At 39.9% G+C, this 144,179-nt stretch overlaps 3 protein-coding genes and 1 long non-coding RNA gene across 4 annotated transcripts; all 4 read left to right on the plus strand.

The window, feature by feature from the left end:
• The first annotated feature begins 30,302 nt into the window (after positions 1 to 30,302).
• LOC146556443 (CD209 antigen-like protein A) lies at positions 30,303 to 32,112 on the plus strand. Its single transcript, XM_085250523.1, has 4 exons — positions 30,303 to 30,468; positions 30,801 to 30,943; positions 31,392 to 31,495; positions 31,980 to 32,112. The coding sequence occupies exons 1-4, from the start codon at positions 30,384 to 30,386 to the stop codon at positions 32,110 to 32,112; spliced, it is 465 nt and encodes a 154-aa protein (XP_085106649.1). The 5' UTR covers positions 30,303 to 30,383.
• Positions 32,113 to 48,864: 16,752 nt separating this feature from the next.
• On the plus strand, positions 48,865 to 81,567 carry LOC146556444 (C-type mannose receptor 2-like). Its single transcript, XM_085250524.1, has 9 exons — positions 48,865 to 48,934; positions 49,011 to 49,112; positions 49,289 to 49,438; positions 52,885 to 53,027; positions 66,841 to 66,941; positions 67,406 to 67,539; positions 67,945 to 68,084; positions 72,089 to 72,192; positions 81,405 to 81,567. The coding sequence occupies exons 1-9, from the start codon at positions 48,865 to 48,867 to the stop codon at positions 81,565 to 81,567; spliced, it is 1,107 nt and encodes a 368-aa protein (XP_085106650.1).
• Positions 55,829 to 59,801, plus strand: LOC146556445 (uncharacterized). The gene is made up of 3 exons (XR_014889067.1): positions 55,829 to 56,065; positions 57,191 to 57,325; positions 58,609 to 59,801. It is a non-coding gene; the product is annotated as an uncharacterized LOC146556445 (long non-coding RNA).
• A 1,024-nt stretch (positions 81,568 to 82,591) lies between the features above and the next one.
• LOC146556446 (C-type mannose receptor 2-like) lies at positions 82,592 to 95,615 on the plus strand. Its single transcript, XM_085250414.1, has 10 exons — positions 82,592 to 82,795; positions 85,317 to 85,402; positions 85,516 to 85,617; positions 85,949 to 86,083; positions 87,883 to 88,025; positions 89,192 to 89,295; positions 89,427 to 89,563; positions 89,971 to 90,113; positions 90,776 to 90,879; positions 92,710 to 95,615. The coding sequence occupies exons 2-10, from the start codon at positions 85,348 to 85,350 to the stop codon at positions 92,858 to 92,860; spliced, it is 1,074 nt and encodes a 357-aa protein (XP_085106540.1). The 5' UTR covers positions 82,592 to 82,795; positions 85,317 to 85,347; the 3' UTR covers positions 92,861 to 95,615.
• The last annotated feature ends 48,564 nt before the right edge of the window (positions 95,616 to 144,179 follow it).

Genomic DNA, 144,179 nt, shown 5'->3' on the forward strand with positions numbered 1-144,179 from the left:
CTGGGTCGGCCCCCTGAGGGTTTATGAACTGTTCCCTGCGCAGGGGTTAGAAGTTGGTAGGTCACGATGCAGGGTCTCACACTATACCGTCCGATGCTCTGATGCGACCTGAGTGCTCATACTGTGCGTCCATAAAATGAAGGTTATAACAGAAAATCTGTCACTCCCTCTCTGTCTTTCACTCACACAGACACACCACCACCATCAACTTTGCTAAATTGCTAATGAAAAACATGATCAGGCAGCTGTGAATGAGCAGCAGTGTAAATCCAACTATGTTCACGGTTGTTGTGGTCGTGATAATTTTGTGAGGCCACATCGAAAAGGCTCGGATGAGCTTTCCAAAGTTCTACAAGTTGTGCCTCCATCGCTTGTGTCCAGATCACACGCTGCACAGCCGTGCTGCTCCGTCTTTTTCACCGACGTTTACGTGTTTGCGCGTGAGCAGTGTGAGCGGCTGTGTTGACACCCTCACGAGTGATTGATGATCGGGAGCTGGTCATGAGATGTTAATCGCTTCTCGTTACCCCACGTATACTACACGATTCACGATGAAGGCCAAAATTGGGCCGATCACCAAATCGGTCGCACGACTCAAAAATCGTCTCAAAATGGGCCAAAAATCGCACAGTGTAAGCCCAGCATTAGAGCAGCAATGTTTGTTCCCCTCAGAGAAAGAAAAAAAAAGGCTGCAAAAGTACAGGGAGGAATGGGAAAAGGGAAACACCTGGCTGGGAAAATGCACGATAACACCTTTAAAGCGCACTGCACTGTGTGCCGGAGCACTTTTTCCATAGGCATGCTTCTAGTGGTGGGCACATGAAGAACAAGAGGGGAGTGAAAGCTCGGGGAACCCTTAACCAATTTCTTGTCCACCAGGCCACGGCAGAAGCAGATATGGTATGTAAACACTGGTTTGTTTTTTTTAAACCCTCTGGTTAAGGTTAATATGGGCATGTGCAGTGAATATCAGCGCTATGTGGCCAGAAGTGTGATAATATAACTTATTTTGTGTAATAAACAACTGCGAGGATAGATGATTACAACAAATAGATCACTAATAGATAAAAGTAATACATAGATGAATAATGATGATGAGTTATGATGCGTAATCATGGGAACAAGCGGGTTTACAAACAGGAGCAGCTGATTAGCATTAGAAAAGCTGAAATAATACCTCAACTGAAGCCAATTGTACTAAATGCACTATATGTGCACTGTTACAAGAATATTTTTGTTCTATTGCTTTCTATTAATTTATATAATTTTAAGTTAAGCAGGACAGAGTTCTTTTAAAGAAAGATTTACTTATATTCTCAAAAGTTAAGCATGACAGGCTTCTGTTTAAGAAAGAGACCTGTTTTACTGTGTTAATGTTGTCATTTTGAGCTAGAAATAAATGGCTAAATGATCATTTGTTTCCCATATGGTCATATCACAAAGAATATGCATCTGCTTAAATCAAATTCAAGTCAAATGGTTAAAAAATAATTTCACACACAAAAAAAGAGCTACAAAATTCACCACACTGGGAAGGGTGAACTGGGTTGCCCGGCCCTGGCCACGAGGTGTCCCTTATTTATTTTTCAGGGAGTTGGCAACCCTACTTGGACCAGACACTCACACAGCTACAGGTTCACCCAAGAGAATGACCCGTGCTTATAAAAGGGAAAAACCCAGCCATGCCTTACCAGGGACAGGTCCCAGTCTCAGGTCTCTCCTGTCACAAAAAAAAATACAATAAAACAAAGTTCAAATTTTTTGGTCAATGTGGAAAAGAGCATGTTTCATAAGGCAGTAAAGGTACTGGTGACCCTTTTTACATATTGATTAGAAATTCTCATCAAAGTTCAGTTTTTCATTGATTATGGTCCCAAGAAATTTATGATTGCACTTGCTCTATTTTCTGACCTTTAATTAAAGTGACTCCATGCCCATTTTGTTGTTTCCTAAAATCAATAACCATATTACACTGGGTGAATGTACTACTGCACATTCACCCCCCCCCCCCCCCCCAATTTTTGCACATGTCGAGGAGCGTGTCAGGCTACATTTCACTGTGTGTTATACTTGTATAACTATGCATGTGACAAACAATAAAGAACCTTGAACCTTGAATATCTTTTGTTTTAGATATGTTCAATTGCAGACTCCTCCCACCACTGAACAAAGTCATCAGTGACTGGACCATGGCTCATTTCACCCTCTTTCAGTAAGATGACAGTAACAGAGTCATCTGCATATTTAATATATGCTTATATTTATGTTTAACCCTTATGTCTTCCTTAAAAAAAAACTTACACTCGTGACCCTAGGGACCCAAAACGGACCTGCTACAAAAAGTGCAATAAAAATGTTATATATTAATTTTTTTTTCCACTTTAAATGAGTCAGTCTTTTAAAACTACTTCTGCCTGAAATATTCATATAAAGTTTTAATTATATTTCGGGGGTTTTAACCCTTTAAATCCCAGTTTCTTTACATGAGTGCACCATTTTTTTTTAGCCGAAAAAATATTTTCCATAAAATACATTTGAAGTAATATTTGATTGTTATTATAATTAGGCCTTTAGGTGGGTCAAAGATTGGCACCAACATTCGTTTTGATCTATCATTATTTTTTTTGCAGGAGCTAGTGATGTGCGGATCGATCCTGAAATATCGATTCCTCCGATACCAATTATTTATGTTCTAGAATCGATTCTCACATTAAAATATCGATATTTTAGTAATTTAGGGTAAATTTGTAGTTTATCATTAACAGGAACACAGTGGAAAGAAACTATATCATTCTGATTGTCTACATTCATAGGAACTATTTCCTCTTCTGCCTTTCATAGTCATGTGCGAAATACGGCTGTATAAATGTCTCGCAGCCCCTTGGCGTGCGCGCTCACAACAATGGCTGAGCGTAATTGTGCGGACGTATTTTACCTCCACAAACAGCTGAGACGTGGTTTGCGATACATGTGGCAAAAAAGTGAGGTGTTGTGGCCATACTTGCCAACCTTGAGACCTCAGAATTAGGGAGACGCTCAAAAGGGCTGTTTTGGGGTGATAAATACATTTTACAGGGTTTATTTATCGGATAAAATACGTTAAATGTCACCGTTATTATTGGCCGGCCCGGAAACAGCGGTGGTGTCCAAATTCAGAGGCTGCTTCCACCTGAGGACCTGGCCTTCATGGTCTAAAGAAAGCCGGGTAGTACATGACGAGCTCCCTCGGTGGAGTGAAACTCTGCCGTCTGCTCCTTGCTATCTAAAATATAACCGGGCGCTGACTTAAACTCTCGACCGTCTCACACTTTGTTTAATTAGTTTTCTGTTTAACGTTTATTCAGCTGTGTGAAAACCCCGGAGGAACCCTCCCGAGGGATTAATAAAGTTAAATTTAATTTAATCTAATCTAATAACTTTAATCTCAGCCAAACCGATTTACTCACGAACAAATAAAACACTGAAAGAGCCAAACAATAACATTTTTAAGTTATCAAAGTGACTTGTATATCATGTTTAACCCGAGTAGTGAAAGACCGCGGGGGTTTGAAGACGATGTGTTGGTCGGCTCAGATATTTGAAGTTTACACAGCTACATTCTCACCTGAAAATATGTTAAAAGTTTTTTTGCGACCCAGAAAGAGAAATAAGAGTAATATTAAAACTAAGTAGCTGCCATCATTGTTGGAAACTGGAATTGGCTGGGCCGCGCTATGAATTCTGCAATATGGTTTTTCAAATCTGTTGTCTGGGTGGAAAATCAGGAGAAATTCGGGAGAATGGTGGCTCCGGGAGATTTTCGGGAGGGGGACTGAAATTCGGGAGGGTTGGCATGTATGGTTGTGGCAACATCACTAACCGTGTCAAACACCTCAGAGTAAATCATATCACAGAACACGACGAGCGTATTTTGAAGCGAACTGAAGAGGAGGAGAGGGACAGGTGCTGCTAGGGTGAGACAGATGTCTCTCACGGAGTCCTTTAGTGCTGCAGGCAGGCGAGGTGTTCAAATAGCACAACTTCATTTTTTTATTTCTATATGATGACCTCTGCATTATTAAGTGATAAGAACAAGTAATCTGATGTCCTGTAATCATTATGATGCTATAATTTGAGATACAATAAATAAAACAAGCTTTTGTACAAAGTATCGGTATCGGATCAGTATCATCGATATCAAGCCTGAATATTACTTGGTATCGGATCGGAATGGAAATCAGTGGTATCGCACATCACTAGCAGGAGCAAATTAAAAAAAAAAAACCTACACTCGTGACCCTAGGGACCCAAAACGGACCCGCTACAAAAAGTGCTATATAAATGTTATATATTAATTTTTTTTCCACTTTAAATGAGTCAGTCTTTTAAATCTACTTCTGCCTGAAATATTCATATAAAGTTTTAATTATATTTCGGGGGTTTTAACCCTTTAAATCCCAGTTTCTTTACATGAGTGCACCGGGGGTTTTTTTGAGCTGAAAAAAAACAAAAAACTTAAACATTTTCCATAAAATACATTTGAAATAATATTTGATTGTTATTATAATTAGTCCTTTAGATGGGTCAAAGATTGGCACCAACATTCGTTTTGATCCATCATTATTTTTTTTACAGGGGCACAGTAATTCAATATAATGGTACATTATGTGATTCACTTTTACCCCACTTTTACCTTGTTGTGTTCCTAAATAAAATGAAATTTTTTTGTAAATGCCTGCAGCAGCAACCTGCGCACTCATCACAAAGTCTGAAGTAGTGATGGGATTTCCGGCTCTTTTTAGAGAACCCGCTCTTTCAGCTCGGCTCACTAAAAAAGAAAAAAGGCTCTGCTCACTAAAAAGAGCCGGCTCTTTCGGCTCTGAACCGGCTCTTCAGGTTGTTTTGTTGCTTTAATTAATTTATTATTAACAATAATGAATAATTTTGCAGAAAAGGAATTACTAATGTAAAAAAAGTGGTTTTATTTATATATGTTTATATATAAATATATGTGGTGGCCCCTAGAGACAAAACACGTACAAACTCCAAAACACATTTTTAGCATTAACTGAACTTCCAAAACAGAGCTACTAGATCACTTAAATAACACAATTGAAAGCATATGTGTATTATTTGTGTATTTACACACAAGCACTCATATATATTCAAATAATTTAAAAAAAATGTTCATTTACCTGTTACTACCACACACCAAATCCGGTCGTTGGTAGTAGGTATTATAGTAGGTAACAAAAGCTCAGTGTTTCGAGTTTTTATGTGCTTCGGAGTTTGTATGTGCTATGGAATTTTTACGTGTTTTGGAGTTTTTACGTGTTTTGTCTCTATGGGCCACCGTAAATATATTTTTATTTTTTCACTCCACAAAATGTAATAAATAAATCATATAATATAAAAACCAACTATTCATATTTCAACCTTTAACTATTAAAATTTTCAGCTTTTTCCTTTTATAAATTTAAAGTGAAACAACACAAAACACTGCAAACCACAACACAATTAAATATAAATTATAATATGAAAACAAACAGAAGATGCATATTCTCTGTCATATGGACCTGCATGAATAAACTTTCTGAATCCTTTATCATCCGCAACTGAAAATAGTTGTGGATGATTACTAGTGGTGTGCGGATCGATTCTTCTGATCCCAGTAATTTATGTTCTAGAATCGATTCTCATATTAAAATATCGATATTTTAGTACTTTGGGGTAAATTTGTAGTTTTTCATTAACAGGAACACAGTGGAAAGAAACTATATCATTTGGATCGTCTAAATTGGAAGAAACTACTTCTTCTTACGCCTTTCATAGTCATATGCGAAATACGGCTGTATAAATGTGTCGCAGCCCCTGGCCAGTGTTGCCAACTCCTCAGTAAGGAAAATCGCTATTGGCTATGCTAAAAGTCTCTAGAAGTCGCTAAACGACGTCATCGCCTAATTTGCGTAATTGGTCATGCTAATATCATTGTAACCCACGTTGTAGGCGAGAAAAAAAGAAGAGACATAAAGTGAGTAAAAAAAGTCCTAAATGCATTTAGAATTTATTTAGAATTACAAATTACATTTTTTTTAGCGATTATTGTTTTGTTTTTTTGTCACAATTCCAACCTTATTCCTTTACCTGCGCTTGGACTGGCAAAAGTGACCCGAAATAGGCACTCTGGTGGAGTTACTTTGTGTGTGTGTGTGTTTAAGTAGTTTTAAACCTTGTGATCCACAAAACAACATAACAGTAAAAGAAGAACTGACTGTGTTACAGTCAGTGCGGGAGCAGAGGCTTCACTCATACGCGATTCATTTGCAGTTTGGACGCGTAAGTGGGAACATCTCCTGCCCTGATAGCAGCTGGGGGAGGACTATCCTCTGCCCGTGAGCGCTTTGGTACAGGCGAGGTGCCCACAGCAGCACCTGCTGCTTGTTGAGAAGAGCGATATGCGCTTTCACGTCAAAAAGTTGTCATAAATAAGTCTCCAATAACACTAGAAAAGTCACCAGATTTGTCACTAGTTGTTTTTTAGAATAAAAGTTGCTAAGGGGTCTGAAAACTCGCTAAATATAGCGACAAAGTCACTAAGTTGGCAACACTGCACCTGTCGTGCGCACTCACAACAATGGCTGAGCGTAAACGAAGTCATGTGTGGACATATTTTACCTCCACAAACAGCCAAGATGCGGTTTGCGATACATGTGGCAAGACAGTGAGGTGTTGTGGCAACACCACTAACCTCGTCAAACACCTCAGAGTAAATCATATCACAGAATATGATGAGCTTATGTTGAGGCGAACTGAAGAGGAGGAGAGAGACAGGTGCTGTTAGGGCAAGACAGACGTCTCTCAGGGAGTCCTTTAGTGCTGCAGGCAGGCAACATGCTCAAATAACTTCAGGTTTTTTATTTCTATATGATTATTCTGCATCATTAAGCAATAAGAACAAGTAGTCTGATGTCCTGTAATCATTGTGAAGCTATATTATTATATTATTATTACAATTACATGAAATACAATGAAACATTAAGTTTTTGAACAGAGTATCGGTATCGGATCAGTATCGTTGATACCACCCTGGATTTTACTTGGTATCGGATCGGAAGGGAAATCAGCACATCACTAATGATTACTATACCTATACCTTTCTAATTTGATGTTGTCCCTGGCTTTCTTTCTCTGTCTTTCCCTCCCGCTCTGTTCCTGTGCTACTGCGAGTGTAACTACCGCCCCTCCCCCCATTTGCAGCGCAAAGCACAAGGCTCACGTGCGGAATGAAGCGGAAAAAAAGTGCGAGAGAGAGAGGGTGAGAGAAAGAAAAAAAAACAAAACACGGTTTGCGATAAGGAGTCGGCTCTAAGAGCCATTTCGTTTGCAACCGACACATCACTAGTCTGAAGCACCTGATGAGTGGGGAAGGCACCGTCGCTTCAATATGTGTGGGTTTACCAAAGCTTCACCCACCTCTTCAACATACAGCCTCCTCCTGTATGCTTTCTGTTGTTTCCAGGATGGGTCAATTGCTGTCCACAGCACGTAGGAATTGTACAGTGAGACGTCCAGCAGGTTGTGAAAGAGGGCCACTGGCCAGCGGTTTGCTTTCCTCCTGCAGGAATAGGTGCCAACAACCTAACGAAAAAACACAAAAAACCCGAAATCATAAAACCTATATATATATTACACAAGAATATATGAGCAAGAATTAATAAATCTGTGCGTAACTGATGCGTAATGACACCTACCTTGTCAAGGTTGTCGACACCTCCTTTGCACCTATTGTAATCCTGTATTATCACGGGCTTTCGTTTCTCTTCCTCGCTTACATCAGGAGTGCGGTGTTTTGTGCTAAGTAATAGCACATTCTTGCCGCGTCGGGGACGTAAGAGACGACAGTGTGGGTGAGAGTGAAGGTGAAGGCGGAGGAGAAAACCTCTCTTGTCTGGAGCAACTGAGGCGGAAGCTTGGGCTTGTTTTTTCGGATTGTGCCAACCAGGGCCAGTTTCCTCCTGAGTAGCTCTTCTGCCAGGGCAAATGAAGTAAAAAAAATTGTCACACGTGATAACGTTTCCCTGGAGCCCCTCAGTTAGTTCCAGTACCACCCTCATCCCCTGGTTAACCTCTGCACGATCGCCAGCTTTGCCGGTGTAAACCTGCAGTCTCCAGGCATAGGAAGTTTTCACATCACACACAGTCCATATTTTTAGACCATACTTTGCAGGCTTTGTTGGTATGTACTGTTTGAAGTTGCACCTTCCTCGGAATAGGACCAGCTGTTCATCGACACAAATGTCCCTGTCTGGGCTGAACAGCAGCTCCAGACGATGCGTCCACAAATCCCACACCTTGCGGATGGCAGACAGCTTGTCACGACGGCGTCGTGGTCGGGAAAGCTTGTCGTCGAAACGCAGCGCCCTGCTGATTTGTTGGAATCGCTTGTGGGACATGGTGGCTCGGAAAATGTCCCGTCCGGATTTTTCAGCCCAGAGGCTGCGAGTGGATTCGTTTCTTGACCGGTAAACGCCGGCCAAAATGAGCAGCCCCACATAAGTGCGAAATTCATCAGAATCCATTTCTCGCCAGGTGGCAATTGTGCGTCTCCCGTGCAGATTTGTTATTGGCACGGTGTGCTGCACAATTTCATCAGTGAGGAAGAGCGCAAAACTATCTATATCAGGTCCCTGATCCGTGCGGCGGCATAGTGTGTCGGTCCTGGGGTGACACCTGTGGCTGCTGGAACATACCGGAGCGTCTCCGTATTTGTGGGCGACCAAACGATTTTCCCATTTTTTAAAGTCCACCCCAATGCTGCTTCCTCCATCTCCATCTCCTCTTCGCTCTCATTTTCAGAGGTTTCTTCAGAGGAACTGGACTCCGGCTGCTCTGTTTCCACAGAATAATCCGTGTCATCTCCAGAATCTTCGGAGGAGGATGACGAGGAGCTATCCTGGCACTCAGAGTCCAGGACCATTTCCAATACTTGCTCGGTGCGATAGTATCTTGCCATCCTGAAAATGACTACTCCCGCGCTACTGCTCATTCTTATAACCTCTGCTGCAGTGCACCTGCATAAACAACCTGAGCTTGCAGACAAAATAAAGTCTAATTTGGTTTTGGCCCCTGCTTTTATATTTATTTTGTTTCTATTGCAGTGTGCGCTTCTAAGAGAAAATACTTTTTAAGTGAGACATAGACACACTTTTGTTTTCTTTCTTTTTTGGGGGGACATAAAGAACTTTTTTATTTTATTTTTTTTAAACCACACACATGATCCAACATTGATAGTGACACAGAATTATCATTTATTTGAACAAAAAGTCTACGGAATAAATATGGAATTTTTCTCCATTTCATTCTATGCTCCAAAATTGGAAAAAACTGCACCACCTCGTGGACAAATAAAAAAAGGATGCAATTTTAAGGCCATGAGTCCACATTGAAATGTAGAGCAATGCAGTAATTTATGGTATAATGAATGTGGAATGAAAAATAGCGTTTAACCCTTTAAGACCTACCATAGAACCAAGTCTGCCAGAGCTTATATTATATTTTTACATGTTGTAGTGCCATTTTTGGGAGCATTTCAAGTTGATATACATCAATACAACCATTATAGCCCAAATTTTAATAATATGTCTGCATTAAGTGCATAGTAATTACATAAATTGCAAAAAAGTGCAATAAACTACAAAAAAATTGAAAATCGTTTTTGTTTTTTTAACATATATTTCTAGTTTTTTAATTTAAGAGGCTTATCCCTCAGAACTGTAAATACAAAAAAGTTGCACAAAATAGTTTCCCACCACAGGAAATTTATTTTGGGTGTCTTCATAGTTTTATTTTTGAAATACACCAATTTTTATATACTGCAGGAAAAACGAAAATAAACATTATAATGCAAATTTGGGAAAAAACAGCATATGCATCAAAATAAACTATTTCCAGCAGTGCAATATGAGTCCTCAGCATCCCAGAAACGACACAGAAAGTCATAAAGTCAAACATAACTTTTAAAAACACCAGTATGGGCTCATGAGGCCCTGATGGTAGAAAACTACATTTCCGCAAAATGACGTCACTTCCGGTTTCGGGCAGGTAATGGCGGACATGCGATCGTTCTCGCTGAAGTCTATTTCAATGTAGGAAGTGTTACGAACAGCTGATCGGATCGGCAAAGTGTGTTTCTGGAATATTACGTTTTTGTTCCTGCAAGCGCTTTTTATGCAATTTTTGCAAAGCTATATGTGGAAGGAAACCGTGACAAGCTGATGGCATAAGATGTAAGTACAACTCATCCTGTTTCATATGCAAAACAAATTATTGCGCTAGCTTACACGGTTCAGGTTCTACAGGGATTTCAAATGTTATATTTCTCAGCTGTCCCTCGTTTATCGTGGGTGTTATGTTCTAAAAATAACCAGCGATAGGTGAAATCAAGTAGCCAATTTTATTTTTTGACGGTGCAAAATGTTTCGTGGACATCGTGGACATACAGTACTGCACTTCAGAGTCACACTGCTAGCGATCGATGCTGCAATTCTGTACTGTACAGGAGAGACGTCACGGAGGAGATCGTCTGCAGCGATTAGGACGCAGGACACAATGGGATGTAAAAAAAAGCATGCAAACTTGCACTAAAAAATCTGCGAAACAACGAGGTGAAAGGTGAACCGCGTTATTAGTGAGGGACCACTGTAATTTTGAAGGTAAGTCACAACATACCCTTCGTAAATACTAATGTATAGAAACCGTTACCAGCAATCATTCATTTTTTGTGTGGCTTTTTTCACGGTTTGTTAACATGCTGTGTAGGTGTGTACTTGACTAGCTGATATCGATATAACGGGAAACATCTGGTTTGACTATTCTTCACCTGTAGTTTGAATGCTGAACATTTGCCTGTTTAAATCATAAGACCAGTCACTATACAGAGATGTGCTTCTAAATGTGGACGATGTGTCTTCTGCATGCAGTGATGCAGTTCTGCTTGTGTTGAGTGATGTAAACAAGTGATCGATCTAAACTCTTTAAACGTCAAAATTGATCATTAGATTTTTTGTGACACAACAGTTGTGAGTGTTCCCACCTTCTGCTCTTTGTAACTTAACGCGATCTTTCCGTTTTCGAGTTTTGGACATGATTTTGGAGTATATCTTCGCAGTAGCAATTGACCGCAAAGTAAAGCTACCGGAAATGTACAACCCCACATCCGGTCTCAAACCAGGAAGTTAGCATTTTCTCGTGCACAGGGTCAATACACCGCTGCTTTTTCAAATGTATATTGAATTATTTTATTCTGCTGTTAGACCTGGAATCAAAAATGGAGACTACAACGTCAGCGTCTTCTGCCCAAGCAAAGAGTAAGTGCAATATTATGGGTTGTTATTTCAACTTCTTAAAGATCTAAGTGTGTTTAAATTTAAAAAAAAATCTATAATAAAGTGACACTACAGCTTTGTTAATTCAAAAACAGTGAATATTACTTTTACCAAAAAGAAATGTAAAAAAAATCAGCAACTCATTTTATACAAAATTGTTTATTAATTTCACAATCAACAGAAACTATGATCTTCATCATTGGGGACAGCTACATCCGCCGAGGGGAAGCACGAGCGAGGGAGACCATCGGGACCAACCTAGGTCTGGATGCGCAGGTCCAGTGGTTTGGCAGGGGTGTGATGGTTTGGCAAAACCTGATCCCTTTTCTCTTCCAATGTCTTCGAGGAAGAGTGATACCTGATGTCCTGTTGATCCACTGTGGTGGAAATGACCTTGGCAATGTCAAAAGCGTCAGGCTTGTGGCAGCAATCAAGCAGGACTTGCATGATCTCCACCAGCAGTTCCCGCAGATGAAAATCATTTTCTCTGCCATCACCCAGCGATGCCAGTGGAGGCGTGTTAATCCAAAGAAGGTGGACAAGGCTCGACGCTTTGTAAACAGTGTGATGACTACTTTATTCTGTCGGTTTGTGGTTGTATTGTACATCATCCACAGATAAAGCATAGAAATCCTGACCAGTTTTTGCATGATGGAGTTCATTTCACCCCTTTGGGAAATGATGTATTTTTAAATAATATTGCCTTGTGTCTGAAAGACCAAATCCAGTAGGGTGATGCTGGCTTTGGACTTTCCACTAACATTTTGGCAGCAAAATCTGAATCAGGAATTTTATTCTTTATGCTGTTTTTTTTTTTCTGCTTTAAACTCATTTGATAATTTTTCTTTAAATGCCAGAGGAGCCATCACACTTTTCAGTGATTTCACAATTATTCCCCCTGTTCTTTCTTTTGCTGTCATTCCCTTCTAAATTTGTTACTGCTGAATGTTCTTGTAATAAATATTTTTTAAATCATCTCTGACATGCATGATTTCGATTTAATATTGCATTTTACATTCAGCAAATTTTCAGACTGCTTAGAAACACCATTGCTTTTCATGACACTGTTTTATTGAATCCTGTTAAAGACAACATGCAAGAAAATTCCATCTAAACCTTTCATAAAATAAAAGAGAAGCTGCAGTCTACGATTAACAACTTTAGAACTTAAATACATAGCACTTATGCTAGGACAGTGAAATAACAGTAAAAGCTGCATGTAAGTTCTATCACTAGCAGGATAACAATTTTAAGAGAAGCCAATTAAATGTATATTAAGACAGTGACTGTTGTCCTCAACATATTATTGTTCCATGAGGTTGCATGTTTCTCTTAAGAAACATAATGTGGTGTATTAGCCTTTGTATTTTTCAAATTCATTGTTATTCTATTAATTACTAAAGAAAGACTTATATTGTTAGTTTGGGGTGGCTGTAGTTTAGGAAGTACAGCTGGTCATCTTCTGATTGGAAGGTTGGTGGTTTGATCCTGGCTCCCCCCAGTCTGCATGACAAATATAATAAAAAAACATGTTTTAAAAGTCAGTATTTCAAATAGATGGCATGTCCATCATCATTAACTGCCACTGAGGTCTCAATCTGAAGACGGCTCCTAAAGAAAATGAAAAAAAAAAAAACACAGACAGAGGAGAGAATAATTAAATTGTATGTATGACGTTTAGCATATTTTGTTATACAATTCTACTAAGCTGATATTTGGCAAGGATTAATTAGTGTGTCTGTGAAGTTTCTCAGTCCACCAGGTCATTGTAGTCTAAGGAACTTGGAAAGAAAAGCATCTGGACTTCTTTAAGTGTCTTGAAGATAGAGCTGGGCGATATGAGATTTATTCATATAACGATTTTTTTTTTTTCATTTCAGGCGATAACGATATCTATCACGATATAAGCCAAATAACTATATTTGTAAGATTTAAATGTGCCGTTGCTCACAAGTAAAATGTGAAATAATCAGCAGCTTGTTTTTATTTAAATATTTATTTCCCATAATAAGTTCAACAGGGTAGATGTACTTAAGGAACATGAGACTTTTTCAGATAAATAAAGACAAATATTGCAAACTACACAAAAGGCAGCCGCTAAAGCGTTTAAGTTTCAAAATAGAACAAACGAAACAGACTAAATTGTCAATTCCACTTAGAAACAAAATATTAATTCTAAAAATAAATCTTAGTTTGTTTTACAGAAGAACAGACAAAACTGACTAACTTTTGTCAATATCAAATAAACTGAGAGCTAAAAGGAAATTCTCAATCTCTCCTTGTTGTATAGCTGAGCTTTTCAAACAGTTTTAACAGTTACTTTAGTCTGACAAAAGCCGAATGACGAATTAGCGCTTCCAGTCAGAGACTGAGGCTACGTCCACACGTACACGGGTATTTTTGAAAACGGAGATTTTCCGTTTTCGTTTTAAAAAATAATCCCGTCCACACATAAAGGCAGAAATGAAGGAAAACGCTGCTATGAACATGCCAAAGCAGCAGGTGGCGCTAGATTCCTAACCGTGCAGAAATGTTGGCCAATCAGAAGTCTAGAAGCCTCGGTGGGAAAAAGTAAACAAAGCTGGGGCATAGAAGCAGAACCGAGTCGTATGTGTGGACGGACAGTAACTGTGTGTATATGTAAGCATTTAAACACTGCAGAGTAGAATTAACAGTAACAGTATTGTAGAAATTCATTTCACCGAAACAATAACGTGGCGCACAGTGTGACGCATGCACCAGTTTATTGTATTTCCAGACTTGCTTTCGGCACAATTTACAGTGCACGCTACTCTGTTTTTTGTCAGACTTGAAATAGTCGAAATACCTTCACACTACGGAACTTCTATGGCTCTTCCGTTTGACAATCTCTCCGGCATTGGAACCATCATCTGTTTTCTCTTCGGTCACGCTCGGTTGATTTTTCTAGTCGGCACGCTCATTTCCTCCATTACCCGCTGGCTGCTTCCCAAACAAACACACGTGCGGCTTGGCACTTGTGCTGTACGTAACAAGTCACGCGACGTGACGCTGCGGCTGTGATTGGTTCGGCTCTGCGCTACTTAATTTGGATTGGCTGACCTTTTTTTTTTTTTCTTTGAGGACAAGAGCGGCGAGGTCTATCGCGATAGCTTAATTTCTCTATCGAGTAAAAGTTATATCGCGATACATATCGTTATCGTTCTATCGCCCAGCTCTACTTGAAGATGTTTCACATCTCGTCCCAGAAGCATCTCATCTGCATGTCCACTGAACCTAGAACAGAGGCAGACAGACAAGCGCAAAAACTTGGATGAAGGAAATGTGAGAAGGACCACTCCCTGACTACTTCTTTAGATTACATTATCCACAGTATTTAAACATGAATACATTTAATCTCAGTAGTAAAAAGTAGCATTTTGCTTTCTTTTCAACATATGACAACAGAATGACAGCCCATCTTAGTTGAAAGCCCACTCACCACAACAAGGTGCGGGCCATGAGTGGGAACACGGGACAAGACATACTTGGCAAACAAGACAAACTAAGACAGGACAAGGTACAGATATACATATACTTCATACACATCAGCAATACAATAAAAAAATTTAAACAATAACAATTTATTAACAATATCATTAAATGTAACTTTTTGAATTTTAAATACTGAATGCAAAATCATTAGAGCAAAACGTACTCTCAGTTTTAATTCCGACAAGGAAATAAACAATAACACTTCTAAGGAACTATGTGAAATCTCAAATTGAAAAAGCAGTGCTGTTATTTATAGAAAAGTGCAATAAAACTATCCTGTTGTGGGGCGTAATCCGTGCCGTGGCTGTGGGGGAGGCTGGCGCACCTGAGGTCAATCAGTGCATCACTCCTCCACTCCATATAAATGAACTAGGGCGTGTTGTGTGTTTGTTGTTGGTGGTGGTATGTGTTTGGCTGGAAAGCTGTGCTGTGAGTGTGTGTACAGCAAATGCGAATAAAAGGGATATGCCACTGAATGGCTTAGCCCTGGTTTATCAGAGAAATAAGAGAGCGGAACCGGCTGTTCAAACCCCCCCAAGGCTGCCCGCTGGAATCGAAATGGAACGAGGCGCAACCTCTCACAATGAACGTAATATGGTCAACACCTTGGAGACGCTTGCAGCTGCTGTGAAGGCTCAAAACAACACCATTGAGCGTATGAGGGGAAACATCAGAGAGAGGCCTGCCGCGACAGTTGGAAAACATCGCGGAACGGATCACTGCAGTTGTGAGGTCTCAGAATCAAAAGAACGATAACACCATGGAACAGAAGTTTGATACCATCATGGGGAGGCTCGCGACTCTCCAACGGGAGATCGAGAGGCCAGTGTCGGAGTGTTAAAGAGCAGCCTGAAAAATTCTCCTGGGCTGCTCGCATGGAAATTAACAAAACCAACATAAACATTGCGGATCCCCATCACGGCGCCAGCTGCAGGCCCAAGGCTGGAGCCGAACAATCACTCCCTGATAATGACTGTGTTACGGCTATTCTTCCCATCCCATGCAAGGACACCTGGATTGGCTGGAGGACACTGTCTCAGCTAAACTATGGACATGCACACACACACACTTACACTGATAAGCACTCACTCATCCCCCCTCCCTTTCCAACGCCTTCGATGCTTGTGCCCTACCAGGAAAGATAGCAGTCAACTGGACCAGCACAGATGCTGCAGGACCGGATGCGCTGTCTACACCGGCTCTCTCTTACCCTTTACCCGCCCCTGTTGCTTGTCTTGTGTTTCTATGGTGTAATGATAGTCATGTGCTTTTGTGCTGAGGTGTTTTTTCTGTTATCAAACTGTTCTCCCACTAGGAGCTCAGTCTGAGTGGAGTTTTTTTTCTCCTCCTCTTACCTCATGTAGTGTATTTTCGTTGTTTTTTCCTATCAGCCTACCTTTCTGACATGTCTGCCCAATGTGATGTTTGTGTAAAGTTGGTCAGAAGGTTCCTTTGTAAGTGCGCATGCGTCATTAGCGTGCTGCCTGCTGTAACCCTAATTTCCCTCGGGATGAATAAAGTATTCTGATTCTGAATGGTGAGTCGTGATCATGTTGTGCCTCCAACCTGTCACAAATTCACATCAGCAACTAGAAAGTGCATTTTCTGAAGAAACTGCAGTGTGAATGCTTGAATCTGAATGTATGGACTGAAATGAATTAATTGCTGAATTTTGAGTTAAAAATATTGAATGAGATAAAAAAAAAAACCCGAATTTAACCTGAAAACAAAGGTGCTGAACTGCTAAAAGCTGAAGGTTACACAGAAGAAGAAGTTGGAAAAAAGCTGAAAATGTTTTAATTGTAAATTAGAAAAACCTAAGAAATGAGAAAAGAACATTTAGAGTCAGAAAACATCTGAAAGAATATTAAAAGGTCATATTCTTTGAATCACTGAATGACTAAAATGTGATCCCTCCACTTGGATCCACACAGTTTAAAAAGTTTACATCTCTGAGCTTTGAAAGACAAGATGTTGGAAAGAGAACAACGATGGCGACGTTTTGAGGGTAAAATGATGGCTGTGACACTGTGGACACAGCAGCAGTTGAAAGAGAAGTGTTTCAGATGAATCTTGGTACAGTGGCAGGCAGAGCTCGTTAAGCAGGCAGGTGTGAGCCTGGTTGCTATAGTGACCGCACCCAATGGCTCCATACACACGCACACAGACATGCGCCTCACTTTTGCTGCTTAAAATGAACAGAAAAGTCAGGCCGAAACAAATCGTTCCCAAATGAAAAGTAAAAGTCGTATTGACAAAATTCTTTCACCGTGAGCGACAGCAATGTCTAGTCTACCAAATTCTCAGTTTTCATGTCTGTGGAGTTTATTATATGGACGTGGTGACAGTGGAAAGACACCATGCTCTTCTGATTTTCAAACGAACCTTCTGAGCCATTTTAACATTAGAGTCTATGGAAGAGTTGGAGGGAGGAGGCTGTGCATTGGTGACATTTACGAAAGAACCATAACACCTAGGACAATAGTAAACACATTGGATGAAAGAGGACAGCCATGGCTACGTTTTGAGGGTAAAATCATACCTGTAGAGCAAACGCTGCGGACACAGCAGCAGTTTTAAAAAAGATTTTAAGATTAATTTTTTTGCTCCTCTCACTCTAGCAGTTGAGCTGCCTCACTCTAGCCCCAACATTCCGTCCCATACACACCCATTATAAACTCTGAAACGGGTGAAAAAACATCATGAAACTTAAACTGGAACTGAAGAAAAAGTATAATAGATATTGAAAAGATAAATACAAGTTGAATAGTTGAATGTCTTGTCTTCGTTTTAAAGTTTGAATGGTGGCTCTATGTGAACGTATGTTGAAGTAGTAAGAGTTTAAAAATGAGTAAGTTGAATGAGAATTTGAAGGGTCTCCCCATTGAAATACATGGGAAATTTTTGTTGAATAAAGTTGAATAAAATTAAAAATATAAATGTTAAAAATGAGAAAAGTAGAAGCACACCATTCCAAAAGAAGAGGAATCTAATGGTGTTTGAATGGTTTTTCTAAGTTGAACGGTTTTGAAGGAGATAGTCGGCGAAAAACGTACGGAATAGGAAAAAATAATAATAAAGATTAGAAGAACAATACTGTGAATGCTTTTCAAGCATTCACACTAATTACAAAAGTAGCAAACAGTGGCAAGAGAAATTTTTTCTGTTTCTTCTGCTGATGCTTCAGTCCTGTTTATGCGGACTGTAAACCATGGGCAGCAGCAACAGAACATAATGGAGACCAGTGGAGTCCATGTTTCTCCTGCTGATGATGATTCAGTCCTGTTTATGCGGACTGTAAACCATGGGCAGCAGAGGAATAACTGGCAGTAACTGATTATGACAGCAAATCAAAATTTGTTATATTCTTTGACCATATGTTTAGTTAGTAAGTATATATTATATGTATTTCAATTCTAATCTAAAATACAATATATGTTCGAACAATCTGAAATAATGTCAATAAATCATTCAGCCCTAAAAGGCATCAGGTATCGCACATTACTCTCCATAAAAATGGATCAGTTTGGTCATCTGTCTGCGAACCAACTTGCCCGTTTTTGCTATTTAATTTTTTCTTCTTGCTAAGTGACTAAATCTGACTTTGCAGTACCATGTGTACTACAGTACCCATACTGTACAGTAATGCCACTGTTTTGCACATGTCTCACTCTGTATATTTTATTTATTTTATATATTTTATTTATTGTTTACTCTATTTAATTTGTAAAATATGTGTACACACACACACACACACGTAGAAAAATATTTAGTATACACATCCAGAAATGCATATACTATTATATATTGTACATATATTTATTAGTTTCAGATTGAGCCATTCTTGTATTTTGCTTGTTTACATGATTGTATTTTGCACAACTCTGTTGCTTGTGAAGCTCGCACACAAGAATTTCACTAACATGTGCTGTACCAATGTACCTGCACATGTGATGTGACAATAAAAGTGATTTGATTTGATTTGATTTGATGTGGAGGCCATTTTCACAAGTACATGAATGTGGTTTACTTCAACACATGTGTCAAGCATATGGCTTTCAAGATGAGGGAAAAGGTTTTTTTCACCACATTCTTCCAGGACCTGGGTGACAATGGTTGCTGTGACTCCACGTCCACTGGGTAGCTGACCTCCATTGGTTTTGATTTTCCTCTGAATGCATTTTTCTGTTGTGATACACACAGTAACCATGTCTGGTGAAGGTTTTTGGAGACCACCTCTGTCTTTCTGCTTAATAAAAGTATGCACAGCACCTTCAGTTGTCAAGGCCTGTGAACAAGGCAAGCAGGTGATTTTCTCTTTGATCTTCTTTACTACAAAACCTGCGATGTAGCTGATCACCGCCTCCTTGTATTCAGACAGGTTGCATACATCTGGGAGGTCAGGAATCGAGTGATCATCAGGGTCATTTACTTGCACAAGGTGCACTTCCATTCTGCGAGCAACATTTACAGCTGCAGATGTTGAATCAAGAATGTATGTGTTGTCTCGAAGTAAACAATTGCCTGTACCCGTTTTAACTTGGTGTCTAACAAGTAAACGTTTGTAGGCTCCCCTGAACTGTCTGGCATTAGGATTGTCATTGTGCCCACCTCTTGCTCTTATGGTAGAGAAGAAGAGCTTTAAGTGGTTCTGACTAGGGGTGGGTTTTTATAATCGATTCATCGATTAAAATCGATTCTGGCTTGGATAACGTAAAATCGATTCATTAAAATCCTGAATCGATTTTTTTTATATAAATTTATTTTGCCCGAAATGCCAGAATCTCTGGTGACATCTCACAAAATTTCAACAACCACCAAACAGTTAAGACAGTAAATGAGAGCAGGTACACGGATTCTGCACATAGACTTAAACACACAGCGCGACCCACGGATCAGAATCAGTTAGATGTTGCCTTTCTCACAGTCGGGGCTGAAAGCCGACAGCTCGCTGATTCTGATCTGTCGGCGGGTCCGCGCTTTGTGTTCACGCCCTTTATGAGCCGATTCTAAAGCTGTTAGTTTGATCTCTCTCCAAACAATATTGACCGAACCAGCAGCAAAAGAAGATCCAAACGCTTCACATAAACATCGTCATGAATTCACTCTGACTTTTACTGTTTTGCTTCCACCGCGACGCACAGCTCTCTCTCTCCCTCTCTGTACTTCAAGAACAGTTTCCCTTTCTTCATTATTCGCTTGCTTGTTACGCACAAGTCTACCATTGTTTACAGCGCTGTCAGCCGCTGTTTTTTTCCCTTTTACATTCTTCCGAAAAGAAAACCTAATTTCTGCTGTTCAATGCTGAACAAATTTAAACTTTTTAGAATTATTCAAAATGCAAAACGCTTAACCGTGTCTCTAATAAAACCGCTGTAACTTCAGAGGTAATGTTCATATGTTGATTAATGGTTTTCTTTCGTTTTTGATGTACTGCAGAATATTTTTATAAAATCCCAGGCCAGGACAATCACCTTCATGTTTTTCTGTGTTTTATCTTCAGCTACTTTGACACAAAGACATCTGCTGTGACGCTCACACCTGTGATAAAGTCTTGCGTGTGTCAGCTTCCTTTTTATTGATACAAAAATATGTAAATGTACTGATCTGAATTATAATATTTCTGAATGTCAAAATTTCCCAGATTTAAATCGAATTAAATTGAATTAAATCGAATTAAATCAAATCGTGGATCGAATCGATTCGGGACCTTGTGAATCGGAATTGAATCGATTCTAGAAATCAGTGATGATACCCAGCCCTAGTCCTGACTCAGTTTGTAGGTCAGAAGATACCTGCATGGGGCATCGGTCTTCTCAACAAGTTCATTATAAATGTTAAGTGCACTTATGCCATTAGCAATGAAGCCATATATGGCAGTCTTCTTTTTTGTGGTGTGAAGTGGCACCATCTTGTCATACTGCTGGACCTTCAACCCACGAAGCAAGGTTTCCGCATCCTTCAAGATTGTCTCAGCCCTGTGTTTAGTTGATGGCTTAATTGGAGCTTTGTAACCTTTTCCAAGATGATTACGGCTGTTGAGCACATCAAAGGCTGCATCTACAGTGCGCACAAACTCCACAGTTGCAGAAGTAGGGCTTCATGTTGTCGATATTTACCTCTGCGCCAAGTTCCCTTATCATGGCAAAGTTACTCGTAGGGGCATCACACGTAAGGGAGACAACTTTAACACCAACTTCATGAAGCCTGCTAAGGCTTTCCCGAATGACATTGGCTCTTCTCTGATCCATCCATACCATCGATGAGGAAGTACGCAATGGGAATTTTCCATGACTCATTGACAGCCATAACCATGAGGACAAAGGCCTGGGTGGCAAGTGTGTTGTCAATTTCACCAGTGCCTATAGCTACATAGCCATGGAACCGGTCACCTGCAAACTCAGTCATTTTGTGGATGTACATTTCATCCATCATTAGTGCACACACCGTCTCCTTTCCCTGTTCTCTGTTTGCCTCCACGTGACTTGTTAGTGCTCTGAAAGATGCTACGGTAAATCCAGAATCAGCTGAGACACTACTGTACCAAGTGCGAATGGTGTGACTGTGTGGCAACGCTTTATTAAAATTCTCACGCACATACTCATGTGCTTTTGGGGAGTAAAAATGAAGTGTGGTGACAAACTGTTTCAGTTCCTCAGAATATTTAGCTGACTTTTTCCCATCAAGGATTTTACGCAAGATGTGTTTTGGAACTTCATTGATTGACTCAAGCAAAGATGCACACTGATTTGAGATCAAGAGCTTGTTCTTGAGTACTTTGGTGACATCCTTTAAGATACAAACTTTTGTCTTTAAACGCCTAGACTTTTGGCATTGCAATCTCAGCTTTTTCCTGTATTTTGTTAGCATCTCTTCTGAAGCCGGATTTTTACGCTTTAACGACTTTGGAGACTCAAGGTTGTAGCAGTGATCCTCTTGAATACAGCCTGGTTCTGTTAATGTGGTTGGTAATAACGCGTAACTATGGTCTCCTGGTGTCATGTTGTGGTCGAATTTTGTATGTGTTTGACCAACATTACTGTTCCCTGACACATCGCTTGATAAACCTGGAGAGCCACTTACCTCTGTGCCAGTACCTATCAAAATGTTACGTCTTGCTCCTCTCCCAGTTGACCTCACCTGAATACATGGAAAACTGAAAATTGTTGGAACTGCTGTGCTGCTGAGGCAACAGATTCCCTAAAGCAGCACAAAAAAAAGAATGAGAAACTTTATATTTAATGTTTTTTTCTTATAATATTACATAGGAATAGTTATAGATTTTATTAACCTTTGAGTCTGTGATGATGTCATTTTCTTCAAAATGAGCACCGCAAAGACGAGATGATGGCCCAGGTGTCCAGTCCTTCCTTCTCATGTTAGCCAGCCACTGGTTTAGTCTTGCTGCATCACCTAAAGGAAAACTGACCACCCCCACCACCAAAAAAAGACATGCACCTAAGATGACTGTTTAGCAGACTGAATCCAGGTGCAGCTGTGTCAGGTTAATCTGATTAGATGGTCATAATGACAGTGTAGCAAAATCAGACTAAAAAGCCTCTGTGAACTACAGTAAATACTGTCGTGGCAAGGCCGACCAAATCATATCAAACTACTGGTAGAATAGCTATAGAACAGTTTAATGTTAGTGACATCATATTAATTACCACTTTAACTCACATGCTCTTTTTTTCTCAAAAACGTAGCGGTGCAGCAGACTTTGTTTTTAGTTATGCAAACAAACGAGCCCAAATAGTAATTTTTAAAGACGAATTATTCACCACGCTTATTTCACTTTTGTTGGCAGTGTCTCCTGAAACGAAGTCTATCCATGTATTCACAATCACCAGTTAATCTGAGACACTGGTTCGCACAGCCAATTAACAACAGAGAGAACGGGCCTGCAGCCCCAGGTAGTAGCCAGTGGTGTCATAACAACCGCTAACTCCCACTGTACATTAATAAAATAATAATTCTAACCTTAGAGTGAATGAGACATCAATTCACTGATCCACACCACCAGGACATACAGCAATGACATCGGAATGTTGTTCGGACTGGAGAAGTGTAGTCGAATGGTAACAAAGAGAGGGAAGGTAGTCAGAACGGAGGGGATCGAACTACCAGAAGGCAACATTGCAGACATAGAGGACAGTTACAAGTACCTGGGGATCCCGCAGGCAAATGGGAACCATGAAGAGGCCGCTAAGAAAGCTGCAACCACCAAGTACCTGCAGAGGATCAGGCAAGTCCTGAGGAGTCAGCTGAATGGTAAGAACAAGATCCAGGCCATCAACACCTACGCCCTGCCCGTGATCAGGTACCCTGCTGGGGTAATAGGCTGGCCAAAGGAGGAGATAGAAGCCACTGACATAAAGACAAGAAAGCTCCTTACCATGCATGGAGTTCAGCATCCTGAGGCTGTACGCTAAGCGGAAGGAAGGAGGCCGGGGACTGGTGAGTGTCAGCACCACAGTCCAGGATGAGACAAGGAACATCCACGAATACATCACGAAGATGGCCCAAACTGACAGCGTGCTCAGTGAATACCTCAGGCAGCAGAAACCCAAGAAAGAGGAGGAAGGCGAGGAACCATCATGGGAGGACAGGCCCCTGCACGGTATGTACCACCGGCAGATAGCGGAGGTGGCTGATACCCAGAAATCCTACCAGTGGCTGGACAAAGCTGGACTGAAAGACAGCACAGAGGCACTAATCATGGCAGCACAGGAACAAGCACTAAGCACAAGATCCATAGAGGCTGGGGTCTATCACACCAGGCAAGACCCCAGGTGCAGGTTGTGTAAAGATGCCCCTGAGACAATCCAGCACATAACAGCAGGGTGAAAGATGCTAGCAGGCAAGGCATACATGGAACGCCATAACCAAGTGGCCGGCATAGTGTACAGGAACATCTGTGCCGAGTATAACCTGGAAGTCCCGAGGTCAAAATGGGAGATGCCCCCAAGGGTGGTGGAGAATGACCAAGCTAAGATCCTGTGGGACTTCCAGATACAAACGGACAAAATGGTGGTGGCTAACCAACCGGACATAGTGGTGGTAGACAAACAGAAGAAGACAGCCGTAGTGATCAATGTAGCAGTTCCGAATGACAGCAACATCAGGAAGAAGGAACACGAGAAGCTCGAGAAATACCAAGGGCTCAGAGAAGAGCTCGAGAAGATGTGGAGGGTGAAGGTGACGGTGGTCCCAGTGGTAATCGGAGCACTAGGAAAGTTCATTGATGAGAATTATTTATTAAACAAATAAACATAACAATTTTTTTACTCAAGCAACACAACGGTGGCCCAATATCAGACAGAATTGTGAACTCCGCTCTGTAGAGTGGGCAGTCATAATGAAGCAGTTCATTTTATTTTGTAGATTCAAGCTGCTCTTTATATTTTTGGCCACCAGATGTCACAGAGAGGACTCTTGCGTTGAAAAAAGGTTCATTACTCGAAGCTTTTCAACACAAGCTGCAGTTCTTCAGAAAGCTAGAAAAACTAGAAACAAACAAAATATAAACTAGAAACTAAGATGACAAACAAGGAACTGATGACTTGGCATAAATGAAAGAACACGGAACACACAAGATGGATGATGCAACAACAAGAAGACATAGGACTTAAATGTACAGAGGTTAGTGAAGGAATGGGAAACCGGAGGGAAACACAGCTGGAACTAATCAAACATAACACAACTGGGGGAAAGCAAAACTGAACACACTAAAAACAGGACTAGGGACTATCAAAATAAAACAGGAAACCTGAGAAGCACACAAAGACGTGGACAGACTGAATACAGGGAACAGAGATATATCTGTTAGTTATTCCAATCACTCAGTCCAAACTTAGCAGCACGAGTTTCAAGTTTATTTTGCTTTTGCTGGTTCTAATTTAAGTATCCTGAAGTAGGTAGCACACCTAACTGAACACTCATACAAATGTTTTCACTTATTACTAAATCAACCAGCACATCCACAAAACTATTAGACCTCTCTATAGCTATGTCCCAATTCACGGGCTGCATCCTTCGAAAGACCCGGCCTTTGCGGTCTACGTGGGCCGGGTTCTCCGAAGACCAGGAAGGTTGGAAATGGGACACTCTAGCTTTCAGATTTGCGTCACCGCTGTCTTGTTGCTATCTTAAATATAACAGGACATTGGAGTAAATTCTCTACCATGTCACACTTCTGCTTAATCAGTTTTCTGTTTGACGTTTATTCAGCTGTGCGAAAACTATCATTTTAATCTCAGCCAAACTGATTTACTCAGGAACAAATAAAACACTGAAAAAAGCCAAACAATAACATTTTTAAGTTATCTAAGTGACTTATATATCATGTTTAACCTCAGAGCGAAAGACCGTGTGGGGTCTGAAAACGACGTGCCGGGAGTCCGGTGTTGTCGCCGGCTCTAGTGAGCCTTGACCACCCAGTCAGCTATTGAGCTGGTGAGTAACGGATATCTCAAAAAACTTCAGAGCACTTTTCCAGAAAGAGTAATATTAAAACTAAGTAGCTGCTGCCATTGTCGGAAACTGGAATTGGCTGGGCCACGCTATGATTTCTGGGATAGGTTGGGCCACAAAGGATACACCCGACCCATCCCAGAAATCTGGGGAAAAGGAGGACACATTTGTCGGATGCATTTGGAGCAGCCTTCGTTGCCTGTCTGTGATCCAATCGGCCTTTAAATACGGCCTCCGAAGGATGCAGCCCCTGAATTGGGACATAGCATATGTATATATGCTGTATAATCCTAACTTAATCTACTACATTTTAACATACTGCTGTTACCCGTATTCTACCAACATACTGTAACTGTAGCAGTCATGTCATGAACACAAATGGGTTTTCACAATTATCAAGATAATCTGGTGTCTTACAGATCTGTCTGTCTAATGGATAGTGGGGAAGAAGTGAGTGAGGATGAAGAAGGTGAAGAAAAATAAACATTCCCCTGAGAGTGATGGGAAAGATGACAGGATTTCTCATATTGCAGCTATTTGCATTTTTTTGGCCTTTGTGCTTTTGAACTATTACAGTATAGACGAGGAAAACATTCACTTCTTATAAAACACATCTCTGGTGATGTCTTGTTGCCCTGCTTCTTTTTTTTTTTTAAATTATGCAGTGCAGTAAACATATCTCAATGTAATTGTTAGAAACTAAGATTTCATTTTTTACTTTTTTTTTATGACAGGTGAATCATAACTTGTCAGCTCCACTCTTAAGGTTTTTATCCAGCTTTTTTACTTCACATTTGTAGCTTCGGCTTAAGAATTTCACTCCCAACCACTGAATAGACAAAGGTTGTGTCCACATGATGGCTGAGCCTTTGGTTTGGTTTCAATGCTCAAATTATTTTTCCACAACTGTAGGGTAATAAAAACTAAACAAAAACAACAAAAACAAAATAATGACTTAAACACAGCAAATACTAAAACAAAGATGAGGTTAAATGCTCATTGAGATGACACAGTATAGCTTGTAAGGCAACCACGCAGCATGTCAAAAATAGTGTTCTACCAATAAAAGTGAATACATAAAACCACAATTTGGCCTACATGCAAGGCATGCAAAGCACAAAAAACCCACAGAAGCCGCTTTTTGTTGGGCTTAACTGGCTTCTTCAATTGGGAGTATGCATTTCTAACAATGCATACTAAAAATTCAATCACAATTAAAGCTGCAAGCAGTGTTGAGAGGGCCCTCGGAGCCCAGTGTGTCGAGCCATGCTGAACACCTATTTCCACTTGGTGGCAATGGAGAATGCCATCTGAGCAAATGTCACACAGATGCGCGTTGTGTGTTGAATGGCCAGTTAAGATTTCATCTAGATCAATGTTGATTATAATCTAGTGTGCATTTCCTCTTCCCACTACTCAGCGCTCTAACTATTGGCAGGTATGACTATACTATTGGCATATCAATCTGTTCGGGGCTCGGCTCTAATCGTGCCTGTGAAGTTTGGGAGAAATTGGATAAAGTGTCCTAGAGTTACAGCAGTTTTGTGCTAGTTGGCGAATGACTAAAACTCTACGTGTCGCTGTGACTATGCTGTTACACAAAACCCCAAAAGCTTTGCAATTTAACTACACCAAGGCCTTTAGTTTCCACTGACCGAAGATCATGTTGATCTGATTAAAACCTTAGGAGGACTTTGTTAAAGTACGAGGCCAGAAAAGGATGAAAAATGTCCCTAAAATTACATATTAAATTCAAAGTGGCCAACTTCCTGGGTTTAGCATATGGCTCTATCAGACTTTTTGCACATCTTAATATCTTACATCAGGCTGCCAAATTTCAGACTCATAGATTAAACATAGTGCAGGGGCTGCTCTTTTGAAATTTTTAGGAGGTACTGTGGATCATTCCGTCCACGCTACTGAGCCATTTTGCCCTGTCCATGTCTGAAACCATTAAAATGAGTAATTTTTCTCCAGACCTGATGCGTGTGCAAAATTTCATGAGTTTTTGAGCATATCTAAGCCTAAACATTTCAGTTCAAAGGCACACAAGATCGACAACAGAAACAAATTAAAACAGAAAACAGCAAAGCAGCAGCGCCTTGCATCATTCTCTATGGGAATGTCCTGCAGTGTTCTTATTCTGGGGCAAGGTAATAAAGATGCTGTTGACCCACTACTACATCTTATACTTGACAACTCCAGGTTTTCAATGACAACGAAAGTGAGCAAAATATGGTTGGCAGGCATAACTGCGGCAAAAAAACTAGTGGTTCAGAGGTGGCTCCCACCACATGAACTCTTGGTGAAACACTGGCTGAACACTTTGTTAGATATCCTGTACCTAGAACTATCCTCAGCTAGAGATAATTATGCAAACCCCTCAACAGTCCAAAACTGGGAACTGAATTAGACTAAAAGACTACTCAGAAGTGTGAGTTTATACGTGTATTTTCTTTCTTTTTGTTTTAAATTACTGATCTATTGTTCCTCTTTCCTTATCTGTTACACCAAACTGTGTTGTCATTGGTATGTTGTGGTCATGCTGTAAAGGTTATATGAGTTGGGGTAATGTTCCCGGGGAAACTCAGTATGATGTACACTCAACAAAAATATAAATGCAACACCTTTGTTACTGCTCCCATTCCCCATGGGATGGACGTAGAGACCTAAAATTCATTCCAGATACACAATATAACCATCCCTCCCAAACAGTGGTCACAAATCAGCCCAAATGTGTGGTAGTGGGCACATCTGCTATATTCATATAATCCATCCCACCTCACAGGTGTGCCACATCAGGATGCTGATCTGACATCATGAGTAGTGCACAGGTGTACCTCAGACTGCCCACAACAAAAGGCCACCCTGGAATGTGCAGTTTTGTCTCACAGCAAAATGCCACAGATGCCACAAGCAATGAGGGAGCGTGCAATTGGCATGCTGACAGCAGGAATGTCAACCAGATCTGTCGCCCGTGCATTGAATGTTCATTTCTCAACCATAAGCCGTCTCCACAGGCGTTTCAGAGAATATGGCAGCACATCCAACCAGCCTCACAACCGCAGACCTCGTGTAACCACACCAGCCCAGGACCTCCACATCCAGCAGGTTCACCTCCAAGATCGTCTGAGACCAGCCACCCAGACAGCTGCTGGAACAATTGGTTTGCACAACCAAACAATTTCTGCACAAACTGTCAGAAACCGTCTCAGGGACGCTCAACTGCATGCCCGTCGTCCTCATCGGGGTCTTGACCTGACTCCAGCTCGTCACCGTAACAGCCTTGTGTGGGCAAATGCTCACATTCGATGGCGTCTGGCACGTTGGAGAGGTGTGCGCTTCGCGGATGAATCATGGTTCACATTGTTCAGGGCAGATGGCAGCTGAGAATGTCCCAGTTCTTGCATGGCCAGCATACTCACCGGACATGTCACCCATTGAGCATGTTCGGGATGTGCTTGACCGACGTATACGACAGCGTGTACCAGTTCCCACGAATATCCAACAACCTCGCACAGCCATTGAAGTGGAGTGGACCAACATTCCACAGGCCACAATTGACAATCTGATAGACTCCATGCGACGATGTGTTGCACTGCATGAGGCAAATGGTGGTCACACCAGATACTGACCGGTTCTGGGTCCCCAGGCCCCCAATAGCGCAAAAAACTGCACATTCCAGGGTGGCCTTTTGTTGTGGGCAGTCTGAGGTACACCTGTGCACTACTCATGATGTCAGATCAGCATCCTGATGTGGCACACCTGTGAGGTGGGATGGATTATCTCAATATAGCAGATGTGCCCACTACCACACATTTGGACTGATTTGTGACCACTGTTTGGGAGGGATGGTTATATTGTGTATCTGGAATGAATTTTAGGTCTCTACGTCCATCCCATGGGGAATGGGAGCAGTAACAAAGGTGTTGCGTTTATATTTTTGTTGAGTGTATGTTTGTGATGTGCTGTATAAGATAGTTTTCCTTTGATCGAAAAACAGATAAAAACAGAGACATTGCATTACAATAAAAAGTGATCATAATCAGTCTTTTATGAGTGCAGACCTGGGTTGGCTGAAAAATAAAATATACTGCATCAAACTATCATGAGCTCTAGTGTCTTTTTTCACATTTTTGATATTTTTTCTGTTGAATGTTGGTGGAAGAGTTAGGAGCCTTACTCTGCCCCATTAATAAATACATTTTCACAGCACTATACAGTATTTAAAGGTTTAAGATTTAAATGTCTTAGTCAGAAATCTACACTATTCATTACTGTGTCTTTTCATATGGATATATACACAGCTCAAGAACAGGTCTAGTTTCAGTGGTAGCATAGCTGCATAAACCACATATTGACTAGGGGACTTCCTCTGAACTTAAAACTTTAGAATCAACCGAAACCAGTGAGATTCTCACACTTCACATGTCCTGTGCCACAGAGCTGAGCTCAGAAATAATCCACATCCTTTCATGCAATGGAGGAAATTTATGTCAATGAACGCTATGTCAAACCTGCCAACAAGCCATCTATAAAAAAACCCACAGGTAAGAAAGAAATTACAAATATTTAAAGTTTACATTGTTCAATCTGTTATTACTATTATCACCCCCCTTCACCACAAACACTTTTTTTTTTTTTAACTTTTCAGCTCCAAGAAGCTACAAGAGAAGCTTTTATTTAGTTGTTATTCTCTCGTTGGGGCTGCTGGCTGGACTTCTCACTCTTGCTTTCTACTGTGAGTTGTGTTGTGTTGCTTTGTTGTTGTTGTTTTCTTCTGTTATATATATAACATGTTTCATTCCATAATGGCAAAATTCCAAATTATTTTTGATTAGCTCGATTATAAATCAGCAACAGTGTTCTTTTGGCTCTCAAAAACATCTTTACTTATTTATCTGTATTTCAGACAAAAACTCCTCACAAGATTCAGCTGAATATCTCTCAATGAATAACAAACTTTCCTCAATAACCGAGGAGAGAGACCTTCTAAATGCAAATGTCTCTGCAGTTCATAACCAACTTTCTTCTATGACTGAGGAGAGAGACCTGCTGAAGGCCAACCTCGCTGAAATGACCAAAGAGCTGGAGAGACTGCAGAGTTTGTTCAACCAGAGTGAGTCCTTGTCTGAGCTGTTGTGTGTCTTTGTAAAAAATTTACACTGAAATTCAGTGATTCCGTTTTCCAGTGATAGATGGAAATATTTTCTCATTATATCTGAACTGACAGAAATTTAAGAAAGCAAACTTTAATCTTCATGGATATGTTTCACATGAATCATTGTCATCATTGTTGCATCTCCTCTGCATTGCAGTGTCAGGATCACAAGGCCTTTTATATATAGATGTTATAAAATATAGATTCCAGTTAATTAACAGAGACCAAATAAAGTATTGCTGAATGTTCCATGTTGATCTTTAATATTTCTTATTTGATGTTTCTTCCAGAGAAAACCTGCCCTACAGGATGGAGAAAGTTCAGTTGTAGCTGTTATCTCCTCTCTGAAAACTCTGGTTCCTGGCATTCAGCTAGAAAACACTGCACAGACCAAGGAGCAGATTTGGTGGTGATAGACAGCCCTGAAGAACAGGTACAAAGTTCATTGTTTTTTAATGAATGTTGACTTTCAAACCCCACGTTGTTATGAACATGACTTTCCCAATTTGAATAAAAATGTTTCCATAAAAATTTCATCATTTGACTAGTTTAACAAGGAACTATCAAAATAAAACAGCAAACATGAGACTCAGACTGAGACATGGACTTGACACTTGAAGAACAGACATGAAAGCATAACATGACTAGATGTGACACAAGGAACACAGGGAAGGCACAGACACAGAAACCAGGAGACTAGAAACTATGAATTACAATGAAGTCAACGACTATTAATAATTCAAAAACACAAAACATGGAAATTCCCCCATTACACTGAAATAGCATTGGGTATAAAGCTGATGAGAATCTGTAGCCAAAGAGACAGAAATAAAAAGAGTCTAGTGATTCATAACACAAATGTTTGTGTGCTTGTTGGACAGAACTTCATCGCTTCATTCACCCAGAAAGAGACTTGGATTGGTTTAAGTGACATAGAACAAGAGGGCACGTGGAAATGGGTAGACGGAACGCCTCTGACTCTGCAGTAAGTCTTTGAGTTCAACCAATATATTAAATATATTTGTAATAAACAAATATTTTTATAAATAATATTTATTTACTAAGTAAATATATATTTTTTATATAAATAAAGAAGTAATGTTTTTTAATTTATGTACTTCCTTGGTGAAGTTATTTCATCAAGAAAATAACTTCATTGACAAACCTAGACACCAGGAACTGAAGATCTTAGAGACTGTTTTGGCCTTATCCGGACATGACTTGTTATTAACTAAACATTTTTGATGAATAATGGAAGAAAAAAAAAAAACAGACCCAGGAGAAAACAGTCAATCCTATCATCCGTCCATCCATTTTCTTAACAACTTAACAATTTATTATTAGAGACAGAGGGTTGTGCATGTATCCATAATTCACAATGGGTTAAACATCCTATCAGTAGTCATTTTTCCCATATTGTTTTATATCTAATTCAAAGATATTAATGTTGTTTTTTATTGACTCACCAGATACTGGGCATCTCTTCAGCCTGACAACCTGTTGTTTAGAGAGAACTGTGCTCATATCAGATATCAAGGAACTTCCTGGAATGATGAAAGATGTGAAAATTCTCTCCAATGGGTCTGTGAAAAACTACTGTAACAGCTGAATTTGTTTGAAAATTAGATTTGTACATATTTTTCAAATTAGGCTATGATAGTTATTTCATTAGCATTTTTATATATCCTTTTCTGAATAAGTATTAAGATTTAGTGAAAAACAACCCTTGAAATATAACTATGCCTATAGTAACGAGTAACTGACCCATTTTATTTGGATAACACTTCTATAAACATACAGTCGCAGCACAAAGTTTTACTTTAGAGAATCAAATACAGCTCCTTATTAGGAAGAAGATAAAGACTGTAGTACCTGTCATAAAAAAAACAAAACAGAAAACGACTGTGGCCTGCTTCAGTGTGCTCAATGTGGTTTCAGTCAATAATTACCGTCACTGGGGAAATGGTGTCACCATGTTTTGAATAATTCTGTGATATTTTTATTGATAATGTTGGTTTGTTGCATGAGTTCTGTTTAGATTCTTTCAGTGGTTGTAACAGTGTTTTGGCATCTCAAAGATTAGACCTAAGAGCTTTATCTAGGGAGGACTGTTAAAATTGTTACATTTCAGTCTGCAACATTTGGGCATATCGAGTAATTTGCCATACAATATTAGAATGTTTTTAGTTTGAAACATAGCTAAAATGTGCAGACATGAAACAGCACACAGTGGATTGTACTGGTTGAAATTTGCACTGCATTTGCATTTCATATTGCAAATGTGCTCACTTGCTATTGTTACTGCTGAAAGCATTTAAACTAATGTTATCTTCACTTTATTGTTATTATTCTAGTAGAAAAACTGAGATTATTTTCTCTTGCTGTGTGTGTGTTTGTGTGTGTGTGTGTGTGTGTGTGTGTGTGTGTGTGTGTGTGTGTGTGTGTGTAGGGCATTTTACTGTACTTATGTGTTTTTCTTATTTTTTTTAATCTACTGTACAGATTACAGAAAAAAAATGCTTTTACATACATAACGCATTTATTTTGCATTCTACTTGCTAAAAATCTGAAGCAGAAAATGATGAAGTCTTGCCATTGTTATTTCAGCTTTTTTAATCATTAAAAACATACATTTTCATGATGCATTATTATTGAAATGTAGTTTCCTCAGCATGTGTTTGACAGATATAACATTGTGATTCATCTTCAGAAAAGTGGACAGAAAAAGAGTTTGACTTCTGTGTCTTTTCACATGATTATGCAAACCCATAGAACAATGATATACCCGGCCTGTGATATGTACAAGAGCAGGAACGTTAACACCGCCAAGCAGCTTTCATGAAAACCAGTGGGAATGCAGCCACCAGGGGGCGAAATGGTAATGGACGTTCATTCACTTCCTGCACATACAGTCCAGATCAAAAGTGGCTGCAGAATCACAGAGGCTGGCTGTGTGAGCTGGTCACACTTTATACATGTAGAGAAAACATGTTGTCAGTGTTTCTGTTCAGGGACAGTCACCCAGCAGCAGCAGAGCCACTGAGAACATGTTGCTACTAAAAATCTACTTCTCTTCTTCTGCTGCAGCCAACTGCAATATATCAAGTCTTCATATTAGTCTGGGAGGAAGTTTAGTTTGATTACAGATGGACACTGACAGAATGCACAGAAATATGGATTAAAGTGCCAGTCATTGGGTAAAGTTTGATTTGTTTTTAATGAAAAAAAAAAAGTAAAAACAAAATCCAAAGTGTTTTCTTTTATTCAATAAAAACCTTTACCCCAAGTTACTAAAGTCATTAGTTTTGCATTGACTCATTCTTTTCAGGAAAAAAAAGTTTCACAAAGCTGTTTTTTTCATAGTTAAATTCTCTTGAATTCATCAGTGGTATTAGGGCTCCTCCTCTGCTGCATGTTATAATTGTTTAGGCACCGAGGGGTTCCAATTCAGCTGTACCGATGGCTTATTAGGCCCTGCGACAGACTGGCGACCTGTCCAGGGTGTACCTAAGATAGCTGGCATAGGCTCCAGTGCCCGCCACGACCCTGAGAAGGATAAGAGGAAATGAACGGATAGATGGATGGATGATGGCTGATTACTGTGAGTCTCTGGTTCAGTAATACACAGTAGTGTCTTCAGGGTGCACAATTTATCCAGCTACAGTCACTGCTGTCGTTTCAGGAGATGATAAATCAGCACTGGACTGACTGAGAGTAAGAGGTGCTACTACTATTGAAGTAAATCCACTGCAATCCTATTGTAGCATCGTGGCTCAGCCAAGCAGCATACATGTGAATACTAAACCCTAAATATATACAGACCAGTCCGTGGGATTCTCCAGACCTTTTAATCACTATTTCAGACAGAATCAGTGTTTGAGTATTAGTACCTACAAATAAAGAAATAAATGGCTTCTGTATTTCAAGCATATCATTCGTTATGGGGTCATAATGTTTGCAAAATGACTGCATTGTCCTTACCACTCCAGTAAACTAAGAATAAGGAAAACAACCATTAAGTCAGAATGATTCTTCATGGAGGCCATTGGTCTCCGCTATAGTCTTTTATGTATTTTTCATTCCTTGAACATGTACATATACACCAATAAAAAATTTAAAGTTAAAAAAAAGAGGAACGTCTAAGCATCACTAAATCATTTCCTGTTAAGCAGCTTTATTGTATTTTTTAACTGTGTTGCTGAGTCACAGTTAATTCCTGTACCAATGGGGTTAAAAAAAAACAGCTGAAAAGAGTGTTAATGTCTTTTGATGTGCTGACATTTTGTACAACAAATCTCACTCTTGTGTGTTAAACTTATACCTGGTTGGATTCTGATCAGTGTTAAGCCATTAAACATAATTACCTTGCAGCAAAATCACATATGAATTATGATTCTGTGTTTAACCCTTAGTACACTTATCAGCATTTCTCTTATTGAGGATGTGTTGGCGACTGCCTGAGAGCACTAGCTGCCACTACTCTCACCCCAGATAAAGGCAATCCCATCCTGTCCATCCTCCATCCTTTTCCTGTCTAATCCAAGTGTTTCGATAATATTTTTCACTAAACCCTGAGTATTTACAGGTCAGTCTGTGGGATTCTCCAGGCCTATAGACCTTACACTATATTTTGTATTTTTGTAAGTTTGTTCATTGCAGACAAAAACTCTTTTCTTAACTCATTCTGTCTTTTACTAGAATTTAAAACCTTCTGCTCTCAAAATCAGCTTGTGAATATTAACATGGAGACAACAACATGCATGACAATAAATATCCATAGAAAAATAAATCTGGTTCTGCAGTTATTTAGTGACATGTGAAGGGGATTTATGACATTATTAATTCAATTCAATTCAATTTTACTTACAGTATATAGCGCCAAATTACAACAGTCGCCTCAAGGCACTTTATATTGTACACTAGATCGTACAATAATAGATACAGAGAAAAACCCAACTATCATATGACCCCCTATAAGCAAGCACTTTGGCGACAGTGGGAAGGAAAAACTCCCTTTTAACAGGAAGAAACCTCCTGCAGAACCAGGCTCAGGGAGGGGCGGCCATCTGCTGCGACCGGTTGGGGTGAGAGAAGGAAGACAGGATAAAGACATGCTGTGGAAGAGAGACAGAGATTAACAACAGGTATGATTCAATGCACAGAGTTCTATTAACACATGGCGAGTGAGAAAAGTGACTGGAAAGGAAAAACTCAATGCATCATGGGAATCCCCCGGCAGCCTACGTCTATTGCAGCATAACTAAGGGAGGATTCAGGGTCACCTGGTCCAGCGCTAACTATATGCTTTAGCAAAAAGGAAAGTTTGAAGCCTAATCTTAAAAGTAGAGATAGTGTCATGGTCCGGAGTCTGTGACTCCGTGTTTATGTTTAGTCTATTAGTATTCTGTGGTTTTGGTTACCTTGGGTGTTTGTATTCTTTTGTTCATGTTCCTATGTTCTGTGTCCCCCAGTCTGTGTTAAGTTGGTGTGTTATGTCATTGCGTGTATGTGTTTCCTGTTTTATTGTGAAGGTCTGCGTCTTATGTGAGTGTTTTCAGTTTGCCTCCCTAGTCTCGTCATGATAATCACTCCCAGCTGTGTTCCCCACCTGCGTGTAATCTCCCTGTGTTCTCTGGGTGTATTTAAGTTGTGTCTTCTGTCATGGTAGTTGCTGGTTCGTCTGCGTTATTTTCCTCGCCGCCATTCTGTGTTTATTCCTCCAGCTTCCTGGTCATTCTCCCTGCAAGGTACCCTCGTTAGTGTTCTGGTTTCGTGTTTAGTTTAGTTTTCCCAGTTTAGCGTTATTACCGTTCTGTTTCTCGCCACCCCTTTTGTTGTTCTTATCCGGTTGTAAATAAAGCTCATCCTCCACTTAAGCAGTCTGCATTTTGGATCCTATTTCATATTCCACACGGCTTGCCCCGGCAAACCGCGACAGATAGTGTCTGTCTCCCGAATCCAAACTGGAAGCTGGTTCCACAGAAGAGGGGCCTGAAAACTGAAGGCTCTGCCTCCCATTCTACTTTTAAATACTCTAGGAACAACAAATAAGCCTGCAGTGCAAATATCACCCTATTAGAGTGAAGTGCTCTAATAGGGTGATATGGTACTACAACTTCATTAAGATAAGATGGGGCCTGATTATTTAAGACCTTGTATGCGAGGAGAAAGATTTTGAATTTTTCTGGATTTAACAGGAAGCCAATGAAGGGAAGCCAAAACAGGAGAAATATGCTCTCTCTTTCTAGTCCCTGTTATTACTGTTGTTGCAGCATTTTGGATTAACTGAAGGTGTTAAGAGATATACTCTAAAACACTTCTTCAGTAGAGGCTCAGAGAAGAGAAACACACAGAACTTCTTGCTAGCAAGGGCAGCCTCCAGAACTGCGACTCTGAGAAACTGCCCCGGTCTTTATTTATACTTCAGTGTGTGTGTGTGTGTGTGTGTGTGTGTGTGTGTGTGTGTGTGTGACCCCATAAACGACTTCCCTAAACCAGTTCATCTTTTCAAAAAGCACTTAGACTAGAACAGATATAGCTACGTTAATCCTACCGTAAAAAAATAAGACAAGGTACGACCTCTGGAGCATGAGCTGAAGCTCAGCATCATAGCCCTGTCCTCGTCCAGTCTAGAGGCTCTGGTCCTCTCCCTCCACCGAGTGCTAGATAGTTTTTCAGCGTCACTCTGAGACAGGATATTTCTAATTTTAGAGATGCTGTGCAAATGGAAGAAAGCAGTCTTATATATTTGTTTAATATGTGCATTGAAGGGCATGTCTTAGTCAAAAATGACTCCAAGGTTCCTCACAGTCAATGTTCCCTCTAAGCTGCGCGTATGCGCAATTGCGCACTGCTGGCACGGTCTCTGCGCACAGAAAAAAAAATCTAACCTGAATTGAAATTAAAATTAATACGTTGTTATGTATATGTGTATATATGTTTTGCAGTGTTAGTCAGTAAGTGACTGGCTGCTCCAGTATGGGATTAGAACAATGCCACCTTATCCCACAGTCCAGCCAATGATGCGTTTCACATTCGTATATACGCAACTAATCAACATCGTTGACAGGCTATGACAGCGTCCTTATGTGCAGACACCGGTGTTTTAGCTAGCAAAGCAACGTGGCTGATGTTAAGTGAAGCCACGTTAATGACAACGTGTACAACCATTGTCTTTGTTTTTTAAGTTAGTTTTCAGCGTTTCTAAATCGGCAAAATCATCACCATTGGGTACATTAGGTATGACAGTGACACTCTTGTTTCTATTGGTTTACAATGTACTCACAATTCGAAGTTTTTAACTCCGGATCCGAGCTGGCCGAGTGAGATCTCGAGGGAGAACAAAGGGAAGCGGCGGCGGCCTAGAGGGAAGCGAGCCAGCGTCAGGAACAGGCTGAGAGCTCGTGCACACCGCACACCTCTGCCTAGCATCCTGCTCGCCAACGTCCAGTCACTGGAGAACAAGCTTGACGACCTCAGGGCCAGGATAAAGTTCCAGAGAGACATTCGGGACTGCAATCTCCTCTGCTTCACCGAGACATGGCTGAACCCAGCGGTGCCGGACCACGCCATCTAGCCGGCCGAGTTCTTCTCGGTTCACCGCATGGACAGGACACGGGACTCGGGGAAGTCAAGGGGAGGCGGCGTGTGTTTAATGGTGAACAACAACTGGTGCAACAGTGCGAACGTTGTTCCTCTCACACGCTCCTGCACACCAAATCTGGAACTACTGTCCATCATGTGTCGTCCTTTTTATCTACCTCGGGAATTTACATCGGTCATTGTAAGTGCCGTTTATATTCCACCACAAGCGGACACGGTCACCGCCTTATGCGAGCTGCATGAGGCACTCACACAGCACCAGACACAACACCGGGACGCTGCGCTTATTGTGACGGGGGACTTTAATAGCGCCAACCTCAAACGCGCAGCGCCGAACTTTTATCAACACATCACCTGCCCCACCAGGGGTGAAAGGACACTGGACCACTGCTACACTACGGTCAAGGACGGCTACAAGGCACAATCCCGCCCCCCGTTTGGCAAATCTGATCACGCCGCCATCTTCCTCATGCCAAAATACAAACAAAGGCTAAAACAGGAAGTTCCGGTTCAGAGGAAGGTCGCGCGCTGGACGGATCAATCGGTGGCCGCGTTACAGGACGCACTCGATGACGCAGACTGGGGCATGTTCAGAAACAGCTCCGACGATGACGTCAACGTGTTTACGGAAGCGGTTGTGGGATTCATCGGGAAACTAGCGGATGATACCGTGGAGACAAAGACTATCACAACGTTTCCCAACCAGAAGCCGTGGGTGGATAAAACCATCCGCGACGCTCTGAGATCCCGCACCGCTGCCTACAACACGGGACTCATGACGGGGGACATGGACCCGTACAAAGCCGCGTCATATAACGTGCGGAGGGCGGTGAAAGAGGCGAAGGAAACTAGAGTCACAACTCCAACAGAGTGACTCTAGGAGCCTGTGGCGGGGACTAAGGACAATAACGGACTATAAAGCACCAAGTATGACGAACGCGGCCGTGACTCTGGCAGACGAGCTGAACACTTTCTATGCTCGCTTCGAGGCTGCAGCTAAGGTCTCCAACAATGCTAGTGTTAGCGGCGCTAACGGCTGCAGACAGGAAGATACTGCCAGCACCGGAAACGTGCTCGTCATCTCCGAGCATGAAGTAAGGAGAGCCTTCAAGAGAGTGAACACCAGGAAAGCAGCAGGACCAGACGGCATCCCAGGTCGTATCCTAAGAGACTGCGCATACCAGCTAGCTCCTGTGTTCACTGAGATATTCAACATCTCTTTATCTCAGTCGGTGATCCCCACATGCTTCAAAGAGTCCATCATTGTTCCTGTCCCGAAGAAACCCCACCCTGCTTCTCTCAATGACTATCGCCCTGTAGCCCTCACCTCAGTAGTGATGAAGTGCTTTGAACGCCTGGTCAGAGACTTCATCATTTCTTCACTACCAGACACACTGGACCCACTACAGTTCGCTTACCGTCCAAATCGTTCCACAGACGATGCCATCTCTCATCTCCTCCACACATCACTCACTCACTTGGACACTAGAAGGGGGAATTATGTTAAAATGCTCTTCATAGACTACAGCTCTGCATTTAACACCATAATTCCCTCCACACTCACCACCAAGCTGGAGCATCTGGGACTCAGCTCATCTATGTGTCAGTGGATCTCCAACTTCCTAACTGGCAGACCACAGGCAGTAAGGATGGGCGGACATGTCTCAGCCTCCACCACTCTCAGCACTGGAGCCCCCCAGGGGTGTGTTCTGAGCCCCCTGCTGTACTCTTTGTACACATATGACTGTGTGGCCACTACCAGCTCCACCACCATCATCAAGTTTGCTGACGACACCGTCGTGGTGGGCCTGATCTCTGATAACAACGAGACGGCCTACCTGAAGGAGATTAGGAATCTGGAGAACTGGTGCCAGAGGAACAACCTCCTTCTAAACGTCAGTAAGACAAAGGAGCTGATAGTGGACTTCAGCACTAAGCAGGAGAGGAACTACCAGACCCCCGTCATCAACGAGTGCCCAGTGGAGAGAGTGGACAGCTTCAAATACCTCGGAGTTCACATCACACAGGACCTGTCATGGTCCTGTCACATCAACACCGTGGTGAAAAAGGCCCGACAGCGTCTCTACCACCTCAGACGCTTGAGAGACTTCCAACTGCCCTCCAAGGTGCTCAGGAACTTTTACTCGTGCACCATAGAGAGCATCCTGGCGGGAAACATCTTAACCTGGTTCGGGAACAGCACCATGCAGGACAGACGAGCTCTACAGAGGGTTGTGCGGTCAGCTGAGCGCACCATCCGCTCCGAGCTCCCTGACCTGCACTCAATCTACAGCAGGCGGTGCTGGACCAAGGCCAGGAAGATCGTGAAGGACCTCAGCCATCCCAACAACAGACTGTTCTCTCTGTTGAGGTCAGGAAAGCGATTCCGCTCCCTGAAGACCAACACAGAGAGACTGAGGAGGAGCTTCTTCCCGCAGGCGATACGGTCTCTCAATCACACCACCACACAGTACTGACCCACACATGCAGTTCTTACACACACACTGGACTTTCTGGACTTTGGTTTTGCACAACACTGGTCACTATATTCTTCATTTCCGGTTAATACTTGTACAGCTGCTGTTATTGTGTATATATTTATTTATATTTGCCTCTGTCAGTGCGCCCCAGGGTGGCTGTGGCTACATTGTAGCTTGCCATCACCAGTGTGTGAATGTGTGTGTGAATGGGTGGATGACAGGTTGTGTAAAGCGCTTTGGGGTCCTTAGGGACTAGAAAAGCGCTATACAAATACAGGCCATTTACCATTTACCATTTATATTTAGATTTCTTCATACATTCTTATATAGTTCTATATTGTGTATTGTGTATTTTGTTGTACAGTTATTTTATTTTCAACTTTAATTTATATATTTATCTTTATCTTATTCTTCCCAGTTAAATTTACCCTTCATTCTAATTTGTGTTGTACAGTTATTTCATTTTTAACCTTAATTTATATTCTATTCCTTCCTAGTTAAATTTACCCTTTTTAATTTTTCATATTTATTTCCTATCTTATTCATAGCCTTTTCCTTTTTTGTTTTCTTTAGGTCACGAGCAGTTGTCCAAGCATTTCACTACATATCGTACTGTGTATGACTGTGTACGTGACAAATAAAATTTGAATTTGAATTTGAATTTGAGATGTGAGCAGGACAGACGGAACAATTGATGGAAAAAGTGTGGACTTTATACCAGTTTTTAAATTGTGTTGATAGGCCACGTAAAACCAGAGTTATGATAAAAATATCTGCAATGTTTGGTTTCCTTGCTGAATACTATCGTTGTTTATATTTACTGCGGGAAGAAACGGTAAAAACGGCGTTTTATAAGGAAAACGCTCGAAAGCACTCTCCGCCTGTGAGCAAAAACAAAACCAAAAAAAACCCCCACCCTTTCCCATTGGTGGAAAAATATACCATGCCAACCAATCAAAAAATGATATGGCAACATGGCATTTAGTTTTTTAGGAAGGGGGGAAGGTTTAGGAGTGACGGTGGTGTTTTGAGATGTGAGAGATTTGCGACGTTTAGCGCAAATCTTGTGTAGTTAGTGTGTAGTGTAGTCAATAGTTTTCTTGTGTGCGTCAGAACAACGAGGCGGCTACTGAACGTTACAGGTGTTACAGGAGTGATACATCTCCTGTTGTCAGGCCTGCAGGTATCAGGCTGTTGTTCTCCTTTATCTCATAGTGGACAGAAATTATTTTTGGGGGTGGCATAAAAAATTTACAATATATATAATATATATAATATACTGTATTTTGCAGACAGAGAGTTACAGGACTCTCTCCCAGACCACAGACTCATACTTATAATACAAGTCAGAAAAAAAAAGAAAGTTGTGTTTTCAAAATTGGAGTTCAAGTTATTTTTACTTCCAATAGTGTTAACATACTACACAGGTCATGAACAAGATTTTTTTTTTCATCTTCATTGTAAGTGGGCTAAAGCAGTTAATTAAAAGTAGTCTAACATAAATGTAAATGCTGCAATTTGATTATTTTAATAAACCTTGTAACCTGGATGGATTCGATGCTGGCGTGACCACAGTGCACACGTCTAATGTTGCTCACAGTGGTCCAAGGGATCGCTCAGGGAGTTTATGTGTTCACTCAGACACATGAAAAATTAGAGGGAACATTGCTCACAGTGTTACTGGAGTCTAAGGTAATGCCATCCAGAGTACGTATCTGGTTAGGTACCATATTTCTAAGATTTTCAGGGCCGAGTAAAATAACCTCATTTTATCTGAATTAAGAAGCAGAAAGTTAGCGGCCATCCAGGTCTTTATGTCTTTAAGACATTCCTGCAGTTTAACTAATTGGTGTGTGTTATCTGGCTTCATGGAGCTGGGTGTCATCTGCATAGCACTGAAAATGTATACTATGTCTACTAATGATACTGCCTAAGGGAAGCATGTATAATGTAAACAGAATTGAGGTCTGAACCCTGTGGAACTCCTTAATTAACCTCAGTGTGTGAAGAGGACTCTCCATTTACATGCACAAATTGCAGTCTGCTAGATAGATATGATACAAACCACTGCAGTGCAGTACCTGTAATATCTACAGCATGTTCTAATCGCTCTAATAGGATATTATGATTAACAGTATCGAACGCTGCACTGAGGTCTAGCAGGACAAGCACAGAGATGAGTCCACTGTCAGAGGCCATAAGAAGATCATTTGTAACCTTCACTAAAGCTGTTTCTGTGCTGTGATGAGCTCTGAAACCTGACTAAAACTCTTCAAATAAGCCATTCCTCTGCAGATGATCTGTTAGCTGTTTGACAACTGCTCTTTCAAGGATTTTTGATATGAAAGGAAGGTTGGAGATTGGCCTATAATTAACAAAGACCCCTGGGTCAAGTGATGGCTTTTTAGGCCACAGCTTGAAGGCCTGTGGTACATAGCCAGTTATTAGAGATAGGTTGATCATATTTAAGATTGAAGCATTAATTAATGGTAGAACTTTTTTGAGCTGTCTTGTAGGAATGGGGTCTAAAAGACACGTTGATGGTTTGGACTAAGTAATTACTGAAGTTAACTCAGAAAGATCAATTGGAGAAAAAGACTTTAAATGGATATCAATGGTACTAAAAGTAGCTGTAGATAATATTACATCTGTGGGATGATTATTGGTAATTTTTTCCTTAATGGTTAAAATTTTATTTGTGAAGAAGTTCATGAATTCATTACTAGTTAACATTTAAGGAATGGTTGGCTCAACAGAGCTCTGACTTGTTGTGAGCCTGGATACACTGCTGAAGAGAAACCTAGGATTGTTCTTATTTTGTTCAATCAATGATGAATAGTAAGATGTTCTCAATTTTCAGAGTGCTTTCTTACAAAGCAGCAAACTATTTCTCCAGGATAAATGATGTTCCTCTAAATTTGTGTTACACTATTTCCTCTCCAGCTTACGAGTTATCTGCTTTAAGGTGCACGTTTGAGAATTATACCAGGGAGTTAAGTACTCCTGATTTGATTTAATGTTAATGTAGCAGTCAAAGGAGCTTGCAAAGAAAAGCGTCTGGACTTCTTTAAGTTGCTTGAAGACGTTTCACCTCTCATCCGAGAAGCTTCTTCAGTTCTAAGGTCAAATGGTGTGGAGTCCCAGATTTAAACCTAGTGGGAGTGACCCCCCACAGAGGGACAAAAGGACCCCCTGATGATCCTCTAATCGCCTGAGCCAAGGTGTGAAACTGGGTGTGGGTCCCAATCAGCCAGAGTTTCGGGTGAGCTCATTGTGAAACCTGGCCCCACCTTATCATGCGAATTCCTGAGGTCAGATGGCCCAGGATGTGAGTGGGCGTTAAGGCGTCTGGGAAGGGATCTCAAAACTGGATTATAGATATAAGCCTGAAGGAAAAAAGAAGGAACACACGCATGTAAAGGAAGCACTCAAAATGTGCAGCTATCCTAAATGGGCGTTCTTAAAGTCAGCAAAGAGGCACAGAAAAGAAGATCAGACACCAGCGAGGGAGGATAAGAAGGACAGACGCAACAACATTGTCATCCCTTATGTAGCCGGTGTATCAGAAAAACTCAGGAGAGTTTTCTCCAAGCATGACATCCAGCATTTCAGACCCAGCAACACGCTCAGACAAAAACTGGTTCACCCGAAAGACAAAACGCCAAAACACAAACTTAACAATGTGGTGTATGCTGTACAGTGCAGCGAGGAATGCCCAGACCTCTACATCGGAGAGACCAAACAGCCACTTCACAAGCGCATGGCACAACACAGAAGAGCCACCTCCACAGGACAAGACTCAGCAGTCCATCTGCATCTTAAGGATAAAGGACACTCTTTCGAGGATGCCAATGTTCACATTTTGGACAGAGAGGACAGATGGTTTGAAAGAGGAGTGAAAGAAGCCATCTATGTCCACTGTGAGCGACCATCTTTGAACAGAGGCGGGGGTTTATGACTCCAACTCTCTGCCATCTATAATCCAGTTTTGAGTTCCCTCCCCAGACGCCTTAACGCCCACTCACATCCTGGGCCATCTGTATTCCATTACAGTTACCATTTAAAAAGGTGGTAATTAGAATACAGTTACTTTGTTGAAATAAATGGATTACACGGCGGTATTTTCCTGTTTCATATTGTTGCTGGTCAGGACTGTTTGGGTTTTGTTTGTTCTGTTGTTCCAGACGGCAGCGTTACGGTTGCCATGGTTACAGGATGACTCGCTCTCTCTGCTACTGTGTGTTTCCTGGGTGAGAGAGCATGTCACTACCCGATCCGTACCGGAAACCCAACCGGAAACCCATGTTTTGAAGGAAGGAAGGTTCAGGGCTGAAGCAATCAGTATCATGGGCTCATCCGGTTAGAATAAGAAAAAGCAGCCATCTAATTCAGAATTATTCTCAGGGTTCTCCTTTTATTCTCAAATAAATAAGGCAAAGAAGGAAGGAAACAAAGACACACATGGACTGCTACAGCTCAGCTGCCGCCCCGTGTGGAAGTGAAGAAAGAGTGAGCCAAAAGTGAATGCAGTCCTTATATAATGTGTGACAGGTGATTGCAATCGAGGACAAGCACCACACCCAATCAAAGGTGAGAGAACTAAACAAGGTGCATCTGGTGAAGTGAGTGGGTGTGCTGGGATGTGCCAAAGGGTGGGTCTCTACAACAGCCGCCCCCATATTTTCTAGAGAGAAATATGTTGATATGGTCAGGATCGATCTTCGTCAGGAAGTGGAGGCAGGGGGATCAGACAGGAGACAGGGCGGATATAGATTTTATCCTGTACTAAGACCTCCACAGTTCTGATGCGGTCATCTGGGCTTTTCAGCAGGCGTGTCACTCTTCCTACAGGCCAAAGGGCACGTGGAAGGTGTGAATCCATAATCATGACAACAGAGTTCAATGTGAGATCTGGGTTCTCCTTCTGCCACTTGGGTCTTCTTTGGAGGGATGGTAGATAGTCTTTTATGAAGTGCCGCCAGAAGTGATTCGCGGCATGCGCGAAAGGTGTCTACTTCCGGTCAAAGCGTTTTACGATAGTTACGGGTCAGAGTATCTGTTAAGATGTTAAGAATAATAAGTATCTCTTAAAATATTTCCGATAATGAAACATTTAATATAATGTAGACAAAAACAAAAAAATAAAAAGATAGTGACGGATCAGTACTCCCCGATCCTTACTGCGCATGTGCAGGGGTTTTCTGCCACCTGCTGACCGAGCGAATGAACCCTATTGTAAACTGAATTAGCGTCATTACAAACGTGTTAAATTTGATTTAGTGATAGTCGAGTGTCTTTATGCTTGTCTGTGTGGAGAGGATTGATTGGAATAGTGATGATGATGTCCGCTATCACTGTCAATTGTCAGTAAATACTTCATCTGGCTGATGAATCTTCACGTGACATATTACAAAGTCTGTAATATTAACTCTGTAATTAGGCGCCATTCTTCTTATTTTACGGCGCTGTTGTTCAATCGGGGAACACTCTCTGTTGAGGAGAAAAGCATGAATTTGTTTGTATACAGATTATCCATAGTTTAAATGTTCCGGTAGTCGAAAAAGGAGGCAGAGCTGTTGAGAAATGCTAGGAGCTAACTGGGCGCTAACCGTATCATTCAAATATATTGAATGTCGCAATGCTGGCAAAGAGAGGAAGTGATGTAAGATTTGTGCATGCGGGGTACCGATCGAGTTTCCGGTACAGATCGGGTAGCGACAGAGCGCCTTTTTGTTGTTGTTGTTGTGCTAAGCTAATAAGCAGAATGCTACAGTCATAGGTCGTGTCCAAATTCATGGGCTGCATCCTCCTGAGGACGCATTTGTAGACTGATTACGTCACAGCGACGCGCCGAAGGCTGTCCAGATTCGTAGACTCCTCTGAATGCAGCCGACAAATGCGTCCTCCTTTTCCCCGAATTTGAAGGATGGGTCGGGTGTGTCCTTCGTGGCCTACCATATCCCAGAATTCATAGCGTGGCCCAGCCAAACTCCAGTTTCCAACAATGGCGGCCGCTACTAAGTTTTAAAATTACTCATACTAATCTTTCTGGGTCACAAAATAAACTTTTAACATATTTTCAGGCGATAAAGTAGCTGTGTAAACATCAAATATCTGCTCGGTTTATCAAGATATCGCATATTTTCAAAAGTGCTTCGACGTTTTCGGAGACGTCTGCTACCCACCAGCTCGATAGCTAGTTGGGAGCTCGAGGGTCAGTGAAGCCGCCGAGAACGGCACAACTCCCGGCACATCATTTTCAGATCACCGCGGAGTTTCACTACTCGGGTTAAACATAAGTCACTTAGACAACCTAAAAATGTTATTGTTGGGCTTTTTTCAGTGTTTTCTTTGTTCGTGAGTAAATCGATTTGGCTGAGATTAAAGGAGAGTGGAAAAGTACGAGTTGTCATCGAGCAGAAACGGGAGCTGGAAGCATGTAAATATAATAATAACCACTGCAGCCAAGAAGAGTGCCTGACGAGCCCAGTTGTAAGTAAGCTATTAAGACTAGACTGTACACCATGTTCGTGTTTTCCTCCGAAACAATAAGTTCCGTTGCAGCAGCCTTTCAACGCCTCTCTCTGTCTCTCGCAAGCAAAGTTGACCCAGACAACAAAGTAAAGCTAGTTTTTGGCTACGAGCCCGACACAAACCCGACGTATTAGCCAGAGGTCCCTTTACTACGGTTCGGAGCCGCGGACCTTCAGTAATAGTAATAAATCACACAGCAATAGTACATTCATGTAGTTGTAAAAAGCAAGATAATATATTAAGTAATCCAAAGTATTCAGAATACGTTACTCTCATTGAGTAATGTATTCTGAATACGTTACAAAATACATTTTGGGGCATGTATTCTGTAATCTGTAGTGGAATATGTCAGGTTTATATTATTGGATTGTCATTTATGCTTAGAAGTATTTACTCATATATGCTTAGAGTTTTATAATCAATTGCATGTTGATAGAGGTCTGATCCTTAGCAGTCTGTAAAGACTCTGTGTGCCTTCCAGAGTGTTCTGGCATACACACTCACATCCTGGGGTCACGAGAAGAGGTCGTACCTTCTTTTATTGTTTTATGGTATAGCAAACACAAGTATATCTGTTTTAGTCTAAGTGCCTTTTGTTTAGATGAACTGCTGGACTACCAGACCAGCAGGTTTAGGGAAGTCGTTTATGGGGTCACATCTTGACCACACACACACACACGGTACTCTTTGTTCACATGTGTACCTATGTTAATGAACCTATGCATATTCATTAAAGTGTCCTTAAATATCTTAAATGCTTTCATAAAATATTATGTTTCTCCATGAATTTAAGAAGATCAGAACAAAATAAACACTGCTCACAGATATGGAGGATGAACATAGACTTACAGGAAACAGCAAGATGTTAGTGATAAAAGATGGTTTCCTGGCAAAAGCCAGTCATAATTTGATAACAAGGACACCCACAGTACAGGCACATTATGCAACAGCAGCTCTGTACTGGATGAGTTACAACATATAGTCATGCGAAAAAAATAATCATCCAAAGTCTGATAAAAAACTAAGTAAAATAGGATTCTCACAACCTGTTTATCAATAAAAGGCAAAATCAGATGAAGATCTCCTAATTGCCACTCTCCACTTGTGCTAATCTAACATTTTTAGGAGCTGACCTGTTGTTTTTGTGCTGTTTCCAAGAAATTATAATGTTTATACAAGCTTCTGGATGTTTTAAAAAGCAAGAGAGAGAGGGAGAGAAATTCTCCCCTTTTAGCACTTTCATGTGTAACGTTATTATCTCATTCTTGTGTTGAGGTTATTTTTAATCACATATCACACAAATGTCTCTGCAGCAATGACAGTAAATAATCCATCTTTAAAAACTGATTAAAAATACTATCTAGCATGTTTCTATATAGTTTCTAAATAAGAACTTAAAGGTCTTAGGCAGGAGCCTAAAGTTTTAATTGCTAACTTTCTGATTATTTTCTTTATATGAATCTGAAATCTGAAACTTTAAAGTTCTTAAAAAAACTGCGTAAAGAAATTTAACTTTTATTAGTTTTCATATGACTATCATATACAAAATTATCTTTAGAAAGGATCAGATCCACTTTTACTGGTAAATTAGTGCTGTGAAAATCATATCAACATCTGAAATGTGTGACATCCTCGAAAGTTCAAAAAAAGAAGAACTTGAAACTACTGATAATTTGAGGTTACAAGTGCTGAGCTACAGATCTCACCATTTAGGAAATAGTTTGCCTGCTTGTGAGCAATGGAGGAAATTTCTGCCAGTGCTGAATCTGCTGAACAAGACAACCCAAAACTGTCAACACATCACACAGGTAGGAAGTGATAGATTTATTTTAACAGCTGTTGTTACTGTTGTATAATTCAGTCTTTTTTTTCTTCTCTTTTCAGGTCCAAAGAGCCGTAAGGAGAATCGTTATTTAGGTGTTATTGTGCTGTGGAGTCTGCTGGGTGTTTTGCTTCTTATTGGATTTGTCACTCATGGTGTCCACTGTGAGTCTGATTCTTCATAAATAATTGTTCAAACTGCCACTGAGTGCTGAATTAATATTTGACAAGCTAAGCAATGTTCAAAGTTTTTATGGTTTAAAATAAATCAGAAGCAGTCTAAGTATGAATGCACAAGATGTTTTGTGTCTCAAAAGCCTGCCCTAATTTATTTATTTCAGACTTTATTATGATTGAGGAAAGAGACAGCCTGAATGCAAATCTCTCCACTGTGAGTAAAAAACTTGCCGTCATGACTGAGGAAAGAGACCTGCTGCGTGCCAACTTCTCTGAAAATCTCAAAGAGCTTGAAGTGCTTCTGAGTTCTCTGAGTGAGTCCTTTTATTTACCGTTGTCTTTACAGTGATTCAATTCTCTAGCAAATACTGTTCTCCTTTTCTCTCACTGAGAAGAAACTTAATTAACTTAAATTAATTAAACTTAAATGCTTAAGAGACCAAATATGCATTGTCATTTGGGATTGTGGCTCTTCAAGACTTTGCACTCACTGAAATTATTCAAAATTCATAAAGTCAACCCAAGAAAGTTGCTGGATGATATTTCATTTAATTTATTTCCATCCAGCCATTCGCTTGCGCTTATCCAATTCAGGGTCACTGGAGCCTTTCCCAGCTACCATAGTGCAAGAGGCAAGGTACAACCTGGACAGGTGGCCAGTCTATTGCTGGGCCAACACATAGAAACACACAACACACAAACACACAACCATTCACACTCACATTCTCACCTATGAACAATTTAGATTCACCAATTAACCTAACCCCAGTAGTAGCAACATTGCCGACTGCATCACAAAATCAAACCAGTACAAAAATGCTGAAATTGATTCCTTTATAGAAATTGTAGTTACATTTATAAATTAATGAGTCTACAACAAATAGACCTTAATATAGGTAGTTACAGTCATTCCATCTAAAGTCAGACATTTTTTTTCTTTAGAACATTCTGCTTGACCATCACACATTTACATACAAATTTTATGGTTCAGAGTTTGAACACATCTAATGGGTTTTGTGATAATTTAGCTTCATATATTTCAAGATATATATCTATATATAGCACTTTTCTACTCTGCTTGAGCAGTCAAAGCACTTTTTTTAACATGCCTCATTCACCTAGTCCAGGGGTCGGCAACCTGCGGCTCTTTTGTCCTTGTACTGCGGCTCCAGGTGGTTTGGGAAAATAAATTCGAAGTATTTAGCTGAAGTGTATTTTATTTGTGTTTAGTTCTTTTTTTTAACTTGTAGTTCTAAATTGGAAGATTATTGTGGTATTGAAATATAAAAATAAAATTATATTTTATTATTTTTCATCGCTCAAAATAAGCGTCACACTCGCAGAAGCCAGTATACCCGTAGAAACGGGGTGCATTTATCGAGACTTTCAACTGTCAGGTCAAGGCTCCAAAGGCGATATGAGGGTGGCGGCTCACAACAGTTTTTGTTTGCTGGATAATTTTAGTTCAGCTGGGTGTCTTTCCTTTTGTTATATTTCTTTAAGAGTTCAAAATGTGATTTTCTCTGTAAAACTTAATGGATTTCACACACCTTAGTTGCTCTGTGGATTCTTTTAAAAAGCAGTTAAAAAGTTTTCTGTTCAAACAAGCCTTTTGTTGATCTACGTATTTTATATTCTTTACATTCTTTACATTTGATCTTTTACATTGTGTATAATGTCTATTGATTGTATTGTTTATTTTAATATTTGTGTACAGCGCTTTGTGACTGCCTGTCTGTTAATAAATAAACTTTACTTACTTACTTACTTTAGTTGTTCACACAAAGCATAAAGGTAAAAAAAAAATATATACAGTGTTATCTTCATTTTAGATGTCAAAAAGTATTTGCGGCTCCCAGTGTTTTCTTTTGCGTGGAAACCGGGTCCAAGTGGCTCTTTGGGTGTTAAAGGTTGCTGACCCCTGACTAGGGATGGGTATTGATAAGATTTTCACGATTCCGATTCCATTTTCGATTCTGTTTAACGATTCGATTCTTTATCGATTCTTTTTAAAAAGGAGAACCCTAAGGTCGATTAGCTTAGAACTTTGTTTTATATCTTATCTTTGAACAAGATAGAAATTTAGGAGTAACATGGCCTTACAAACCTAACAGTGAGATCTTAAGAGATCCACAGCCTACGGCTCTTTAATGGGGTGTCACAGAGTCCCCAGGAAAAAATTTTTTTAAATGTAAAACAATAAAATAAATATTCTTCTGTAGCAATAACAAAGTATAACATAAATTATTCTGTAGCAATTACACAAGAATATCCAGTAATGGCCCTGCCTACAATTAAACACATTCACTTACCGAAAATCGGGGGCATCTGCTGTGGCAAATGGGTGCAAGCCTTTTACCTCAAACTTAGTCACTGCTCGGTGACATTTGTCTATCCTGGCCTGAAAGGAGATGCTACCGGTAGACTGCAGCGAGAACTGCCAGCCAGACTCTGTCTCTCTCATCATGGTCACCTAAATGCACAATAATGGCAGGTTTTGTAATAAGGCAGATCGCGCTAACATAATATGCGCTGTTAGGTGATTATTTACCTGCCGCATTAACGGGAGAGGACGTGCAAACGTTACCGCTGCTGCTGGGTTGAGATTCACGAGTCCGGAGCGGAATTAAAAACACGACATTCATTTAAGGTCATCGCGTGTTTTGTGAGCAAATGCTTTTGCATATTCGTAGTGTTTCCTCCCTTAAATAATAATAATAATGGATTGGATTTATATAGCGCTTTTCAAGGCACCCAAAGCGCCAAAATATCTACTTTGCAAGTATTGCAAGCTGCCCTGTTGTCATCCGTTCTTGTAAAGTATGACCAAACTTTTGAGCGTTTGAGCCGCTTAGGCGCCGTGTTTCCTGCCAGGTAAATGACGCTCCGCAACGTGGTGACGTCATTCGGGCGACTGGAATCGATAAGGGAATCATTTGCAAAAATTCTCAACAAGAACCGGGTTTTGATACCCATCCCTACCCCTGACCTAGTCGAACATTCATACAAGCACTTTTCTTTGCAGGAGTGCTGGACTTTTTTCATATTTTAACTAGTCAAGACTTTTTTGATGTATTACAGATTCTGATTTATTTTGATGGTAATAAAGGTCTGTGAAAATTTCAGTCTTTTATCTCTAAAATGTTTTCAGATGTTCAAAAACTGCCTTAGATATCAATGTGTGAACAAAAGGCCTGAAAGTGGGTTAACAGACACATCTACCCATTGTCTTCCACTTATCCAGTTCAGGGTCTTGGAAGGTTTTGTGCCTATCCCAGCTGCTGTGGAGTGAGAGTGAGCGTACAGCCTGGTCAGGTCACCAGTCTGTCACGGTGCTAATACAACAGTTCTGACCACGATGCAGTCATAATATTTGTGGGCAGTCTCATCAGCAACATGGTCATTCTAGCCAAGACAATTATAGTTTAGTATCAGAAATGAAACTGATCACAACAAATAAAAAAGCACACCATTGATAAACTGGATCTGGGTCCAACTTCCACCAAGAAGGTGGTTACACAAATTTGTCTAGAGTGTTTTCATTGTCTTATTTTTTCAGACAGTCCACTCTGTTTTAATTTCCCCGCAGGAAATGTGTCCTTCTGGCTTTACTGTTCTTGTTGGTGTGATTGATAAAAGCAAAACTATTGAAGTACTAAAATTCCAATTAATTGAACAGATCAAATGAGCATTGTTATAGAGTTTTTTAAATATAATTCAGTAACTTGCTGAACTGGTATTTGTTGGTAATGTCTTCCAGAAAAAACATGTCCTTTAGGATGGAGTAAGTTCAACCATAGCTGCTATCTCCTCTCTGAAAGATCTGATTCCTGGAATGCAGCCAGAATGGACTGCAGAGCCAGAGGAGGAGATCTGGTGGTTATTGACAGCTCTGAAGAACAGGTACAGTGTTTATGTATATGAAAGGCCAGGAGTGACAAAATGAATTAATTAAACACACCATTAAATAATTAATTAAAATTTGAATTAATTAATAAATAAATATTTAAGTAATTAATTACATGCCTATTCATCTATTTAAAACATTTAATAAATTATTTAATGATGTATTTTTTTAATTCATTTTGGGACTCCTGATCCTCACCCGTAATTATATATAAATAAGGATTTCGCTTACAACTGGGACCACTGTTACCCTCACCCTCCATCATCTTCCCGAGCTATTTCTCGAGCTTCTCGTGTTCCTTCTTCCTGATATTGCTGTCATTTGGAACCGCTACATCGATCGCTACGGCTGTCTTCTTCCGTTTGTCTACCACCACTATGTCCGGTTGGTTAGCCACCACCATTTTGTCCGTCTCTATCTGGAAGTCCCACAGGATCTCAGCTCGGTCATTCTCCACCACCCTTGGGGGCATCTCCCATTTTGACCTCAGGACTTCCAGGTTATACTCGGCACAGATGTTCCTGTACACTAAGCTGGCCACTTGGTTATGGCGTTCCATGTATGCCTTGCCTGCTAGCATCTTGCACCCTGCTGTTATGTGCTGGATTGTCTCTGGGGCATCTTTACATAGCCGGCACCTGAGGCCTTGCCTGGTGTGATAGACCCCAATCTCTGTGGATCTTGTGCTCAGAGCTTGTTCCTGTGCTGCCATGATTAGAGCCTCCGTGCTGTTTTTCAGTCCAGCTTTGTCCAGCCAATGGCAGCATTTCTGGATATCAGCCACCTCCTCTATCTGCCAGTGGTACATGCCATGGGGGGGCCTGTCCTTCCATAATGGTTCCTCGCCTTCCTTCTCTTCCTTGGGTTTCTGCTGCCTGAGGTATTCACTCTACACGCTGTCAGTTGGGGCCATCTTATCCTATTACTAAAATACATTTTCTGTTTTTCTTTTCTTATTTGGTGAATAGTTTTACTATAAAAAAATGAACATTTTTCTTAACGTTAACACAATTAGAATAAAGTTAAAAAACCATGATGAATATGGTAATTTTACATTACATTTGCTGAATTAAAGTGTATCAGCAAAATCTCTTTAAATTTTTTATTAACTTTTTTAAATGAAGGGTAAAGGTTTTTCATAAAATAAAAAAAAACAGCCTGTTGATAGTGGGGCCAATTAGGAGCTGCCAGGTCAAAACCAACCCAAAACAGCTCACCCAAGGAGGGGCCTGCCGAGACTCTTAAAGGCACAGTACACACATATAAAAAACAATACAGACATACTGACACGCCCTGATTCTGTATATGTCCAGGGCTGTAACACCACTGAGAGAATATATTAACATCTTGATCACCTTGTTTAGACAGCATCAACAAGTTTTTGGTGACAATGATTTATTGATTGTTGAAAAAGATTTACAGCATGCTGCAGGTTAACGAGAGTGATTTACTATATTTGTTGTTGTGAAATTTATCTTCAGTAAAACAGTGCTGCTGTTTCATGCCCTTGTGTTTAGCTCTTTGTGCTTGGAGAGAAATCCTGCTTGTGCAAATCAACTCATTTTTGACTGATGGGGTGCAGTAGTATAAAGGAGAAGGGTGGTCCTAATGTGATTGGTCACCTTGATGGACACTTCAGGTTACTGCGTTAAATTCAGTTACACAGTGAAAGTGACATAGGCGCTGCTTGTGTCCGTATTTGTTTACATTTTGAAAGACAAAGCTTACCAAATTATCAACAGTTAATGTTTGATGCGTAGCAGTGGAAATGCAAACAACCATCACTGTATTACTTTACTGCTGAACAAATCCTACAAACCAGAGCAATCTAAGTTAAGTTCTGAAGTTGTGAAGCCATGTCACAGCTGTCCCATTAATCTATTGTACAGTATTACAAAGCTTTTATGACTGAAAAAACACATAACGAGGATCAGGAAAAGAAGTGTGCATCAGAACCTCTAAGGGCCAAATTTTTACTTTCGCCAAAATGCAGACATTTAAACCTTTGAACAAAAAGTTGCTCAGTCTGCATCAAACACATGTAACTGCACATACCATAACTGGACAGGAGTGCTTCAAAACGTGTCCTAGAATTATATGTTTTTCAGTATTAAAGTGAAGCCAGTGATAAATCAGTACATTCACTGGTGCACAGAACATCCCATGTAGCACAATTAGATTCATATGAATACAATACAATACAATACAATACAGTTTTATTTATATAGCACATTTAAAAACCCGAAGGCACACCAAAGTGCTTCACAGTAATATGGAGAGTCAACATAAGTCAATAACAGGGTACAAATCGGGCACTAGCACAGACAGGATAGAGGCACTAACAGACCAGGAGAATTAGATAAATACAAAATCTGCTAAGAAGACAAAAACAGCAGTAAAATTAATAATAAAATAATAAATTTAATAAAATCTAATAAAATATTTAAAAGTTTAAAATTTAAAAGATTTAAAAGGGTATTAACTGGTCAGGAAAGCCAAGTCAAATAGATATGCTTTTAATCTTGATTTAAGGGATTGGATAGAGTCCAAGGCTCGAATAGAAGCAGGGAGGCTATTCCAAAGGTTGGGTGCAGCTGAAGCAAAGGCACGATCGCCTCTGGTCTTCAGTCTAAACTTAGGTTGGGCCAGGAGTAATTGACCTGATGATCTTAATGCACAACAAGGAGTGTACAGATTGAGGAGGTCAGTGAGGTAGCTGGGCGCAATGTTATTCAGGATTTTAAAAGTGAGTAGCAAGATTTTAAACTCAATGCGATATTTGATTGTTAACCAGTGTACACTGTAAAAAAAATCCGTAAAAATACAGTACAATCTACTGTATAAACGTGAAGGAATTTTCCGTATTAGTCATTTACAGGTATTTTTCTGTATTTCTCAACTACTGCAATGCATTGTGGGAAAAAGAACCTGAAAAGGAGGGAAAAGTAAGCGCAAGAGCAGCCATTAGGCTTCTTTCAGGCTTCATCTGGATTTTGGATTCTGAAGTTGGAGAAACTGCCTTCAAATTTCTGTGGTAAGTATTAAAACTCATGTTTCGTTTTATTAAAATAATGTTTTTCAAAAGACTCCGTGTTTTTATTTAGAAAGAATTGTTAATTTATTTGTTAACTGGTTTCGGCTGTCTCCAGACAAGTCAGGAATATTTTGCTGACTCATTTTTTAAAATAATTGTTATTTAGGTTTAACATGACTTAAGCTTTATTTTAATTAATGTTAAAATAATTTTTACTGTGATACCACCAGTTTTGCCCTTCAGTGGCTGAACCAGTTTTCATAAATATTATAGTTAGCTGTCTGTGTCTCTCAGGGTATTACACAGCTGTGACTGCTAACTAGCTAATTAGCGAAAGTCAGTGATGTGGCTAACTGGGAAAGTGAGAACTTCATGGTTCTAGAAATTATTCTAGGACTCTAATAAGTACTGTATCAATACCTGTGTTTTACAGTTGGCTCTACTGTACACTTTAAAGGGTTTCAGGCAAAGTTACACTAACCCTAGTTTAAGCCTCAGACCTTCCTGGCTGATGCTAGCAAATGCTAATGTTAGCCTCTGATTTGGGCTGCTAAAGTAAAGACTTTTAGCTAGCTGACCAGCATAGATTATTTCGGTGGTTAACAGACTGTAGTGGTAAAATTATTGAAAGTATAGTTTCACCTCAGCACATTTACAATTACAGTATGTCTATTTTGTAGCACATAGAAATGTTTAGTTAATATTTACAGACAGACACATTTTCCCTGTAACTGTGTTTTTACTCCAACATTTGTTGAAAATGTAATTTATGAAATGCTGAGCAGCATTTCTTGTATGTGGAATATTTTTGTCACCCCACTGTGCTAATGTGATTAAATACTAAAAATTATTACTAAAAAAATTCAATAATAAATCAATAATAACTATTTCTTGATTGAACTATAATGTAAGCGCAGTGCTGGTGTGCAGGGGCTCTATATGCCTTGTCTATATCAAGCTTTTAGCCAAATATAAGCAGAGATATTTGTATCTTTCTTAAAAATCCAGATCCTTACAGATTATTTGAGAAATGGATCAACAGCTATCACTACTTGAAGCACTTTAAGTCCTGCAGTGGAAAAATATCCCTTATTTCACCTTTGATCACACACTTTGGTTTTCCAGTGCAGAGCAATGGCCAAGAAAAGGAAAGACTTCCCCGAGTGAAAAAAAAGATGAAGATACAAGCTGGTGATGATCCAGAGCAGCTGGTCTCAGGAAATGAAGAAAAACCCTGATCACCTTCTCTACAAACACAAGGTGAGTTTAATGTTGTGGTTGATTTAGTTTTTCAAGGTATGTATGTTACTTTAATTATAAACTGCTTTTGTTGCAACAGAATGGTGTTATGTGTATGCAACTCTACGTGAATTATAATCCTTTGTAGGGCTGCGTGATATGACCAAAGTCTCATATCCCAATATAAGACGTATCTCTCCTGATAACGATATATATCACAAAATAGTGCATTTTCTGTCAATTCTGTGATTCTCGGGCAACTCGACTTATGTGAAATGTTTTCAGTTGGGCGTCGTGTACCTGGAGTCGAGTGTTTTGACCGATGCATGAAACTATACATTTTTAGACATGAGTTTAAATGGCCGCCATTTTCTTTCTGAGTATTTATTAGACGCCGTGCTGCAAGGAAAAGCCTGTTCTAACGTTTGAGTCTAAGGATTATTTTGAGCACCTGACGACTCTTTTTTGCTTTTCATTCGTAAACTCTCTCGAAACTCTTTCATGTGATTCTTGTGTAGGTGGTTAAAGAGGTTTGTCGTGTTCGAGTGGTGGTGGGGACCAGTTTGTGGCATAATTTGCATAGTACAGTTTTCTGGGGCGTGTCAGACTTTTCATAACCAAACCATGTCCATGCTACAGAGGTAGCCCCTCATTTAACAATAAGGTCCTCGATTTCTTTTGACTGGTCCTTCTGGTTCTGCCTCATCCTTGCTGGCCATGCTGGTATTCTCTGTGCCTTCATCTGCGTGGTGACTGTAAGCGCCATTTATAGTTACTTGATGTTTTTATTTGAGGTCATTTGTTTGATGCATATTCTGAAATTTTATGTTTGAGAATAATGTATATCATTTCAGTTTAGTTTGAAAAGTCTCAACAGAAACTTGAGCTTTATTGTGAAAGATTTATGTGGAAAATAAACAAGCGGACGGCGGAGCCACACGATGGTTTTATCCTCATTGTTGGTAACGAAAGTACGCGTAAAAACAGTCACTTGTCCGTCCATAGTGTGGTTATTTTAAGTATAAGAGAAGGAGAGAACTTTAAGAAATAATATAGCAACTACAGTGACCATCAAAACCATGAAAAAAATATTGCCGTAAACAGTTTATTTTGCAACACCACAAAACAAAGAATAGTGTATAATATGAAACGATAGACATTTTTATATCGTAATCTGATATATATCGTCATATCGCACAGCCCTAATCCTTTTTTTGTTTATGTTGTTTATGCTCTAGGTAAAAAAAATTTATAAAAATACAAACTTTTTAAAAATGTCTTGTTGTTTCTCTTTTTTTCCTCAGAATAAATTGCGACTAGTCTCAATGGCTGACACGGAGGAGCAACACAGCGACACGTTAACTCCGACTGCTGCAGTTCCTGTATGAACTGAGCAACTCTTAAAATCCAAGGAAAAGCTGAGTGTATTTTACTTAAAGCTCAGATGGACCTTGATGTACTAACATGCAGGCTGCATTCAGGACTTTGTCACACTGTTATATGAAGAGCGGTAACAAGACTTTGTAGTAATTTGTCTTACTATTGTCTTATTTGTTGTGATTTAGGGTCTGTGCGCACAAGCAGAGGTTTTTGTTTGTAACTGTAACCTCGTTTTCAGAGCCTTGTCTAACATTTAATGGTCATGAAATATGTCAGACTTTTTCCTCTACTTAACCAGCTTAGAGAATTTGAACACCGTGGAGAAAAAGGTGTGCATTAAGGATTTTGAACTATGATGTTTAAGTGTTGTCACTGCTGAGGATTCGTGGACACAGATCCTTATTCACTATGCTGCTGTTTACAGTTTAACTTTTCATCAGAACAAGCACTTCTAATTATACTTTGCTCCTCACTGACAAAACAAGTCCCGTAAATACACTTTTATCTTTAAGTTTGGGACAGTAATCTGTCTTAATTTATTATGTGTTGTAGTTATCATATGGGGAAAAGTCCTGTGGTTATCCATCAGTCCTGTTCGAATAAACCCAAAGTTCAGGAACATCTTCTTTAGATTTGTTCAGTTGTATTCATGTGGCACCACTTAAACAGTCAACAAATTTTGACTCAAGTATGTTATATTGTAAGGTAAAGAGCCCAAAGAGTTAATCTCAGACAAATGTTCACACAAATGTGAATTACATTCACTTCATTAATGAAGTGAATGCAATTCAGTAATCAAAGGTGTTTGGCTATAACTGACTACATGTGTATACTGTATCATAAGTGGACAGAGATGGATGTAAACCACACCTTAACCATTTGGCTGAGGCAAAACTACCACAAGGCAGTGATTCTAACTAAAAGGTACTCTGGATATTATTAAATGTGAACATGTCGTTAAATATGACATTTTTTGTTTGTCAGGTGTCCTGTTTGAAGAAAACACTTGGTAGCCACTTGAATGAATGTAAATAAACACATTTACATGAGGGCAACCTGATTTCAAGGAAATAAAAATGCTCAAATTTGAAAGCTTGTGAGTTATTTTGTTCATGTATCAGCTGTTTAGTAGTTTTATGACAAGATGGATGCTGTCATTATATTTAAGTATAGTGTTTGAGTTAAGGAGAATAAAAGAATATTTAACATTAATTGTACCAATGTTGTTGTGTACGAAGCACAAATTAATTTAAGTTTTAATTTATGAATTTTTGAGTACATGGTGTACTAGGTTGTAATTGCATAGAAATGTACGTTTAAGGATATAAAGAACTATATTTAATGAGTTACAGTGAAAAGAAGTGCTTGGAAATAGTAATATAAACAGAAATTTCAATTTTTCTATTAACGGAAAATATCAGTTAATGATACAGAAAATATACTGTGAATAAACGGAATTTTCTGTTTTATAGCTGAAGGAAATGTCCGTAAATAGTACAGAGAGTATACTGTAAATCTACAGAATTTTCCGTTTTATCATTTACAGAAAGGTCTGTCAAACCTCCGTAAAAAAACAGAAAATGTACTGGCAGAAAATTACCAGGACATTTTCTGTTTTTCTACGGAATATTTTTTTACAGTGTAGATCAACAAGAGCCGGAGTAATAGGGTCAAATTTTCTAGTTCCAGTAAGAAGGCCGCAGCATTCTGAACGAGTTGCAGCCTTCGAAGAGAGAAGGCTTGGAGACCACAGTAGAGAGAATTACAATAATCTAACCTGGAGGTCACAAAAGCGTGGATAGGTTTTTCCAGGTCCTTGTGCGGTATATAATGCTTACCTTTAGAAATATGGCGCAGTAGAAAAAAAACAGATTTAACTACAGATGATACTTGCTTATCGAGCTTAAAGGAGCTATACAAATAGACACCCAGGTTACGCATAGAATCACAGAGAGAGTTAGCTAGGGGCCCCAGCAGGGCAACAAGCTGGTCTCGAGGAATATGGCTGTTGAACACCATAACTTCAGTTTTTTTCTCATTTAAAACGAGAGAATTTTCTGACAGCCAATCTTTAACCTCTCTCAGGCAATCGTACAGGGAGTTCAGTGATGCTGACAAATCATCAGTCAGTTGACAATAGATTTGAATGTCATCAGCGTAAAAGTGATAAGAAATATTGTATTTTTGAAATATGGAGCCCAAGGGTAGCATATACAAAGAGAATAATAAGGGGCTCAATACAAACCCCTGGGGCACACCACAACAGAGAGGGGCAACAGAGGAATGAATCAACTAACAAATTGTGGTATGATTTAGCTACAGTGAATTAGCTTCAGTTGTGGTGTACAATTTAAAGACTAAACAATTATTTAGAGTTTGAAGACTGTTTTAATGCAGAATATTTATACATTTTACTGTAATAAAAATGTATTTTTTACTGAATAAAAACATTGATCAAACCAAAATTTAAGTAATTTAAAGAAAATTGTACAGCAAATATTTGAGCAGTGACAACAGACAGCAGACAGATGTGTGCTGGTCCAAGACCCGAGACCACAGTGATGAATCTACAGTAGACATGACTAAAGTAAATCTGCTGGTTAGCTGCACAGATACAGTAAAACCACAAAGCATAAAAACTAGTGCTGTCAAAATTAACACGTTAATTGTTGAGATCAACGTGAAATATTTAATGCGTTAAAAATTTTAATGCAATTAGCGCAGTAGGGATGGCTATTGATAAGATTTTCACGATTCCGATTGCATTTTCGATTCTTTTTAATGATTCGATTCTTTATCGATTCTTTTTTAAAAAGGAGAACACTAAGGTCGATTAGTTTTGAACTTTGTTTTATATCTTAACATGGCCTTACAGACCCAACAGTGAGACCTTAAGAGATCCACAGCCTACGGCTCTTCAATGGGGTGTCACAGAGTCCCCAGGAAAAAAATTTGTAAATGTAAAACAATAAAATAAATATTCTTCTGTAGCAATAACAAAGTATAACATAAATTATTCTGTAGCAATTACACAAGAATATCCAGTAATGGCCCTGCCTACAATTAAACACATTCACTTACCGAAAATCGGGGGCATCTGCTGTGGCAAATGGGTGCAAGCCTTTTACCACAAACTTAGTCACTGCTCGGTGACATTTGTCTATCCTGGCCTGAAAGGAGACGATACCGGTAGACTGCAGCGAGAACTGCCAGCCAGACTCTGTCTGTCTCATCATGGTCACCTAAATGCACAATAATGGCAGGTTTTGTAATAAGGCAGCTCGCGCTAACATAATATGCACTGTTAGTTGCATTAACGGGAGAGGACGTGCAAACGTTACCACTGCTGCTGGGTTGAGATTCACGAGTCCGGAGAAGAATTAAAAACACGACATTCATTTAAGGTCATCGCGTGTTTTGTGAGCAAATGTTTTTGCATATTCGTAGTGTTTCCTCTCTAAATGAAATATCTACTTTTCAAGTATTGCAAGTTGTCCTGTTGTCATCCGTTCTCGGAAAATGTAACCAAACTTTTGAGCGTTTGAGCCGTCATGTTTCCTGCCAGGTAAATGACGTCCCGCAACATGGTGACGTCATTTGGGGCGACTGGAATCAATAGGGGAATCCTTTGCAAAAATGGCAAACAATTCCAAGGAATTGAAACAGTGGGAACCGGTTCTCGACAAGAACCGGGTTTCGATACCCATCCCTAAAGCGCAGTTTTGGGGTTTTTTTTTATTTCCTGTAATCTAAGATCTTTAAACTCATGAGCAGCTCTGGAGGAGGGGGCAGCATTGTTCTATGCTGGCATTTGGCCTGATAGAAATGATTAGAAGAAAAAGAAGTGATACCATGCTACTATAGCTAACACATGCGAGCATGGAGGAAGACTGACTTTTGGGTGGAAAGTTTCTCTTTAAGAAGTTTCCTGATGGCTTGTTGGACAAAATGAGAGTAAGGTGGACAGTTTGCAAAGCTAAATTCAAGTACCACAGAAGCAGTTCATCACTGGCGTATCACCTGAGAGCAAAACACCCAACTGAATCCGCCTCTACGGGACCTCGCCAATCTACGCTTCAGGAGTATGGTGCTCGTGGACGAAAAACAAAAAATGGTAGAGAAAAATTAACCAATTCCTTGGAAATTTGGATAGCTAAAAACTCCCGACCAGTTAGCATAGTAGAAGATGATGGACTGAGAGAAGTCATTCGCGCTGCATCAGGAGATGTATGTTACAATCCGCTCTTGAGAGGAACCACTGTGTCGAGACTGCATGCTTTGTATGAGGACCAGAGGGCTCAGCAGTCCAGTAAGCTTGTGCAAGTAAGGAATGTCGCTCGCACTGGAGACCACTGGACTTCGGTGAACAACAATAATTACTTGGGGCTCACAGCACATTTTATTGATTACGATTGGACTTTACAATCGTTTGCACTAACAGTGAGTAAAACTGAAGAGAGGCATTATGCTGAGGTGTGTGCTGACCATTTTCTGAGTGTTGGAAAATCAGGGACAATCAGGACTAACCACGCTTGGCACCGACAGTGCTCGTAACATGGTTGCAGCCGCCAGACTACTTCCATTTGAACACAGCCCTGCATGGCCCACATTCTGCAAAAGAATGGTTACAGTTTCTCTTAATGACAGCACATTTGAAAGGGCTCTGGCCAAATTTCACAAGATTGTTGGACATTTTAAGCATAGTCCAGCAAACGCTCAGGAATTAAAGGCACAGCAAGCTGCACATGGACATCAAACAGAACCGCTTGTTCAGGACGTTCCAACAAGATGGAACTTCACCCTAGAGATGATCAAGCGGATCCAGAGAAACAAATCTGTGCTGACCACCGTCCTGGCTCAGCAAAACAGCAAGGTGACCATGTTGACTGACCAGGAGCTTCACAGACTGCAAAAGCTGGAAGAACTACTTGAACCTTGCCAGCATGTGTGCTTGGTTCTTCTGATTCAGATACAGAGGAAGACGCTAATGACCGCTGTCTGAATCTGTACAAAGCAGAGCCCAAAATTGACGTAGGAGAGTGTCCACTACAGTGGTGGTTAAAGAGAGAAGGAGCACATTCCAGGCTGGCACCTATTGCACACAAGTACCTGTCAACCCCTGCAACCACAGTGCCTTGTGAGAGCTTATTCTCACTCTCAGGTCACATCATTCAAAAGAAGCGTGCTTCTTTGTCATCAGATAATGTAAACAGAATAGTCTGCCTCAGTAACTGGCTTAGTGCAAAGAAGGACTAAGCCAAATCGCTCCTTTTTAAGTGAAAATGTTCAACATTCTGGGTTTTCAGCTGTGTCTTTTTCTGTTTTAAATACTGAGTTTTGTGCACCCTTTATTGTTATGGTATTCTGTTATGGTATTCACTTTAACCTTTTGGCCTGGGTTCAGTAACTGTTGATGACCTTGAAGGTTTTTTAAGTTTTCACTGTGTTAAAGATTGATGAAAACTATTAAAATTCACTTTGAATGTCAGCATATATTCTTTGTGTTTATTCTGCATTTACTTCATTGTATTGCATAAATGTCTGTTACAACCTTAAAATATAAAGCTGAAAAAACGTAATTGGAGCCAGGCTATTAATCAAGTAATTACGATTAATCACAATTAATATTGATTAATAACAGAAATTGTGAGATTAGTTAGTAGCTATATGTTGTGATGTGGTCCCGGTGATGTGGAAGACATCATGCCTCGTCCCTGTACCAAAGACGCCACGTCCCAGTGGCCCCCAGGATTACAGGCCCGTGGCACTGACCTCTCACATCATGAAGACCCTGGAAAGGCTCATCCTGGACCAGCTGCGACCCATAGTAAGACCACATCTGGATCCCCTTCAGTTCGCTTATCAGCCTCGTCTCGGAACTGAGGACGCCATCATCTACCTGCTCAATCATGTCTACACCCATCTGGACCAGCCGGCGAGCACTGTGAGGGTCATGTTTTTTGACCTTTCCAGTGCTTTCAACACCATCAGGCCGACCCTCCTGGGTGATAAGCTAGCAGCGATGCAGGTGGATGCTTCTCTGGTGTCCTGGATTGTTGATTACCTGACAGGAAGACCACAATATGTACGTCTCCCACAGTGTGTGTCTGACAAGGTGATCAGCAACACAGGGGCACCACAGGGGACTGTCCTCTCCCCCTTCCTCTTCACCCTCTACACCACAGACTTCAGCCACTGCACAGAGACCTGCCATCTTCAGAAGTTTTCTGATGACTCTGCGGTGGTTGGATGCATCAGCAGGGATGATGAGACAGAGTACCGGGCTGTGGTCGACTCCTTTGTCACGTGGTGTGAGCAGAATCATCTGCAGCTCAACGTGGCAAAGACCAAGGAACTGATCGTGGACTTCAGGAAGACCAGGAAACACTTGACCCCTGTTTCAATCCAGGGGGTCAGTGTTGACATTGTGGAGGACTATAAATACCTTGGAGTACACATTGACAATAAACTGGACTGGGCTAAAAACACCACAGCACTTTACAGGAAGGGCCAGAGTCGTCTCTATTTTTTGAGGCGACTGAGGTCCTTCAACATCTGCCAGAAAATGCTGAGGATTTTCTATGAGTCTGTGGTGGCCAGTGCGATCCTATATGCTGTTGCATGCTGGGGGAGCAGGCTGAGGGTCGCAGATGCCAACAGACTCAATAAACTGATCCGTAAGGCCAGCAATGTTGTGGGGATGGAGCTGGACTCCCTCAAGGTGGTGTCGGAGAGGCGGATGCTGTCCAAGATAAAGACAATGTTGGATAACACCTCCCACCCACTCCATGACATGCTGGTCAGTCACAGGAGCTCGTTCAGTGAGAGACTGAGATTACCGAAAAGCACCACTGAACCACACAGGAAATCATTCCTGCCTGTGGCCATCTCCCTGTACAACGCATCCACTTAACACACTGTTTGCTGCTACAACTACACATGTTTCTTGTTCAGCTATTTATTTATGAGTGACTTATGTATATATATATATATGTATATATATATGTATATATTGTACTATTCTTAGTTAGTGTATTGTCTGTCTTGTCTTAATGTTGGTTTATAATGGAGCACTGTAACAAAAAATAATTTCCCCCTGGGATCAATAAAGTATTCTGATTCTGATTCTGATAAGACCCTTTAGATTTACACAACATTATAGCAACAGTGATAAAAGTTTTATTAGACACTAGTTCAGATCAGACAAATGAGCTACTTACTAAAGACAGCCTGTAACATCCTCCTCTCCTGTCCACAGACTGACTGTTCAGAGAATCTTTAATATTATTTAGATGAATTACAGTGGCGCCTGAACCCACAGTCAGTGAAGCTCTGCAGCCAGATGTGTACAGCTGTGTTTGACTGATCAAAGTGCACTCAAAGGCAGCATCATAGGCACAGTTTACATTCATTTACATTTTATAATAATAAGTTTATGCACTTTTTCCTTTTTTTAATGTTGTTCTTTTTTTTCCTTTTAGGAATGATGCATTCTTCTTATTACAGTGATTTTTCTAAATCACAAGAGCTATGTTGTACACCAGATTAAGGGGACAGTTTAAAAGATTTGTTCAGCAGTAAAGTAATCCAGTGATAGTTATGTGTATTTCCACTGCTACAAAGGAAATGAATAACTGTTGATAACTATTTGGCAAACAATTTTTCAAATTACAAACAAATAGCAGTGTATGCAAAGCAGACAATCTTGGTGTGCGATGGCTTCTTTATGCACATTCTAAGCGCATGGGTTTCTTTAAATTTAGAAGCAATGAATTTAACTGCGCCTGTGAAATTACATCATTTGCTCGCATTATGTTTTTTTCTCGCATGCGAACTATGACATAAAAAGAATTTCATAGTTTATATGTAAAATATGCAAATAAAAACTTGTGGTTTAAAACTGAAATGTTTTCTCTTCATATTAAACAGACCTTCCTCTCTATGATCACCACAAAAGAAACGTGTGTGTGTGTGTGTGTGTGTGTGTGTGTGTGTGTGTGTGTGTGTGTGTGTGTAAAACAGAGGTGAGCATTCTTGCTAATTATCTAATCATCTTGCACAATGACAACCATATTGATCCACAATTCTCTAACACTGCATAGACTAAAATTGTGGTTTTAAAGTAAAATAAAAAGATTTTTCTTCATATTAAACAGAAATTCCTCTCTACGATCACCACAGAAGTTTGGATTGGTTTAAATGACAAAGAACAGGAGGGAACATGGAAATGGGTAGATGGGACTCCACTGACTCTGAAGTAAGCCTTCACTTGGTTCAGTTCATTACTTTTATTAAATTTCCAAAATATTTCCAAAATTTGTTAAACCCACAGATGAATGCAGATTGTTCAGTTTGCATATTGGTTGAGCCAAACGGCTTCCCAAAGCTTAAAGATGCATGCAAATGACTTGATTTTTGCCACACTGAGCCAAGGCAGTAGTTATTATATCAGTCAAGATGTCTGTGTAATCTGGGCTCATGTGTTTGTCTTTATACTTTGTATAGTCCTGTCTAACAAACACCATGTACTAAAAAAAGTAAAATAAAATATATATTATTTCCATTGTTATCTGTAATTTGGTGATCTTAATGTGCAGTGTGTTTATAAAAACTCAAAGCTGCTGATGGAAAATTTGTTTGACAAAACTCCTCACACAAACACCAAAGACTCATTTTTTCCTCAATAATAATAAAATAATGTTGTTGTCACTGACCTGCTAGGTACTGGGCAACAACACAACCTGATGATGGTGGAGAAGAAAACTGTGCTTATATCAATAAATGGGGAAGGTTTTGGAATGATTATTCTTGTTCATATTCTCATCAATGGATCTGCGAAAATACACCAAACCACAGTACAGTTTCTTTAAGATCATTTATTCATAAATGTTTTGCAGTTTTATCTATGATTATAATTCTAGATTTGAATCTGTTTTATTTCATAATTATGTGTTTTGTTGTGGCTAAAAATTTGCATTTGCTTTTTCATTTTACCTTAGTGGAGACTTCAGAAGGTGGTTAAGTTTGGGGTTTCTGACAGTTTTTTATTGTGGTTTTTATTGTTTAAATTGTTGTATTTATTAAAAGTTTTCTATTATTTTTACTATATTATAAATAATGACACGCAAGTAAATAGACTGTTTAGATCTTTGTGATCAAGTCTTTGGAGGATTTTAATTAATTAAACAGAATTCATTGTTATACAGTTCATAAAAGATCATTCATAAACTGAAATGTTATTTGTTTGTAATTTCTTCCAGATAAAACATGTCCTGTAGGATGGAGCTTCAGCCATAGCTGCTATCTCATCTCTAAACGCTCTGCTCCCTGGGATGCAGCCAGAATGGACTGCAGAGACAGAGGAGCAGATCTGGTGGTTATTAACAGCCCTGAAGAACAGGTACAGTGTTTATGTATGTATGTGTTATTGAGCTGTAAATAAATTCAAACTACCATTTTTAATGTAAATAGCCTTTTATTTCAGCCTTTTTTAAGTGTTAACACATTCAAAATAAAGTAAAAAAAATCATTATGTATGATGTGTATGAGCATTTTTAAAACATGTTTAATGTTCTAGAGTGTATCAAAGAAATCTGTTTAGACAGAAATTGTATAGGGGGAAACAACCTGTCAATAGAAGAAGCGGAAGAAGAATAAGGAAATGTGGCAGTGTAGCAAGGATAAGGAAAACAGGATATGGTAAAGATGCCTGCAGTCCTGTTTCACTGCAGGTAACATGTATGTGTAACATTGTAGTGACAAATAAAGGCTCATCATCATGATGCCAACAAATGCAGTGGATACAGCATACATTGCAGGAGAGAGCATTTGCAAGGCAAGGGGCAGGAGTGACAGGAAGTCCAGTAACTTACAGAATACTATTGTACTATGTTTGGTTTCCACAGTTCCAGTTCTGATATTCTATGTGTTTTAGTAAAAATTATGTTTAAGTAAAAGTATGAGTCCACTGACAAAATATATTAACATTTTGACTACATTTGTTTAGACAGCATGAATAGATTTTGGTGGCAATGACATACTGATTGTTGAAAAAACATATGACAAATCAATTACAGATTTGAATGACTGCTATTGAGATTTGAGTGAGTGTTTTGCTGTGTGAGCTGTCAGGAAATGCATCTTCAGTGTTGCACAAAAATGTGTCAAAGCATTAAAGAAAATTCAAAGTTTTAATTATTGCTGGCTTTGGATTTTTAAAAGAAACTTAGATAAAATAAACTGCATGTTGGGTCTAACAATTAAACCCCGCTGACTCACAGACCAGTCACTTGTGTACAAAAGCAAGACCACAGTGCTTTCTGTCTTTAACTTGCTACAAGGGGAGAAGCACCTTATCTGATCTAAGCCAACTCCAAACTCCAGCCTTCCCTCGCAGCCATTCAGTGGCTACACAAACATCTCATTAATCATGCGACAGATAAGACACTCACATGTGAACATGTGTCGTGTGTGTCTGCAACAGTGAACATGTGATGTGTGTGTGTGTGTGGTCAAGATGTGACCCCATAAACGACTTCCCTAAACCTGCTGGTCTGGAAGTCCAGCAGTTCATCTAAACAAAAGGCACTTAGACTAAAACAGATATACTTGTGTTTGCTATACCATAAAACAATAAAAGAAGGTACGACCTCTTCTCGTGACCCCAAGATGTGAGTGTGTATGTCAGAACACTCTGGAAGGCACACAGAGTCTTTACAGACTGCTAAGGATCAGACCTCTATCAACATGCAATTGATTATAAAACTCTAAGCATATATGAGTAAATACTTCTAAGCATAAATGACAATCCAATAATATAAACCTGACATATTCCACTACAGATTACAGAATACATGCCCCAAAATGTATTTTGTAACGTATTCTGTTACGTTACTCAATGAGAGTAACGTATTCTGAATACTTTGGATTACTTAATATATTATCTTGCTTTTTACAACTACATGAATGTACTATTGCTGTGTGATTTATTACTATTACTGAAGGTCCGCGGCTCCGAACCGTAGTAAAGGGACCTCTGGCTAATCCGTCGGGTTTGTGTCGGGCTCGTAGCCAAAAACTAGCTTTACTTTGTTGTCTGGGTCAACTTTGCTTGCAAGAGACAGAGAGAGGCGTTGAAAGGCTGCTGCAACGGAACTTACAACGCGTACTTTTCCACTCTCCTTTTTCTCCCTCCTTGTGCTCACAGACACATCATCCACAGGTGTGCCACCAATTTACTCACATGGACTCTACTAACCTATCAGAAGCTTCTTCAGCTCAGAATGGAACGTCTGGAGTTTTCTTATTAATTAACAATAAACTTAGTGTACATGTGCTCCTAAATTTGATGAAAGTGATAAAAATAGACGGCTCTGTCTCTCTTTATTCTGACATTTAACTAATTCAAAAGATATTTCAATATTTATTTATCCAAAACAAAACAAGTTTACTCTAAATTGATGTTGTACAGTAAAAAAATGTTCTTGTGTTTTCCATAAAGTGTATGTAAATATCTGGTTTCAACTGTGAATATATTGCTGTGTATTGAAGTTCCTCTTGTTTTGCATAGAAATATACTGAACAACATACAAAGCATAATATATAAAATACTACCTGAGTTTTTTCTTTGAAAGAAGCCCCTTATGTCCATTCTTGTATATCAGTACATTACTGAAACCGATTTATTAAGCCGTGGAGGGTAACAACTGAAAATATGAAATAAACACACATGTAAGCTAAGACTCTCTAAAGAAACAGCATTGTTGTTGTTCGGCTTTTCATTTCACCATTTGTTGATTCACTCCAAGAGCAAGTAACGTAATATTGGTCAAGTGATCAGTTTGATATCAATCTTTCGTGATACACCGTTATATTTACATTATTTGTACAGTACGAATGATTTGCTTTGGTACCTGGTCGAACTTCAGTTCTCCTCTGTCTGCCTGGCTGCGTTTCTCTAACGGCGCACTCGCAGGCAGCAGCTGCCCCGCCCGCTTAGTGTCTGAGCTCGGATCATACCAATATTAGGGGGGATTTACGCACAGTCGTAAATTCCCACAGAATTGTGTTTCGAATATTGTGTGTAGTTTTGGTTTTATACAGTTGTCAGCCACAGGCATCCTAACTATGAAAAAATTACACTCTGAAAGACCCCGGGCTTCTGAAAAAACAACCCGGGCTTAAGCCCAGTAAGCCCCCCCCGCGCTCCGCCACTGCCAACTCCTCAGTAAGGAAAATCGGTATTGGCTGTCCTAAAAGTTGCTAGAAGTCGCTAAATGACATCATCACCTAATTTGCATAATTGGTCATGCTAATATAATTGTAACCTACGCTGTTGGAGAGAGAAATAACATCATGGAAGAGACACAAAGTGAGCAAAAAACGTCCTAAATCCATTTAGAATTTATTTAGAACTACAAATTAAATTTATTTTAGCAATTATTGTTTTTTAATGTCACAATTCCAACCCTGCTCCTTTATCCGGGCTTCGACCGGCAAAAGTGACCCGAAATAGGCACTCTGGTGGCACTATCCTCCGCCCGTGAGTGCTTTAGCACGGGTGAGGTGCCCTTTCACATTTGAGGTGCCCTTTCACGTCAAAAAGTCGTCATAAATAAGTCTCCAATGACACCAGAAAAAGTCGCCAGATTTGTCGCTAGTCGCTTTTTAGAAAAGAAGTCGCTAATGGGGTCTGAAAACTCGCTAAATATAGTGACAAAGTCGCTAAGTTGGCAACACTGCACTGACGTCTGTGCTATCTATGCTGTAACATGTGCTATCTTACAGCATAGGTAGCACATGCTATGCTATGCTTATGCGTACAGCAACCATGTGTAAAAAGTGGTCAATAAAGACATGCTGAAAAGCGTGTTTGTACAAACATCGTCGGGTCTGCCCTGGTATGTTTACAATGGGACTTCTGCTCCTGAACCTCTGCGCACAGCGTCTGCAGATCAGGGTTGTACGAAGTCACTTTCATCTTCACGCAGGACTGTAAGCTGTCATCTGTGAGGTGTGAGCGGTGTTTGTTTTTAACATAGTTCACGGTGGAGAATAGCTGCTGACATAATGTGGATCCAAAGTCTCGATAAATGCACAGCGTTTCGGCGGTATACTGGCTTCCGCTAGTGTGACGCTTATTTTGAGCGATGAAAAAAATAATAGAATATAATTTTATATTTATATTTCAATATCACAGTAATTTCCAATTTAGAACTACAAGTTAAAAAAAAGAACTAACATAAATAAAATACACTTCACCTAAATACTTTAAATTTATTTTTCCAAACCACCTGGAGCCGCACTATAAGGACTAAAGAGCCGCATGCAGGTTGCCGACCCTTGGCATAGGCTAAAAATGTGGTTTTAAAGTAAAATAAAAAGATTTTTCTTCATATTAAACAGAAATTCCTCTCTACGGTCACCACAGCAGAAGTTTGGATTGGTTTAAATGACGAAGAGCAGGAGGGATCATGGAAATGGGTAGATGGGACTCCACAGATTCTGACGTAAGTCTTCACTTTGGTTCAGTTTATTCCTTTACATAGGAAATTTGTTAAACCCACAGATGCATGCAGATATAAACACAAAGGCTTACATGTCGGTGGTTGACTGCTAATAGCGTAAAGATGTGTGCTAATGACTTGTTTTGGCCAAGTGGGAGCAAAAGAAGTTATTATATCAGTCAAAACAACAACAATTCTTGTGTTCAGAGCTGGTGTGTTTTGCCATCTGCACACTTTATGCAAGCCTGTTTAAAAACCACCTGAAAAGAAAAATGTTATTGTTATTTGAAATTTGGTGATCTTAATGTACAGTGTATAATATATATACACTGTATAATTCTTAATAATAATAAGATAATGTTGCTGTCGTTGACCTGGTAGGTACTGGGCAAGAGGTGAGCCTAATAATGGTGGACATGAGGACTGTGTTTCTGTCGAAATTGAAAAAAACACATGGTTTGATCGTCCATGTTCATCTTCTCATCAATGGATCTGTGAAAAAGTTTCGGAAAACAACTGATTCAGAAAGATGATCTATTCATCAATGTTTTGCAGTTTTTTCTTTGATTACAATAATTGTACTTCTGTATTTCAGTTTTATCCTAAAAGGCCTATATATATTTTTTTGGTTTTTTGTCCATATATAAGTGGTTAAGTTTTGGGTTTCTGTTTGATTTTTATTCTACTGTTTGAATTTTTGTTTTTGTTCTTTTTCTTGTGATATTGTTTTTATTATCATTATTATTAGTTTTATTGAGTGTTTCTGTTTTGACTTTATGGTTGTTCTGGTGGTAACTGTCAGTTTGTGATCCTTATATTTGTTTCAAGACTCAAGTCTGGTTTTACTTCCTGCAGGGTTTCTCAGTTCCTCCCTGATTCATATTTCTTTGTAGTTGAGTGTTTATAGTCATGTCTGTGTTCATTATTTTCCTTATTTACTGTTTTACTTTGAAACAAATGTCTGTTTCTGACCTGCATGAGTTTTAATTCCTGCATTTGTTTTCCCCTGATTTGAACATTGTTTTCCATCTGTGTTGTTACTGTAGGTGTCTCGTTTCTCCCCTGTTTGTCACTCCCTGTTTATCACTAAAGATGCCCTCCAATGAGATGACAGTGGCTGTGTCCCAATTAAGAGACTGCACGCTTGATGTATGCATTTTGAGTGCGATTACGTCACCGCCACGCGACGACGGCTGTCCCAATTCGAAGTGTACTTCAAATGCGTACTCCTAGGGGGGCCGAGCAAGATGGCAGCGTGAAGAGCAGTATTTTTTCGAGCTCTCAGCACTAGAAAGATATAAAGCAGTTTTATAGCACCTACAGGGAGTACAGAATTATTAGGCAAATGAGTATTTTGTCCACATCATCCTCTTCATGCATGTTGTCTGACTCCAAGCTGTATAGGCTCGAAAGCCTACTACCAATTAAGCATATTAGGTGATGTGCATCTCTGTAATGAGAAGGGGTGTGGTCTAATGACATCAACACCCTATATCAGGTGTGCATAATTATTAGGCAACGTCCTTTCCTTTGGCAAAATGGGTCAAAAGAAGGACTTGACAGGCTCAGAAAAGTCAAAAATAGTGAGATATCTTGCAGAGGGATGCAGCAGTCTCAAAATTGCAAAGCTTCTGAAGCGTGATCATCGAACAATCAAGCGTTTCATTCAAAATAGTCAACAGGGTCGCAAGAAGCGTGTGGAAAAACCAAGGCGCAAAATAACTGCCCATGAACTGAGAAAAGTCAAGCATGCAGCTGCCAAGATACCACTTGCCACCAGTTTGGCCATATTTCAGAGCTGCAACATCACTGGAGTGCCCAAAAGCACAAGGTGTGCAATACTCAGAGACATGGCCAGGGTAAGAAAGGCTGAAAGACGACCACCACTGAACAAGACACACAAGCTGAAACGTCAAGACTGGGCCAAGAAATATCTCAAGACTGATTTTTCTAAGGTTTTATGGACTGATGAAATGAGAGTGAGTCTTGATGGGCCAGATGGATGGGCCCGTGGCTGGATTGGTAAAGGGCAGAGAGCTCCAGTCCGACTCAGACGCCAGCAAGGTGGAGGTGAAGTACTGGTTTGGGCTGGTATCATAAAAGATGAGCTTGTGGGGCCTTTTCGGGTTGAGGATGGAGTCAAGCTCAACTCCCAGTCCTACTGCCAGTTTCTGGAAGACACCTTCTTCAAGCAGTGGTGCAGGAAGAAGTCTGCATCCTTCAAGAAAAACATGATTTTCATGCAGGACAATGCTCCATCACATGCGTCCAAGTACTCCACAGCGTGGCTGGCAAGAAAGGGTATAAAAGAAGAAAAACTAATGACATGGCCTCCTTGTTCACCTGATCTGAACCCCATTGAGAACCTGTGGTCCATCATCAAATGTGAGATTTACAAGGAGGGAAAACAGTACACCTCTCTGAACAGTGTCTGGGAGGCTGTGGTTGCTGCTGCACGCAATGTTGATGGTGAACAGATCAAAACACTGACAGAATCCATGGATGGCAGGCTTTTGAGTGTCCTTGCAAAGAAAGGTGGCTATATTGGTCGCTGATTTGTTTTTGTTTTGTTTTTGAATGTCAGAAATGTATATTTGTGAATGTGGAGATGTTATATTGGTTTCACTGGTAAAAATAAATAATTGAAATGGGTATATATTTGTTTTTTGTTAAGTTGCCTAATAATTATGCACAGTAATAGTCACCTGCACACACAGATATCCCCCTAAAATAGCTAAAACTAAAAACAAACTAAAAACTACTTCCAAAAACATTCAGCTTTGATATTAATGAGTTTTTTGGGTTCATTGAGAACATGGTTGTTGTTCAATAATAAAATTATTCCTCAAAAATACAACTTGCCTAATAATTCTGCACTCCCTGTATTTGACATCTAAACCTGCTAAATCTGAATCCAAATTTAATAACAACAACATGTCGAAATCTGCTCAGAAAAGGCTGAGTAACTCAGGCAAACCACATGCAAATAGCATGTTAGCTAGCAATCATAGCTACATGAAAGAAATGGAGTGTGAGCAGATGGTTGAAGAAGAATTTCCACCACTATCAGTTACGCCTTCCAAACCTCCAGTGGCTAAAAAACCAACATTGTCTACAAGTCACTCTGATGGCGACTCCCTGAAAGCTGATGCGGTCAACAGTTTGATCAATCTGATCAACACCAGAAGTGATGCCATTGAAGAAATGGTAGGAACAGTTCATACAGAATTAAAGGACATAAGTGATAAGATTATGGTCATTGAGAAGAGGGTTGAGAAAAACGAAAGGCTTACACAGAAATGCGATGAACGCATCTCTGAAGTTGAACGCTATAACCGCCGTTGGAACCTGAGACTGTATGGGGTACCGGAGTTGGAGAAAGAAGATTGAGATATGCCAAACGGTTCTGCCAGCAGAAAAGGAAAAGCTTCTAGAGGTCTTAGACATCACTCATCGAGTGGGGAAACCAAAACAAAATGACCCGAGACCCAGAGGGGTCATCATCCAGTTTATCTCAAGGAGAATTCGTGATGCGGTGTGGAAAGCTGCCAAGAAAAATACTTTCCTTCAGAATAATCATCTGCTGTTCACTGAAGACCTGACGAGAGATGACAAAGAAAATAAACTGAAGCTGTGGCCCATTATAAAGAAAGCACGTGAAGAAGGGAAATCTGCTTACTTTGTTGGAGGTCGAGGCTTCGTAAATGGTGCTGAAATTCACACATACAGTGGGGCAAAAAAGTATTTAGTCAGCCACCGATTGTGCAAGTTCCCCCACCTAAAATGATGACAGAGGTCAGTAATATGCACCAGAGGTACACTTCAACTGTGAGAGACAGAATGTGAAAAAAAAATCCATGAATCCACATGGTAGGATTTGTAAAGAATTTATTCGTAAATTAGGACCACTCAAAAAAAAATAAAAATAAAATAAAATAAAATATGCAAAGCAACTTAAATCTGACTTAAATCTGTTTTTACAAGAATCTCACTCTACTATCAATGATGTTAGTTTTTGGCAATCTCAATGGGGAAATTCTATATGGTTATCTCATGGAACTGAACGATCAGCAGGGGTATCAATCCTAAAAAACAGATATAATGGGGATGGTTTACATACAGAATGTGATTCTGCAGTTCATTACATATGTCAAGTCACAAAATATAATGATTTAGTTTTAATTGTAACTAATATATATGGGTTTAACACGAAACTAGAAAATTATCATTTATTTTTGACGATTGAAAAAAAAATCTAGCTGATTAAATAAATTTGGAGACTTTAACTGTATTATGGATGCTGAATTAGATAAATTTCCTCCAGGACATTCGAACAGAATTAATACTACATTGAAAGCTGTTATGGTACGCCTTAAACTCACAGACATTTGGAGATTCAAATATCCTCAGTCCAAAATGTTTACTTGGTGCAACAATTCTAACTCGAGACATTAAAGGATAGACTTTTGGTTAGTTTCGGAGAGTTTTAACAGCAATAGCATAGATGTAGGTGCATGGCCTTCTCCAGCAACAGATCATAAAGCCATATATATTAAAATAAATCTAACTTCTCTCTCTAATTCTTCTGTTGTTAAATTTACATATTGGAAACTCAACAGCTCATTATTACAGAAAGACGATGTGAAAAAGGATCTTAAAGAATTGATCTCAAACCTTTGGTCTATAGCTCAAGAAGATTGAGCTATAGACCAAAAGTATGGAAAGTATGGAAATAACTAGGAATTATTAAAATTTGAAATTGGCAAATATTTAAGGAAGGTTGGCAGCCTTAATGTGAAATCCAAAAGGTTAGAGGAAGAAAATATAATCTCTCAAATTAAACAGTTATCTAATAAACAAATTGGCACTTTAACTGAAGAGGATAAATTGAGCCTTGCTAAATTACAAGATAAATTAGATCGTTTATACTCAGACAAAGCAAAAGGAGCCTTTATCAGATCAAGATCGAAACGGCTTGAAGAAGGTGAGCGTAATTCCCATTATTTCTTCAGTTTAGAAAAGAAACACTCAAGCATAAATAATATTAGCAAATTAATGATAAATGGGGTTATAACAGAGGATTACAGATTAATCTCTAAACATTGTAGTCATTTCTATAAGGAACTTTATAGCTCTGCATTTTCTCAGGAAGCTACAGATCACCTCTTAGAATCGCTGAATGTTAAATCTATCAGCCAAGAAGATTCGATATTGTGTGATCAACCCATTTCATTAGAAGAAGTTAAAAATGCAATTTGGCTATTAAAAATAGCCAAATTGCCCAAACTCCAGGTACGGATAATTGGAGACCAATTAGCTTGCTAAATAATGATTATAAAGTATTTGCTCTAATTGTAGCTAACAGACTTAAGATGGTTCTTGACTCAGTTATTGATGAAACACAATCTGGCTTTATGCCCAAAAGACATATAACTAACAATATCAGATTGGTTTTAGATATTCTGGATTATTCTGACCTAATAGATAGCAATGGTTTCATTTTATTTTTAGACTTCTACAAAGCCTTCGATGCGGTGGAGCATGAATTTATATTTCAAGCTCTAGATAAGTAAGGTTTTGGCACTTACTTCTCTACAGCGATTAAAACTTTATACCATAACAGTAACAGCAGTATTAAATTAACAAACGGTACTTCACCCAGATTTAACATACAAAGAGTGATAAGACAAGGCTGTCCCATTTCTCCATATCTGTTTTTGTTAATTGCCCAACTATTGTCTAACCATATAAAATCAAGCAATGTAACAGGTATATCGCTAACTGGCAAAGATTTACTCACAACACAATAGAGTATAAGAGAGTATACTTTTAAATAATTTTGGTGAACTGCTGCTTTGCTTTGAAACTGAAAATCTTTAAAGCTCATGTTGGTTTGTTGCATGTATAATCTGGCACCTCTTAAACCGTAACCACAAGCACTTCCACTAGAGGAGACTGTTGTGCTGAACTTCAGTCAATGCTATGTGGGAAAGCTGTTTTTCAGTTAAGGCAGCTGTGTATTGAAACCAGGGCTACAACTAAAACAAAATGAAGCAAAATGTGTCAAATTAACTAACATGTTAGCTGTCGGGGCTACTGCTGCTGCACTATCACAAGCAGTACCTGCAACAACTTGTAACAAGCCCTTGCAGTCACAGGAGTCTGCTGTTGTTAGCACTAGCCATGGATAAATGCAAGAGGAGGGACAGCAGTCCAAACAAGAGTATGAGGAAAAAAGAGTAAGCTGAAATTAACATAGTAAGAAAATAGATGGAGGAACATAATTAGGAAAGGAGATATTCAAGGATTCAGGAAAAATTAATGGTGACTTTGATCATGAGCAACTAATAGCTTTTAATTGTAACATGCTGGAATGCCACAAGGAGGTCATTAGAAGGAAGTGAACATGATTTATTGATGTACAGTTGAGTTTGAGGTTTTTGGCGGTTAGACTCTGATGGCCATCACAGCAGAATGGAATCCCAGCTTTGACAGGGATTAGGGCAGGATCCCTCTGTGTCTAGATGCTAGTGTGGAGATGAAGATGGAGACTTGAATGAAGCCTGAGTGACGACGTAGAAGTGATGATGGGGAGGAGGAGGTTTGCACAAGGTTTCTGCAAGGAAGAATGACAGATGCACAGTGTATGCATTAATGTAAAACACTAACACAGTCACATTAATAGCTGCATTTAGACATTTCTGGTTTGTTACAGATTTCAATAGAAAAAAATTGGTTGCTGTCTGCACTGCCGATAAAGAAGTCTCCCAGGGAACATAATATCTGCTCCATTTCTCCAGAAATAAATACAGTGGTGGGCTGAGCCATTAGTGTGTTTAGCCAAACAAAGACAGCAAAGGCTTCAAGATGCTGCTGCCTTGTTTTTAGGTTCAAAAGAACTGCTCAGCAGATTTCTAGAGGCATCAATTATATAATTGTTAACACTGAATTGAATTGAGTTTAGTCCAAGCTCAGTGTGGTTCAGTGGGTATTAAAACATGTGTTACCGCCCGGTTCGGCAAGGAATGTAAGGAAGTAACACCAGAGACTGCCCCAGTCCGTGCCAGAGGTTCGGGCTTTAGAGATTGACACATCTTGCAGGAGCTTTCCGCTCTTCAGGAACTCTCTCTGCAGGAGGGGGAGATTCCATCTCCAGCTGCCTCCCTCTTCCCGCTCCACCACAACCACCCACACATGCAGGGCATAGGGGTATGTCACCAGGGTGCAGAGGAGGCTACCCCCCCTCTGTCCCCTTCTGGCTGCCTCTGCCTCAATTTATCTCACAACTTAGACATTCACATTACTCACACTCTCATTACACATACATATAGGATCTTGGGAGTGGGCACGCTACACGGAATCCAAATTACCATCAGGGTGTACACCTCACCCCTCGCGTGGTTGCCCACCTCTCAATTTTAAATACACGTAGACATTGAGGGCTAGCAGGAGGGACTATGCGCTTACCTGCTGCTCTCTGGCAGGTATCTCCATGCCCTCCTGGGTTTTAAATGTACCTTAGAACACACAAGCATCAACACTACAATGAGCGGGTGGAGGGAGGTTTGGAGTCTTCTCTCACCCCCGTTCTCTGCGGCCTGCTGGAGCGGGGGGGCTAGGAGGAGGAGTTGGCCGTCCGACTGCGGTCTGGAGTGTGGGGCCTCCCTGCTGCTGCGGAGTCGGGGCGGTCTGCCTCTCCCCACCGCAGGGAAAAGGGTAACACCACCTGGGTCTGGGTGCAGTTCCCCCCTCCAGGGGCAAGGGTACCTAGACCCGGTTCGTAGAGTACGCTTGGGGAGTGTGATCGTGTGTACAGCGTCTCTTTATGTCTGTCTCCACGTTGGTTGAGTGTGGAGTAAGTGCATATGAGAGCATGAGGGTGGGAATGGATGTTTGTATCTGTGTGTGCCTGTATGTCTGTGTCTATATGTCAGGTTGGGTGTCAGGCGCCACCTCTCTGGGGACATCTCAGGCCGTCCAAGGTTTGGAGGCCTATCTCCCCCCACCACCACTTCCCCTGCCAGTGGCGGACTCCCTCAGACATCGGTGTGTTGGTGGTTCTTTGTGTCTGGGGGTGGGCGTCCAGGTACACACCGGCTCACTCATTGGCGGCCGCTTATCGGGGCCTGGAGCCTGGGGCTCGCTCGGGCCACTTCGGAGGTGGGGTGCCCCCGGCCTCTCGGCCTGGGGCTCGGTCACTCAGGCACGGCTGGCTGCCGGCGGAGCTCACGGGCGCGTCACTGCAACGCCCCCTGGCTTCTGCTCCGCGGCTGCTGAGTGAGCCCTCATCTGGGACTCTCCTCAGCTCTTACTGGGACAGTGGCGCGGCTGCCCCTCTGTTGGTCTTCCTTGGTCTCTTGTGTTCTGGGGGCCTCTGGATGTCTGGAGTTTTGATCTCCTCCATACCTGCTTCATGCCCTGGAGGACGGGGCTGTGGCCCCCCCACACCCTCTAGCAGATCATTACATGAAGGAACCTTTTAAAAAAAAACAAAAACAAAAAAAAAACAAGCGCGTCCATGCTCACAGGTGTACACACAGGTGATCACACCCACAAACTACACCCTTTTTGGCTCCTACCTCAAAGCACACTGTGTTCTGTTGATCTTATGTGCTGCACAATAATGTTTAATATTTAGTATTTACTGTCATATTCCCATATATCATTGTGATGTTGTTTATTCTATTATTCTTGTTCTCTTCTGCTTGTTTTCTTTTTTCTTTCTCAACAGGTGATCCAGGTGATCGATAGATGCATTTTTTTTTCTGCCCATTCTGTTGGTTTTTGTTTTTTGCCCTTCTCCCCTGTCCCTCTTCTCAGCTGTTTCTCTTTCCCTCTTTCTTTCTCCCCTTCTTTCCCCCAGTCAAGTCTGTCCCGTATTCAGCAAGTGAAAATAAAGTAAACAATAAAAGGTGAATCAAATGGACCATTACGGCAAGGCTGGGATGGTCAATTTGGTAAAGTAAATCCGTTGGGCATCTTTCTTTGCCTTTAGACAATAATTCTGATGGCAAAAGAGCCAAACGGGACAGGCAAAAAAAAAAAAAAAAAAGAGGTTCGGGCTTTATTAACATTGGCAATCATAAAACACATACAACAGAAAACCGGCTGGGAGCCTCAGCGCCTCACAAAGATGTCCCCTCTCACTTGTCACGTTTTCCTCCTTATATAGCTGCACTGAACCTTATTCTTCATGTCATTGGCTCTCTTCTTAGCCTTGAACTCCGAGGCAGCCACTCTGAGGCAGCCACTCTGAGGCAGCCACTCCTCAGCGAGCCCAGGCCCACAGGAGCTTCGTTACTAGAACCCACCTCCTCATGCTCCGTCTTGGCCATAACAGCATGGCTAAATAACAGAATGCAGCGAGAGTGTATATAATTTGAAATAATTTTAAGGAAATTTTGCATTTGCTTTGACAATGTTGTTTTATGTAATGTTGGCTTATTTCATAAAATCCTAAACCTGGCACCACAGCCTCTTTGACATTTCTTTTCCACTTAGCCACCTGTAATAAGGGATTTTCCCCCATAAAGGAATAAAACTGGACTTTTGAAAATATTATTTTATTTTGAAATTGGCAAAAAACATGGCAAAATGATGTGCAAGTCTGCAGTCTTTGAGCTGTGCAACATTTAATGAGGTTAGGACCAAGCACCAGAGGGGCGAGAAGATGGGACACAGTCAGTCAGCATCTAAAAGGCAATTCTCAACTACTCTTGCCTCACACAAATATGAATCCATATCCCATTTAAACCAAAATGTAATTAAAACAGAATGCAGTGATTTGCAGATGTCATAAAACCACATTTTGCATTTACAATAATGCAATAGTGAGTGCTGCTGTAAAAGAACCATTAGTGGCAGTATTGCATGCATACAAGGTTTAATGAGGTAAAAACTTTGAGGTAAATTTTCCATTACACCCCTAAAGATTGGTTATATCCAGTATGAATTTCGGAATTGAGTTGGATCAGCAGCAGAAAGGATGACTTGATATCTTAAACATGGCTTGCTGCAAATTCTGTGGGCCCTGCTATCATCCAAATTATATCAGTAGCTGAGCAGGGGAAATCTCTCACTGGGGAATTCAAAGTGAATCTTCAGATTCACAGAATCAGAATAAATTATTTTCTAACTTGTCCTGAGCACACGATGGATGGTAAAGAGTGTGGGAGAGTGAGAGCAAAAAGCTCCTCTGTGCTTGAATGAAAACAATGTAACATTGTGTGTGTGTGTGTGTGTGTGTGTGTGTGTCCTCACTCTGCCTGTTACACCCAACTTATTGTGAGAGAAGATAGTAAGCAGTAAGATCGACCCAGCAGAGTTGGTGAGAGACCGGCAGTGATCAATAATTTCTTTTATAGAAGAAAATAAGGGGTGGGGGTCTCAGCAAGCCCCAGACCATGCGCCCCCATAATATGGGACTTGGCTCTTGGGGACCTCAGCGTCTCTGAATCTCCTCAGCTGCTGCCCTCCCTCGGACCGATCTTCCGGTGATGAAAGTGGGCGGTCTCTGCTTCACATCTGCTGTTCATCTCCAGCCTTTTCATTTGTCTGCTCTCTTCAACCACCGCAGAAGTATCTGAGCGAAACGGCAGAAGACGGGGTATGTAGAGGTTTTTATTTCAGCCTTTTTGAGCCCTTGCATTTTTTTAGTGCTGAAAAACTAATTAAAAAAACATCTGGAGGGCCTTCTTTATAAAATTATCATTGAATTCGTGCCTTCTTTTGAGCTCAAGTTATGCACACTTTTTTTTTTTTTTTTCTAAATGACATCAGAAACAGCAGTATGCGACATTACGTGATGGCAGAGCTTCAGTTCATCCTTTGTCATTTTTTTTTTTTTTTTTTTTTTTTTTTTTTAATAAATAGGACAGGGGGAATGAATGAGAGAAAGAGGGGGAGAGAAAGAAAGAAAACCAAAGGGGAGAAGAGACGGTGAGAAGGGGGGGGGAAGAGAGAGAAAAAAAAAAAAGAACTCCTGGGTCACCTGTATGGAGAAAAAAAACAAACAAACAAAAAAAACAAACAGAGGAGACAGCAAACAACAAAGAGCAACATAATAATAGAGAAAACAAAGCACCATCACAATAAACTAGCTAGTCATAGATATCAATATTTACTAAATAATAAACGATATTGTGCAGCACGCAAGATAGACAGCGCACAGTGTGCTTTGAGGCAGCAGCCAAGAAAGCTTTAGTCCGCGTCTGTGAATACCCATGTGTGCATACCTGTGTGGATCAGCATGCTTGCATTCCAAAGGTTTCTCCATGTAATGATCTGCTAGGGAGTGTGGGGGGGCCACAGCCCCGTCCTCCAGGGTGTGAAGCGGGTTATGCACACTTGAAAGGTCCATAACCATTTTTAATGTCACTTCAAATTTTGTAGTTTAAACCACAAGTGTATGTTACCGCAGTCTGTTTGACATGCACTACCTTTCACATATTACATACAAAACCCCCATAAACAAAATAAGTTACATGTGTTTACACCTTAATAAACAAACAGCTAAGTGATCTCATACTTAAAACCTGGGCAAACGCCCCCATTTATTCAATCCATTGTGGATTGTAAATATATGCGAGTTTCCGATTTGTACTCTAGTTGTAACTGTAATTGTAACATAGGTACATATTTTTTGCAAGTACTTGACTCAGTCTAGTAGATATCAAAAATCTCAAACACATCCCTCTATGCTTCATCAGGCACGGTTTTTTACCAAAATAACAGATACTAAAACTAACGAGAACTTCTCAATATTTTTTCTTTTCTTTTCTTTCCAAGGTCACAAAATAATTTGGAACTAAAATGTTTTTTCACATCTAGTTTTAGTTTTCTCTTAGAAAAGCTGTGAGAGAGATAAAGGTTATCTTATCTGTGTAAAAATGAAGCAACATGTTAGCAGCTGCACTGTCGACAGTAATGTCAGCAAACTACTAAGCCCTCGCAGTGACAGCAAACTGCTGTTATTAGGATTAGCTGAGAAAAAGTGCAGGAAGAGGAATCACATTTTCAACAACAGCATGAGAAACAGACAGAGGAAAATAGAATCAATGTGGTAGGAAAATAGATAAAGAGACATATTTAAGAATGGAGCAATTCAAGTAAACGAACGGCTATTTTAATCATGAGCAGCTTCTAATAGCGAAAGTGTAACTTTTAAGTATCACATGCTGCGCTGGAGTGAAACTAAGATGTCCTAACTGAACAATAGCTGTACTAACCTGATAAAAAAGAAACTTCAGTATCAATAATCAAAAAAATTTGAAACATATAGGGAGAGAGCACAGAGCAAAGGACTGATTGTACTTGACGAGAAATACCAGGGACGATTTTTTTTGTGTCCCAGACATGTCTGTCACTTTGCTGCAGAAACTCTCTGATGTGACTATATCCTATCATTCATACTTGCTCCGAAATCATCGAGTGCCCATATTATTAACAGATGCAAGACTAATATTGCCACATATCAATATAATAGTGCTTCTAAAAAGTTGCATTTACAACAAATCTCTAGAGGAAAGAGGACAGGAACTAGAATACAGTCAGAACAATGTGTAATAAAGGCTTTTGTGTAGCTGAAGGATTACATGGAGCCAGAATAAGACGATATGGAGCATTTCACTCACTAAAGTTAGCTTGACACAGAAGTAACAGTCTTAAAAATGTCCATTACACAAGGCTGACAAATCTTCAACTGAGGTAAATAACTGAGAGTAAAACAGTTGAAAACAAAATCCTGAGAATTTTCTGTATTTATGTAGATTCCATCATATTGAGAAGCCAATTAAGCAGACAAGGCAAAAAAAAAGAAAAAAAAAAGAAAAAAGAGACTTTATTATTATTAATATTTATTTTGGAAAGGGATCCAGTATTACATTAATATGTCTATACATACTTCTAGTGTCTGGCATACAGCTTTTATCAGAATCAGCATACTTTATTAATCCATAAATTAATTAATCCCTGCATGTTATGTAAACATTTCCGGTATACACAATATATACACAGCTTGAGAATATGTCCAGTTTCAGTGGTGACATAACTGCACAAACTACACATGAAATATGTAACTTCCACTGAAACCAGTGATAATTTGACTTTTCACATGTCCTCTGCTGCAGAGCTCTCAGAGATAATTCGTATCTGCATGCAATGGAGGAAATATATTTGAAACCTGATAACCGAACATCTTCAACAAATCACAGGGGTAAGAAAGAAGTGACAGAAACAGGAAGAGGTTTGTTCATATCTCTTATTACTCTTGTATATTTTGGTGGGATTTTCAGACTCCTGGTTTTTTCCCCCCTTTTCTCTTTTCAGGTCGAAGGAGCTCTAAGAGGAGTTTCTGTTTAGTTGGTATTCTCTCTCTTTGCCTGTTGGGTGCTTTCCTGCTGGCTAGACTGATCACTTTTGGTATTTCCTGTGAGTTGGATTGTTCATAAATATTTCTTCTAATTTACAGTCCCAAAATAATAAATAGTTTTCTAATGCAATTCTACTGAAATTTAACAAACATGGTAACATTCAAATCAAGAAAGTCTCACAAGTTCAAAATTTATAAATAATTTTAAGAGGACAAGATCACAGTAATAATGGTTCTTTATTCACATGCCAGTATAAAACTGACAAACATATTTAACATGTTTTAAAGGCAAACTTTTTGTTTAACTCTAAAATACATCTGAAACAGTCTCAGGATGAATGCACGAGGTCTTTTGAGTTTCAAATATATGAATATTTATCTTTATTTCAGATCATAACTGCTTACATGATTCAGCTGATCATCTGCCAGAAATAAAGAAACAACTTTCTTCAATGACTGAGGAGAGAGACCTGCTGACTGAAAAGACCAAAGAGCTGAGAACGCTGCTATGTTTGTCCAATCAGTGTGAGTTGTATGAAATGTTTTGTCTTAGTAAAAAGCTTTAGTCGGGAATTCAGTGGTTTAGTTTTTTCCTGCTTAACATAAATTACTATTGGGAATCATTATTAATATCTATTTATATGAACAACTGTCAATACCTTTGCATCTATGCTTTCAACATATAGCTTAAAATTTGAATTTGAATTTGAATTTGAATTGCATTGGTGCATCTTGTACTCATTACAAATTCACATTTATAAGGAAGTTATGACTGAACAAAATGACTGTACCATCATTATTTAGTAATTTCAAAACTTTATGAATCCAAAATAGAACTTAATGTTTGTTAATGAATTTTATTCATTTTTAATCAAGTTTTCATGTGCGAACTTTCATTGTAGCAAAACAACATTTAACAAATACAACGAGCATTAAACTCCAGAAAGTTGATTCTGTTCATCTGGGCGTAGCGTTTTAGTGGGAGAATCTTTTTGTCACTGATCCAAGTGACTTCTGCTTCAGTCTCAGCTGACTGCAGGTTTCCCCAGCTTTATCAATAATGACCTGAACTAGTGCCACTGATTAAAAATGGGCCTTCAGGTCAGGTTCATGGTCATTAATATGCAACTTGTAATGACCATTGATCAGTGAGCATAAAAGAAAGCTGAAGTGTTTGTGTTAGCTGCCAGTCTTCTTACTCCTGTATTTTCTCCTTTTTAACTCTATATCTTTAAAACTGTTAACTATTCAGTTGCTCTTCTATTTGGTGATGATTTGTGTTTCAGTATCATATCTCTTTTGAACTACATGTTTCACCTTCAGTTGTTGCTGTATCTTAAATTCATTTGTGGTAGGTAGGTTTAATCACATTACACAAAGATTTATCAGGCTTTTACCCTTGTAGTTCACTGACATATGGAAACTGGCAATTTTAGTATGTAACAGTGTCAGTGTGGAAAGTCAGGGTTGCACGAATTAGGAAAAACTTAAGTCTCATTTAGTCTCAAACTTTAAAGCAATAAAGTTTGAGTGAAATTAGCACTTTCTTTATTTGAACTCTATAAAATTTTAAATTATTAAATATAATAAATTATGATTATTATTATTATTAATTATAAACATTATATATATATTTTTAAATATGCATATAATTTCCCAATGACAGAAAAAGATTGACGTATTACAATAGATTTCTATACTGACAATTTTGACATCAGCACAAACGTTCTTTGAAATTAATATGGATACCATTACTGGAGATTTCTTGGACTTTTCTTTTTGGACTGTGGGAGGAAGCTGGATTACCCAGAAAGAACCCATGCAGGCTCAGGGAGAACATGCAAACTTCACACAGGTCTTGGGCAGATGTCTGGATTTGAGACCAGGACCTTCTTGCCCTGAGGAAAAAGTGCAAGACACCACCATGCTGCTCAGGGCAGGTTAAATTGTGCCGGGACCATATCATCAGCGACGTGGTCACTCCAGCCAAGACCATAACATTTTAGTGGGAGAAAATGGGTCACAGCACATTTTTTTTGGTAAACAAAACAAGTTCACGTCATCTTTTGAATCCTCAGCAGGAAATGTGTCCCACACACTTTGTTTTTAGAATAACTTATGGGAGTGGAACTGTTCTCTGTTAATATAAAATAAATTAGGTATTAAAACTGTCACCATGTTAAATACAAGCAGACAAATATAACAGTCAGTAAGTGAATAGACTGTGCAAAAATCTTTGTGATCAAGACTTTGGAGGATTGAAATTAAATAGAGCTTGAATGAGCATCATTATAGAGTTCTTAAAGGATCTTTCCTTCCACCAGACAAAACATGTCCTGTAGGATGGAGCAAGTTCAATCATAGATGCTATCTCCAATCGGAAAGGTCTGATTCGTGGGATGCAGCCAGAAAGAACTGTACAGACGAAGAAGCCGATCTGATAGTCATTGACAGCCCCGAAGAAGAGGTACAGTGTGTTATTGTGTTTGTAAATAAACACAATAGTTCAAATTCTTAATTTTTTCTTCCTAAAAGTGTTTCTCATGAGCGTTTGAACGTTTAATCAACACATATCTAAACACAAAAACCTGAAATAACTGTAATTCAGTGTAGAAAACTGTAACTCAGTGTAGAAAACAACTTACAGACACTTTCTGTGGTTCTATATGGAATTTGTCTTAGCTGAATAGTTTCATTCTTCAAAAACTTTGATGAACATGTGAATTTTAAAACATATTTATAGAACTAAAGTGTGTATATTATATGGGTCCTTATTTAAAGAAAGAATAATGAAATGTGGTGGTTTAGCAAAGATAGGAAAAACAGAATATTATAAAATGCTAAAGAATGCAGGGATGCAGCATACAAAGGTTCTTCCACTGTTACTTTGCAAGAGAGCAGTTACTACCAGGCGGATGGGAGTCTGTAGCCAAAGTGCCGGAGTGGCAGAAAGTCCAGGGATTTGAAGCATTGTCTTGCATGGTAAATGATGTCAGACAACTTTTGTGCCACGGATTAGCAAGTCACTGGTGTCACTCAATAAGTCATGACAGTGACTCTTTTGCAGTAATCAAAACAGCCGTTTTTTTGAAACTTGGCAACGATGGAAATGACTGTACCAAAACCAACACCGTGGTCCCAAAATCTGGCAAAAAGCAATAGACCAAGGATCTGGTGTACTATCGCCTTGACATCCTCTATTGTTGTGTTGTGTTGCATACAAATGCAGCACTGCTATACAACCTCACTAATATTAGGGTGGTACTCAGTCCAGTTTTTGTGTGGCGTCAGAACTACTGGGACACCGCTGCCTGGAGGGGAAAACAATACAGGAACGATTTAACTGAAACTAGAAACAACTTGGTAAACTTTACTGTGTGATGTAACATTAATGTGACAATTTAATACCTTTTCTGGTCCTACAGCATAAATAACCAAATAAATAAAAAGATACGATTTGCATGTGGTAATTCGTTTGAGTTAGCAATGTAGTGCTTACCTTCGCTTTAACTATGAACAATTTCTTGTTCTTCACTTCCCACAATGCAGCATTATTTACCCATCCAGATTGTATATCACAGAATAAAACTGGTTCAAAACTAAAATAAAATGTTTTATCCTCATGTTAAACAGACTTTCCTCTCTACAATCATCAATGAACAAACTTGGATTGGTTTGAATGACAAAGAACAGGAGGGAACATGGAGATGGGTAGATGGTACTCCACCGACTCTGATGTAAGTCTTCACTTTGGTTCATTTTTGTTACTCTAATTACATTTTCAAATCAAAGTTGTTGAATCCACAGATGCATGCAGAATTGACATGAATGAAGTAATAAGATAATGTTGTTGTGACTGACCTGCTAGGTACTGGGCATCGAGTCAACCTGATGATGGTGGAGATGAGGACTGTGCTTATGTCAGGAATCACGGCAAAAATTCTTGGATGGACTTTCGATGTTCAGCTTCTTTTCATTGGATCTGTGAAAAAACACTAAACTGCAGTACAGTTTACTGACAATGATCTATTATTACATTTTTTGCAGTTTTTTCTATCATTCTATTTTAAGTTTAGTCTGTTTTATTCTGTTATACTTTCAAATGTATACCATACGTGCGTCTACTGGGAGGCTAAGGGGTAGCACTGGCAGCTGCCAGTATTTTTATTCTAGTGTTTACAGTGTTGATTTTTGTGTTTCTTGAATTTTTGAATTGTATTTTTATTTAATTGCCATTGCTTCATTTTCTGTGATAAAAATAAAATAATAGTTCTAATAAGAATTATTAGAAGAATAATTATTATCATTATTGAGTCTCAAGAGAATAGATTTTGCACAGATCTTTATGATCAAGCCATTGGAGCAGTCCAGTTTATAGCTAGCTTAAATATATTGTTTGTAATTTCTTGTAGAAAAGACATGTTCTGGAGGATGGAGCGAGTTCAACTGTAGCTGCTATATCCGGTCTCAAAGCTCTGGTTCCTGGGATGCAGCCAGAAAGGACTGCAGAGACAGAGGAGCAGACCTGGTGGTTGTTGGCAGCCCTGAAGAACAGGTACTGTGTTTATGCCTGTGTGACTTATTGTGTTTGTAAATTAATAGTGAAATTCAAGCTCCTTATTTTATGTAAATAATGTCGCCCTCTTTTAAAATACATGACAACGATTCAACACATATATCAGATCAGATTATAAACATAAAACCCAAAGTTGTTTTGTGGGAAAAAACTCATATGACCACATAGTTTTCTGTGATTGTGTAAATGACTTAATGGAACCTTCAACTTAAAAAGTGTTACCACAATTAGGATGAAATAAAAAAAAGATGAATATGAGGATTTCAAATCAAATTTATTGTACCACAATGACTCAGAAATATACACAGACAAAAACATTAAGGGGGAAATAACCTGTCAATGGAGAAATAAGAAAGTATGGTGGTGTATAAAGAAAAAGGAAATCATAATATAGGAGGATTCTGAAGAATGCAGGGAATGCAGTCAATGGACCTTTAAGAGTCCACTGACAGAACATAGTACCATTTTAACCAGTCTTTTGTTGACAGTGTCAAAAGATTTTGGTGGCAATGACTTATTACATGTTAAAGAAAAAACGTGACAAATATATTAAAAGTTTTGAATGAGTTTCAGCAAAAAGTGCATCAACTAAAATTGTGGTTCAAAACTAATATAAATTGCTTTTACTCCATATGAAAAAGACCTTTCTCTCTACGATCACCACAAAAAGAGTTTGGCTTGGTTTGACTGATGAAGAACAGGAGGGAACATGGAAATGGGTGGATGGAACTCCACTGACTCTGTCGTAAGTCTTCACTTTGGTTCAGTTTGTTACTTTCATTAAGTTTCCAAAAGAAATGTGTTAAACATATACACACTACTGGTCAGAAGCCTGGACATTCATAGTTTTGATGCCTCCAGTGAGAATCTGCAATGTACAATAGTCATGAAAATAAAGAAAACCATGAAAACCATTAAACTTTTGACTGTTAGTATATAAAACACACTGGTGAACTTACATTTCAGTGGGTTGAGCCAAACTGCAAGGTCAAAAGCTTAAAGATGTACACTAATGACTTGTTTAGACAACATAGGTTAGAAGTTGCTTTATCAACTATGACGTCTTGCTTTGATCTCCATATGAAACTTTGTTATCTTAAAAAAGCCCTGTCACTACACACTAGAGATGGCACGATACCACTTTTTTATGTCCGATACCGATACCGATATCATAAATTTGGATATCTGCCGATACCGATATGAATCCGATATAGTGTTTTTTAATCAACAAAACTGTTTTTTAAAATATCTTGCTGCATTTTGCAAGTCTGCAAGTTCATACTCAAGTTTAAAACAACAACTACACTAAAGCTATTCTGTTATACCTGTATACAAAAAAAATATTTCATAGTTCAGCAATACTGATCAATCTAATAAACTTAGACCTACACCATCCTCCCTATTCTGGTATTTTAAAGAGTACTTAGCGTAAATATTAAGCAACCTAACTAATAGGGTTCCAACTCCCAGCAACAACAAAAATAAATAAATAAAAAATAGGGAACCACCCCTCACGCGCCACCTCATGATGCTTAATCGACGTAATCAACCTTAATTTGATGCAGTGTAAAAAAAAAATGCACAGAAATCAATTATTTTTCAAGAAATATTAAATAGATTCAACATATTTCTTCAACAAAATTGCAGACTGCACAGATGGTACCTTCCCAAAGGAAAAAGTACTATAGCTTACTAGGGTATATATATTAGACTTAATAGTCACTATATACAGTAATTGACTTCTATTCATTTTACATCAAATTAAAACTTTGGGTGTCAGATAATTATTTATTAAAAGCTAGACATTTTAAATGAGAATAAGAAAGAAAAGTATGTCTTTGTGCCCCCTTTTCCCAGTTAATGCCCTATCGGCCCCCCTGGCTAAACTTTGCTAGATCCGCCCCTGCACAGTTACCAGCCGTCAGCTACATAGAAAAAGATCCTGGTGTAGAAAGTAATATTAAATAAATTCTAACAACAGCTTATCAAGCTTAAACGTGCTGCTGTTGTTCAGCCGCTGGTTTCCTCTTTCTGGTGCAAAGTGGACCAAAAACAAACAAGAGAGACGGACTCGCCACAGAAAAGCCGATCAGCTGATCATTAAGCAGTTTCACGATTGAAGTAGCAGCCGGAGAGCGAGAGGCAGTCGCTTGTTAAGCTTAACGCAGGAATGCTTTACAAACATTCAGAGATGGACTTACACACTTGCTTTACTTCTCTCGGGGATAACTTTGTCGGAGATGAAATGCCAGGTTGCTAGCGAAGCTCCACATGCTATCCAGACCGGTCCGCATGCCACAGCTGCTCTATCACGTGATGCATACTGCTCCGACGTGCTAACGTCGTTCTGAGGCGAGTTACGGCGTGTTGCAAGTTTTGTGAGGTGCTTTCGTGATATTTAATGGATCGAATTACATTTTTTATTTTTCTCCGATATCCGATCCAGTAATTTAGGTCAGTATCGGACCGATACCGATACGTAATATCGGATCGGTCCATCTCTACTACACACCAAACATCTGATTTTTGTCTCAATAATAAAAACAAGCTAATATTATGGTTATGGACTTACTAGGTACTGGGGATCGACTCAACCTGATAATGGTGGAGAAGAGGACTGTGCTCATGTCTACAGTGGTGAGGACATGACCATGAATGACTGTTCATGCTCAACTTCTCTTAAATGGATCTGTGAAAAAGCACCAGACTACTGTATTGTTTCTTGAAGATTTTTTACTTGTTACTTCAGTGGAGACTTTCAGAGAGAAATTATTGAACACCAGCATAGCTGCATATGTTTACATTTTGGGTTTCTGTTTGGTTTTTATTGCAGTGTTTTAAAGTTTTGATTTTTCTGTTTGTTAACAACGTATACTAACTTTGTGTTAGTCAAATGTTACATGAAAATGAACAATGAGACAAAACATTTTGAGCATGCAATTTATTGAAAACAAAGCTTATACTGTGGAACTGTTGTCCTTTTTTATAAACTTCCCTTGCCATCCTGACCCAAAGGTTCTCAATTGGATTTAGATCAGGGAAACGTGCAGGATGGTTCAAAACAGTGATGTTATTGTCCTGGAAAAAGACCCTTGTCCTGCAGGCATTCTGTACTGCAAAGGTAGCATTGTCCTGTTGAAAAACCTAGTCGTTACCACAAAGATGAGGGCCCTCAATCATGAGGGATCCTCTCTGCAACATCTGGACATAGCCAGTGGCCGCTAAAGGAAAAAGCATCCCCCGCCACTGTGGCGCATAGAAAACATCTCAGGTGGGATCTGCTTGTCATGCCAGTAACGTTAGAAATCATCAGGACCATCAAGGTTAAATTTTTTATCAGAGAATACAACTTTCTTCCACCTTTCAATATCCCATGTTTGGTGCTCCCTTGCAAAGTCCAAATGGTCAGTTCTGTGGCATTCAAGGAGATGAGGCCTTTAGCGACATTTTTTGTTTTTGAAGTCCTTCAGTCTCAGATGCTGTCTGATGGTTATGGGGCTGCAGTCGGCACCAATAACAGGCTTAATTTGGGTCGAGGATCGTCCAATTGTCATGAACCGTGTGTGGCAGGCAGGATTGTACCCAAATGCAGACTCACAAACAGGATTTGAACACAAAAACTCAGCTTTATTGCTGGTACAAGTTAATACAAAAATTAGACTGGAAATCTAGAAATGGAACTATGAACAGGAGACAGCTGGGTATGAGGGAGACACTGACATAAATACACAGAAAGATAATGTGGGAAGTGAGAACACACAGGGACTACAGCTGACATGAATTAACATGACGCCACAGGGGAAGCAAGACTAGACACACCAAACATGGAAACACTTGACTTTCATAATAAAACAGGAAACGGAGGAACATGGTACAGGAGTGGAGGAAAGGCAGACAAGAGAGACAGAGGGAGCACGAAGGAGCACAAGGGAGAAAGAAAGGAAACGAGAGAGACATGATAGACTGGGCAAACATGACAAGCAGGGGGGAACAGAATGAAACACGAGGAGGGAAACAAAACACAAGAACTCGCACAACAAATATAAACACAGAGACATAAAGGGCAAAGACACAAGAGGGAATCTAATAGTCTAATAATAGTCATTTATTATAATAATAATAATAATAATAATAATAATAATAATAATAATAATAATAATAATAAAAAAGATAAACAGAAAAACCTGGGCACTACAGAATAATCTCAAGACTAACAAAATGGGCTTAAATCATAATACAAAATGACATCAAAACACAAGAAAACTCAAAATGCTGGATCAGTGACCCAGGACCATGACACCAGTGTCTTGACAGACAGCCAACTGAATCTGCCGGCTCAGTGTTGGTGAAATTTTTGGGGGTCTTTAACTTGACTTTTTTGTTCCATAACCCTTAATCTTTAAAGAAATTCCAAATGACTTTCTTACTGCGTTCCACCTCAGCAGCATAAGACCCGGCTTATGCACTTGAACAACCTGACCACATTCAAAAAGAGAAAGCTTTTTTTTTGCCTTTGCTATCAGAACATCATGAGATTGTGATTACCTGAAAATGAATTCACATTTTTGCACAGATTTGGCCCTTTAAAGGCAGGTGGTCCTAAAGATCCAACCATGCAAAATATGATTTTTTTGTCATTTTTCAGGTGGTCTTGAAATTTTGATCGGGACTGTATGTATTTAAGATGATGCTTAGATTAATTCACTTTATTCCACGTCTATATCAACTTCATACTGTCTAGTATAAGAAACAGAGTATACTGTTGGCAAAGGTAATCAGCCGATATAGCTCATTCATTAAACTGCTGACACCTTGTTGAATTGAGTTTTGTAATTCCACAAAGAGCAGCAGGTCAGCTGATCACAGCCTGTGCATTAAGAAAATCTATTGGAGCTCACAACAGAAATTATTGTGAGTTGTGATTATTTTTCCTACACGTGTCTGATCTCACTTCAACCCTTGATCGTACTCATTTTACTTTTTAGGTGTGGAGGCAAAGTCCATCTACATTGTAGGGAACAGAAATTAGTTATTTATAAATTCTCTTTCACTGCTTGTGCTCTACAAGATTCAAGATGAGTACATTCATTAGAATTAGATTTGAATAATATTTTATTGTCATGTACTAGCCTGTGTATAAAACTAGATGGTAGAACTTTTCTTCAAGGATCTCATTTTAATTTTCTTACTCTTGAGTACATTTCAGACCCAGTACTTTTTCAGTTTTATACTCAGCATAAATACATCTGAATTGCATATTTAATTTCCATTATATTTTGTCTATACAGTGTTTATTCGATTGCTTAGAAGTGTAAAAGAAAATTAACTGCAACATATTTAGATTTTTTTTGCAGTGGGAGGGGTTTTTACACTGATGTGTAATCATTATACCAATATGATGAATCTCATCTTCTATCTGTGAAGCTCTTTGTAACTGTGTTTTAAAAACTGCTATGCAAATAAAGTTATGTTTTTTTGTCATTATTTTTATTATTGTGTTGAGACGCAAAATGAGTACCCAAGCATTCGCAGGAGGATTAGTGAGCATCTCTCAATTTCTGAAATGAAGGGGAAATGAGGAGGCAAAGAAAATATGATGAAGGAATTGACGGAGCTCCTGAGAGCAGTTGAAGAGGAACAAAAAAAAAAAATGCAAGCAAACAAAACAACTGAAAAGGCAAAGGCTTACTTAGGGCAAGTCCAGAGAGAATTTACAGAAGGCAAAAAAGGAAAATTAAATAGCAAAGAGCAAATTGTTGCCTCATTCATTCGGACAGTTAGGATACTGATTGTCTGATCCCTATTTGCCTCTAGCAATCGTGGCATTAGATATTAGAATTAATCGTTTAGGGTCAGCATCATGTGTCATACTACCAAATGTGCTCTTCAAAGGAGGGTTGCTTCAGACTGGGTTTTTCTGTCAATCCACTTTTTTTAACAGATAAAAGAAAAAAACCTGACTCATTCGGTAATATCAGTTTGCCAAACACATGGCTTTGTATGGACGGAAACACAATGGCAGAAGAAGATGGGTGGATGGATGCTCTAGGAACAACAAGTAAGCTTGCAGTACAAGAGTGAAGTGATATGGTACTATAAGGTCATTAAGTTAAGATGGGGCCTGATTATTTAAGACCTTAAGACCTTCTGGATTTAACAGGGAGCCAGTGAAGGGAAGCCAATATAGGAGAAATATGCTCTCTCTTTCTAGTCCCTGTCAGTACTCTTGCTGCAGCATTTAGGATTAGCTGAAGGATTTTCAGGGACTTCCTGATAATAATGAATTACAGTAGTCCAGCCTGGAAGCAATAAATGCATGAACTAGAATTTCAACGTCACGCTGAGACAGGATATTCCTAATTTTAAAAGTATTGTGTAAATGGAAGAAAGCAGTCTTACATATTTGTTTAATATGTGCACTGAAGGACATATCCTGGTCAAAAATGACTCCAAGGTTCCTCACAGTGTGACTGGAGTCCAAGGCAATGCCATCCAGAGTACAAATCTGGTTAGGCACCATATTTCTAAGATTTTTCAGGGTACAATAACTTCAGTTTTATCTGAATTAAGAAGCAGAAAATTAGAGGTAAACCAGGTTTTTAAGTCTTTAAGACGTTCCTGCAGTTTAAATAATTAGCGTGTGTTATCTGGCTTCATGGATAAATAGAGTTGGGTGTAATCTGCATAGCAGTATGTTATGCCTTCTGATGATACTGCCTAAGGCAGGGGTCAGCAACTTTTAATACCCAAAGACCCATTTGGACCCGGTTTCCAAGGAAAAGAAAACACTGGGAGCCGCAAATACTTTTTGACATCTAAAATGAAGATAACACTGCATACAATATGTTTATATGGGCTCAAAATGTGGTCATAAATATTTTGTACTTGTAAAAAAGATTTGTATGTGTAAAAAGAATTTGTGTGTGCGTAAAAAAGATTTGTATGTGTAAAAAGAATTTGTGTGTGCGTAAAAAAGATTTGTATGTGTAAAAAGAATTTGTGTGTGCGTAAAAAAGATTTGTATGTGTAAAAAAGATTTGTGTGTGCGTAAAAAAGATTTGTATGTGTAAAAAGAATTTGTGTGTGCGTAAAAAAGATTTGTATGTGTAAAAAGAATTTGTGTGTGCGTAAAAAAGATTTGTATGTGTAAAAAGAATTTGTGTGTGCGTAAAAAAGATTTGTATGTGTAAAAAAGATTTGTGTGTGCGTAAAAAAGATTTGTATGTGTAAAAAAGATTTGTGTGTGCGTAAAAAAGATTTGTGTGTGGACTTAGAAAAAAAACCCCTGCAAGTTACAAGTACGAATTTTGACCCTATTTTTCTTCCTTTCATCTGATTGGTCAATGTCATGTCAATCACAAATGTAACAATCCAATCAGAGAACAGATGGGTTTGGCTGTCGAGGGGCGCTTTTTTTGAACTGCTGGTCTTTGAAGGGAACAAATGCCCTTTTACATGCCAACCCAGCGTTTTCCTTCATCACCACGAAGGAAAACAGTCTGTGGTCGTCCGAGTTTGGTGATTTTTGTGTCACAGGTCTATGTGTTTAATACAGGGACTTCCACAGCCTTTTCAACAGCGCTGCGGACCGCGGGGTGGGGGCGGGCAGTGTTTTGGAAATGACAGTCTTCATTACAAAGCTTTCTTCGTTATGAATTAGCATACATGTTTTTATTGAACATTTGAAAAACCAGCAAAAAAAACCAAACTCTTGTAGAGGACATAAAGTCAGAGATAGAAAAGACAAGGAGCAGGTGCATCTAGTACAGGTAGAGCTGCTGAAAAAACCCACAGAGCCCAGCAGCCAGCGCAACAAATTCTGGATCCTTTGCTTTTAGTTAGCAGTTAGCATTAGCAGCACATCCTGCGTCCGATGTGAAAGGACTTTTATGCTGCGCACTGTGACTCACAGCAATGGTCCTGGGTCAGCCCTGACTTTGTGTTAAACTAATCCTAAAGTAATAATGTTATTTCTAACCACTGACATACCACAACTTTTTCCTTTCAACAGCTACTGAAAGTTAGGGGACCTAGCTGCTATCGGATATTTATATAGCGATCCTCCAGCTTCAAACTGTATCACCCTTCAAGGACCTGCAGTTCAAAAAAGCGCCCCTCCGACAGCCAAACCCATCTGTTCTCTGATTGGATTGTTACATTTGTGATTGACATGACATTGACCAATCAGATGAAAGGAAGAAAAATAGGGTCAAAATCCGTACTTGTAACTTGCAGGGTTTTTTTTTCTAAGTCCACACACAAATCTTTTTTACGCACACACAAATCTTTTTTACACATACAAATCTTTTTTACGCACACACAAATCTTTTTTACGCACACACAAATCTTTTTTACGCACACACAAATCTTTTTTACACATACAAATCTTTTTTACGCACACACAAATTCTTTTTACACATACAAATCTTTTTTACGCACACACAAATCTTTTTTACACATACAAATCTTTTTTACACATACAAATCTTTTTTACAAGTACAAAATATTTATGACCACATTTTGAGCCCATATGTTTACCGTTATTCTTTGTATAAACAACTATAGTGTGTTGCTTATGAAATTCATGAAGTGCTACAAAGAAAATGAAATTTTATTTATGTAATGAACACATTTTGAACTCTTAAAAATTATAACAAAAAAGAAAGACATCCAGTTGAAAGTCTCTTTTAAATGAATTAAAAAGCTGAACTTAAATTATCCATGTAGCAAACAACAACTGAGCCGTCATCCTTATATCACCTTTGGGCTTTCGGAGCATGTAGCGTAATCTTGACCTGAATTTTAAAAATAATTGGAAAAAAAGCACTATGCTCCTAAAAAGTGAATAATAAATATTTGTAAAATATCTACATAAATATTTATTTCAAGTTTATTTATTTAGTATGGCGGGGCGTGGCCTGCAGTGCCGCTGCAGGAGAGGTGGTCATACCTGAGCGTCATCCACAATCACGCCTCACCGCCTTAAAGTCTGTGCTAGCCTGCATGTGCACAGCAACCGTGTGTGATAACTGGTCAATAAAGAGAAGCTGTAAAGCATGTTTATGCAAACACCGTCGGGTCTGCCGTGTTATGTTTACCATGGGACTTCTGCTCCTGAACCTCTGCGCATAGGGCTATACGAAGTCACTTTCATCTTTACGCAGGACTGTAAACTGTCGTCTGTGAGGCATGAGTGATTTTTGTTTTTATCATAGTTCATGGTGGGGAATAGCTGCTCAAATATGTATGTGGATCCGAAGATCGACAATCTACAAATTAGGCATACTGGTAGGCCGCTCTCGTCAGAGGTAAATGCAAATAAATCTGCCCAGGCATCATTAAATGTTCTATTTTCTTCAGATATTTTTCTTTTCTTACATTTCTCCATACTTGGCCTACCTGGGGTTGAAAGTCTTGATAAATGCATGGCATTTCGGCGGGTATACCGGCTTCCGTGAGTGTGACTCTTATTTTGAGCAACGAAAAATAATAAAATATAATTTTATTTTTATATTTCAAGATCATGATAATCTTCCAATTTAGAACCACAAGTTAGTAGTATCTGCAGTAAAGATCTTTTCATACATTGTTGTCAATGGAAAATTGTACTTAGTAGTCAGTATAATATTTTAATGATATAAGTTTGCCGGTGCCTGGTCCACGGCGCTGGGATTCAGTCTGATGATCTGAACCATCAGTGAGACGTCGGGGGTGAGAAACACTATTTTGGTATATAAAACGGCCGCAAAGGTTTAAAGTAACGTGATAAATTAGGTTGGGTTCACCGAAAGGAGCTGAATTAGACTTAGGTTTTAGAGGTAGCCGAAATTACTTCGTGACAAATTCAAATGAAAACACGTTGAGACAGAGAAATTAAAATAGGTTGGGTTCGCCGGAAGGAGCTGAATTAGACTTGGGTTTTAGAGGTAGCCGAAATTACTTCGTGACAAATTAAAATAGGTTGGGTTTGCCGGAAGGAGCTGAATTAGACTTGGGTTTTAGAGGTAGCCGAAATTACTTCGTGACAAATTAAAATAGGTTGGGTTCGCCGAAAGGAGCTGAATTAGAGCGCGCGAATGTCTATGTGTGTGTATGTGTCTGGAAGTAAGCTGATTTTACAGCACAATACGCTGCTGAACCAGTTCTATTTTTGTTTTCTTTGCTGAGGCTCACGTACTGGTGACAAAGGAGAACGGTTGAGTTTCATCTCATAAAACTGATACCGCTTCACCGTTAGGGTGAAGTCGAAGGCCGTATCAGTAAACCACTCTGAAGTCAAGCGTGCCAGCGACGGCCCAGCAAAATCTTTGAAAATGGGGAATAAACAAGTAAAATTAACACCTGATGAGAAATGGTTAGAAAAACAACAAACCGAAGCAGGTAAAATAAGTGCAAATAGGTGGAGAAATCCACAAAAAGCAAAAAAAAAAAAAAAAAAAAGCAGATTCTTTAGATTGCCCTGATCAACAACAGCCGGTGCTCCAGACCATTAATTTAACCAGTTGTTAATAGTAATCTTAGTAATCTGCATTAAGCTTAGGGTTGCTCAAATTCAGTATAATGACATATGAGATGAAGTAAAATAAGTAAATATTTAAACTAATGATGTGCATAGAGGCATTTGACCTGTTTGAAAGACTGTCGTCTTATTATGAGCCATGGTTGAGATATAGAGCACACCTGTGAAAACAACTAATATGTTGAACCCTGTATGAAACATCTAAAGGTACATGATGGAGACGCTGAATTGAATATGAAAGTGCAAGTCTTTGCCACTGTGGGGCAAAGCACGCAACCACTGTGTGAGGTTGCGTTGCGGTCTCTTCTGGGCTGATGAGCAAGCTACACATTATCAGATCGAGAGCTGCCTGAGAACTCCTCAAAGAGAGGGAAACAGAACTATGATAACTGTGACAACTGGAGTGTGCAGCGTTTCCGTGAGCAGTTTTCCTGCATCTTGACTCATGTGTGTGGAGTGTTCATAGCATCAGCATCATGTTTCTGTTTATTTGTTTTGTTGGGTTGAAAAATAATTAAATAAACTTGTGATCATACATATGGATCACCATGGTACATATCATCAGCCATGTGATTTATTTATGCAGATGAAAAAGTGAGTGTGAATGTGTCTGACGTCACAGTGCTTTCGTGCGCTGTGTAAAAGTAATTGCCTCTGATTGTGAGAGCGGTGATTCAGCAGGTCACCAGCTATTGTAAAGAGAAAAAAAAATGAGTGAAAAAGAGACAAAATTTACATTGTAGATGAAAAATAATCATAGGAAAAAGGTTTTGTGTTGATCAGCCAAGAACAACTACAATCTCATTTTCTGCTTTTAGGAAAGGACTGTTCACAAAAATAGAGAGAGATGTGTGTTGATTAAGCAGTGATGATAATAATGAACATGTCTTAGTTTGTCACTTTCAGGTGAAAAGCAGACCTGAATCAATTTTCCACATGCAGCGGTCGGAAGAAAGTTATAGTTTAACATCATTGGAAACATTCAGGCCAAGTTTCTGGCTAACTTATTTACAGCACCATGTGTCCCTCAAACTCACAAGCGAGCTCTCACTCCTCCCTGAAGACAAGGAATGCAGCTCCAAAGAGCAATAACATGGCAGATAAAGAGACAGCAGCAAAGTCCTGAGCAAAGAGTCCCAGCAAGCAGCAGCAGTGTGGACAAACAGCATCAGAGAAGAAGAGCAAACCCATCATCCTGCCTGATTGGATGAATGGCACTGTGTTTCCAACAAGCTGCAACTTCACTGTGCATGTGACAAGAACATTTGAGGAGAACTGAGGAGACTGTTGGAGTTTGATATTTGCCACCTTTGGAGAAAATGGCAAGAAGAGACAGTGGAACACAGGACGAAGCTGAAGGAGAACTGCCGGCTATTGGACTGTTGAAGTGGGAGATGACAACAGTGAGAGTAAGTGAGAATGCTGTTATTTAACATGGGAAATCAAAATTTGGGTTAGCAAACCTGGGAAAAACAAAACTGACTGTTTAAGTGGGAAAATTGAGAAGGAGTCTGAAAACACTGCAAAAAAGAAACATATACAAAATCACACACACAAGCAGAACATGCATTAACCCTACTAACACTTCCAAACACAAGAGAGCTCATGAAGTTTAGACAACATCTTAAGCATGTGAGTCTGTTTATCATCTTGTCCAAGTCACTTAGTGTGATGCAAAGACCAGTGGACTCATAGCACATCAGTTACAAAATGATTAAATAATAGCAGAGAAATGTGTAGGAAAGGCAGCTTTAAGAACATGCTCTGCTGGATATGCAGCTCCACAGACATGCATTAAACCTGCCTAATAACACAAACACACATGCAATGAAAATCAGCTTGTCAGTGTTAAAATAGTGTAAATTTAGCAGACACTTGTTATAAAATGCTGAATTTATCCAGTGCAAAAAATTGACTCTCTAGGTTGCAGGACAACAGTTTAATTTTTGTGGGAAAAAAGATTCTGGTTTGACCAACCAGTGATCAGACAATAAATTTAGTCGGTGATATAGTAAATTGGGAGATGCTTCCTCCTTGATTGATGCAGCACAAGTGATTTACTGTATGAGGGAAATTCTATTTTTGTGATAAGATTTTGAACATGCATTTCTGTTGTCCTGTCATCTTAGTGGGTTAATAGCTGATATGCAAATTAGTTGATCGTTCTTAGATTAAGGAAAGGTGACTGAATTCTAGCACGAGTGAATGAGATGTTTGTTGTGTGTTGAGTGGAGACTGAGTTTCCTGTTTTGATGTGCGAGTGAATCCTGTACCTAGATACACAACTCTGAATACATCAGAACAAACTTCTTTTGTGAAGTGCATGACAACATGTCACATGTTTTATGATGAAGAGAAAAAGGAAAACTGAATAAAATGGGTGTGTGGCCTAAATGAGTGAAGAGCACATACCTGAGGATTAAACTCATAGCTAATAAGACATTAGGATTATGTTGTGTGTTGTGCAGCTGATGGTTGGTTTGGAGTGAATCTAGCTGATGATTTTTCTTTTGTTGTGAAGTTGAGCCTGTCAATTAGTATGATGGTATGATAAACCATGCTAATGGTATAATTTACCCTCCTGAGATGAGGAGCTTGTGTCATGACTTAACAAGACCTTTTTATTTTGATACTTTCACAGTGCACTGAAAGTTTTGTTTGATAATCTCTGTTATTTTTCATTTTATTTTTCATTTTTTTGAACAGGCACTGATTTCTGTTTGTTAATTTTTTTTTTTAAGCAGATCTGCACGTCGGGAATTAAAAGTGCTATACGACATGTCGAGAAAACCGTTACAAGTGAGTTTCTCCACATTAAAATGGGCTCAGGAGAAAGCCACTTATTTGGGACAATTAGAAAATGAGAGTCCCGGCCTAAAAAGGATTCAGCGAGGTAATCCGATCTAAAGTTCTTCTTTTTCTTTTGAAATGACATCATTTTGCTGAAAGTGGAAACTAAATGTGACGATGGGTTCCACTATCAGCAAAGAAAGAAAGAATGGATGAATGAATGAATGAATGAATGAATGAATGAATGAATGGAAATAAAAAACAAACTGACTGACTGGTAAAAGCTGACAAGACTTGACCACAACTCAAGGTTAACCCCCACCTGACAAAGGTGCAGACGAATTTATGTGCTTCTTTTTACAGGAGCAGAAAGATCACAGCAACATTCGAGGTTGCATGACGATTTAACCTTTTAAATGCCACTTTCTGTGTCTGTGCATCTACCAGGGGGTGTTATTCACTACCTTGTGTTGCTCACAGAGGTAACTGTGACAAAGTATGCATACGCCTGCGCAGCGCTAACATTTGCATTTTCTTTTCTACAGCATTACAGTTCTTCATGTGTTTGATCATGTGATTTATAAGAGGACTAGTTAATGTTTCTCTACTACAGGATTTCTGGGTTTATGTGTGAAGAAAACTGTGTCTACAGGTTATGAGTTGGTGATGCTGTTACACTGTGCTGTTGGGAAAATGTGAAGGTTACTTTGATGATGTGAATAACACTCTTTCCACAGCTATGGATGGCTAACTTTATGGTCTTTTTATGGTACCTCTGGAACCTGTCGACCTGCGTCTGACCACAGTCAATGTGTGTTGCTAATGTTTGTTTTTCTAAGAATGCATGTAGAAGATTAATGTTGACTGAGTACATGGGATGATCCATGTCTGAGGCAAATTATGGAAATAATTGTAGTTTACTGATTTGAGAAAACCTGCATATGACACTTATCTTGCTAGTGCTGAATACTTATTACTCTTATGATACAATTGTTTATAGGTGTGAAGTTTGATTTCACTTCCAGATCTTGCTTTCCAGGGCATGATGGTGTGTATGCAGGCTCCTGGCAGAGCCAGTTTTTAAGCAAACTTAATATGCAAAACACACTAACATCTTTTATTGTAGGATTATAGGTCCAGGGTGGTGCTGCTCCAGAGGAGGAGATGCCCTGATGTTGCCTGGGACATGATCTAGCTAACCTTTTAGAGTATATTTCTTAACATTATTATACATTGTACCATAAGCCAAGGTGTCTCCATTTGTCTAATCTTTTAATAATATTTTGTACATTTCAAGGACTCTTCTGTTTTTGGAGTGTATTTTTTATGTATCTGTATTATATTATACATACACTTTAAGTGAATCTCTGTCCAAAAACTGCACTCAGTTTACTTTTTACTCTCTATGAGCATCATTCATTATTCTCCCGCAGTAATTAAGGTTAGGATATGTATTTTTTTTTTTTAATTCCAATCCATTCTTCTTTGGCAATAGTAGTCTTTAGCAGCATTTAAATAACCTTTAACAAAACCATCAAATCTGATACAGACTTTTCAAAAAAGTGTTTTGCCTTTCTTTCACAAATGTGGGGATTAAATTGTGTTAAAATGTACAAAACAGTGATGGCACGTCATTTGTGAAGAGGACCCAGGCACAGAGAGACTTGATGAATTTAAGAATCTTGTGATTTAATAAAGAAATTTGCAGACTTGCACAGAGGGTAAAATTATGATGACTGATAATGGAGATGAAGACAACAGATGATGAGGACAGGGAGGAACAGGGGTTTAAATGCACCAAGGAGATAATCAGAGGGAACTCGGGACAACTGGAGACATTTAACCCTCCTGCCATCCTTTAAAAAACTCACACCCATCACCCTAGGGACCATTCTCAGCCACGCCATAAAAAGACCATATATCCATATTTTATTCCACTTTAAATTAGCCAACCTTGTAAAACTACTTCTCCCTGAAATATTCATGTAAAGTTTTAATTATATTTTCGTTGTTTTAACCCTTCAAATCCCAGTGTTATTACATGAGCGCCCTGTGTTATAAGCCCCAAAAACCAAAAAACGAAACTAAATATTTCCACAAAAAACCAGTTGAAGTAATATGTGATTGTCATTATAAGTAGGCCTTTAGATGGACCAAAGATTGGCACCAACATACATTTTGACCTGCCATTATTTTTTTTGCATTTTTTTTGCAATTTAAAAATTAAAACTTCAAGGCCCTGAGTCTTCATTGACATCCAAGAAAAGAAGAAAAAATAAAATCATATGATGATAATTTGGGGTTGAAAAATAGCGTTTATAATGGAAGTCAATGGGCAGAAAATGGTCCCCAGGGTGATGGGTGTGGGGATTTCTGCTGCTCAGCCATTTTAGGCTGATTTAAGGAATTCACACTGGAATATTAACATTGACAGGTAAAAACTATCCTGTGGCAAGTTTGGTTATATTCCACTGAACACAGTGGAAATGGCAGCCATTTAACACATAGCAGTGGCACAAAAAGGTCCCAAGAAGGCAGGAAGGTTAAGGATGCAGGGACTGACAGAGACAGGGAAGAAGTCTCATCGTGACGAGTAAAGTTTACCTTGCCTGGATGGGCAGTTCTCTCGGTGGGCTCTCCAAAGCTTTGATCCTAGAATTTCCCCTGGCCTATACCATTCCCAATATGCGCTGGCATGACATCGGGGCAGCATGGGTCCGAGCAATTTTTTTTTTCTTTCCGATACACGTGATGCCCGTATCAAACACCGCTACTGCTTGTAGAGTTGTACAGTTTCTGTTAAAACTGTTTGAAAAAGAGAAATCGATTTACCTTTATAGTAATGTTTGCAGTTGTATGTTGTGATGACTGTAACTCAGATAGTCTAGCCTATCACTGGGAGCCTAGACTATGAGAAATGCCTCTGATATAGTGTGAACAAAGTTGTGGAAAGGCACATTATAGTATAAAAAACAAACTGAGTATTTTACACCTTCCCATAGCTTAGGTTTTCATTTTTCATGTCTGTCAGTCACTCATATGAGCCATCCATTAATAATCAATGCCTATGTTAACACATATAGATGTACATATACTGTATAGTAGATTTACACAATATGAAATAAGTAGCAGTAGTGGTACTTGAAGCAACTTGATGACTGGAAATAAAAGCAGTCTTTTTGCAACCCCAAGTGGCCAAATGAAATAAAGTGAGGATGAAAACATCAAGGAGTTACTGAAATATGTCCCCACTTTCAGTATGACAGATATGCTGCAGAATATGGCCTCTGAAAATATGCTTCACTGCCATAGATCCCAATACTGCTGGAACTGGCATGACAGAGAGTTCGTTTCTTAGAACATCTATTTAAAGGATTTCAAAAGGTAACTCATTTTTGAAAATCTCTGACATTTGGCCCACATGTTTCTAAACAAGCTGCTGTGCTGTATAGTCGAAGCATGGTGAAAATTTAGCAGACTTTCACTAAGCAATATGTCTAAATAAACACATTACTGTTCAGCTTATGGATTTGTCACATTCTTCAAGCAGAATAAAGAAGAAAAACATGCAATGATAAAGTTTTTGCCCCAAAGTAGCACCTGCATCAACTGTCTGCCCCTATTAATTAGTACTCTTAATTTTACAGTGATCAAAACACCTGGATAAGTAGTAGGAAAGTAACGTGGTATGTTTACTCAAGTAGTTCACTAAAGTAGAGGTTCAAATTACTTTTATGTTGTGCTTCTCTCTGCTTCCCCACTAACATTTGCACTAACTCTATCATTAGAAACAGATTGATGATTTCCGATTGATGTTTCTCTCACGTCTTTTCACTGTGTGAGTCTATACACCATTGCTGTATTTAATCAAACTCAAAAAGACTTTAATTGTGCTCTTTATAAAATAGCTGCTAAAATCTCCAGTTGTTCACAGATGGCTCCTCCTCTCTGAGCCTGGTTCCTGTTAAAAGTGAGTTTTTCCTTCCCAGAGTTGCCAAGTGCGTGCTCATAGGGGTTTGTGCAATTGTTGGGGTTTCTTTCTGGTGTTGTAGGGTCTTTACCTTACAATATAAAGCACATTATGGTGGCTATATTGGTGCTATGTAAATAAAATGTAATAGAACGACTGTATATGCAAAAATTAGCATTTAAAATCTATACCATTTATTTGTGGAAGTTTTTTTTAATTTATATGCTTTTAATATACTTTAAATCAAATCATCAAATCCTTTTTGGGGGTGCTTCAGCAAAGGGCTGGTCTGGACGGGCCTAATCTGAGAAACATGGAAGACGTTATGTACCTTCATAGTAGGCGGAAGGGCCAGCCAGACTGTCACTGGGTTCAGAACCTCCTGGATGGCGGAGGGGCCAAGAGATCGAGGGGCCAGTTTCTTAGACTCAGTCCGAAGGGGGATGAGCTTGCTGGAGAGCCACACCCGCTGGCCGACCTGATAATCCGGAGCAGGAGTGCAACGGCGATCCACCAATGCCTTGTTCTGCTCAGCCGTTCTCAGGAGTGCTGCTCGGGCAGCCCGCCAGACCCGACGACAGCGCCTAAGGTGGTGCTGGACAGAGGGAACTGCCAGCTCTCCCTCAGAGATGGAGAGAAGGGGGGGTTGATACCCCAGCGACGCCTCAAAGGGCGAGAGTCCAGTTCCTGACGAAGTGCTCGCGTTGTGCACGTACTCCACCCAGGCCAACTGGTCGCTCCAGGTTGCTTGGTTCGATGACGCGACGCATCGCAACATGGCCTCCAGCTGTTGATTGGCCCTTTCAGTCTGACCATTAGTTTGGGGGTGGAACCCGGAGGACAAACTGACCTGAGCTCCCAATTCGGCGCAGAACTCTTTCCAAACCCGCGAGGTAAACTGAGGGCCTCGGTCGGGAACAATGTCCTTGGGGATGCCGTGGAGCTGAAACACGTGCTGCGTCAGTAACTGGGCCATCTCCAGGGCAGAGGGGAGCTTGGGCAGAGCGATGAAGTGGGCGGCCTTGGAAAAACGGTCAACAATGGTTAGAATGGAGGTGTTACCTGAAGAGGGAGGCAGGCCGGTGACGAAGTCCAGGGCGATGTGCAACCACCGGGGTTTTGGAGTGGGTAACGGTCGCAGGAGAGCAGAAGCAGGTGAGTTGGAGGTTTTGTTCCGTGCGCACACCGGGCATGCCGCAACATAGTTCTGGACATCGAGAATAAGAGAGGGCCACCAAAACAAACGTTGTAGAAAGGAGACAGCGCAATTTTTACCTGGATGGCAGGAAAACTTGCCAGTATTTGCCCAGTGACTGTCCTGACTATGAGCCGTGGCCGGAACATGCAGCTTCCCCTTTGGGCCCGTGCCAGGGTCGGGTTCCTGTCGCTGGGCGTCCCTGACCACCCTTTCAATCTCCCATGTTAGCGCGCCCACAATGCAGGTGGGGGGCAGGACTGGTTTCTCCTTTTCGTCCTCATCGGTCTTGGGTGCAAACTGGCGCGACAGCGCGTCGGGCTTAGTATTCCTAGAACCAGATACGCCAGATTTTTATGGTCCGTCCACACCACGAAAGGCTGCTCAGTGCCCTCCAGCCAATGTCACCATTCCTTGAGCGCCAACTTGATGGCGAGCAATTCCCGGTTGCCCACATCATAATTTCTCTCGGCCTGAGACAACCTGCGGGAGAAGAACGCACAGGGATGTAGCTTGCTGTTGATCCGTCAATCCGAAGGCACCAAGGTAAGGTCGGGGGGTGGGGAACTTTTTGCAGAGGTGGTCCCGGGATTATCTGGGACAGCGGCAAGTAAACACTGTTCATGACACCACGTGCTCCAGCCAGTTACACACCCTTTGGCCCAGTCAATTTGGGGGTTGTGACGTTGGAGCCAAGGAAATCCCCGGACCAGTGGTGTGTGGGGGGCTTTGAATACCAATAAACTGATTTTCTCAGAGTGATTTCCCGAAATAATGAGTGTAACCTCCTGCGTGCGATGTGTGACAGAGACTAGATGGCCGCCATTTAAGGCTGAGACCTTCAGGACCTCTGGAAGGGGAAGTAGGGGCAGGCCCAAGTTTTTGACTAACTCTTCGTCTAGGAAATTTTGTTCAGAACCAGAGTCAATGAGTGCGCAGCAGGAGTGAGTGAGGGAGTGAGACATTAATTTAACAGGGCAGCTGAGGTGAGGGAACACTTTGGTTGTGGCGCCCGCCAGTATCCCCACAATTACTGTCGGGCCGACTCTTTTACTCGGTCTGGGCAGGAGTCAACAAAATGTCCTCTCTTTCCACAAAGAAAGCACTCACCGTTCCGTTGTTTGCGCCCCAGTTTAGAGGAGGAAAGCTTGGCTCGGCCGAGCTGCATGGGTTGCTCTTCATCCCCATGTTGCTCCTCCTCACCTCACCTCTCCACATCAGAGTAGGAAGGTCCCTAGATGTACCCGTGCACCCAGCAGGCCGCCGACCATCCCCAGCTCTCACGCTTAATATTTTCGTTAAGGCTGTTGAGGAGGGTTCCACGCAGTGCTTTCTCCTCTCCTCTCCTCCTCCGCCAGGATCCAGAACTCCACGGAAAAGTCAGCAACACTCATACCTTGCTTCAGAGAAAACATGCGATGACCGGCGGCGTCCGAGCTAGCGCCTTTATCAAATACACAGCGAATCTTGCTAAGAAAAACATCATATGAAACAGAGGGCTGGGTACTAAATACTGCCTGTGCCCATTGAAGCACCCGCCCAGTCATAAGTTGCACCAAATAAGCGATTTTAGTAGAATCAGAGGCAAAGGCACTAGGTTGTTGTCTAAAAACCAGAGAGCATTGTGTCAGAAAACCCCGGCTCTTCCCCAACTCGCCGTCGAATTTTTCAGGCGCGGGGAGTGAGTACTCTCGCTGCCGCGGTGGAGGTGAAGGAGGAAGCGGACAGGCTGTCGCAGTTTCTAGCGAAGAGGCGGGCTGCGCTGGAGCCGTATTAGGTGAGGAAATCAACATACCTTTAAGCTCAGTTATGGCTTGCAGAAGCGCGGCTTGTTCCTTTGAGACGTGCTTCAGAATTTCTTCGTGTCGCTCCAACACCTCCGCTTGGAGAGACAGCTGGCGTGAAGCAGAATCCGCTGGGTCCATGGTGGTGGGATTATTCTGTCACGGAAAAGAGGGACCCAGGCGCGGTTCTTCTTCACAGAAACACAGTGTGTTTATTTACAGTGAAATAGACAGGCAAGTCCAACAATTCACTCAAAAGTGCAATTTTCCAATTGTGCTCGTCCCTTGCTCCCAGTGCGTTCTGTTTTGTAACTCCCTAGTGTGTGTGCTCCCCAACTCGCTTCTCTGCTCACCTCTGTATAGGAATTTCTTTTACTTATGTATTAATCACATTATTGTATTGTATAATGCCTTGGTGCCACTGGATTTTAACAAGTCTCACACTCATACATTAAGACAAATGGTTGGGGTCTAGTAAGGAAGTTGGGGGAAGCAGACAACTCCACAGGAAGAATCTTTTGTCTCTTCGATGACTCTGGGAGGTAGCAAGGGAGTGTGAACCTTAAGGTATGAAACAGCTGTGTACTGCCTTTTGTTCCTGAAGAAGGTATTTAACTGAGAGCCATGTTAGACTCAGTGAGAATCTGCTGACTGTCTGCCCCGCGGTCATGTGGGCTCTCCACAAGCTTGGTTGTCTGTTCTTTGTGTGTTTTGATTAAAGAATGTTAGCTACCCTCGCTCACCGCTCGTCTGCAGGCGTTATTTAAATGGAAAACTTCCACAACACCTCTCCTGGAGGAAGAAGGAAAAATCCACTATTAGCCACACGCTAGCCAAATACCAAGCTCACACTGCTCGCACAGACTGTACCAGTTCGGAGTAATAATCCCACGTCGACTGTCGCCGCGAGTCCAGGTTAAATACCTCTTTCTAGCCGGGAGGGACTATTACCAACAGCTGGTCAGGTAATCAGCTGCAGGTGGGCCGACAACAGCGAATAGGGACTCCCGATGACGACAGTCGCCCGGACACGCCTCTCCCACGGCACGCACTTGCGTCAACAGCCCCGAGGACCGGGGAGAGAGAGAGGGAGAAGCAAACACACACAGAAAACATAAACACAAGCAAGGTCATCCGGAAAGGACCGTCCGACCGTGACACTAAGCAAATATTGATGTGCTTGAATGCTGAATAAACACTGATTGTATCTCTTGTACTTTATCAACGCAGTATCTAAAAACTTTGCACTGTAGTGGTTAAAATCTCATTCTAATAAGAGTTAAAAGCGCATTCGGTTATTAGGTTTATAGGGTTATTGAATTATGGTTAACGGTTGGTAGAATTTTTTTTTAACATTATCTGCCAATCACATCTGCCACCCTTCTCCAAATCTGTGCCCCTACCTGGCCCCCCTAAAAAAAAATTTCTAGACTGCATGTCACATGTTTAGTTTGTCTTGTTTTCAAGAAAAACTAAACATTGTCTTGTTTCTCTCTGGTTCCTGTGTCAAGCTGACATGTTTGAGTCACAGTGTAGGTTACTTCTTGTTTTAATTTGGTGACTCCTGCTTCCAGTGTGTCATGTTCAGTTCTGCTTCCTTTTTGTCTCTCTAGCCTGAATTAGTGTCAGCTGTGTTCCCACCTGTGGCCCGTTTCGTCTTTACCGCTTGTGTGTATGTCAATGTCAATTGTATTTCTATATCACATTTAAAAGCAACAAAGTTGACCAAAATGCTTCATAAGTTAGTTAATGAACAAGAGAAAACTGTCACGGTTTGCCGGGGCAAGCCGTGTGGAGTAGTAGAAAGGACCCAAAAGGTGGCAGCTCTGGTGCAGGTGAATATTTATTTACAAAGGGTGGGTACAAACAGCAATGGTGGGAAAACATGAAACCGGAAAACCTAAACTGGGTAAACTAACAACACAAACCAGAAATGAAGATGCAGGGAGGTCCGGGGAAATACATACGGAGAGACGCAGGGAGACCGAGGGGAAACAACACAAACGAACCAGCAACTACCATGACAGAAGACACAACTTAAATACACTCAGAGAACACAGGGAGATTACACACAGGTGGGGAACACAGCTGGGAGTGATTACGTGACGAGAGTAGGGAGACAAACTGAAAACACTCACATAAGACGCAGACCTTCACAATAAAACAGGAAACACATACACGCAATGACATAACACACCAACTTAACACAGACTGGGGGACACAGAACATAGGAACATGAACCATGAAACAGAAGAGTATAAACACCCAAGGTAACCAAAACCACAGAATACTAACAAACTAAACATAAACATGGAGTCGCAGACTCCGGATCATGACAAAAACAATAGAAAAAAGTAACAGTAAAATAAGACATGAGATGAAGCAAATACAATACTCTGTCTCAAACTGAACTCAAATTATGCTCTATGCTGTAATCTAGATCTCGGCTGTACTAAGAGCATCTGGTTAGACAATCTCAATGTTTTTTGGGGGTTATACTGTATATTTTGAGGAATTTGCTTAAATAGCTGGCCTCATGCCATTTAAAATTTTGAAAGTAAGTCAAAAAATCTTAAAATCAATACAAAAACGGAAGGCCAGTATACATTTGCTAAAACTGGAGTGATGTGATCATAACTTCTAACACCTGTTAAAAGATATGTGTCATTTTGTACTGCAAACAATGGAAAGATGAGTGTTCAAGACCTTTGGGTTTTTATGAGAGAAGACAAATATGCTCAAATTTTCACAACAGTTTTCAATGGTTAGAATTCCAGATTTGTTTTACATAGTGCCACGGACCTCCATCTCTCTGGCTGAGAAGAATGTTAACATGACTGGCCAACAGTTGGAGGAAAGACTTTAGACCCCATGTCCGGCTCACGTTTCATCTTCTGCACCTTTCGGACATCTCCCTATGAGTTCGAGAAGAGGGCAAAAAAGAGCTTTTCCTAACAACTGATTTATAGAGTTGCTTTGGCCTAATGGAGCCAATGTACCAGTCTACTCTAAGCACCGTGATACTTTCCGGTTGTGGAATGTGTGGTATTCTCTTTTCAAAGCTCTATTCTACGATAAATAACGTTGTGCTGTAAAACATAAAACAAATGTGTGATTAAATTATAAGGTATATAATCTTAAAGATAAACTAAATTCTAACAAGACCAGAATAGAGAGAGTTTCAGTAGTCCAATTTAGAGGTGACTATGCTTTTTTTCCATGACAGAAGAGCTAACTCCTCATGCCAGCACTCTGCAGTCTCTTTCAATGATGAGGATGTACATATCCTGTACAGGGAGGAACAGTGTTGGGCAAGTTACTTTGAAAAAGTTATTAATTTTAGTCTTAAGAAAAAAACAGTGTATATTTTGTTTATCATGACTCTGGTTTTACGTGGCCTATCAACACAATTAAAAATTGGTATATATCACCTTGTTGCTTTGTCATCTTACAGTGGTCATGTGATTGGCTTACCACGACTACTTTATTCTTCCTCAGTCAAACAGCAGCACTCATGCGATTGTTTTGCCCCCCTGAGCTCCAGGTGTTGTGCCAAAAAGTGATCGTCTGCCAGAAAGTAATTGCTGCCCGCGGGAGTGCGCGCAGCTGCTTAAAGCAGTAGCGCCCAGATTACTTACAGCTACTTCCGTGCAACTGATATAAGATGCGGTAAGCTGAACACAGCTTCAACCGTCTGTTTGTTGAAAAATAGTAATGTGACCGCACCGCATTTTCTTGTTAGTAACGTTAACGGCATTGTAACGATAGAATAGTAATTAGTTAGATTACTCATTACTGAAAAAAGTAATGCCGTTGTAACGCCGTTATTCCCATCACTGGGGAGGAACAGTGTTACAAGTAACGGCGTTACTAACGGCGTTACTTTTGTCTTGACTTCAGGTGTGGCCAGTCCTCCAGCAGGGCCACACCCGCAGACACACACATATACACACCCACACCCTGCCTATACAGATAACGTGTGGAACACAGATAAGACAGCATCGCAGAAGGCACAGCAAATAATAATAGCAATAATAGTCTATGCTGCTCACGGACCCTGAGTCCCCAGAGCTGGGTCCGTGACACAACACAGTATTATAATTATTGACAGCTTTAGTATCAGAATCAGAATACCTTAATAATCCCTAAGACAATTATGTAAGTACAAAGTAAAGGACAAAGAAATAAGTAAGAAAAAAATTAAAGTGAAGAGAAAAAGCAGGAGCAACTGAAACAGACTGCATGCTGGTTGACGGATGCACATATATTGTATGTGTGTCTGCTATACTATTCTACATTTTTCAGCTGCCAAAAAGTGACTGCTGTTTACAAGTTTTCACAAAAATGCTGTTTCTTCTTCAGATTTGCTTGATATCATTCAAGAGGGTTGTTCATGGCAGATTATGCTAGAAACATTCCTCATAACAACTCAAATACATCATCACATCTGCTCATAAGTTGTCACTAAAATGTTGTTTCTACATAATGTAAAGAGATTAAAAATATTTTTTGTTCATTGCTGCGCTAAGAAAAACATACATTTATACATTTGGAAATTGAAATAATATCATCAACAGGAAGAAGGTTCAGTTGCCAATAGCTTGGCAACTGTTTTGTGGTTTGGGTTTTTTTTTTTTGCTGATATCATTTTCTGTAGCATCATCTTTTTTCGCTTTAGCTGAGTAAATTGAGAATTAAACAGTAATGGATCCCACTCTGTATGTGCATATTTTGTCATACAAAACCAACTGAACCTTTCCTACAGATTTTTCAAAAAAATAAAAGTTTTGTTGAAAGATCAGGAGCTCTGAGTTTTGATGAGTTTTTAACAGTGACTACTTTTTACTCTGTAACTGTTATGCTTGCACTAGTCTTTATTTGACACAAAGTTTTAATTGGACTTTGTCAAGGACATCAAGGACTCCAGTCACCCCAGCCATAAACTGTTCAGACTGCTTCCATCAGGAAGGAGGTTCTGCAGCATCCGGTCCCGTACCAGCAGACTGAGAGACAGCTTTTTCCATCAGGCCATCAGACTGCTGAACACTTCATAGACACCTCAGCTTCACTACTGGAACTTTAACATTATGCACTCCATACTGTACAGTAATGCCACTGTTTTACACATGTCTCACTCTGTATATTTTATTTTATATATTTTATTTATTGTTTACTCTATTTAATTTGTAAACTATGTGTACACACACACACACACACACACACACACACACACACACGTAGAAAAATATTTAGTATACACATCCAGAAATGCATATACTACTATATATTGTACATATATTTATTAGTTTCAGATGTAGCCATTCTTGTATTTTGGTTGTTTACATTATTGTATTTTGCACAACTCTGTTGCTTGTGAAGCTCGCACACAAGAATTTCACTCACATGTGCTGTACCAATGTACCTGCACATGTGATGTGACAATAAAAGTGATTTGATTTGATTTGATTTGGACTTTAATTAAATGTTACCCACTTCAGGAGCAAAAGTAGTATACCATAATTATGTCTCTTGTGTATCACACAAGTCCTAAAACATGTAGAGTGTCTTTTATCATTCCCAAGTGACCATTGTCACCACCATTACTGGAGATGACGGAGTTGTAATTGGGTGAATGGCATAGGCATTTTCTTCTTCACCTGTCCTGAGTGGACAGTTCAGCTTCTTCTGCACGTCAGTTCAACTAGCTGGGATGAGCGCCGGTTTAGCTCAAGCAAGATGAGCAGGCACCCTGACAGCAGGTGGTGCTGGTTCAACTCCTACTCATGACCGTTCAGCTTTTTCACCGCTTTTCAGCAGATAGTTCCACTTTTTCAGCTGTTTTCGGAAGACGATTTCTGCTACACGGCATTTACCCGGCCAGTAAATAGTAAAAGGCTGTTTTATTTGTTTTGTTTAACTGTAGGTCTAAAATCATTGATCTGTGAGCAATGGCTCATAAATATACAGTGTACGTCAAAATGTCCTAAAATGTTTTACTGTAGAATAAATTACTGCTGAAAAAGTTTACATTTTAACATGTATGTATGTATGTTACTGCCTACTGAGTATGTTGCAGTACAGACATTTATATCATGTTTACGACTACATTATTACGGTTTAAATTAAGCACATATTCCTTTGACTTATTACAGATGGCCATTTGTACTCTATACAAAGTGCTGTGTGAGCCCAAAGAGGCAAATAAAGTCTTCATCGATTTTCATGCCAGCAGTACAAGATCACATTGTGGTCAGACGAAAACCCAAGAGTCAACCTCTTAAAGACTTGAGAGGTTGACCAGAAAATGACTGAGGACATTAATTTATGGGTCTGTATATACCTGAACTTTCCATTCATATTGTGAATCTCATAAAAAGTTACATCTTGTGTAAATTTTTATGATAACAAGAGTACTGTTTGGCGCCAATATGAGGCAAAGATGAAAGGTGTTGTTGATGTCTGACACATTTCATTTTTGTTTTCTTAAAAGAGATTTGTATGAGCTTTACATGACTAAAAATAATTAAGCAAACTTGTCTTTTAGTTTTAGGTTTTTTGGGGTTTTTTTGGGGGGGGGGGGGGGGGGGGTTTCCTTTGCTTTTCTTCCTGTCACAGCTGAGCAGCCGGGGTGTTGTGGTGTGGATCCAAAGGCAGACACAGGAGAGAAAACTAAGTATAACAAAAGACAAAAACAAAAAAACAAGGCAAGGCAAACTGGGGGAAAGTTAAACTAAAACCTAACTGGGATAAACTAAAACTAAACTAAACATAAATCTAAAGAAGGGCATCAAAAAAGCCAAACACCATTACAAAAAGAAGGTAGAAGAACACTTCTCCAACTCCAACCCCCGACGCATGTGGCAAGGACTCCAGACCATCACAGACTACAGGACCACCAAACCCTCCCCCGCATCCTCTGATGTCTCCTTCCTCAACGAGCTCAACAACTTTTATGCTCGTTTTGAGCGAGGGAACCCCACAACCACAACCAAAGCAGACATGACGCCAGACCACCAACCTCTGACTCTCTCCCCCACCGATGTAGGAGCGGTGCTGAGCAGGATCAATGTCCACAAGGCTGCAGGCCCTGATGGCATCCCCGGGCGTGTTCTCAGAGCATGTTCTGGGGAGCTTGCAGGAGTGCTCACAGACATATTCAATCTGTCCTTGGCCCACGCTGTGGTACCGGCCTGCTTCAAATCCACCTCCATCGTCCCGATACCCAAAAACTCCAACCCATCTTGCCTCAATGATTACCGCCCAGTAGCACTCACCCCCATCATCACTAAGTGCTTAGAGCGATTGGTCCTAGCACACTTCAAATCCTGTCTCCCCCCCACCCTGGACCCCCACCAATTCGCATACTGCCAGAACAGGAGCACAGAGGATGCAGTCTCCAACGCAATGCACTCTGTCCTCTCACACCTGGATAACAACAACACCTACGCCAGAATGCTGTTTATAGACTTCAGTTCAGCATTCAATACAATCCACCCCTCACAACTCATCAGGAAACTGACAGACCTAGGCATCAGTTCCCTCATCTGCAAATGGTTACTGGACTTCCTGACCAACCGCCCCCAACACGTCCGGCTGGATAACCACTGCTCATCTACCATCACAATGAACACCGGTGTACCACAAGGCTGTGTGATGAGCAGTGTTGGGACTAACGAGTTATTAAGTAACGCGTTACAGTAACTACGTTATTATTGTGGTAACGAGCACGGTAACTAGTTATTATGCCAAAATCAGGAACGCGTTACTCGTTACTGGGATTTAGATAGGGTCGTTACTCGTTACTTCGTGTGGTGGCTATCGCGGAGTTTCCACAGATTCAGTAACATTAGCAAGTGGTGGAGGCCAGCGGGTGGATGAAGGAAAAGGGACACAGAAGGAAAAGAGACCCGAGGCGGCCGCCGGTCCAAGTGTGACCTGAACTTCAGGTAAGAAGTTATGACCTGCAGTCTCTCTGGGTCAGATATAAACCAAGTTTAGGTGGAGTTTATTTTCGTTATTCTGACTTTTTCCGTACTGCGTGCTAGCTAGCTTGACGGAGTTTCTATACAGCTGGGTGGGTGCTGTGAAGTTAATGATGTTGAACTTTATTTTGTTCATAAGTTATTAGAGTTGCCAACCGTCCCGTCTGGTATTCAGAGAAAATATTGCGCGTTTCGTATTGAGGTGAAAAGGAACAGTTTGTCCCGGACTTCAGCTACAATGAAAAAGGCACAAAGCTGGAGTTATTCTGTGTCTTTGCTGCACAGCTGCCTCTTCTTCTTTCATTCTCCCCCCTCCCTCTCCTGTTTCTGCTTCAATCATGAAACTGATCAATGATCAGCTGATCGTCTTTTCTCTCTTGTTTGTTTATCGCTCACTTTGCGCCAAAAGAGGAAACCAGCGGATGTCGCGCTAAACAACAGCAGCACGTTTAAGCTTGATCAGCTATTGTTAGAATTTATTTAATATTAATTTCTAGTATCAGCTGATGTTTGCTGGAGCCACAGCTGCAAAAAAGCTGCTGGTCATGATATGGTTTGGTTATCTGGTGAGAGGGAAACATGAAGATGAAACCAGGAGATGTCCTTACTGGATCATCAGAGCTGTGATGGAGAAACAGGTTTACCTTTTAGGTGACATGAATGAGTTGAAGGGAAGTTATGAACTGTTTCTGAGAGACAAATAACCCCAGGATCCTTTTTTAGGTAGCTGACAGCTGGTAACTGTGCAGGTGCGGATCTAGCAAAGTGTTGCCAGGGGGGCAGGTAGGGCATTAACAGGGAGAGGTGGGCACAAAGAAATACTTTTCTTTCTTATTCTCATTTAAAATGTCTAGCTTTTAAAAAATAATTATCTGAATCTTACAACAAACGATTGATAGATTGATGCATATATACCATCAAAACAGTGTACATCACTGTCACAACAGCGTTTATTGTCATTCAGAGACTTTATGATTTTTCCTATAATGGTGGGCCGGTCTCTAGTCAAAATGCCCGGGACTATTTTTTGTCCCAGTCCAGCTCTGTATGCAGCTCATCTGCAGTCTGGTGTTACCTACATCTTCCTGTTCAGAAGGCAGAATTTCCGAGTTCTGAGTACAATCGAAAGCACCACGACTGCAGTTTTTGTGTTGGATGTAAAAGGCGCACATGACACTGTGACGTAGGCTAGAATCATGGCAGCAGTCAATGACGGTCCAGGCGTGGGATTTCTCTCGTGGAAATATGCACATTATCTTTTTCTTTCTATTGGTAGGTGGCACAGTGCACTTGTGGCAAGTAAGCAAGCTAGAAGACTGGCAAAGTTATGGAAGCAACACATTAACAAGAGAATTCTGAGTAAAACCAAAGTTACTTTCCCTAGTAACTAGTTACTTTGAAAGTAACGAGTAACTTGAAGTAACTGAGTTACTTTTGAGAGAAGTAACTAGTAATGTAACTAAGTTACTATTTTAAAGTAACTTACCCAACACTGGTGATGAGCCCTTTCCTCTACTCCCTCTTCACCCACGACTGCAGACCTGCTGATGGTTCCAACACCATCATTAAGTTTGCAGATGACACCACGGTGATTGGCCTCATCAGTGACAACGATGAGGCCGCCTACAGGGAGGAGGTGGATCGTCTGGCTGAGTGGTGCGACACAAACAACCTGCTGCTTAACACCGAGAAGACCAAGGAGCTCATCGTGGACTACAGGAGGAATGCTGACCCACATCCACCCATCCACATTAAGGGGACGGCTGTGGAGCGTGTGAGCAGCTTCAAGTTCCTGGGAGTCCACATCTCCGAGGATCTCACCTGGACGACCAACTGCTCCAAGCTGGTCAAGAAGGCTCACCAGCGCCTCTACTTCTTGAGGACTCTGAGGAAGAACCACCTGTCCTCAGACATCCTGGTGAACTTCTATCGCTGCACCATCGAGAGCATCCTGACCAACTGTATAACAGTCTGGTACGGGAACTGCTCTGCCTCGGACCGGAAGGCGTTGCAGAGGGTCGTGAAAACTGCCCAGCGCATCGCCGGAGCACCACTTCCTGCCATAAAAGACATCTACAGGAAGCGGTGTCTGAAAAGGGCTGGGGAAATCATCAAAGACCCCAGTCACCCATCACATGGACTCTTCACCCTCCCGCCCTCTGGGAGGCGCTACAGGAGCCTCCGGACTAAGACCACCAGGTACCGGAACAGCTTCTTCCCCACAGCTGTCAGACTCCTGAACTCTGCCTCCTGACATCTGACCCACGTTAAACTCATGGACTGAACATACACACACCCACAATGGACAACTGTACCCTCAAACACACAATAATAACATGGACTGAACCACCACTCACAACCACCAGCACTTTATATAGCCTCTGTAGAAACTATCTACACCCTCACTTATCTTAACTGCACTACTGTATAGCTCTGTGTAAATAATCATTCTGTACATTTGATAATCTTTAATCCTACAAATGTTTACAACTTGCATAGTTCCCATTTCTGTATAGCTGTATATCTCAGATTCTGTAAAGTTATTTATTTCATATTCTGTATAGTTTTTCATATTTATATCCTGTTCATATCCTGTACATAGCTTGTACTCACTACAGCCTGTACATACTTATAGTTATAGAATATTCACAACATACTTCATACCGTGTACATTATAACATACCATAATAGACCCATTTCTGTAATATACTCACATATCTATATTATTGCTAATATATATTGTAATATATCTATATCACTAAAGCACTTCTGGATGGATGCAAACTGCATTTCGTTGCCCTGTACCTGTGCATGTGCAATGACAATAAAGTTGAATTCTATTCTATTCTATTCTATTCTATTCTATTCTATTCTATTCTAATGTTTTCTGTCTTTAAAAGGTAACACAGCCATTTGGGTTGATCAGCATTGATTTGACTGGAAAACTCAAAATCACTTTGAATGGAATCCAGGACATATGTGTACTCCTTGACTGTTTAACTAAATGGCCCCAAGCATATCATTTAAACTCAAAGAGCACTGATGAAGTAACCCAGAGTATTCTTAAGTTATTCTAGCAGTTTAAAGCACCCAAGTAGATTCTTGTTGAACAAGAATACCATACCACCCGCAAACAAATGGGTTGTTTGAGAGGAAGAATGGTACCATACAGAGTTATCATGTAATTTACACATATTTATATTTCTAACTAAATTTTCTTTCATATCGTAATGAATTCTTTGCTATTTTATTTAGCAGACCACTGTCTAAGTTGATTAATGACAGACCACATGAATGGGACAGTTGGATGACGTCATTTCATTGCTGTCATGCCGTTATGCTATTTCTTGTTATTCCTGAATATAAACTGTTTTTGTAATTCAGTTTCTTGCTAGCCACAATTTCCTGTTAAATTCTGAACTAATGTAAAAGGATAAAAAATGGTTTCATGTTGCTTGTGCTACCTCTCTTTTATGAAGGTGTGATTCTGTTTTAGACATCCTTTTGTTATATTTAGATGCAGTTTAAGAAATTCTTTTAGCAAAAATGATTTTAACCTGTCTTTACATTTCAGCGCACTTAAAGTTGGATAAATCTTAAATAATAAAAAAGAAAGAAAAAAACACATAATAAACAATAAAAATATTGTTTGGATATGGTGAAAACTTACAGTTTAGAATAAGGGGATGCAGAAAGTATTGTTAATAACTTGTATATGCATAAATCCAATATATTACAAGCAACAAAGCTCTACTAATGATATGTAACACATTGAAATTTAAGGAATTATTTACACATTTTTCTTAGGCTGTGTAAATTACTTAGCTTACATATACAGATCATCTATGACAGGTAAGATACAAACACCTGTAGTGCTCGACAGTCCAGTTACATATTTAATATAACTTGTTTATAAAATTAAAAATACCCTGATTACTTTTTACACTTTTGATAGGCTACCTTAAAAAGAATACATCAGCAAGTTTTATACTGATCATTTACAAACATTTGTTCATGAAAAATGATCTGTGTATTTATTAAACATTTTCTAATGATATTTTCATGCTTACTTAATGCTTTACCAAAGGTTCATAAATGACAAACCACATTTGTATTTTGTTAATATAACATTTATCATCTACAAATGTATATCTTTTTTTTCTATCTTTTGTAAACACTTAGTTTATGGTCAACAGTGTTGGTCAAGTTACCTGAAAAAAGTAATCAGTAACTAATTACTGATTACTTCCCCCAAAAAGTAATCCCGTTACTTTACTGATTACTTATTTTTTAAAAGTAATTAATTACTTAGTTACTTAGTTACTTTTTAAAAACACGATTTACAACATGAAAAGGTGATAAAGCGATAGATCTTTCAGCCCAATTCTACTTTTTCTACATAATCCATCATACAAAATGTAATCAAATGAAAAGGTCCCTTTTTAAAACTTGTTTTATTAGTTTTAATCTTTTAACTTCATGCATCAAGCAAAAATTAAATTATATGCAACATTCTCTGACTTGAATAAATTAGTTTAACATTTAAACCTATTTTCTACACATTCCAGCACATACTTTTTTTTGTGTGTGTGTTTACACTCACTCTTTCAAATAGATGCAAGTAAAACACAGCAGAAAATAAATAAAGTCAAAGACTCAGCGGTCCTTTTGCTCTATTTTCACCTGTAAAGCAGGAGCAGAGTAGGCGGAGGTTTACCCTGGTACAGGTGTGCCGCAGCGGTCAGTGGAAGAATCCACGAGTTTCTCTGTGAATTTCCCATCACATCATAGCGCACTCGGTGCTTGCTTGGAAGTTTAGGGGGTTTTTTTCGCTGTAAAAATAAGTTTTCTTTCCACGCACAATGCTAATGGACGCTAATGTTTTTATCACTTTTTATGGAATCAAACTTAAAGTAAGGTCAGTACTTCCACGCTTTAAACGCTGCACGCTCATACTCTCTCCTGCACTCGATATATGATCCATTGTTGATCTGCACACAGCTGTTGTCACTAACGGCGCACTCGCTTACGTCACTGTCATGAGACATTCTCGCAAAAAATCACGGTTTTAGTAATGCAGTAACGCAGCGTTCCTACGGGAAAGTAACGGTAATCTAATTACCGTTTTTGCAATAGTAATCCCTTACTTTACTCGTTACTTGAAAAAAGTAATCGGATTACGCGTTACTGTAATTACAAGTAACGCGTTACTGCCCATCTCTGATGGTCAACAAATAGATTGATACCCTAAATGATTATGCATAGAGTAGGATTGGAGTATCATCCAATAATATCTTTAGCATCACAACCTCCTTAACAGTTTGTTGCAACATGTGGTGCTGGTCAAAAACCTGGTTAACCTGGTTAGAACGAATGGTATGAAGCTCATTTGATTTTGAATACCTTCCATTTTTGTTGTTTAAATTTCAGAAATGTTTGTTTTGATCTACTTCAGACTGTGAGCTGCAAAGACTTTGGACTCCTTCCATGTACTTGTGTGTGCATTCATAGTTTGTTTGTTATTTGCCCCCAAAATGTCCTTAATATGTTTTTATATAAACAAAAGAAGAACCCAGAGGAACCAACAGAGACAAAACTCCTAAATTAAAATACAATTTTTTTTTCAGGGCTGAGAAACAAATGTTTAAGCTCTGTTGAAAACACAAGAGAGATATATTACATTTTTATCTACAACATTTTCGCAAAACTGTTTCTCAGCTAAGCATCGTTGATAAAGATCTAAGAATATTTTAGAGTTACTTCTCATTTTCTAGTTTGTACCACAAGTTTATGTTACGGTAACATCTGTTACTGATGACCCATACCCATTAATGAAGTTTAAAGGACTTCATTAATTGTGCTCTCCTTATTTCAGTGATGCCAGAGAACGGGGGTGAACACCCCCAGAGAACACCCCCGTTCTCTGCTAGCCATCGGGGTGGGGGGGCTGGGAGGAGATGTTGGCTGTCCGACTGGCCTGGGACGGTCTGCTTGCCTCCACCCCGGGGGGAAGTGTAACATCTCTTGGGTCTGGGTTCTGTTTCCCCCTCTGGGGGCGAGGGTACCTGGACCCGGGGTATAGAGTATGTTTGGGGAGTGTGATTGTGTGTACATGTCCATTTATGTCAGTCCTTACGTTGGGTGAGTGCTGAGTGTTTGTATGTGTGCATGAGGGTGGGAACGCATGTTTGTGTCTATGTGTGCCTGTTTGTCTGTGTCTATATGTCAGGTCGGGTCTTAGACTCCACCTCTCTGGGAACTCCCAGGCCCTCCAAGGCCTATCTCCCCTCACCACACTCCCTGCCGGTGACTGATGCCCTCAGGGGTCGGTGCATTGGTAGTTCTTGGTGTCCGGGGCTGGGCACTCAGGTATGTACCGGCTCACTCCCGGTGGCTACCTGGCGGGGCCTGGCGCCTGTTGCTCGGTCAGGCCTCCTCTGGGCCTGCAGCTCGGTTCACTCTGGCACAGCTGACTGCCGGCAGAGCCAGCGGGCACACCGGTGCAGCCCCCTCTAGCTTCTGCTCGGTGGCTACTGGGCTACTGGGGATCGCTACATCTTCTTGCAGACCATTACATGTGGAAACCATTTGAATACAAGCGCGCTGATCCACACAGGTATGCACACGGGTGTTCACTGCTCGTAGACTTAAATTACACCTTTCTTGGCTGCTACTTCGAAGCACATTGTGCGCTGTCTGTCATGCGTGCTGGACAACAACATTGAATTTTTAGTATTTACTGCTATTTACACTTAGCTAGATTAATGCGATGGTGTTGTGTTTAGTATGTTGCTTTGGGTTTTTTTGGGGGGTTTTTTTGCTTGTTTTCTATTCTTCTCCTCTCAACAGGTGATCCAGGAGATTTTTTTTCTCCCCCCCTTTCTCACTGTCCCTCTCCCCTTCTGTTTTTCTTTTCCTTCCTCTTTCTCTCTCCCTTTCCTATCCCTCACTCATGTCTGTCCCGTCTGTAACATCTGAAAATAAAATATACTAAATAATAAAAACAAAGGTCGATCAAATGGACCAATACGGCAATGCCACGATGATCCATTTGGCAAAGTAAATCCATTGGGTATCCTTGTTGGTCTTCAGACAACAATTCTGATGGCTAAAGAACCAAAAGGGACGGGCAAAAAAAAAAAAAAAAAAGTGTGCAGGTGGCTATCCGGTTGTTCAGTGATGACGCGACGAATCCTACTTCCGGGTCTAAAGTAGTCTGCGTTTAATATGGCTTTTGTGTTGTTAACATGTTTAATGTTATGTATTTTCTTCTATTTGATCTCAAAAAGCTCCTAAAACAGTCAGTGATCACTGTTGACCTCCCTCGGCTTTTATTACCGCTAATCATTTATTTAAGCTCAGTTTTTAAAACCTTAGGATGTAACTACAGCCCAGCCCATGCAGCAGTATATGAATGACTAACCTCGTATTGTGGATGGATTATCTCAGTTGTTCTCCTGGCTGAAGTTTGGTCCTTTTACAGCATCCTGCCATGCGATTACATTTGTTCCTGACCACCGAGAACACTCACGGTAACTTTTATCGAGCGGAAAAAAAAGTTAGCTTGTTTATATTATGCTAACGTAGCTGTGTCGCTAGCGGTCACGCAGCACATCATTATATACCAGCTAGCCCAACTTCAGTAACCCTACAAACGTTACTGCTGTTTAGTTTTCTGTCTTCATTTATGCTGGAAGTGATAACAGAGCTGTACGTTTTAATTTGTTTCCAAAACCCTGCAGTCAGGACATGCTATATTGTATTTAGATAGAAGCTAGCGAGCTAACTCCCTGCTAACTTCTAACTCCGTTAAATGTCATAAATTCCGTTTTCATGGATGCCTGGATGTTAAACTCAATTGTTACACCTGGTAGAGCATAACGCTGATCATTTTATTAAAGATGAAAGACTTTAGACAGTTTTTCAACTCTCAGTAATGCCATAGTGATGTTTGATATATGGACCTGCAGCGGAGTTTAGACCCAGACACGGCTAGTGACGTCAGACTGAACAACCGGATGGCTTCAAAGCTGCTGCAAGCACATGACACCTGCGTCCTTGCTGTTCACAATGGTGTTAAATGATAAACTGCAAGATATCTGATACGCAGCTCGTGTAGCCAGTACACAGCCTGGCTCAGATGCAGGCCGATCTGGCAGCCATGCGCCTGGAGCAGGTGGTGACGCAGCTCAAGCACCAATAGGCGTTACAGGACCAGGGCAACCACCAGATGCAAGATTCAGAAAACCTGGACACTCTGTCTGGTGCTTGTTTCTGCCATCGTCTCTTTCTCCTTGCCCTGTGGTGGTCCTGCACAGGATGACCGAGGATCACATGGACATCGGGGCAGGAGTGTTGGAGGCGCGTGCAACCGGGACACCTCCTCTGAGAGTGTCCACTAATGGAGGTAGGTCAGGTGTTCCACGTTGCTGGGGCTCCCCCCCTTCCAGGAAGATACATATAGTTTTCCAGTAAGATGTCATAGGGGTATATGCCATGCCATGGTGGACTTAAGCTGTACACTTGTACCTGGTCTACCAAACCCTGGTTCAGTCAGGGGCATTGTTGGAGGCAGAGTGGGTGGAGGTTAGGTGTGTACATGGGGACATACACAAATATCCCATAGTGCCACTGCAAATAAAATATAAGAGGAAAATGCATAATGTAAAGGCTGCAGTTAGCTTGTGCCTGACACGTCCCATAATTCTGGGGACAGATTGGCCAGGGTTTAATAACATTTTGGGACACTGTGTGGGGATGCATCCATGACCTTGTAGTATATGTATATGTACATATACTACATATACTATAGTGTCTGCGCTGCACTCAGCAGTGATGCAAGGCTTTTCGACACTGACTCTGGAGAGGAGGCGATGGCAAGGCCTCCAGTGATTCACTCCATGGGTGATTTCCCATTTGAGCAGTCTCTTGATGAAACTCTATGCTCAGTCTTTGACCAAGTCATGAAAATTTATGGTACGCCCTGACACAGCACTGAACGACCAGCTTTTTGTATAGATTAAAGATAGGCTTTATTGAATGAGTGGTGACACTCTCACAAAAGAGGAACACACCCAGTTGTTGGTGACTAAAAGTCGCCGGGAATTTATTTTACAGGCGGCTTGTTATAACCCCATGGTAGAGCATACGGAATATGACAAAACTCTCGAGCAAATAATGGACAGATTTTATTGGCTGAGCATCTAGGCAGATGTGCGCCAATGGTGCGCATCCTGCCCAGAGTGTCAGCTGGTTAACCAGCCGCCATTCCAAAAGCACCATTACTGACAATGGAGGTCCCGTTTGAGTGCATTGGTATGAGCCTAATCAGGACATTTCACCAGAGTGCATGTGAATGTCACTTTGCATGAGTTCTGGTGAATTATGCAACACGATATACTGAAACTGGTCAGAGACCTTCTCTCTGGGGTGTGGTCCAGACAGTGTTGGGTGTAATGCATTACTAGTTGACGCGTTACTGTAATTAAATTACTTTTCCACTGAAAAAGTAGAGTAACTAATTATTGTTCATTTTTAGGTATTTTAATTACAGTTACTTACAATGTACTTGCGTTACATTGTAAAATAATTAAACTCGCTGAATATTATTATTTAATTTCAATAATTTATCTTCTAAACGTAGAAATAAACTCTGCCGCTTTAACATCGCTGTAGTGCAGGTGCACGTCATTTCGCACCAGTTTGCTGCATAGTCTTATTCTAAAGCGGAAGATGTCGGACTCGGCTGAAGCGAGTGGCTGTTTTTTGAAATGGACATATTCCCATCTCTTCACTTTTCTGAAACAAGCAGACAAGAATATTACAGTAATATGTAAGCTATGTCCTGGGAAGAAAAAACTATTGGCTGCTGTTAATAGCACGAGTAATCTACTGAAGCGCCTGACACGAGTGCATAGACACTTCTGAGTGATTCTTGTTCATCATCCATGGATAACACCGCAGCAACTCCTCCTAAGCAGGTAAAACTTGATTTTACTTCAGCAGCACAGAAAGGTGAGCTTAAAAAATGATTGCAGGCTACATTGTGGAAGAGATGCTACCGCTGCGTACTGTAGAGTCTCCGTCTTTAAAAAAATAGTATTTATTATTTAAAGAGTTTAATTTCTATTGTTTGCCTGCTCAAGGTTTTTAGGGATTTTAAGAAGTATTTAGTTAAATTACTTATTGAGTAATTAAGTTACTTTTCTGACGCAGTAATTAGATAAGTATTTTAAATACAATATTGACTAAGTAATTAGTAATTAGTAATTAATTACTTTTTTAAAGTAACTTACCCAACACTGGGTCCAGATCCCTCTTACTGATGCCCCCTCACACAGCGTTCCCCACTCCCCTAGGGAAGCATCTGTGGACACCACCTTATTATCCAAGACCCCTGATGCAGCAGCCCGGGCTCCCTCCAGGGATGGAGAGCTTGCATGCAAGATGCGATTACCGCCAGTCTCCCCAGAGGTGACGTGACGCACACAGGAGGTAAGAGAGTCCAACATTGAAACCAGGGCTCTAGACCAGGGGTGGGCAATCTCAGTCCACGAGGGCCCTGCAGGTTTTAGATCTCACCTTGGGTCAACACACCTGAATCACATGATTAGTTCGTTACCAGGCCTCTGGAGAACTTCAGGACATGTTGAGAAGGTAATTTATCCATTTAAATCAGCTGTGTTGGTTCGAGGACACATCTAAAACCTGCAGGGACACCGGCCCTCGTGGACTGAGATTGTCCACCCCTGCTCTAGACTAACTTTTCGCACTGCTGCATCTAAAAAAGTTACACCTAAAAAAGTTAGGTGCACCCAGATTTTTCAACCGCATTGCGTCACACCCCTACTTTACATGTTCATTTTTTTTTTAATTGCTGTCTATACAGACAATATTGATTTGTAAAGTATTAACTAACAATCTTGTCGATACAAAGTTCTTTATTTGGAGCACATTTCTACAAATGGTAACTGGCCTGCATTTGTATAGCGCTTTTCTAGTCCCTAAGGACCCCAAAGCGCTTCATACTACATTCAGTCATCCACCCATTCACACACACATTCACACTCTGACGATAGCAAGCTACATTGTAGCCACAGCTGCCCTGGGGCGCACTGACAGAGGCGAGGCAAGAAAGATAAGTTACAATATTTTTTGAACCATAAGGCGCACCATATTATAAGGTGCATTGAGCGAAACCAAATAGTCAGATAAGTCAAACTTTACTCAACTCATACTACTGCGTGACTGATAGAGTTTGAAATCCGTCTTTGAAAGCATGTCTCTTAACAGGTGCCATTTTGGAGTCCTTATACGCACACAGTATGGTAATATTATGTTGAAGCACGGTACGTATTACTCTGCCAGGCTCCTGACTATGGTAGCCGTAATGCTCCAACAATTTATCAACTGGTACGGCTTCGTAGCTTACGTCATATGCAACATAAAATCAAGGTTGTTTGGTTTCCCCGATGTATAAATCCTGGCAATCCTCCTGGCACTTAACAGCGTACACTATGTTACTCTGTTTGTTGGGGGACCTGATCCTTGGGGTGGACCAATTTTTGGCGCAGCGTATTTTGGGGTTTTAAAGCCACAAAGACCCGGTGTTTAGAAAAAATGTGTCTCAACTACTCCGATAATCCTGACACATACAGGATCACTACAGGTTTTCGCTTGGGCAGCGGTTGCTTTCTTTAGGTGCCTTTCCAGCTTTGACAAAAGTCCAGCTGGGATAACCACATTTACTCAGGGCCTTCTTGATGTGCTGTTCTTCTGCCTCCCTGGCCACTGCGTCTGTGGCGATGATGTTTGCTCTGTGTTGTAGCATCCTGATGACACCCAGTTTATGCTCCAGTGGATGATGAGAGTCAAACCTTAAATACTGATCCGTATGCGTAGGTTTCTGGTACACATCAGCTATTAGATTTCCCCCATTACTGATGGAAACCTCACAGTCTAAGAAGGCTAACCTGCCACTTTTCATATCCTCCCTGGTGAATTTGATGTGTCGGTCCACCGAGATAATGTGATCCGTGAATTGTGGTACATTCTGAAATTTGATTTTCTTTGATTTTGATGGACTTTGATCAGTAGTGTTGATCAATGGTCATGAGAATTTGCATATTAATGATCAAGGAACTGACCTCCCAGCCCATTTTTCATTCAGGGATGCTAGTTTCAGTCTTTGTGCAATGTACTGTTTATAAGGTTGACTGCGTCAAAGAAGTCACTTGGATGAGTGACGAAACATTTCTCCCACTGAAAATGCTACATCCAGATGAACAGAATCAACCTTTTCGGATTTACTTACTTGGGTGATTAAGCAAGAATCAAGGCATAAGAATGATAATGTTATATGTAAAATGTCAAGGCAAACATGGTTTGGGAATGTAGAGACAACTAATATTGGACAAATGCTGTAAAAAAAATATTCAAGACATTTTTCAGTCTATATAATTCATTTACATTTCTTATGCAATGTGCATGTTTTGTCTTGTCCCCAGGACTATGGACTGAATTTCATTGCACAAGATTTGCCTGGACAGATTTGGGTGAAAGAATTACTAGACCATTGTGCCATCGTGGTGAGGCTATCAAAGGATTTCATTCAGGATTTCATTTTAGCCTGCATCCATGGAATGGACTCAGTTGATGTAGACATCATGATCACTCAACTATCTCTCTCTCCTGTTGAGAGATCAGCTGTTGAGAAGGCTCTCCAGGGCACATTGGATAATGATGAAGAAGACCTGCTTGACCACTAGGGATGGGTATCGAAAACCGGTTCTTGTTGAGAACCGGTTCCCACTGTTTCAATTCCTTGGAATTGTTTGCCATTTTTGCAAACGATTACCCTTATCGATTCCAGTCGCCCCGAATGACGTCAACACGTTGCGGAGCGTCATTTACCTGGCAGGAAACACGGCGCCTAAGCGGCTCAAATGCTCAAAAGTTTGGTTATACTTTACGAGAACGGATGACAACAGGGCAACTTGCAATACTTGAAAAGTAGGTATTTCATTTAGAGAGGAAACACTACGAATATGCAAAAGCATTTGCTCACAAAACACGTGATAACCTTAAATGAAGAGATAAGATAAAACTTTATTAATCCCTTGGGTGGGTTCCTCTGGGAAATTCGGTTTCCAAAAGCACAGCACCGACAGAAGTGACAGAGTTACAGAATATTATATATATATATACACACACACACATATATAAATAAAGAGACATATATAAATAAAATATACGAAGGGGATAAATAGAATAAATAGGAATAAAAATAAAAATACAAGTGAATTGCACATTTCAGGTATTGAGGTCTATTGCACCATTGACTATTAAGAAAAGTATTGCACAAAAGCTATTGCACAGTGAAGTGAATGTCATGTTTTTAATTCCGCTCCGGACTCGTGAATCTCAACCCAGCAGTAACGTTTGCACGTCCTCTCCCGTTAATGCGCAGATAAATAACCAACTAACAGTGCATATTATGTTAGCGCGATCTGCCTTATTACAAAACCTGCCATTACTGTGCGCTGCATTTAGGTGACCATGATGAGAGAGACAAACCAGGGTTTTAATAGTTTTGCAATTTTCATTAGTTTTTATTTTTATTTAGTTTTGACTTCAGATTTTCAATTTTATATCATATTAGTTATATATATATATATATATAAAATATATTTATATTATATTAGTTTTTACCAATTGTTTGCTAGTTTAGTTTAGTTTTTATTTTTTTGAAAATCCTTAGTTTCAGTTTAGTTTTGATTAGTTTCAGTTATAGTTTTAGTTGTGTTTGCAATAATTAAGTGTAACAAAATCCCAGTTTCATCATATCAGTCATTCTCTTCTGCTTATCCTTGGGTATGTTGCTATTCTAGCTACCATACCCTGCACCCTGGACAGGTCGCCTGTCTGTCGCAGGGCTAACACGCAGAGACAGACAACTCACATTCCCACCTATGGGTTCTTTAAATAAATAAATAACATAAATAAATAAAGGCAGATGAACAACCATTGATACCAGGCAACTATAAAATGTATATCTTGGCCCCAATGAGACTATTAACTCTTGCAGCACCGGGTGTTCGTAATTTTGGTTCAAGTGAATTGATAAACTTTTTGAAGGCAATTGACTCACACAGTCATGTAGATATCCCCGTGCTGTTGTCTCGGGATGCATCACGCTGCCTTGCCTGGGGTTAGCTTCTGTTTTCTGGGGATGAGGGTTGAGTGTGCTCCCTTACCTTCTCAAGGTAAGCTAGGTTAGCCTTCTTGTGTGAGCTTTTCAAGTGCACTTTAAGGTTTGTGGGATTTTTTTCCCTTTAGAAATGTCCCTCATAATTTGTCTCTTTCCACTACAAGACACTTGCCAGTTTTTCCCTGGCCCAGGCAAGCAAGGGACGTAATGGGCAACAGCTGATCGCCCGGAGGGTGGAGAGAAGCCTCGAAAATATTTCCAGGTTTCATCCATAGATTCCATAGTTGATTTAATCCGAAGTAAAGTGTGGCGATCGTAAACATAGGTAGCTGTAATCTTATCCACAGACAGCAGCAAAATGGGTAATGCAACATAAAACAGGAGAACACAGAGTTTGACAGCGGTATAAAAGATATAAAACAAAGTTCTAAGCTAATCGACCTTAGGGTTCTCCTTTTTTTAAAAAAAAGAATCGATAAGAGAATCGATAAAGAATCGAATCGTTAAACAGAATCGAAAATGGAATCGGAATCGTGAAAATCTTATCAATACCCATCCCTATTGACCACTTTACAAGGATGGGTTCCCACTTTCTACCACCTAAGAAAAACATGCAGCCTGCCATTGAAACAATTGCTCACAAGGTCATTCTGCAGTAGCCAAAGTATGTAATGGATTGCTTCTCCACACCCATGGCATGTCTCTCTTAGATGCATGTACAAGTTCACAGCCTGATATGGGTCTGTTGCTGTAGTTAGATGGGACTCAGTTATAAGGCTATTGCACAGTTCATATACATCTGGATCACATAGTTTGGTCAGTTGAAAAAACACACTCGTTTTTACACAGTTCAACATGTTCTTCAGTGAGGCAAAGGAAGTCTCTTGTCCATAGAGCCCAGGTAATGCATTAGATTAGGCCGACCACTGGGGATATTGATATTTTTCGATGGCATGATGGAGTGTGTATTCCAAACCTGTGCAGGGTCATCCAGCTGATCCTGTTAAAAAGAATACATAAATTTAACAAATGTGCATACATGCCTACCTAAAAAAAAATAGTAGCCTAAATTATGGTATTTACACAGTTTTCATTTCATTTACTCCCTGCTCCTCTCCACCTCTTCTCCCTCTCTCATCTTTCTTCCTGCAAGCCTCTCCGTTCCCTCAACCTGGCCCTGCTCTCATCTCTCACTATACTTTATCTACTCCCACTCTCTCACTTCCTACGTTCCCTTTATCTCTCACTCACACATGCATGCTGGGTCTACTGCCAAGCACCATGTTAATGTTTTTATAATTTAGTCCAAGCTCAAAATAAAAATCTATGAATCTCTAACATGGGTGTGTGGCCTCCATTGCTGTGGTTGTTTCTAAGTTTTCAATTCTGACCTGGAGGTGCATGAACTCAAAACTTTTGCGGGATCTCGCAAAGTACATCTTCATATTTTTTTCTCCAATGTGCCTTGCAGGGCTCTGTATCTTTGTGGAAATAAAGAATTGTCTCCTTCAAAACTGAACAGAAAAAAGTTTGACTTCTGTTCTGGACTCGTGTGTTCTGGACACGTGTTCTGGACATGTGCAACAATGCCCGTTGCATTTTACAGTGGTAAGACCACAGCAGTAATACTTCCTTATTCTTCTAATTTTTAGTTTTACATTGCAGAACTATTACATTGCAGAACATTTTGCACACGGTAGTCAGTGCTGGCTTTATTGTGTAAAAAAGTCAATTAAGAGTGGAGAAAGACACTACAGTTTTTGGCTGCCATTTGTCAGACCTAGGAATAAATTCATTTAAAATCCTTATCCAATTCAGGAGCTTTAGCTTATCCTAGTTGTCATAGTTCAAGAGGCAGGGTACAAAATACTAAATACACTTCAACTGTGAGAGACAGAATGTGAAAAAAAAAATCCATGAATCCACATGGTAGGATTTGTAAAGAATTTATTTATAAATTAGTTTGGAAAATAACTATTTGGTCACCTCAAACATGGAAAATCTCTGGCTCTCACAGACCTGTAACGTCTTCTGTAAGACGCTTTTCTGTCCCCCACTCGTTACCTGTATGAATGGCACCTGTTTGAACTCATCATCTGTATAAAAGATGTCCACAGCCTCAAACAGTCAGACTCCAAACTCTGCCATGGCCAAGACCAAAGAGCTTTCGAAGGACACCAGGAAAAGTATTGTAGACCTGCACCAGACTGGGAAGAGTGAATCTACAATAGGCAAGCAGCTTGGTGTGAAAAAATCAACTGTGGGAGCAATCATCAGAAAATGGAAGACATACAAGACCACTGATAATCTCCCTCGATCTGGGGCTCCACGCAAGATCTCATCCCGTGGGGTCAAAATGATCATGAGAACGGTGAGCAAAGATCCCAGAACCACACGGGGGGACCTGGTGAATGACCTGCAGAGAGCTGGGACCAAAGTAACAAAGGTCACCATCAGTAACACACTACAACGGCAGGGAATCAAATCCCGCAGTGCCAGACGTGTTCCGCTGCTGAAGCCAGTGCATGTCCAGGCCCGTCTGAAGTTTGCCAGAGAGCACATGGATGATACAGCAGAGGATTGGGAGAATGTCATGTGGTCAGATGAAACCAAAGTAGAACTTTTTGGTATAAACTCAACTCGTCGTGTTTGGAGGAAGACGGATACTGAGTTGCATCCCAAGAACACCATACCTACTGTGAAGCATGGGGGTGGAAACATCATGCTATGGGGCTGTTTTTCTGCCAAGGGGACAGGACGACTGATCTGTGTTAAGGACAGAATGAATGGGGCCATGTATCGTGAGATTTTGAGCCAAAACCTCCTTCCATCAGTGAGAACTTGATGAAACGAGGCTGGGTCTTCCAAAACACACCGCCCGGGCAACAAAGGAGTGGCTCCGTAAGAAGCACTTGAAAGTCCTGGAGTGGCCTAGCCAGTCTCCAGACCTCAACCCCATAGAAAATCTGTGGCGGGAGTTGAAAGTCCATGTTGCTCGGCGACAGCCCCAAAACATCACTGCTCTCGAGAAGATCTGCATGGAGGAATGGGCCAAAATACCAGCTACTGTGTGTGCAAACCTGGTAAAGACCTATAGTAAACGTTTGACCTCTGTTATTGCCAACAAAGGTTATGTTACAAAGTATTGAGTTGTATTTTTGTTATTGACCAAATACTTATTTTCCACCCTGATTTACGAATAAATTCTTTACAAATCCTACCATGTGGATTCATGGATTTTTTTTCACATTCTGTCTCTCACAGTTGAAGTGTACCTCTGGTGCAAATTACTGACCTCTGTCATCATTTTAGGTGGGGGAACTTGTACAATCGGTGGCTGACTAAATACTTTTTTGCCCCACCGTATTATAACTGTGTCTACTGCCAAGCACCATGTTAATGTTTTTATAATTTAGTCCAAGCTCAAAATAAAAATCTATGAATCTCTCACATGGGTGTGTGGCCTCCATCGCTGTGGTTGTTTCTAAGTTTTCAATTCTGACCTGGAGGTGCATGAACTCAAAACTTTTGCGGGATCTCGCAAAGTACATCTTCATATTTTTTTCTCCAATGTGCCTTGCAGGGCTCTGTATCTTTGTGGAAATAAAGAATTGTCTCCTTCAAAACTGAACAGAAAAAAGTTTGACTTCTGTTCTGGACTCGTGTGTTCTGGACATGTGCAACAATGCCCGTTGCACAAGTCTTGTGAACCAGTTTACAGTGGTAAGACCACAGCAGTAATACTTCCTTATTCTTCTGAATTTTTAGTTTTACATTGCAGAACTATTACATTGCAGAACATTTTGCACACGGTAGTCAGTGCTGGCTTTATTGTGTAAGAAAGTCAACTAAGAGTGGAGAAAGACACTACAGTTTTTGGCTGCCATTTGTCAGACCTAGGAATAAATTCATTTAAAATCCTTCTTATCCAATCCAGGAGCTTTAGCTTATCCTAGTTGTCATAGTTCAAGAGGCAGGGTACAAAATACTAAATACATTGCAGGCCAAAATCATTTATTATTTTATGTAAATTGTTTTTTATGTTCAACTTGGTTTCTACAGGCCCTATAGAAATGTGGAAATTACTAACTTAAAACCACATACACATAAAAAATGACATAAAACATTTGTTTGTGTGTGTGTGTGTGGCACTGGCACTGCAGTATTATAATAGTAATAATAATAAATATTAATATTATTGTCATTCAGTGAGAGGGAAAGAACATATTACTAACAAAAAATGGTCATAGTAATTATGCTATGCAAGTACTTCACAGCTACACATGTCACACAAATATATAGCACAGTAGTTTCTAAATTACAACTTTCTTTTTTTTAAACCATATTATAAGAGTAAAAGCTGATTTTCACCTTTTTCACTGAGGGTCATGCTCAGTTATGTGTGTGTGTGCGCGAGTCTGTCTGTGGTGCTTGTTGAATTAACCTACTCTTACTTTATTTGCTATAGTCTTTTTAAATTAATTTTCTGAGTTTGGTAATTCAGTTTGTGACACTGTCACTGGTGCTCTAGTGAGGAACTTCTTATTTTGCCCTTTTAGTTTTGGTCTGCAGTAATTTATTGATTTTTATAATCTAAAAGCCATGACCTGCTTGGTGTTATTTGTTGTTCTGGTGTTATTCCTCAGGACTGTGTATCATCTGACCTTTACAAATCTGTTTAATGGAGACGATTTGTCCATTTCTGATGATGAATGAACTGGTACTTGTATTGAAACTTTCTACTCAATTTAAGCATTCACAGTGCTTTCTAGTACTAATCTCTACAAATAAATTAATCACACACATTTCATACATTGTTTTACTTACACTTCAGCAAAATTATATTTTTATGCAAACATGAAAAGCAGTTTGATTTCGTATGACTATCACATGTATATACGGCTTAATTAAGAACATATCAAGTTTGAGTGGTTGCATAGATGCACAAACCACTGAAATATGCAACTTCCTCTGAATTTAAAAGGAGAATAAACTGAAACCAGTGAGACTTTCACACTTCACTCATCCTGTGCTGCAGAGCTGAGCTCTCCAAAACAATCCAAATCCATGTATGCAATGGAGGCAATATATGCAAATGATGAATGCGTTAAACCTGACAACCCAACACCTTCAACAAATTACACAGGTAAAAGGGAAGTGATAGAGCAAGGAGGTTATAACATCTCTTATTACTACTGAACATTTGTTTGGGTAACTTGTTTGTTTGTTTGTTTTTCTTTTTGTCTTCTTTTCAGGTCAGAGGAGCTCTAGGAGAAGTTTCTATTTGGGTGTTATTTTCTCCCTGAGCCTGCTCACTGTTTTATTGCTGGTTGGACTTATCACACTTAGTTTCTTCTGTGAGTTGGATTTTTCATGGATAGTTGTCCTACTGATCATCAGTCACCATGTGAATAAAATTTGGAATTCAATGTGGAATTTTTGATTCTTCCATTTCAAGATCCTCTTGAAATTATCTTGAAGACGACAAGATCACAGCAACAATAACTTGTACAAGCATAAAACTGGTTTACATAATTAATATGTTTCACAAATTACAGTCAGAATTTTAAAATATTTTTTATTTAGATCTTTTGTGCCTCAGTCAATGAAAGCATCAATGTTATTTCTTTTTATTTCAGACCACAATTCAGCTGAACATGTGTCGGCACAGGCTGAGGAGCGAGACCTTCTGAATAAAAACATCTCTGTGGTCAGTAACCAACTTTCTTCCATGACTGAGGAGCGAGATCTGCTGACTAAAAAGACTGAAGAGCTTAAAAAGCAGAGTGAGTCCTTGTGTGAGCTGTTGTGTCTCTAAAAGGTTTTTCTCAGAAATGTAGTGATTCATTTTCCAAACAAATGATGTAATCATTTTCTTCTGACTTAACACATTTTTAAAATCAAATTTCAGTCATTAGGAAAATATCATATGAACCATTATCCGTATCACTGCTTGTCACTATAAAGCTGCAGTGCAGCAGTGTACCTTATGCTTGTCACAAATTTACATATACAAATCTGAATGGTACTAAAATAATTTAAGGGCTATATTTCATCGACACATATGTGAAATGTATTTAATGGTGTTTAGTGACTTATAAAATGATTGAATCCACAACAAGTATCCTTAATGTATTTTCATTAAGGAAGTTGAAAAGGAAGCTGATAGCCCTTACACTGACACTACATATTCTTATTTTTATCTCAATATCCTTTAAATCTTTTTTTAACTGTTATTTTACTTGTTTCATCTGTGGTCATGTTTGATTCAGTTGTGATGCATCTTTTCACCGAGACATCACTTTCTGATCTACAGGTTTGTTTAGAGATTCACAAATCACTGAGTCTCTAAACACAACCTTCTATCAGTTTCACCCAGTTATTAGAAGTTAGGAGCAGTTACTGTAGCTGCATTTTGCATATTGCGTAAAACTTAAGTAGATTGCAGTTTTGTGGTTACTTTAATTTTTTTACTTTTACTCTGGAAAAGACAGCAAAAATAGTGAGATGTTAACCTGCAGAAGACTGATAATAACAGACCTTCTTCACAGCCATTCAACAAAACAAAACTTTAAAAGATTTAATTTAATGATATGAATAATAATAATAATAATAATAATAATTATTATTATTATTATTATTATTATTATTATTATAAAATAATAATAATAATAATTATTATTATTATTTTATGGGGGTTACCACAGCAGGTGAAAACACCAACCTGATAATGGCGGTGGAGACCCACGGTATGGTGAAGAGGACTGTGCTCATATCAGGACATCTGACAGCACTTTGTGGAATGATGTTTCATGCAGGAAGTCTCTGCCGTGGGTCTGTGAAAAAATACCATAAAACCCACTCCTGATCCTTTATCATTTATTCTTTTATTTTTGTTTTATTCCTCTCTGAATACCAATTTAGCTAAAGCATTGCAGTGCTGAGTTGTAGCTATAGCTATATACTGTTCACTTTTATAAATAGATTTACTTCCTGTTGTAAAAAAAGAAAACATAATTTAGCACATGAACTGAGGTCCAACTGCTGACTGCTGATATATCAGTTAATTTTACATTTTAAGAGAACCAGTGGCCAAAGCAGAACTACAGCAGATTCTCTGGCTCACCACATATTAGTCATATGTTTATGGATAATCAGAAGTTGTCACAATATGTTAGTAGTTATACTGATGTCAGGATATTGTCCTCAGTCAACAGGTCCTTTTATGGCAGCAATGAAATGCAGTGGAAATGGATTTTTTGGGATTAAGTTCATTTTCATGGCAAAGAAGGACTTTTCAATTCATCTGATCACTCTTCTAAACGTTTTGCATTATAAGCAAATTGCTATCATAAAAACAAAAAGCAGCAAACTTTGTGAAAACCAATATTTGTGTCATTCTCAAAACTTTTTGCTACAACTGTACCATGTGACTTGCTGCAATGCAGGGATATTGCGTTTTTGTTTTGTGTGGGGTTTTTTTTTCTGGCTTGTTGTTGCAAGCAGTAAAGCTGGGCTGATTGTTTATGATTAATAAATGATTAGGCACAAGTCTGTAAATCACATCTTATGTGCACTTTGGTTTAATTAATTAAGTTTGTTCTTTCCACCATGAAAAGAGGAAGAGTGGGCCACCAGGACAGTCTGACAAAGGTTGTATCAAAGTGTTTTTCCTTAAGAAGTAAAAAGAGTGAATTTTGCATATACACTGCAGCTCCTCACCATGTGTGATGTGATAGCTCTAACTTTGGGTAATAAGAAAGTTACTGCTGTATAGCTAGTTTCCCCATAATGTGCCATGAGTCTAACAGCAAACAGGCCAGTTTGGATGAATTCACTTCGGTGAAAAGTTAACATATGGGTCATTATGATACAAAAAGGAAGTCAAGTGATCTAACTGGACCTATCAATGAACAACATATACTGTAGTGGCGAATTTCTGTCCCAAGCTTCGAAAAAATAATTCTTCCACTTCTTAATGTGAGCTGTTCAGATTTATTTCTGACTCGTACATACAAACAAAATATGTCACGGTCAAAAAACTATTTGCTGCTACAGCGCACATTTCCATTGCCGTCCTGGCTCACTCTAACCTGCTACCACACATGCGCTGTAATGTTTTCTTACCCGACACAAATTAAACGCGCAGCATTTATTCTCTAACAACATATTATACAAAATTAAACATGTAACATAATAACTGAAACAGTATCAAAAATATTTCTCTATAGATTGGCTCTAACATATACTGTTCAAATGAACTCATGATTTCCCCCATGTGGTAATATTTGTGCAGTAACAGGCATCTCCAAGTTTTCTTTGCAGAATTTATTCAACAACAACAACAACAACAATCTTTATTTATAGAGCACATTAAAAGCCAGGGGCATGCCAAAGTGCTTTACATAAAACAATAAAACAATAAAATGATTTAGACTAAAACATCGGAGTCATATAAGTGTGGGATTATGTTCACAGGTAAAAACCACTAATAGGAATAATCTATAGCACACAGCTATAGCAAAGTAGAACTGTACCATCATACACAGTGATAGAGAACATAGACAACGCAACAATAAAATAATAAAATAATTAGCACTATAACGTCAGAGTCATATAAGTGTGAGATTATGTTCACAGGTAAAGACCACTAATATAAATAAACTATAGCACACAGCTATAGCAGAGTAAAGCTGTACCATCAAACACAGTGATAGAAAACATTGACAGCGCAGGACAACGCAAAACAACCAGACACATTAATAGAATAACTCACTAGAAGCGAGGCGAGAATTTAACTAGTAGAAAAAGCAAGTTCAAACAAATATGTTTTAAGCCGTGATTTAAAAGATTGAATAGAATCAGATGCCCGGATGCCAATCGGGAGATTGTTCCACAGCTCAGGTGCAGCTAGAGCAAACGCTCGATCACCTCTAGACTTCAAGCGAGATCTGGGCTGAACCAACAATGACTGTGAGGAAGATCTTAAGGCCCTCGTAGGAAGATATGAATTTAAGAGTTCCTTAAGATAACTTGGCCCTGTGTTATTAGTAATTTTAAAAGTAAACAACAGAATTTTAAATTGAATACGAAATTTCACAGGCAACCAGTGCAGATCAGCAAGGATGGGAGTGGTGTGAGCAAACTTCTTAGTTTTAGTTAGAATGCGTGCAGCGGCATTCTGGACTGTCTGTAATCTATGTAAAAGGGTAGAGTGGAGACCATAATAAAGTGAATTACAATAATCTAGTCTTGACGTTACAAAGGCATGGATAAGCTTTTCCAAGTCATTGTGCGGGATGTAGTGTTTGGCCTTGGAAATAAGGCGAAGTTGGTAGAAACTAGATCTGACGACAGCAGATACTTGTTTATCAAGTTTAAATGAGCTGTCAAGTAGCACACCCAAATTCCTAACAGTGTCAGGGAAAGAACTAGTGAGAAAACCAAAAGCATCATGAAGTTTGGCACGAAGAGCGTCACTGCCAAAGATCATAATTTCAGTTTTCTTATCGTTAAGGATAAGAGAATTTGCCAGAAGCCATTGCTTGACCTCACACATGCACTCTCGAAAGTTACTCACGGACATAGCCAGATCATCATTCAGCTCAAAATAGATCTGGATGTCATCGGCATAATAGTGAAAGGCAATGTGGTATTTCTCAAAAATGACACTTAAAGGAAGCATATACAGTGAGAACAGGGTAGGGCCTAACACAGATCCCTGGGGGACACCACAGCAAACAGGTACAGCGGAGGAGGAGGAGGTGGCCAAGTGAACCGAAGAGAGCCGATCGGAGAGGTAAGATTTAAACCAATCCAAGGCAGCGCCCTTGATGCCTACAGTGTGCTCTAGTCTCGCCAATAGTATGTTATGGTCAACCATGTCAAATGCAGATGAAAGATCCAATAGCACTAGGACAGAGGGGCGTCCATTGTCAGCCATTAGTAAAAGGTCATTAAAAACTCTGAGCAGTGCTGATTCAGTGCTGTGGTGTTGTTTAAAGGCCGATTGATATTTATCATTAATGTTATTCTCATCCAGGTAGGTCTGAAGTTGAAGCAGAACTACCTTCTCAAGAATTTTAGCCACGAAGGGAAGTTTGGAAATCGGCCTATAATTAGCATAATCATTTTGATCGAGGTTACTTTTTTTAAGAACAGGTTGGATTATAGCATGTTTAAGAGCTGATGGTACATAGCCGGACAGCAAGGAGGAGTTCAATATGGACAATAGACAAGGTCCAATTGCACTAAAACAATCCTTGACTATACGGGATGGAAGTACATCATGTACAAGATTAGTATTGTTCAGTTTCTCAATTAGATGCTTCAGAGTAGAGAGAGAAACAGGTTCAAATTGACAAAAAGTAGTAGAACAATCAGGGGTGGGCATACGGTCAGTCACCAAAGGAAGGGTAGATTTAAGAGATGCGACTTTATCCAAAAAATAACTTGAAAATTTTTCACAAAGGCCCGGGGAGCACAGCAGAGGCATAGAGGGGCAGGGGTTGACCACAGAATTAAAAATTTTGAATAAAATTCGAGCGTTGTTTCCATTGGTGGTGATAATTTTAGATAGGAAAGCTGCTTTAGCCGTTCTGGCAGCTGATTGAAACTTCGAGCGGCTAATGCATAAAATGTCATATGATGACTGGAGATTATCTTTCCTCCACCTCCTCTCATCCTGTCGACACATACGTCGTAAGGCGCGAACAGAATCATTTAATCAACATTGTGAGTAGGTTCTGGGGCGTTTCATTTTGATCGGTGCTACAATGTCAAGGATAGAGGAACATGTAGTTAATAGAGTATTGGCGAAATTCTCAAGCGTATGTGGGGTAAGACAATCTGACGTAGTAAATGAAAAGTTCACAAAAGAATTAGAAAATTTCAACAGAGTATCAGCATTCACAGTACGCATAGGGCAAAGAGGAGCCTCAAAGCGTGATCCGGTGTTGCCAAGGTCAAGATCGAAAATAACCGGAGAATGGTCGGAAAGTCCAGTGTTTCTAATTTCCTTAATACATATATCCACATCGTATGTAAAAACCAAATCAAGGGTGTGGCCCTTAACATGGGTAGGCTCATTCACCCACTGGGTAAGATTAAAAGAAGCAGTTAGTGCTAGAAAATCGTTAGCCAATTGGTCATCCATACAACAGACATGAATGTTAAAATCACCAGAAATAATAACAGAGCCATATTTAAAAAGAATGGATCCCAAGAAGTCAGCAAATTCAGAAATAAACATCTTGTGGTATTTAGGCGGACGATAAACCACAACACACAGAGTAGTCCGAGGGCCAGTCAATTCCAATAACTGAGCTTCAAAGCTAGAATAGGTTGGGGAGGGTAGCAGCCGTGCTTCATGTTTGTTTTTAAAAACCGAGGCTAGGCCACCACCTCTACCAGTGAGCCTTGGTGAGCTAAAGAAGGCACAGTCAGGAGGGAGAAGCTCAGAAAGGGGGATAAACTCACCCGGTGAAGTCCATGTCTCCGTCAGAAATAGAACATCCAGTCCCGTGGTGAGAAAAAAGTCATTTAAGAGAAAGGCCTTATTTGAAAGAGACCTAACATTAAATAAAGCCATTCGACT

The sequence above is a fragment of the Mchenga conophoros genome, linkage group LG16 (genome assembly GCF_057382185.1).
Source record: "Mchenga conophoros isolate Kocher_MC1m ecotype Shallow Benthic linkage group LG16, M_conophoros_male_GT1.1, whole genome shotgun sequence".
NCBI lineage: Eukaryota > Metazoa > Chordata > Actinopteri > Cichliformes > Cichlidae > Mchenga > Mchenga conophoros.

Coding starts and splice junctions, on each gene's coding strand:
- LOC146556443 (XM_085250523.1), top strand. CDS start 30,384: ATGACTGAGGAGAGAGACCTGCTGAAGGCCAACCTCGCTGAAATGACC. Junction 30,944..31,391: donor TAGACAGCCCTGAAGAACAG/GTACAAAGTTCA, acceptor CTTGTTGGACAG/AACTTCATCGCTTCATTCAC. Junction 31,496..31,979: donor GGAACGCCTCTGACTCTGCA/GTAAGTCTTTGA, acceptor TTGACTCACCAG/ATACTGGGCATCTCTTCAGC.
- LOC146556444 (XM_085250524.1), top strand. CDS start 48,865: ATGGAGGAAATTTCTGCCAGTGCTGAATCTGCTGAACAAGACAACCCA. Junction 53,028..66,840: donor TTGACAGCTCTGAAGAACAG/GTACAGTGTTTA, acceptor CATATTAAACAG/AAATTCCTCTCTACGATCAC. Junction 67,540..67,944: donor CGAAAATACACCAAACCACA/GTACAGTTTCTT, acceptor AATTTCTTCCAG/ATAAAACATGTCCTGTAGGA.
- LOC146556446 (XM_085250414.1), top strand. CDS start 85,348: ATGGAGGAAATATATTTGAAACCTGATAACCGAACATCTTCAACAAAT. Junction 89,564..89,970: donor TGAAAAAACACTAAACTGCA/GTACAGTTTACT, acceptor AATTTCTTGTAG/AAAAGACATGTTCTGGAGGA. Junction 90,114..90,775: donor TTGGCAGCCCTGAAGAACAG/GTACTGTGTTTA, acceptor CATATGAAAAAG/ACCTTTCTCTCTACGATCAC.